Source organism: Scardinius erythrophthalmus (assembly GCF_964197995.2).
Source record: "Scardinius erythrophthalmus genome assembly, chromosome: 23".
Classification (NCBI taxonomy): Eukaryota; Metazoa; Chordata; class Actinopteri; order Cypriniformes; family Leuciscidae; genus Scardinius; species Scardinius erythrophthalmus.
The window spans coordinates 23,225,957-23,347,852 of record NC_138243.1 but is presented as its reverse complement, the minus strand read 5'-3'; the positions used below and the strand labels follow the sequence as shown (position 1 = coordinate 23,347,852).

The 121,896-nt window shown below is 39.8% G+C and overlaps 4 protein-coding genes across 6 annotated transcripts in view; all 4 read left to right on the top strand.

The window, feature by feature from the left end:
* The first annotated feature begins 1,248 nt into the window (after positions 1 to 1,248).
* On the top strand, positions 1,249 to 12,259 carry LOC308683365 (unconventional myosin-XVIIIa-like). Its single transcript, XM_081353818.1, has 3 exons — positions 1,249 to 1,425; positions 2,583 to 3,700; positions 11,613 to 12,259. Exons 2-3 carry the CDS (start codon positions 2,714 to 2,716, stop codon positions 11,616 to 11,618), a joined length of 993 nt encoding a protein of 330 aa, XP_081209944.1. The 5' UTR covers positions 1,249 to 1,425; positions 2,583 to 2,713; the 3' UTR covers positions 11,619 to 12,259.
* On the top strand, positions 11,738 to 54,426 carry myo18aa (myosin XVIIIAa). The gene is made up of 47 exons (XM_081353815.1): positions 11,738 to 11,876; positions 12,629 to 12,786; positions 13,328 to 13,524; positions 16,379 to 16,407; positions 17,587 to 18,600; positions 19,118 to 19,195; positions 21,042 to 21,107; positions 21,848 to 21,935; positions 22,025 to 22,131; positions 22,233 to 22,409; positions 22,489 to 22,699; positions 23,985 to 24,127; positions 24,210 to 24,310; positions 24,484 to 24,547; positions 24,643 to 24,787; positions 25,437 to 25,601; positions 26,936 to 27,026; positions 27,131 to 27,323; positions 28,631 to 28,717; positions 29,097 to 29,238; positions 29,321 to 29,480; positions 30,354 to 30,537; positions 30,643 to 30,838; positions 30,928 to 31,037; positions 33,055 to 33,120; positions 34,121 to 34,249; positions 35,606 to 35,749; positions 36,143 to 36,232; positions 36,435 to 36,554; positions 39,258 to 39,378; positions 39,600 to 39,727; positions 39,932 to 40,086; positions 41,736 to 41,859; positions 42,001 to 42,201; positions 42,325 to 42,435; positions 42,526 to 42,630; positions 42,710 to 42,856; positions 42,978 to 43,091; positions 45,499 to 45,615; positions 46,177 to 46,260; positions 46,493 to 46,630; positions 46,930 to 47,115; positions 47,383 to 47,522; positions 47,748 to 47,792; positions 49,131 to 49,253; positions 50,631 to 52,069; positions 53,271 to 54,426. The coding sequence occupies exons 3-46, from the start codon at positions 13,485 to 13,487 to the stop codon at positions 52,054 to 52,056; spliced, it is 7,605 nt and encodes a 2,534-aa protein (XP_081209941.1). The 5' UTR covers positions 11,738 to 11,876; positions 12,629 to 12,786; positions 13,328 to 13,484; the 3' UTR covers positions 52,057 to 52,069; positions 53,271 to 54,426.
* Positions 54,427 to 55,802: 1,376 nt separating this feature from the next.
* On the top strand, positions 55,803 to 120,164 carry sez6a (seizure related 6 homolog a). 2 transcript variants are annotated; one of them, XM_081353817.1, is made up of 16 exons: positions 55,803 to 55,937; positions 90,653 to 91,249; positions 91,623 to 91,750; positions 103,461 to 103,653; positions 106,326 to 106,511; positions 106,700 to 106,868; positions 107,706 to 107,872; positions 108,342 to 108,536; positions 109,350 to 109,488; positions 112,462 to 112,658; positions 112,922 to 113,116; positions 113,881 to 114,072; positions 114,199 to 114,393; positions 116,491 to 116,526; positions 118,027 to 118,135; positions 118,219 to 119,378. In XM_081353817.1, the coding sequence occupies exons 2-16, from the start codon at positions 90,664 to 90,666 to the stop codon at positions 118,379 to 118,381; spliced, it is 2,850 nt and encodes a 949-aa protein (XP_081209943.1). In that variant the 5' UTR covers positions 55,803 to 55,937; positions 90,653 to 90,663; the 3' UTR covers positions 118,382 to 119,378. The 2 variants fall into 2 exon arrangements, with proteins under 2 accessions (XP_081209943.1, XP_081209942.1); XM_081353816.1 differs by lacking the exons at positions 55,803 to 55,937; positions 90,653 to 91,249; positions 91,623 to 91,750 and adding exons at positions 119,990 to 120,007; positions 120,104 to 120,164 and having other exon boundaries at positions 103,476 to 103,653; positions 118,219 to 118,318.
* Positions 120,165 to 121,646: 1,482 nt separating this feature from the next.
* Positions 121,647 to 121,896, top strand: part of phf12a (PHD finger protein 12a) — a 10,533-nt gene continuing 10,283 nt past the window's right edge. Inside the window, exon 1 of one of the 2 annotated variants that reach the window (XM_081354423.1) lies at positions 121,647 to 121,896. This exon is cut by the window's right edge and continues 226 nt beyond it. The gene's annotated coding sequence lies outside the window, so the exon portion shown is untranslated. The other variant, XM_081354424.1, reaches the window with a different exon arrangement.

The following is a 121,896-nucleotide window of genomic DNA, read 5'->3' as shown; positions in this document are numbered from 1 at the left end:
GATGATCCTAGTGTATAAGGACCTTTTAAACTGCTTATGTTTGGCACAAAATATTGGGATTGAAGGAAGTACAGTGAGGTCAGGTGTGAAGAAACGGGCAAAGCTGAATTTCACACATAAAAAAAAACACTCTAGTAGTAAACCCAGACTGGTTGCTATAATTACATGAATTACACTGTACATGAATTATCACGAAAGACTTACATTACATTATATATATATATATATATATATATATATATATATATATATATATATATATATATATATATATTATTTCTTATGTTGAACACAATGTTGGTTAACCAGACAGTTGATGGTAGCCATTGAGTGGGGGAAAAATACTATGGAAGTCAGTGGTTGTCGTTCTTCAAAATATATTCTTTTGAGTTCAACAGAAGAAAGAAACTCATACAGGTTTGGAACAACTTGGGTGAAATATCCCTTTAAATGCATGGACCCACTATTTTTATTTTTTTTTTATTGTAATTTATGCCACTAAACCCACTAAAGCTTTGTGCTTTATGGATTTATTCAGGCTCCAAGACAAGAACAAGAGACGTTGTATTAATATGAATTTAATATAAAATGCATCACAAATGTGCAACAGATGGAGATTTTGTAGATTATTGCGTAACAGGAGAATCATAAAAACATGCAGGAGGGATTAATGCTGTCAGAGAGTTAGTCCATAGGAGGGCGCTATGGCCATGCAAATGTGTTTGAACCACCATCACTATGCCATGTTCAATAGAATAATGCGATGCAATTTTTTTTTATAAAAGGACATGATTATATACAGGAATAACATTTTAAATATGTTTAATACAAATTATTGTCTTTTCAAAACAATCATGTTTACATGAATTTATAGAATATATATAATGTAGGCATATATATATATATATATATATAAAATAATGATAATTTGTTTGTAAATTTATTTAATATCATATTATACAGTATTTGTATACAATGTGAATAGTGTGCACTCTACTCTTATGGCCTATTTATACTTTTTTATTATTCTTTTTAGGGCTACTTGATTACTACATATTAATTTAAATGATCAAATTCAAATAATACAAATTATTATCTTTATCTTTTTATCTACTTTTTGTTTAATTTTTATTCAATTTTTTTTTTTTTGCAGTTTTAAAGTGCTATGCTGTGTACATCAGACAAATTAAACTTTTAACTTATTCTAAGTATCTCTCAAGCTAAAAGTCTCTTAGTCATGCAGAAGGGGATCCATTGATTTGTTCAAATCTTCTTGAAGGGATCATATCCAGCAGGGCTCAGTGAGCCGGGAGCGCGCTCAGCTGGTGCGCGCGTCCCACTGACAGTCCAACACTGTTTCCACAGGACCGGTGCTGCAGTTCAGTGCGCACCGGGGATCGCCAGACTATTTCATCAGTTTCAGCGGTAAGTATGTTTATCATTAGCGGTGTTTGTCTTTAGTTCACTGTACAGGTGAACAGACTGTCTGTTTGCTTTTATGCGGAATAAAGAGGCTTAGTGAAGCGCATTACGCGAACCAAAACATTCACCTTAAAGCCATATGGAAATATATATATAATCAAATAAATTATATAAATGCAGGCATGAGTATGTGGTGTAAATACTGCATCAAGGGGCAATATATTAAAGTCACAAATATATAAAAAATTTAATAATAAAAAAAACAGGTTTACTTTCAGAGCTGAATCAATGAGAGTTTCTGCCGGTAGTTTATTTATAGAGCCGAATTCATCATTACATGATAGACACGATTCTGCAGGCGAGGTCAAGTGATTTCGTATCATAAATAATGGGTTAAATAGTTTTGAGATTCTAAAATAGAGTTTAATTTAATTCAAAGAGGAAGCGTTGAGGCGGAGATGAAATGAGGAGTTTCAGGAAGTGGTTCATTCTACTCGTTTTGTTTGGATAATCGGGAAAACTGATCGATTTAAGATCATCACGAATTTGTGGTTCTGTGTTTTATATCACGTTTATGTCATTGATTTATTAAATGTATAAAACTGTATAAACCGTGGTATAACTGTTGTCGATGATTAGAAGCTATAGGACTCTCTAGCCGAGTTTTTTGTACCTGTCAGGAAAGGTAAGAACAGCCAATGAGAGTGTGTGACGTCACACAGTGGTCTTCCGTCACATGTCCACTTTTTTACTCTTTTGATTAATAAATTATGTGGGTTATTAAGCTAAGTTAACCCATGAATTACTGAATTGACTGACATGAACATTGTTGCTGTCTTGTGCACAATATCATACTTATATATATTTATCTGTTTTGTTGCCAGCTATTTTGACAATAATGTCTGTGTGGTTGAGTTATTTTCAGAGGACAGTAAATATATACTTCTATATAAGCATCACATTGACTACTCTAAATATATCCAAGTTTCATTTCTATAGTATTGTCCCTTGAGAAGATATACTAAAATGTTTGCTGAAATGTGATGGGGTGTACTACTACACACCTCTGTGTACTTCAACTGTAGTAACTACTACTACAGGCTACTGCAAAAGGAAGGAAGCCTTAAACATGTCTTGTGTTTGTCAATCTGTTGTTTTAGAGGAGGGCTTCACCTGTTGCTGAGGTGCCCTTGGTGCTGTGGAACTGCTGCTGGTCATGACTGAACGCTTTTATTCATCTCTGTGGTGTGAAGAGAACAACATCTGGTAGATTCTACATTTAGGCCCAACCATGTTCCACTTGATCAAGAAAGATAAAGACAAGGAGAAGGATGGATCAAAAAAGGAGAAAAAGGAGAAGAAGGAGAAAAAAGAGCGAATGTCTCAAGCCGAGCTGAAGAGTCTAGAGGAAATGAGCGTGAGGAGAGGTTTCTTTAATCTTCATCGGAGCAGCTCTAAACGGGAGTTGAAAGGGAAGCTGGAGATTTCCAGCCCCATTCCCATCAAAGTGGTCCGAAACACAGAGCTCAGCCTGACGGATGTGGACCTCAGGAAACTCTACACTCAGGGTAGCGTAACGCCCTCAAGCTCAAGCGACGACATTAAGGTGGAGCAAGATGTCCGCCGGAATTCCGTCAAAGAACAGGTGGCCAAGTTTGACTCCATGACGAGGCAGAACTCCCAGGTAGAACAAGTCTTAGAGCGGTTTTCTTTCTCACAGAAGAGCACAGAGAAAAGCCCCTCAGGGTCGACCGCACCATCAGGCCAGAACTCCACCGTTCCCTCGCCTCAGTTAGAGGTCAAGGTATTCAATCCATCAGCCCTACATATGCCCCACCAAACCAGCCCTGTAAAGAATGTCCAGGTCCCAGAGATAGTGGACCGAACATTCCCGGCAGACTTGCGCTTGCCTGCTTTGGCGCCTCCTCAGGTTCCTGCGCCAAGGGAATTGGAACTTCAGCGCCGCAACACCGGCGATTTCGGCTTTTCCCTTCGCCGTATCACCATGGTGGACCAGAAGCCCGATGGGTCGCCCTACCGAAAGGTGGTCCACTTTGCTGAGCCCGGCGCTGGGAATAAGGACCTGACTTTGGGGCTGGTGCCAGGTGACCGTCTGGTAGAGATCAATGGGAGGAACGTGGAAAGTAAAAACAGGGATGAGATCGTGGAGATGATCAAGCAGTCTGGAGACATGGTGTGTCTGAAGGTGCAGCCCATCGTGGAACTGAGTGAGCTGAGCCGCTGCTGGTTGAGGAACACCAGAGGCCCGTACCATGAGGTGAGATACGCAAGTTTGTCGCTTATGTGGAATAGTTGTGATGTGTGAATCACACATTGAGCCATGGAGCCAATGTGGAAGGCATGGGTTTGAGTCTGGTTTGCATTATGTGCTTCTTCTTCGCATCATCTTCTGTTGTCTCCCCACTATCCACTTAGGCCAATAAAACTCAATGAAACTGTCAGTATAGTCTGATAAATAAAGTGTTTTTTAGCTAAAAGTGCAATTTGGATGGCATGTGTTTGCCGTTTCTCAGGAAAACCGAAGGTACATACTGTTTCAGCACATTTTCAGATGGAAGATCAGTTACAGCCTTGAGGTATTCTGTGAATTCAGAGCAATATGAGTGTTTCTGTTGACGTCTGAAAAGACCGTTGTGCAAAGAGCTGGTGATGATGTCAACAGTTTCAGTGAGACAGCTCGGGGGGTTTAATAACCTGTCTAATGGTGTTTTGTCTTACCCATAATGCATCTGGATTTGTGTAGAGTTCCATCTGAGTGGAACGAATAGCAAACAAACGTCCATACTGTTATGATATTAAATGAAGTTCCAAGAACGAGGGAGTCTTTTATAGTTCACTGCGTTTTTTGTGATATTTCCCCTACTTTAGAAAGCACTCCTGCAGCTCAAACAGTAGAGCATGACACTAACAACGCCAAGGTCATGGATTCTGTTCACAGAGAATGCATGATCTGATAAAGAGCATACCTTGAATGCAATGTAAGCTTCTGCCAAATGCATAAATGTAGAAATGGATTAGACTATATTGCCGTAGATCTCATCTTCTGGAATGGTAAAGATCTTTGTTTCACTGTTTGCAGCAGCTTTGTCTGATCTCTTGGCTTTGCTGTATTCCCCAGTTGCTTTCTGACACATTTTCATCGCTGTATCCTGGCACAGCTGAGAGAACGGCCCCGTTTCAGAATGTGGGCGACTCTGTTGGCCCTACAGCCCTTTTAGTATATTTCAGTCTTATGTCGTAAAGCATTGATGGGTCTTTTGATAACAGAAAGGAAAACATAGTGAATATTTCTGTCAAGGTCAGGTGCTCCGGGTCAAAGCAGAAGTGGTCAGCAGCGATTGTTTTCTCTTAATCGTCTGGCATCGTGATTCCTCAGATATTTCAAAACATCAGCTGCCATTGTCTATAACAATAAATGTCACAAGCACAAAGTCACATAGGAAGTCACAATGGTGGTTACATTTCCCCATTATTACATGCTTGATATTTAAGCACAAAAAAAACCCTTAAGTAATGTAGACTGCATTCAGCTGTCTAAATATAGCATATATATTTATATTCATATATGTATATGATTTTTTTTCTCACATTTTTTTTTGGTTTAACTTATATTTCCATTCACTACAGAAATAAAGCCCTTATATATATTTAAGTGTAAGGCCTTTTTTTAGATAACAGCAATTTTTTTAGATAAACATATATATATATAGTATTTTTTAAATAACATTCATTTAAAATAATTATTTGTAAAAGTTAAAATTTAAATGATTTATTTATTATTTTTTGGAATGAAATATAACCTCGAAATATGTTTTAACATCATTATTTCCAATGTGACAGCAAATGATTTTGTATCAAATTCATCTTAACAAATTGAGAAAAAAATGGTCAAAAACAAATACTTAGTTTAGGCTGACGTCCAAAATTTGATCTAGCTCAGCACGGAAACCAGAGCTCAGTGAAGAGATTAAAGTGCATTGAGTGGTTTATTCGTGATGTAGAATAATGTGGGGGAGGTAAAAATATCGAATATTGTGTTTCTGCACTGTAACATTTGACCTTTTAAACTGTAAGAGGTTTATCCTGGTGCTGCTAAGAGCATCTGGCCTGATCCTACAGAGCAGCTCTTCACACAAACAGCATTTCATCTAATGGTGCGAAAATAGGAAGAGACAGGTGTTTAAAGAGAACGTTTTGGTCAAGCTAATCAAATGAGTGTGGCGTGGATCACATGAGTCAGCGAACACTCCTGCTAAACCTGTTGTTCTGTTTGAATAGGAGTGTGTGTGGAGAGAACTCAGCCCTTTAGATGCTTTCTGCTAATGGATAACCAGAAAAATCTCAGTGTCAAAGTCTAAATGTGTTATTTTAGAACACCATCAACAAGTATGCCAGACCATTAGAAAAATGTTATAGCCAACCCAGAGAAAAAAGCCAGGGTTTTAGGGGTAAAACTTTAGAATAACTTTCTTCATGGGTCCTCTTGTTGATATCTGTGGGCCTAGTTGCCTACATTTATGCAGTCTAGATGCCTCTGGGCAAATTTGCCCCGACAACACTGAAAAATCGGAGCGGATCAGTCAGAGGAGAGGCTGAGAATCTGGGGCATTCAAGTTATCTTGACCAAGTTTTCTCCTAATTCCTGCTACCAAATACCAATAATACTCGATTTAATGATACAAAATGCTTATCCTCATGCAAGCCGTCTCAAATTATATGTTATCAGATCTTATAAGGTTACCTGCTGTAATGAAGTGCACCCTTTGTGATAAAGTGGCCAGTCTCACCCACCCTGTGGGGGGGGCAGGAGTCCCACCGGGGTTTTTACTGGCCCACTTTAAACCGAGTACAGAAAAAGATATGACACATTTGGGATTGGCCTAGAAGCGATTATTCTATATAAAGATTGTGATACAAAAATCTAGACTATGCCACCGTGGAGAGCTCTGTGTTGAAATGTGTTGCTTGTTGCATCTATTGATGAAAAATATGTTCAAATGTTGACAGTTTTTCAGTATTTCAGTACAAAAAAAAGTTATTTTCATTGTAATCCTTGTAATCCAGTTTAACCAGGTGCTAGATGTGCTGAAATAGCGCTGCTGCATTGTCACTCTCATTCTTCACATTGCAAACACTAACACTCCTTTCAATGCAAATTAGGATCTATAGAATTAATGAACTAAAATTATCTAAATAATTTGCCTGATGCAACTAATTTGACCTTATTCAAAAGCAAAAAAAAAAAAAAAAAATTGCATATGATATGCATTTCATTTGAATTGGATGCTAAAATTAATTGGATGCAAATAAACAACACTATCAGTGTTATTTTAGTATTATTTACTATTATAGTATTTATTAATATTTTGAATTAGTTTTCCATTTTTTTATTTACACTAGATGTCGCCTTGGCTACGGTTTCGTTCCAATGAACTGCAGTAGCCAAGGCGACATCTAGTGTATATATACATATATATATGTATCTATACCCGCCCGCGCCCTCAGATCACTTGGACGTGGTTGTGTTCAAGAGGTAACAACGATATAAATACTGTTCGTTTTCTCACACAAACCGCTCGTTTCTTGTCTTAGGCCATCAATGTGTACTTACGATGGGGAATTGTTTAATTTGGACGACGGGGAATTGTTTTAATTCGGACTCTGTGCATGCTCTTTGAGACAGTGACCATAGACCTGCATTAAATGACTGACAGACAAGAACGGTCGGTTTGACCTAAAAATATCAAAATTGAAACTACTGCGGAAAAAAAGACACCTACATCTTGGATGCCCTTGAGGTAAGCTAAAACATACCAAAATTTAATTTCAAAGTGAACTATCCCTTTAAATTTCATTCAGAGTTGTGCGACGGTCAATCACTGTTGACGGATAGTACCATAGAAATGAATGAGAAACTCCTACCTAGAGTCCTACCTGTTGCGCAATTGTCTCTGACTTCTCTATAAAACAGCATTTTTCAGTGTAAAATCTATAAATAGATCAATCCAAACCAAAAGTTTAAGAGCAAACTTGTTGAAGATTAGCCAATAGGCAGTAGATTTATTAAATGTTAAGCTGTTTTCCCACAAAAGCAGTTTATTCAACGTAGTGAAGCCTCTCCTCCATTGACATTGACAATGGCCTCTTGTCTCCTTCCCTTTGTATCGCAGCGTTACACTATTTGTTGCAAACTTTCAAGGCTTGCCTTAAAGTGGCTTTGGTTCAACACTCTTCCTTCAACAATAAAAACTAAAAATGAAACACAAATGATGTTTATCTAAAGTCATTTTTGCTTATTAGTATGATTGAATTGGATCATTGAAGGTCAGCAGCAAAGACATTGGTTAATAAATTGAGATTAAATACTTAGTTCATTGTATTATTTGACAAGTTTTGCATAAAAATCTGATAGTCTAAAACAATAACCAGCATGTTTACACAGCACACACAACACCTCTGCACGTACACACAATTTCTCTCAACATGGGGACAAAAGAGGCATTAGTCAATGAATGGGAAAACAAAGTAACTTGCATTACTTATTTAAAAAGGTACCTCAGGTATTTTGTTGTAAATTTAAAAGTAGTGCGATATTTTTTTAAAGTAATCTGATTACTTGTAATGCGTTACCGTCAACACTGGAGATAACAATATCAACACTGACTATCAGTAGTCGATTCCCTCCATAACTGAAATGCTCAGGGAAGGCAGATACTCTTATGTCATGCAGCATGTGTGCCTTTTTTTTAAACAATAGAATGTTTGGCATTTGTTCAGTCATAGTGTCTGTGAATGTGACAGGAAGCCCTTGTACATTTTTTTGACAGGTATGATTGTTTGTGCTGATAGTTTTCCAGATAGACAGGTTTTGGCTGCATTACTGTACTGAGAAACACACACTTAAAGACACACTGTCACCTCACACCCTCTCCGGTCCTCTTAACTGAAGGATTGGCATCTGAATGAATGAATAAATCAATCAATCAACATGCTCTTCTTAACCTTTTGTGTGTGTCTGCTGTTGAGAAATCTGAACACACAAATGCTTTCAGGGCTTTTTTGACTGAGAGTTACTACATGAGCATGCTTCAAAAATGCATATAAAGGCAAAGTTTTTCCTTGCTCTTTTGAAGTAAAAGAGTTAGATGTACAATGTAGACGTTCGCTAACCTAAAACCACCCACGCTTTATATATCGAAACCTATTCAGTATCAGTATTGGCCTGCCCTGATGAACTGTGCTGATACATAAAGGTTAGCCAATCATAGCTAAGCTGATTTACATTTACATGTAGTCTTAAAGTGTTAAAGGTTTATATTATGCTGGCTAACATTTTTATTTCATTTTTAAGTACTGTTATGTATTTTATGGTCAAACCTTTTAAATTATGAAATACACTATTCCAAAACTTGGGGTCAGTAAGATTTTTTATTTATTTATTTTTTGGAAAGGAAATTAATACTTTTATTCAGCAAGGAAATAATGACTTAATCAAAAGTGAAAGTCATTTACAGTGTTATAAATTATTTCTATTTCAAACTAATGCTGTTCTTTTGAAAATTTCTATTTGAATCCTAAAAAGAAAGTATCACGGTTCCCACAGCAAAAACTTTTTCAACATTGATAATTATAAAAAATGTTTCTTGAGCACCAAATCAGCATATTATTTTATATAAAAACTGTGCATTAATAACAAACCCACAGTCGATCAGTCTAACGGTTAATTATCGGCATGGCTCTGTCAGTCAATGTTTGCATTCTAGTTCAGTTTTGGCAACACTGTCCTGTATTTTTATTTATTTATATATTTTTGGGCTCAATGGCTCTCTTTTTTCGTCTGCTCGGATAGGGTTCAACAGCCTGTGGACTATTAATGTCCTCTGACTGCTCTGAAACAATCTGTCTGTGAATGGCTTCATTAACTAGTATCAGATTTGATTATGTAATAGATTAAGTTGGCTGCACATCAGGCACTGAATACAGGAAGTGTCTTTCGTCTGTCATCAGTGTCTGCTGTCCCTCCGTCCTCTCGGTCAAATCTCTCTTTATGTCTCCGCTTTGTTTCCTGGCCGATGACCCAGAAGTCTTTCTCGAGCTGTCAGTGTCGCCCCAGTGCTGTCGTGAGATTGAGAGGGCCTTGAGATTGACGCTGGTCATTGGACTGACTTGGCCCTCCACAGGGGTCCAGGAAGTGGCTTTATTCAGGCTGATGATAATTATGGACTGTTGGGTCAGTGTGACGACCAGCTGTGGTTTTTGGGCTGATTTGCACTGGTATTTGGCAGTAGGATTGTGTGAAGCTGTCCAGTATTCAAGCTCTTACTGTGAGCATGTTGGCACATGGGATGATTCCAGCTCTGCCAGTTTACCAGTCCGTTAAATGTGAATTGGTTAATGGGAGCAGCCAGTTAGTCACTTACCTGCTGGATACTCACACCCTCAGAATACGGCACAATGCATAGAATCAAAACAATGACCCTTTTACTTTCTTAAAGTCGGCATGACACAGAAGTTGTGATTAGTCTTTTCTTCTCCACTGTGACATCTCCAAGTGAAACAGCTTCTCTAACAAGAGAAAATGTTGTTGGGACTTGATTTTGTCCACCGGTAATTGATTGGATGATCGGATTATTTCTATGATCTCATGACAGGTTGTCCCGCCCTTGCGCCAGTAAACACATCATCAAAGAAGAGATATCGCTGCAAGAGGGAGAGGAATTTATTTGAACTACTTGGGTATTTTAGCAAAGAAAAATAATAGTCGATTTTGATTGCATGGTGACTTTAATGCTTTAAATGCATTTTAAATGCCTTTTGGTGTCGTCATAGCATATGCAATTTGATTTGGGCGTGTGGCTTTAGTTTTCATAAAGGTGACATTTTTTTTTTTTTTATTAAATTTGAAAAACAGGTTTGGGAATGTTTCATTTTATTTACAGAATGTAATCCATCCATAATTATTGTGGTTTTATTGTATAATTTCCTTAAGATTTTGTTTACGAGCATGACACTTGTATTCTTACATTTTGTAGGACCTTTTCCCATAGCCTAAACGTTATGGAAATCACTATGCAAAGGAAGCAGCAAGACCAGACATGCTGCTGTTTTCTGTCCGCAGGGCTCGTGCCTCGTGCCTCGTGCCCTCAGGATGTTTCTGAATGAGAGAAACATCTGGTTTTTTTTGTGCATCTTTGCAATATGTTATGAGTTTGTGGAGCAGGTGTTTAAACCCGCCTGTAGTTTGGCCCGTAGAAGAATGTCTCCACCTCATCTTGTATAGAAACAACCTGTGTTTTCCAGTTTTTAGAAATTTGTAGAAAGACATATTTTCAATGCCAACTGGATGATACGACACATTGAACATTGTAAATACAGTATGTCATCTTCTTTAACTAAGATCTATGGCTTGGATTCACCTCAGAGATCAAATTATGCTATGCTAATCATTTACATGCTAGCTATGCTTTAATCCTTGATTTAATCAAATCATTTTTGTATAGCCTATATATTATATATAAAAATACAGCTTATATGTATTTAAAAGCAGATGAAATGCACAGTTTTCTGCTCCATTGCTCCAGTTTTCTGACACATTGAACATTGTAAATACAGTATGTCATCTTCTTTAACTAAGATCTATGGCTTGGATTCACCTCAGGGATCAAATTATGCTATGCTAATCATTTACATGCTAGCTATGCTTTAATCCTAGATTTAATCAAATCATTTTTGTATAGCCTATATATTATATATAAAAATACAGCTTATATGTATTTAAAAGCAGATGAAATGCACAGTTTTCTGCTCCATTAGCACTTGGTATTAACAAACATAGGATTAGCAAGAAGGGCTAAGAATAACCAGGCTTTGAAGGAAGGAGGTGCTACGTTTTCTAACCATAGCAACGAATAGGCTTCTAGGTGGTGCTTAAAAAGTCTTTAGACCTCCCACCATGTGACATTGTGTTCTTGTTTGGAGACCCTCCTAAACTCCGTATTCATCATAACAATAATGTAAGTTTTGATGTGTGTGTGTGTTAGTGCATATGTGTGATGTATGCCATTTAGTCCTGCCCCCTGTTTATGCCTACTCTAATCATTTGCTATAGTTAAGAAATTAAAGAATGTTGGATAAAGTTAACATCAGTCTTTCATTGTGTCCATTTAAAGCATTGAAGTCCTGAATGCAGAAGAGTTGCTTTCAGTGAAAACAGCTGATAAGATGAAGAAATTCACTGATCCATGAGGATTTTGTAGAAAGACCACACAGAGACAAGGGATCCATCTGCGCCGGGGAGCTAATCAGATTAAGGAGCCCACCGCGTCCTCCATAGACAACTCCAGCCTGTTTGGGTCCTGTTTGGGAGTGCTGATATGATACAATATGACAGGCATGGACTGGTCTACAACCCCACCAGAATAAAAGGCCTCATGGTGGGTTTGTAGCGGTGTTGTAGTTAGTCACAATTGTGTTATTTCTTCTGTGAACATTCATGCATGTTGACGCAGAATCATTTAATCAGAATATGTTTTAAATTGATTAATTTAGTTGCAGCTCATCCAATCAGAAATCACCCTGTTCCTGTTGGCCAATCACAGAGGCTCATTGCAGTTCTATAAAGTTAATCTGATAAATTTTACCAGAATGAACAATTACTTTTACTGTTTACTTTTGAGCTGAAGACTTTTTAATCACAGTGAATCAGTTAAGCTTGCTATTTGTTACTGAAAATAGATCTGTACATTTTCTGGAAGCAAAACTAGTCATTACCGCAATGCTAGGATGTTTGAAGTGGTTTCTTGAATGTTTCTTTCAGTTAAAACAGCTCAAACACGCATTTCAGTCCGGGACTAGGCTTAAGCCATGTCTGTAACTCTAATTAAGTCAGGCTAACAAAAATGAACTGATCAAGACGTGCACAACGTCTCTCTCTGGTGGATCTGTGAGGAACAGCAGTATTTTGTTTAGTCACATGTTGTTGCCCCCTTGTGGTGGGATTTAAACATTCATCAACAGAGTTGTCTCTTGATGAAGTTTGTGAATTGAGTTTGACTGGATTTTCTGAAAGGACAGTTAAGCTGTTTGAATCCAGTTTGTTATGTGTGTGTTTATGTATGTGTGTGTTGGGGGGTCAGGGGGTACTGGGGTCTACATGGTTATTAATATCCTCTGTGTCCTGCAACAGCTGCTATCCCCCCCTCCCGAGCACGAACTCCGGCTCGACGTCTATGTCGTAATGTCCTGTCCCACGTTGAGCTCCGCTCAAGACGTCTGCCCATGGATGCCTACCTGACTGGTTAACATAACAGAGGGAATCTGATGTGTCTGCTTTGTGTTTGACAGGTATAAGAATCAGGGTTGAAAGCTTGCGGGACAGCCGTGTGTGTGTGTGTGTGTGCTTGTCACTTCACATCGTGGCTTCTTCACATGTGCTCTATTTATAGTGACTGTGTGTCATGAAAGCTCTGTTGCCTTAAACTGCACTTTCACTTTCAGACCGGTTCTTTTTGCATTACAAATGTGCTCTTCCAGCATGTTTTTTTTTTTATCCATGGGAAGCTTGATGCTTTATTCTTTATTTAGATCTTTGTTTGTCCATCTGTCATAATTTACTCACCCTCATGCTCTAAATAACAACTTAAATTTCACATTTTTAGAAGGCTTGGAATATAGCATGAGTCATATGATTGAGCCGTTTGTCATTTTTGAGACTGACAGCCCCAGTCGTCATTCACATTCATTTATTTCGGAAAGCCGCATCATTGTTCTCTAGCCTTGTTGTTTGACTAAGCGAGTGTCATGTTGTAAACCTAAATGATGCTTCTTCTTTACCCTTTACTCCATCTAATAGATTTGATGTTCATCCTTTTTTCTTCCCTTGTAGCTGTTCATTCTACCCATTCACCGCAGGGTCCTAGTACCCCCAAAACTTCAACCGAGAAGACTGCCTACATTTTCCCGATCCTGTATTCTGCCTCTCACCAAAAAAGCCTTTCTTTCCTCCCCTTTCCTTTCCTCTCCTCTCCTCTGTCTGTTTCTCCATGGCCTTCTCATCTCGTTTCTCATTTTGGGAGAAAAAGGAAAGTACAGTTTTATGCTGTTTGTTAATTCATAATTTGTTCATTTATTGCCCGCTCAGGACGGGTGAAATAAGAATTAGTTTAGAAGATTCAGTTTAGACGATTTTTTTACAGAGTAAGATATATGATTGTTTGGTCAATATTTTACAGAGCCCCTAAATGGGACTGCAAAAACTATAAAATGGGAGGAAAAACTATATTTCAGTGCTTTTACATTCCCTGGCAAAATGTTTGTGTTCCCGCAAGAAACTTTGCATTCGCTAAAAAAAAAAAAAAAAAAAATTCAGATCATTTTTGCTCAATCTCAATTTTTTTCCCATCACCATGTTTTATCTTGTTTTATGTCAGTCTGAGTTATATTACAATAATAATTACAAAATGCTAAAAATAAGCAATTTATTTGAAATACTTAAAAGGGATCTTAGTAAACTTCGAAGGCCGCCACAAAATGTATTTTTCAGTTAAGTACCAGTGGAAAAGGAATTGTACATTGTACCTTTAAGATTTCTTCTTTGTCGACATTCAGTGACTTTCTAGTTAGGTGCATGAATGTGATAATTTAGCTGTACCGTCCTTTAGTAAAGTAAAGACGGGCATTAGAATTTATTCTTACAGAGGGATAATGAACTGACCTCATCTCCGCCTCTATGAGAATCCCCATTGCCTAAACTGTAGAATGGGAGAATAGAGAGAAAGCAGGGTCAGAGGTCACATAAGACATGATCAAGCACAATGTCTCAGGTCAGAGGGCCTGATCTTTAAAGGAGAACTCCGGTCAATTTTAACATTGAGCTCATTTTTTTGTAAATTTGGAGTGCTGTCAATACAGAGAACAACGACAAAAATCGGTGTTGCCTACACCGTGTTATCCTAAAATTTGCACCCTGTTGACTTCAATGGGGCAAGTTTTAAACCTGCTTTAGCCTCTTAACATCCTTGATGTGTCATTACAAGTGCACAGCTAATGTGAGTGATTCCTTCAGAGTGATCACGGGTGAATCTGACTGCAGTAGATCTGAAAGATATTAATGAAAATGATGTTATTTCAGCCAGCGCAAATACCTGTATTTTCTTCCTGTTTTCGGTCGAAGTCCATAGTAATCGATTGTCGAGTTCACGTGCGTGATCATAGGTTCTAAACATATGCGCGTGAACTCGACAATCGATTACTATGGACTTCGACCGAAAACAGGATGTAAATACAGTATGTGCGATGGCTGAAATAACATCATTTTTATTAGGGCTGTACTCAACCAAAGAAAATCTTGGTCGACCGAAGTCCTGAAATTTTCGACTAGAAATCGACTAAAATCGACTAAAAATGACGTTAGAAAAAAAACCCGTTAAATTAATTAGATGCGCACTGTGCGCAGGACTTGGTAGCCTTGTTGTCCGCCTAAATGAATTCTAAATAAACATAAACAACTAGTAGGCTATTTGCAGTATATTAAATCGTTTTTGACCTAATTATTTTGCACTGAAATGAGTCTGACACTCGAGTTTGTCAGCTCTGACGGCGCTGCATCACGTGCACCTGCGCAATATCATAGCTTATGATTTCCGAAAATAGTACTATGTTGTCAACTAGTGATATCATCACAAGAACTGTTGAGGAATATGCAACATAATTTAGACAATTATTTTTGTCATATGTTATAATAAGTTATAACTGTCAGACGCTATCATTTCACCGTGCATGTCCTCGCACCGAGCGAGGCTGAACATGAGCTCAGCGTCGCAGCTGAGACACGAATAGACTATTAATATTAAATTAAAGCTTTTACTCTTAATAAACACAAAAGGCACGTCCACTTTAATAAAAAAATAATATTTATTAAACAAACCAGATCAAGAGCAGAAACGAAATAAAGTGCATAACTGAAAAATAAAGCATCCTAGGCTCAAAACTAACACAACAAACAGCACAGCGCAATTGCGCATTAGGCTCCAAATAAAAAATAAAAAAGTTAGGTTATCACACTAAAACATTGAAATATGCAAATTCTAATATGTTCATATAGCCTACTCAAAACAGACAGGGCAAGCTAACGCAGACAAGTGAGCTTAACGTTACCACTTTTAGATGATATGTCATGTTTGTCGTCAAGCTGTGGAAAACTGTTGCTTGCAAACTTTGCATTCGACCTTTTTCATGTTATCAATTTTAACAAAATGCTGCCACACTGTCGATTTCTTTGTTGTTGACATGTTAGAAGAGGACTGACTATTAAACGCTCTCACAATTAAATAAATAATATTCAGCATCAAACCTTCTATGCTCGACGCTCTCTCTTGGGTTGGACTAATCCAAAAAAGGTGAAAACAAGGGGGGTGTTTTGAAGACAGACTGTTACAGTGAAACAAGGGTACTCTGAAAACACCCCCATTAGCAGTTAGTGCTTTCCACCTGATGAAATGAGCGCGCCTCAGCGCGGCAAAACTGATGAAATAAACGCGGCAGAAAATCGACCAATCAGAATTTTGGTCGAACCAGAACGTATCGACCAACTAATCGACTAATCGACTAGGGCAGTACAGCCCTAATTTTTATTAATATCTTTCACATCTACTGCAGTCAGATTCACCCGTGATCACTCTGAAGGAATCACTCACATTAGCTGTGCACTTGTAATGACACATCAAGGATGTTAAGAGGCTAAAAGCAGGTTTAAAACTTGCCCCATTGAAGTCAACAGGGTGCAAATTTTAAAAAGAGGATAACATGGTGTAGGCAACACCGATTTTTGTCGTTGTTCTCTGTACTGACAGCACTCCAAATTTACAAAAAAATGAGCTCAATGTTAAAATTGACCGGAGTTCTCCTTTAATACTGTCTCCATCTGCCTCCCTTCAGGTGAAAGATGAAAATGTCCCAGGTGCAAAAGTAAGTGTTTGAGCAGCGTTGTATTTCTGCATGACTCGGATTTCACATGGGTGTCTGTTCTGAGATCAGACGAGATCACATCTCCCAGCACTTTGCATTTGTTATTGTGGCTGTGGTTCACTCTAAAACACAATCTGTGTGTTTACTTCACATATATCATCAGGAGGTGCTAAAGATGGGGTTTGTTTGGAAAATGGTGGACTTTTTCCTTTAGGACAGCTGTTGGCTTCCAGCCTTACACTTTGTCTATAATTACCGTATAAAAGGAATTCAACTGTTTCTGATGCTCAAATGTGAAAAGAAGCAGGGGTTAAGATAATCATTCAGTTGGAGGTGAGAGTGATTGTATGTGGATGTTTGTTTGGAACTGTAATGCTGCTGTGCTCCAGTGGGCAGAGTTTGCTGACATCACACCCTGCCCTTTTTGTCCTCCAATCACTGTTGTAGTGGGAGGGGCAGCTGGAGGGAGAAAGAGAGGGAAGGAGCATGAGAAGGATGCTGAGCTGAGGATGTGTGTGTGTCTGAGGCAAATGTGTGAGAGGTTTGCAAGTCATCATGGAGGTGCACAGCTGGAAGAGCACCAGCATCATCACCTTCAGGATAGACATGAAGGTCTGTCTCCACATAAGAGCTCATTACTAGTATCTTATAACTAAATGTGCACTTTAAAGTGTCATTTTATAGTGTGAGGTGATTGTGAGGTCTTCGCAATACACCGGTTCTGAATTGTGCATAGTGTGCAAAAGAGACTACAAAAAGGCTGTGCGGTTGATCCTGTAGAGTTGTGTTTTAGGGCTGTAAGCCAGCGTTACACTGCAGTGAGCTTAATTACAGGGTTTGTCTGTTAACCTGCCTCACTGTGCTGAGAAAACAACTGCAACGTGCCTGACCATGTGGAAGAGAGCAAATCAAAGTGTGTTTCAGATTAACTTTCAGTACTTCTTGCTTCTGGGCTGGAGAGCGTAGTGACCCTCTGATATTCAGAACGACACCCATTTGTTGGCAAATTCAGGAAACTCCAAAAGATTGTTGCTTGTTGAATTTTACCGAAGCTATTGCGAACTTCAGAATAGTACTGTTGTAGGTTACAAGGGATGTGAACCTTGCTGCTAGCGGGTTATTTCACTGGTGTTTACTTTGTGGTGACCTGTACATGTGTGTTTTGGGTTGTGTGAACAGTCGGACAGTGAGGACAGCATGAGTCAGTCTCAGACGGCGGTAAGTGGCCCAGCTGAGAGACACGGAGGTGAACCGTCTACAGTGGTGAATCCAGAGCGGCCACTGATTGTAGACCAGAGAAGCAGTGGCTCCATAAATGGACGTCATGGCTGCGTGGAGTCGGACACGTCGGCAAGGAGAGGAGTGAACCTGGCGCACAAAGGTAGATCAGAGGAAAAGCCATCGACAGCCACTTCTGTTCCCAAAACAAGCCGTCCCCAGCAAGCCGGCAGCTCAGTGGATGGAGATGCCCTCTCCTTTGGATTGACCAGTCTAATGGGCCGTGCAAGGACTAAAGAGCATCGCTCCCGCTCGAGAGCTGCCGAACGGAAAGAAAACCAGGAGGAAAGCAAAGAAAGGATTGGGGAAAGTGAGACGCCCTCAGAGGAACCCCAACCATCCGCCCCTGCAACCAGTCCATCTCCTAAAGCTGACCCTCTTGCCCCTCCTGTTGGCTTTTTACCTTCTAAGCCGAATCCTCTTACCCTTCTTGCTGGATTTATGCCAGCTGCCAAACCCAACCCATTGGCTCCACCTGCTGGTTTCATCCCAGCTCCTAAACCAAATCCTTCCACTCAACATACACCCAAACCTGATCCTCTGGCACCACCAACGGGATTCATCCCAGCTCCTAAACCAAATCCTTCCACTCAACATACACCTAAACCTGATCCTCTGGCACCACCGACAGGATTCATTCCGGCTCCTAAACCAAATCCTTCCGCTCAACATACACCCAAACCTGATCCTCTGGCACCACCGACGGGATTCATTCCGGCTCCTAAATCAAACCCTTCCACTCAAACTATGCCCAAACCTGATCCCCTGGCACCTCCAGTGGGATTTGTTCCTATCCCAAAGCGAGACCCGTTTGCCCCGGTGGCAGGATTCATCCCCAAGCCCAAAGTTGACCCATTAGCACCCCCCGCAGGCTTTATTCCTGTGCCACGGACTTCTGCTGTGCGAAAGCCAGAGGTACAGATTGCATGTGTTTCTGAATGATTTGCAATGCATGTAATTGCTCAGCAAGCCAATGGTGTGAAACTCCTCGAGGCTCACGGCAGAACTAATATCTCTCCATATCTAATGTCAAATGCTTTTTCTCACCCTTGTGTAAAGACTTTGATTGCTGTCTCACTTTAACTCTCTGAAGTGGATTGCAGCTATGACTCTAAAATCAGCTGTCGCCTACAAGAATTCAGCATGGCAAATAATGATTGCTGGAAGCAACTTTTTGTGCTTTTTTCCTAAATGGATGGTGTATCTCTTTAAACACCCCACTGGCTTTAAAAACAAATTGATGAGTAGAAATCCTATGGAAATATTAGAAACTTTGTTGGCTGTATAATCAGACTAACATTGCATTGGCGCGGAACATGTCAGTCGCAGAGTTGTAATTCCTTATTGTGGTGATTCCCATCGTGCTCATTTTTGGCATGATTGTAGACCGTCTGCTTGCATACAAGGACACTGATTAGTGCTGTCTGTGAAGGTGAAAGGAGTGTCAAAAACTTCTGCGGCTCCTGCTGAAAGCCTTCCATCTCAGATTTCTACCGTCGCCAACCAACAGGTGTGTGTGTCCCGCAACTGCCAAGATGTTTGTGTAATACAAAGGTGTTCAACAGTGAGAGTTGGCTGTTGAAAGTGGATATGTCATTGTTGCTTGTGTCTCACTGCTGATATTCAGATTTGACCGCTGTTAACAGTTGTTTGCTGTTTTTTTTTATTTTTTTTTTTATTTATTTTTTTTTCAAGCATACAGTGAAAAAGTGTACAGTATGTACAACATAAAACAATAATTGAAAAAACACTGATGATCCAACAAATAAAATTCACCGCTGCTTGAAAAGGAGTGGGCTGAAGTTTAACACTTATTAATTCCCACCCCTCTTTCAAACTCTTAATACATTAGTTTTTTTTTTTTTTTTTTTTTTTTTTTTTTTTAATACATTAGTTTTTTTTTTAACACTATTGTGTCAGACTTGGTCTTGCAGTGAACTTAGTATGAGCAGGCCTGTAGGTTTCAATGTTAGTATAATTTTATTTAATCTGAAGCAGATGAAAATTACAGGTGGTCTGAAAATAATCACCTTGCTTAGGGCCACTCGGACTCTTCACTGATCCTATTTGATTTCATCTGTAGGGGTCTCCAGTGATGCCCACCCCAGAGATTCTTTCTTTCTTTCTTTCTTTCTTTCTTTCTTTCTTTCTTTCTTTCTTTCTTTCTTTCTTTCTTTCTTTCTTTCTTTCTTGAAGTGTTTTATTAAAGGGTTAGTTCACCCAAAAAAGGAAAATGATCCCATAATTTACCTACCCTCAAGCCATCCTAGGTGTATATGCGTTTCTTCTTTCAGCCAAACACAATCTGAGTTATATTAAAAAATATCCTGGCTCTTCCAAGCTTTATAATGGGAGTGAATGGTAACTTGGATTTTGAAGCCCCCAAAAAACGCATCCATCCATCATAAAAGTAATCCATACGGCTCCAGGGGGTTAATAAAGGCATTCAGAAGTGATTTATAACTGTATAAACTATCATCTCTAGCTTCTGGTAATCCGGCAGAAGAGTGACCTCTGACCCGACGTATGACGTAGTATATAGGAGTAGCGTAAGCTTAGGTGAGAGTAGACGCACCTTGCGGTTCAAACAAATAGTGCTGGGCATCGAACTCAAGCTCCTCTATCATTTTTCCTTAAAAAATTCTCATTTTAGACTTCTGATTTGTGACCGTTGTTTTGGTGTGCTCAATCCTCTGCGATTCTGCGTTCGTCAATACATCATGCATCGGGTCAGAGGTCAATCTTCAGCCGGAACTAGACTCGCGTACGGAGGTTACCGGAAAGCAGTCATTATAGTTTATAAAGCTATAAATATGGATATTTTTCTTTCAAAATGCATCAAGTCACCCCTTTATTAACCCCCTGGAGTCGTATTGATCACTTTTATGATGAATGGATGCACTTTTATTGGGCTTCAAAATCCAAGTTACCATTCACACCCATTATAAAGCTTGGAAGAGCCAGGATATTCTTTTAATATAACTTAAAGAAGAAAGTCATATACACCTAGGATGGCTTGAGGGTGAGTAAATCATGGGCTAATTTTCATTTTGGGTGAACTAACCCTAGTCCACTAACCCTATATTAAGTACATAAATATGTAAATGTATTTGTTGTATACTTGGCATAAAATAAATGTATTTCAAATACATTTTAGTATATTTTTCGCTAGGGCCCCCTTTAAGACCTTTTGATTTCTCTTCAGTTCACAATAATTTGGGGGTTTGACTAATGTTCATGTAAAATATAAATCATATAAGGTGCATTATTACCTGCCTCTTTCCCTGTTGTTTATTTATCTTTTGAGGATATGTGTTTACGACATTTGATCTCTTGGTTTTCCCGGCCCTTTGCAGACCAAGGCAGCCGAGGACCCTGTGGCAATCCTGCAGGCTGCACATGAAGCTGCCAGTCTGTCTAAGGTCTGGCCACTGCATTGCCTGTGTGAAATTCTGCTTATGTGTACAGCTTGGTAGAGTCTCATAGTGCCATTAGAGGAGTCAGATCACCTCAGAGCTCCTGGTTGAACCGAAGCATGTTTCCCATTCAAATTTTAATTTGATCTATGTGTGCACATTTGATAATTCGGTTAATTTGCCGTTTCTGTGTGTTATAGATTTATTTGTGGTGTGTGAAGAGAACTTTTTATAATTTTTCTCTCTTGACGTAATGGGTGGAGTTTGACTTAGTCCAGTGCCACCTCTGTGGACCAAATGGGTGGAGTTATGTTTAGCGATAGGGTTATGGGTAGGGTTGGGTGTGGTTGAACCGTCTAGCTCCATCCATTACGTCCAGCGATTGGGTGCTGGATGTCAAGCTCCACCCATTGGCTCTGCAATGAGCAGCCTCTCTATAGACTTCAACCTAATGATGTGCATTGCTCTGCTGTATTCTTTTTTAGGTTAGATGTGTTTGTCTCCCTCTATTATGCAGTTTTGTTGTGTGCAGATGCTTTACTATAATTATATTCAGATGCTTTATTACCAATATATTTATTTATGTTTATATTTATTGTGCTAGCAGTGTTCACTTTATAATATCACAAACATAACAGACTGAAAAGCTGTACTGAATCACAATCAATCCAACACAGAGTTACGGGACATCTACATTACTTGCAGTTTGTGTGTGTTCTGACTATCTCTCTCACTCTCTACTGCAGGTGAAGACGGAGGAGCAGCTTGCTGCAGAGAAGGCCTGGTACAACACTGAGAAAGTCTGGCTTGTCCATAAAGATGGCTTTTCTTTGGGTTAGTGAAGTCATAGTGTTCATTAAACACTCCTATTATGATCTGGATCCTCAAATGTCCTGTAACAAATGTTCATTTTGTCTATATAGCTACACAGCTCAAGACAGAGATGGGCTCTCTCCCAGAGGGGAAAGTGAAGGTCAGACTGGAGCATGATGGGACATTACTGGAAGTGGACGAGGATGATGTGGAGAAGGTGGGCGGAGTCACTAACCACATGGATGATGGTGACCCATGCAACCTGTTTAAATACTCTCATCTATCGTTTTATCTATCGTTCTATCTGTCTCTCATCAGGCGAATCCTCTATCATATGATCGAGTGGAGGATCTCTCGTCTCTTCTGTACCTCAATGAGTCCAGCATCCTTCACACATTGCGTCAGCGCTATGGTGGAAACCTCATTCACAGCTATGCTGGGTCAAATCTGCTGGTGATCAATCCTCTCAGCACTCCTGCCATGTACTCAGAGAAGGTACGAGCTTCACAAAAAGTTATAGTCACCTCAGAGTTATGTTCTAAAGAGATGGAGTGACACGGTCTCTTTATATCAGGTGATGCAGATGTTTAAGGGCTGCCGGAGGGAGGAAACAGCCCCTCACATCTTCGCTGTTGCTCAGTCGGCATATCATCAGCTGCTGACAACACGTCAGGATCAAACCATCGCGCTACTGGGCAAGAGCGGCAGCGGAAAGACCACCAGCTGCCAGCATCTGCTGCAGTACCTGGTCACAATCGCAGCCGGCAGTGGGAAGGTGTACTCGGGTGAGAAACAAAATGAGGACCTCAAAAAACATTGTTGCCTTGTTGTACACTGCTACTTCAATTAAACATTTATTTCAGTTAGTTGCCAACATTTCTAATTTTCTATTTTTTTTATAAAATGTAAGTTATTCTTGTAATATTATCGTCCATGTGGATGTCCATGACATGCGGAGTCCCTCAAGGCTCAATTCTTGCGCCACTCCTGTTCAACCTGTACATGCTCCACTCCTGTTCAACCTGTATATGCTCCCACTGAGCCAAAATAATGAGAAAGAACCAAATTGCTTACCACAGCTATGCAGACGACACACAGATTTACTTAGCCGTATCGCCTAACGACTACAGCCCCATTGACTCCTTGTGCCAATGCATTGATGAAGTCAACAGTTGGATGTGCCAAAACTTTCTTCAGTTAAACAAAGACAAAACTGAAGTCTTTGCGTTTTGAAACAAAGATATTCTCAAGGTGAACGCATACCTTCACTCTAGGGGTCAAACAACTAAAAATCAAGTCAGGAATCTGACACCAGAGTCAGACCTTAGTTTCAGTAGTCATGTCAAAGTAATTACTAAATCAGCATACTTTTAATATTGCAAGAATTAAATGCTTTGTTTCCAGTCAAGACTTATTGGATTATTGTAATGGACTCCTCACTGGCCTTCCCAAAAAGACCATAAGACAGTTGCAGCTCATACAGAACGCTGCCGCCAGGATTCTGAGCAGAACCAGAAAATATGAACATCACACCAGTCCTCAGGTCTTTACACTGGCTACCAGTTAGATTTAGGATTGATTTTAAAGTATTATTACTGGTATATAAATCACTCAATGGCCTAAGACCTCAATACATTGCAGATATGCTCACTGAATATAAACCCAACAGATCACTCAGATCATTAGGATCATATTAGCTAGAAATACCAAGGGTTCACTAAGCATGGCGAGTTCGCTTTTAATGGAACCAGCTTCCAGAAGAGATCAGATGTGCTCCTACAGTAGTCACATTCAAATCCAGACTCAAAACACTTCTGTTTAGCTGTGCATTTACTGAATGAGCACTGTGCCACTGTTCGTCCGACTGTTTGTACTGTAGTTTATTTCCTTTTTATTCTAAACTGTTCTTATTTCTTTTGATTATTTTAATTACTTCTATGTAAAGCACTTTGAATTACCATTGTTTATGAAATGTGCTATATAAATAAACTTGCCTTGCCTTGCCTTGAAATTAATCAAGATAATTTCTATGATTTTTACCGAGCATCATGAACTGTTCCCTCCCCACAGCTGAGAAATGGCAGGCGGTCTATTCGGTTCTAGAGGCGTTTGGAAACTGCAGTACAGCAATGAATGGGAACGCCAGTCGCTTCTCACACATAGTCTCTCTTGACTTTGACCAGGCAGGACAGGTGGCCTCTGCATCCGTTCAGGTAGTGTACAGCGAGGGCGATTATTCATCATTTCACTGGGGGATTTATCTTTGATTTGCTTTACTGTATGTCTCCCATACAGACCATGTTGCTGGAAAGGTTCAGAGTGACCAGGCGACCAGAAGCAGAATCCAGCTTCAATGTGTTTTACTATCTGATGGCCGGAGCAGATGCATCTCTAAAGTGAGTGAGAGACTATTATTAAAAAACAAAAAGCATGCATACTAAGTGCATACTTACGGCATAAATCAATCCAGCCATCTTTTGTCACAATAAATAGCAAGAATAGTGTGCAAACTGAGATTCATCCATAGCAGGAACATATGTAGATTAAAGCTGATCGTCGTGCCTTTCAGGACAGAACTTCATTTCAATCACTTTGCTGAGAACAACACGTTTGGGCTCCTCCCTCACTCGAAGGTAAGAAATGCCACACATGCAATCATAAGGCAGAGCTAGACACACATTTGATCTGTTTTATCTGTACACATTGTATCATATCATCTTTTCTGTAGCCCGAGGACAAGCAGAAAGCCACTCAGCAGTTCACTAAGCTGCAGGCTGCCATGAAAGTCCTGGGCATCTCTGCTGAAGAACAGAAAACAGTGTGGCTGATTTTAGGGGCCATATACCATCTCGGTGCCGCTGGGGCCACCAAAGGTAAAGCTACCAGCTTCTCCAGTGCCTAAATCAACACTAATATCTGAATGCATGAGAACACTGTAGAATACAGAATGCCTGATTGCACAGAGTGTATTTTAACATCTGTCCACTAAGAGTCAGTAGAGTCTTTTCACTCATGTGACTGAGTATGCGCTTGATGTCTAAAAAACATTTGCCAGTTATCATCAGTGTTTAATACTGTTTGTACAACAGTTGTTGTGTTTGTGTTTTATTTGTTGTAATCATGTGTTTTTATTGCATATTGATGTTGCATGCTGCCCCCATCATAACACAGAAACAGATGCAGGTAAATGCAAGTCTCTCTCTCTCTCCCTGTTTCTGTTTTAGACTGAAGGCAGGTGGTTTTATTATTTTTATTTGATTTATTTAGCTTCTTAATAGAACTGTGCCCATCTTTCATCTGCCTGTGTGCTTGTTTCTGCTCTCTGATGTCGAACGCCAGAATGAAAATGTTTGTTCTCTTTGATCATCAATCCAGGAGATGAAAGTTTCTCCTTGTTCTTTGGACATTTGACCAAAGAGCTTTCACAGTAGCTGGAAAATCTATTCTAGTTCAGCATAATGTGACGGATGTTTTGTGGTAACACTGCTTTTCTTTTGCGAATGCGGCTTTCTGACCCTTCAGCGGGCCGAAAGCAGTTTGCCAGACACGAGTGGGCACAAAAAGCAGCGTATCTCCTGGGCTGCACGCTGGAAGAGTTGTCGTCCGCCATCTTTAAACAGCAGGGAAAGAGCACCCTGCCCCGCTCAGTCAGCGTCCGGCAGAGTACGGATGATACGGACAGCTCGGGTATCTTTTTTATTTGTTAATATTCTTAAATATGTCATAAATGCTTACCTATTTTATGTTTAACCCTCATCCTTCCCTTGGGTGATTTTGACCCGAAATTCGTTTAGAAAATAAAAATAAAAAAGTGAGTGTTCATCAGAGGGGTCCAAGACCCTGGGACTTTTTTCGCACTTGAACCACGTATACACACACAAAAATTTGAATGGATTCAAGGAGTTTTGTGGTTGAAATTTAAACAAGTAAGAAATCCTTCCCTCGCGGGTCAATTTGACCCCCTTAGGAATGAATGGAATGCGAGGAATGCTTCAGTACGCATAGAAAAACCTAAAAATGCTCAAAATTCAAACTAAAATTGCTAAAACTTTACCTAAAAAATATAGTTATGATGTCTATATTTGTATCTTAATGCATACTGAAGAGAAACTGACTTTAGGACCCACCGGAATAGCTCATTTGCTCTAAATAGAGCCATAAGACCATCTAGTCGCAAGAGTCATGAAATATCATGTTAAATTATTATTTTTCCTCAAGAGGATGGCAAAGACACCCAATGTAAGATATTTTGAGCTGAATTAAAAGGGTTATGCATGAAATTGTGAGGGTTTTTTTTATTTAAGTTGAAGGAATGTGATGAATGTGCTTAAATATGTGACCCTGGATCATAAAACCAGTCACAAGTCGCACGGGTATATTTGTGGCAATAGCCAACAATACATTGTATGGGTCAAGATTATAGATTTTACTTTTATGCCAAAAATCATTAGGATATGAAGTAAAGATCATGTTCCATGAAGATATTTTGTACATTTCCTACCGTAAATATATAAAACATGTATTTTTGTGAGTGAATGCAGCACAATCGCGAACGTAAATGAACAACTTTAAAGGTGATTTGCTCAATGTTTCGATTTTTTTGCACCCTCAGATTCCAGATTTTCAAATAGTTGTATCTCGACCAAATATTGTCCTATCCTAACAAAAAATGCATCAATGGAAATCTTATTTATCCAGCTTTCATATGATGTATAAATCTCAATTTCGAAAAGTGTACCCATGTGACTGGTTTTGTGGTCCAGGGTCACATATATGTATTTATTGATCAAATCTAGTAATTTAAAGGTAAATAAAATAAAAAATAACAAAAAATCTCCACAAAAAAAAAACAAACATTAAAAATAGAAAAAATATTATCAAAATGAAATAAAATAAGCTTTCTTGACAAAAAATAAATAAATTTGTAAGTAGAATTTTAGGGCTTCAGGTCATTATGACCCGCGAGGGAAAGATGTGTTACAAAGTGCGAGGGTTAAAAAGAGTTTTTGTGTGCGTTTCAGTGTCTAAAGCAACAGCAGCAGAGTGTTTGGAGTCCATGGCATCTGGTTTATACTCTGAGCTTTTCACGCTCATCATCTCTCTCATTAACAGGTAATCAGTGATTACCTAGTGCAGTATGAACTTATTTAGTAGGGTAAGAGATACATTACGCAGCACATGTATCTTTCATAGCACATGTGTTTTTCTCCTTTCAGAGCACTGAAGTCCAGTCAGCATTCTCTCTGTTCTCTGCTGATTGTGGACACACCAGGGTTCCAGAACCCTCGTCAGGTGAAGAACCAGCGTGGTGCCACGTTTGAGGAGCTTTGCCATAATTACGCTCAGGAACGTCTACAGTTGCTTTTTCAGGAGCGGACGTTCGTAAGGGAACTGGAGCTTTACAAAGAGGTGTGGAAAAAACACATCCTGAGCCAATGACAAGTCAAAATCTCATTACACTCCACTTCTTATAAAAGCTGTACATTTAAATGGCTGTTAATATACTACAACTTAAAGCTACACTGTGTAGGATTTTCTCCCATCTAGCGGTGAAATTGTATATGACTACCAACTGAATATTACTTTCTAGCTCCTCCCATTCCAAAGGCGTTTTAACTCCTACGGTGGCTGTATTATTTCAAATCTGCCGGCAAACGCGACCAAATCTCCCTCTCGCATTCGTCACGGCGCCACTGCATGTAAAAACAGGAAAGGCGAAGCTTGTATGTCCCTCTTTGTCTAATGTATTTTCAAGATGGATGCGCAAAATGGCTTCCGCCATTCGAGCGACTCGCTCGTATGTATTCTAAATGGCAGATTATACACTTACGAGAATACTTAATTAGTTGGTTGAAGTGATTACACATTAATGAGAACGTATAATTTTGAAATAACATGTTTTTTGCTAAAAATCAACTTAAAATATTACACAGTGTAGCTTTAAATGTATATTTACAAATTAATGTTTTATTTATTTGCCTGTATTAGATGGGTCAGTGGAGCAATGCACTACTACTCTGACAGTTTAATAAAATAATTATAAAAAATAATGCAATAAAATGTTGAGTGGTTCAGTGCCTTTTTGAAAACTTTAAACTACTATTAACTTGACAAAGCATCTTAAAAACAAAGCTCATGGCACAAGATTACCAAGATGTCTGATGCATTTGTACATAGACAAACAATTAATCACAATCGCTTAACAATCCTATATGAATGGCCTTCAAGTCTATCTCGGATAGGAAATACAACAAACAATATACAACTGTTCAAAAGTTTGGGTCAGTAAGATATTTTAATGTTTTTGAAAGAAGTTTTTTATGCACACCAGGACTGTATTTATTTGATCAAAAATACAAAAAAACATTATTTTTGTAACATTATGTAAATGTCTATACTGTCACCTTTGATCAATTTAATGTATCCTTGATGTGAAATGGGCAAAGCATGAATTTCTTTAACAAAAATTTTTACTGATTCAAAACTTTTGAACAGTAGTGTATATTGATTTCTCAGGCCACTTTTTGCCATTTCTATTCAATGTTTTATTCATCTTCCACAGTAATATAATGTCTTATTATTTTAATTTTTCACTACAAACATTGACATATGCAATTATTTGCAGTTTAATTAGTTTCATTAATTTGCAATCTAATTGAAGCAATGCATTATGAGTCAATGTCCATCCAAACAAATGAACTGTTGTGTTTCCATAGGAAAACATTGAGATCACACTGGATGACCTGGAGCCCAGCCCTTCTCGCTCATTGGCTGTGATTGATCAGTCCTCCAGTCAAGCCCTGGTGAGACACACTTCCTGAATGAATCAACTGCTATGGCCAATAATTCAGCTAATGTTTAAAGTTTGTGTGATTTCTATCAAAAAGAGCTCTCTGGATAATAATTATTTAATGTAACTCCCATCTCTGCATTTGTGTTTAATCAAAAACACTTAGATGTTGAAGATTGAAACTGGAAATGACATACTGTCAATGCAGGGCAAATTTAATCCTATATTAAAAGTCATTGTTTGGCCAGTCATGGTGATACACTTTTCTAACCGTGTTTTTAAGTACAAGTCAAGAACAGAAGAGCTCAATGTGAGAGATCTGAAGGAAAAGTGTGTGTATTATTTCTACGATTGTGATTATTTGACAATGGATATTCATGTTTGTGTTTCAGGTACGTACTCTGTCCCGTACAGATGAGGCCAGAGGTCTGTTTTGGCTGATGGAGGAGGAGGTTTTACAGCCGGGAGGGTCAGAGGAAACACTCCTGCAACGACTCTTCAGTTACTACGGCCCTGCGGAGGGAGAGAGCACAGGTCACACACACAAACATGCACGAACACAAACTCACACACTTACATTCTGCCCAGGACCAATTTATGTATTGTTTTTCTGCAGGTCGCACAGTGGTGCTTAAAAGTGAAAATGCACATCACTTTCTGCTCGGCCACAGTTATGGGACAGATTGGGTGGAATATGACACACGTGGTTGGCTGAACCTAGCCAGGCAAAATCCCAACCCCCAGAACGCTGCCAATCTGCTGCAGAACTCCCAGAAGTAAGACCTGCCTTCAACCATTTGCACTTGTCACTTTAGTAAATTAGTCAAAAAACATATTATACCTATTATGCTTTTTTTCATTTGACCGTTCCTTTATTGTGTAATATAGTTGTTTGTGCATGTAAACAGTCTGCAAAGTTACAAAGCACAAAGTCCACGACAAAAGGGACTCCACGACACCTGCCTTAAAGGCCTTGTTTGTATTCCTGCCATTATTTCCGTGTCATACCTATGCCACCATGTAACACATTTGCATAATCCCCGCCTGCTGGCTATTTTGTATTTTATACAATGGTAGTTATAAGGCCAGGAAGAGGTTATCACTCTTCTATTTGAAAGAAAAAACATGATTACATAGACTTCCAAAGGCAGTGGAACTGAAGAACCAGTGATTTTTAACACTATTCCTCAGCAGCACAACTACAACCTTTTGTATAGTAGTGTGGCGTTGTCAGGATTTACTAAAGACATGCAGTGAAAAAGTAGCACTGAAAAGGTGTTATTCTTGCAGTTTCCCTTTCAGACGCAAAATTTATAGGAGGAGAGTGTTTAAATTAATCATGCAAGGTGATTTACTGAGGTTTGCTCTAGTCAATTTACTGGTATTTGTGCCATTATTTACCACCCAAAAAAGTAATTTGCGCTGCTCTTGGTAGATTGCGTTAGTCATTATGGAAATGATCCGGCTGTGTTCGTGTTCTTTAATTTGCGCGGCGTCGTAAGTAGATCAAGTGCAGAACTTTCTTGCCCTGTTTAGTAATTCAGGCCTTAAATCATGTAAACTTGTTCTAGTAGACCTCCTAAACAAAATTATGAACCTGTGGATAAAAGGGGCGTTTTTCATTCAAGAACAAACTGTCTTTCCTACAGAAAGAGCATCAGCGGGATGTTTGTGGGCCGCTCCAGCAGTGCGGTTCTGACCGGCTCAATCGCCGGACTGGAGGGCGTCTCTCAGCTCGCCCTGCGCCGGGCCACCGGCATGAGGAAGACCTTCACCACAGGCATGGCAGCGGTCAAGAAGAAATCTCTCTGCCTTCAGATTAAACTCCAAGTGGTGAGTTTTCAAGAGGATCCTACACTGAATAGTAGTTGTTAAAATTCCCCATTAATTTGAAGAAATGGCTAATACTACTCATTATATATTACCTCTTTCGATCAGGATGCACTGTTGGACACCGTTCGCAGATCCAGGGTTCACTTTGTCCACTGTCTGTTACCCCGAGCAGAAGTTCTGAGGGCCGCAGGATCCTCAGAGGAGAGTTGCGACCCTGGACTCATGCAAATGGATGTGGCTTTGCTCAGGGCCCAGATCCGTGGCTTCAAACTGCTGGACAGTTTGAGGATTTACAGACAAGGTGAGAAAAGAGATTGAAAGATCTAATCAAATAGATACAATGAAGTCCTCTCTGTTATTACCTGCTGAATATCCGCTTGCTTTGTGCAGGTTACCCTGACCACATGGTCTTCTCTGTGTTCAGAAGACGCTTTGACATTTTGGCCCCTCACTTGACCAAGAAACTGGGCCGAAACTATATTGTGAAGGATGAGAAACGAGTGAGTAGCTATTTAAGAGAATAATGAGCATGGAAATAATAGTACAAAAGCTTTACAAATTACCGAAATTAAGTTTTGGGCTCCTCTCGCTCTTGTGTTTCGTGAGTCCGAGACAGAAATGAACTCTGGGTAATCAGGGTTATTGTGACAGCTTAATCAAGAAACCCCAGCTGGGTCGCTGACTTGAATCAATACGCAGAGCAGACAGGAAAAATGTAGTAATTGCTCTGGGCTTTAGTGCTTACTTAATGCCCAAATGTACTGTAATTATCAGCTAGAAAAATGTCTCCATCCAGGGGCCTCCTAATCTCTCTTTGGTCCTGTGATTAGCCGGGTGGAAAGGATAGTTTTATACAAAACATTTGCACTGTGGTCCTGGGCATGTAAATGGCAGACAGGGTCCAAAGTTAACATTCGCCAAGTGCCAAATGCAAGTACAAATGGGCTTTGTAGAGTAAAAAATTATTCATGAGTTGAATTCATGAGCATAATGCATAGTTTAAAAATGACAACGTGAATCTCACTGATACAAATAACATGAATATTCAACTATTGAAACATATTCTAACAACTTTTCCTAAATGGAAACATTGTAACATAGAAAGTTGCAATTACAATAAAGTCATACAATAAATGACGAAAAATATACATACATGAAATGGGATATAACATCAAAGTTCCTCTCTTCTGCTGAGACTTTTTGCAAGCGTTGTGACAGAATTGTGCACTGTTGTGAGAAATGAAGTTGCAATTGTGAGATACAGTATAACATTGTATATTAAAGGGATATTTCACCGCTGGAAAGATGAATGTGCATTTAAATTGGGTCATTTATGGAGTAGAAATGTGAAATTATTTTAGAAGTTGGTGCATTCTAGACTGAGAAAAGCCGGAAAATGTATTTTTGGCTCATGGAAATTAAAGACAACAACTCCCAGAATGCACTTGCTTCGCTGCCCTACAAGGCCACTCCCAAGCCACGCCTACCGGTTACAGAGGGCAGTATCGGAAGAAATGATACACCTAGGCTACTAGTCGACTCGAAACTGAAAAGACTATTTTTATCGTGAGATCCCCCTATGGGCGGGTTGAAAACATGCAGAACTAGCTCCTCCTACTGGCTGTAGTCTCTCGCCTCTGGCCAAATAAGCCTCCGATATCGGAGGTTTTTTTCCAGACACACAATACAGAAATCTCTCATCTCAGGGGGACATGAGGGAGGGAAGCACGGTCATTCGAAAATACTACCGGGTTTCTACAGATACAAAGCTTAATGCTAATCGGTGAAGTATCCCTTTAAGATAAACGCAATTGTGAGATAGTCATATTGTGAAATATAAAGTCATACTGTGAGATTTAAAGTTTAGTTTTTTTACTCTGAGGCTGAAATAAGCATGTGTTCTTGACTTGTACAAACCTGTGCTGTAAAGAATGAACAGCTAAATAATCACATTGTCAATGGGACTAAATATATACAGTTAATGCCCCGTCTAAAACATGAATTGCTGGTAAATTGACAGGTATAGCTAAAAGTAAATTTTAGACACCTAACACCTACTTTTAGAGTAAAAAGGGTACAGAAAGATGCCCAACCTCTTTTTGTAACACAACAGAGAAGGTCAGTGGTGTTTCAAGTCCAAGAGAAAGTAGAAACGATGCAAAATTGGAGATCTAGAGAGACACAACGAGAAAGAAAAAGACAGAGGGAGGTAGAACCGTGTCTCAGAGGAGAGTTATTTGTGAACCAATTCAAACAATGGCCCTTTAGTTGTCAGGGGCCAGAGCCCCCTTTACCACTGTAATCTAGATGAGCCTTTTCAGATAGATCGAGTTCTCAAGACCTTTCCGCATGAGAGAGACAGTGTCAGTGTCACGGTGAGGGCTGATGGTCGCCTGGACAGTTTGGGGACTGTATAACCAGTGAGAGTGTATCCTGTTGGCCTACACAGGGGTCAGCAGTTTTTTTTTGTAATGTACACTGTGTGAACTAGACATGACAGTGTGTGTGTCGTTGCAGGCAGTAGAGGAGCTTTTGGAGTCATTGGAATTGGAGAAGAGCAGCTATCACATGGGTCTTAGCAGGGTGAGTACACAGAAACACACATTTCTGTTCAATCTGTCACTTTAGAAGCATTAAAGGATGCAGTCAAATGTTGAATCTTAAGCGGCGGGTGATATTACGACTGTGTGCATTTTTCATCATCTACTGCGTGGTCCGTTGGCTGGACGCAAGACACTCTCTTCTCAGCATGAGCTGCTTTGTTTGTTTGTTTCTTTCCTAGTTCTTCATGCCGTCCTAATCAATGCGAACAGGCGCTGGCGCTCAACAGTTTAATCCCATCAGCTGGAAAATCATTGCAAGCCAAAAAGACGGCTGAAAAAAATGGTGGCATGTGTAAACAAGCCCCGCCTGGTGCGTTCCCAGAAGAATGGAGATTTATTGGACCGGATTATAAATTGGAATAGTTAGTCATTATTTTGTGGCAGCTGCAATCGGCGTAAAGGTTTACGAAGGCTGAACTGTGCTCAGAAATAGATTACAATGTCAGGGGCCCTTCATGAAGGATTCGAGCAACAAAACAAACTGATTTACCAGCATCTCCTGTCAGTTCTGCTCGACTTGTGCTCTTTACGATTACTGGCAATGAAAAATAAACCAAATAGGCGTTAAATGGACATTGATTTACTTGGTTTGTTCAGATTGTTGTGGTCAGATGTTGACACTAGATAAAATAGTTGCATGAGTGTAATTAGCATTCGATTTTTTTTCCGATTTTTTATTTGAATAAGTAAAAGAAAACTGATACTGAAATGGATAGAAAAGCCACCTCTCTCTTGCTGTTAAAGAAATATATCCATATTATTTTTCATACTAAATTGATTGAAGACATAATTCGTTACAAAAAACATCAATGTGCTTATGACTCTTCATTACAGATAAAAGCTGCATCTGTTTTAAAATATGACTCCATATGAGTTTATTCACATCTCTTTTACTACTATGAAATGTTAGGACCATCATAATATGCACTTTTAACATGCTCCCTTTGCTGTTCTCACAATTGTGTTGGTGTGTGTGTTAGGTGTTCTTCAGGGCTGGAACAGTGGCTAAACTAGAGGGACAGAGGGATGAACACACCAGACAGAACATCACGCTGTTCCAGGCTGCCTGCAGGGGCTTTCTGTCTCGACAGGCTTTCAAAAAGAGGAAGGTAAAGTCAATTTTCTGTTTTGCTTCAGTCCTGTGCTGGAATTGCAATGTCAATCATACAGAATCTCAACATTTATTTCTCCAACAAAATCCAAAGGTTTGGTGTGGGTAAGATTTTTCAAATGTTTTCGAACAAGAAATCTCCTATGCTCACCAAGGCTGCAATTATTTGATCAAAAATTCATTAAAAACAGTAATATTGTGAAATATTATTACAATTTAAAAATAACTGTTGTTTTATTTTCTAATATACTCCTGTGGTTGCAAAGCCGAATTTTGAGCAGCCATTACTTAGAACAGATTTTTGCTTGTTAATGTTGAAAATATAATGTTCTGTTCATTGTGCATTGACATAAATTACTACCAGATAGTATTCAGTTGGTGATCTTTTATGGAGTTGATTAGATTTACTTTAAGGTAAAATATGTATTTTCTGCACCACCAGTATCGCCGTGCAGAATTGCAGACAAAAACACTCCCCCGTCTCCCATTGGTCAGCCTAACAGATAGTCCCACCCCCATTTGGTCAGCCAAACAGATAGTCCCACCCCCCATTGGTCGGCCAAACAGATAGTCCCACCCCCAATTCGCACCAGTGGTAGAGCCAATGTTGTTGTTGGGCAGCTCAAAAAAAGCTAAATAATGTTTTGAAAGCACCACAAAATCACAGTTTTTTCACTTTTTGAGAATTAATCTACAAATCACTTGTTTATAGTTGTCTCTGCATATACACTGTGGTAGAAAATATTTTAACACTGAAAATATTACACTTCAGCTTTAAATGCTTTCCTGTTTAGTTTCTCTAGAAGTATTATAATTATTATCACGCCGTCTCTGTATCATTATAGGCGAATCACTTTGAGATCATGACATGCAATCAGGCCTCTGAACAAAATCCTCTAAGTGCATTTTATTCATTCCAATCAAATTTACAGTTTTGGTTGACAAGTCTTTCAGTACTTTTTCAAAAATGACATATCAAAGTCATTCTGTGGCTTTTATGTCTGTGTTTGCAAAGGAACATTAATCATTTCATGCCACGCTGTTAATGCGACTGTCATGTCATTCACAGATGGAGATCTGTATCATCAGCCTGTTTGTTCTGAACTCACATATTGCAGAAATTAAGGAATAGTTCAGTCAAAATGAATATTCTGTCATCATTTACTCATCCACGTGTCATTCACACGTCTTTCACACTCATGTCAGTAGATAGGCCAGCAAAAAACAGCACAAAAGATTTGACTTAGGATGACCTATGTGCTATAATATAAACAACATTAGGGTGAGTAAATGAAGACAGAATTTACATTTTTGTGTTCCTTTAGAGAAATAAAAACCCCTCTCTATCTCTCAGATCCAGGATTTGGCCATCCGTTGCGTCCAGAAGAACATTAAGAAGAATCATGGCGTGAAGGACTGGCCTTGGTGGAAGCTCTTCACCACCGTACGGCCTCTAGTAGAGGTTCAGCTCACCGAAGAACAGATTCGAGGAAAAGATGTGAGTCTTTCCATATTACTCTTTATTGCATGTCCCAGTTTGCTCACTATGTAAAGCTTCTTTCAACTCACAGTAGACTGCAAAGGTTTATCTATGTGTGTGGGTGCATTTGCCTTAAAGATGACATGGTCTGAGAGCTTTTGTTGCATCAGCGTCAGAGCTGAGAAATCTCTTTGATTCGTGAAGCCGTCATCTCAATCCGAGCTCAAAGCATTTGCAACATTGCTGTCTGGCCCCTTCCTGAACTCACCTGAAGGCAGATAGATCTTGCCTGATCAAAAAAACATCAGATCATACAATATTAGCCCAACTCAGGCCAAAGATTGTTTTTTTCTTATCTAAATATTCAATATTGTTTTGTGCTTGAGATTTTGCTGGTATTTTGAATCGTAGGAGGAGATCATGCATCTGAAGTTGAAGCTGGAGAAGGTGGAAAAGGAAAGAAACGAGCTTCGCCTGACCTCGGATCGAATGGAGAGCAGAGTAAGACGTGAAAGCCTCTTATTTTACCTATTTGAAAACCGTTTTGATAGACAATAAATGTAGTAAGTGATGTCTTAAAGAAAATGCAGGAAGGTTTCTGTGACTATTAGGTTTAAGTTGAGGAATTGATAATATATGAGTGGAAGTCAATTAAAACCCTCGACCATATTAGAAAAACCAATGCATATGTGTGTTTATGTAGATTACGGAGTTGACGGCAGAGCTTTCAGATGAGAGGAATTCTGCGGAGTCTACATCCCAGCTGCTGGAGACGGAGACAAGCGAGAGATTGCGTCTGGAGAAGGACATGAAGGATATGCAGGTACATGTCCTCCATGCTTCAGGAAGACAGATGCTACTAAGTTAACTGTAAATTCAGTAAAATAGTGTAGTTTTTCCCAATAATGAGCTTTTTCCAGTGGTATAGTTTACAAAAACTCTGCATCACTAGATTTTGTCACATTATATTGCATGTGCAGTTTTACTTCCAAGCATACTGAGTAGATAATTAAACACATTCATCTAAAATGTCTCTTACATGTAGTGTTGGAAATGGATTCATATTAGTAAATTAATTTATTCAGACCAATATGCTGTAGCGGAGATAGCATGGGTGCATAGGTGCGGCCGCCCCAGGGCCCCGTGCCAATTAGGGGCCCCTCAAACGCCACCGATCTTGCTTCACTGGACAGGAACGGGGCCCTCGCCAAGTGACACATTGCACAGGGCCCTGGCAAAGTAACATATTGTCGACACATTAACTGTAATTATGAGCCTGATCCCAATTTAGAACCAACCATTTTTAATACGTGGGCCGTTATAACCAGGGGCGGCGCCAGATAATTTTTTAACGTGTTGAGGGGGTGCTAGACTTATTAAATACTTTTAATAAATGAGCAAAAATTGGCCACTTAATATTTAATATTCAGTTATTTTAATGATCACAATTAAAGTATTAATTTTATTAAATCGAATAAGCACCTACATTCGGCATTCAATCAAATATTATTAAAGATTTATTATTATTTATTAATAATGTTATTTCAACACAATATCTAATTTCGACATATGTGTGCCGAGTGTGCGTGCAACAAGCAAGATGTGCATTTGTAAATCCGGTGACACGCGTGCATTGATTTTTATTAATAAACTAGTCTTTTCTGTCAGTGTCGCTGCAAAGATGAAGTTGACGATCGCCATCTCCGTTGTAAATGCGACTATAGCCTAGAGAGAAATGCACACCTTGGATTACATAATCAGAGAGTAGCTATTTCTTTTCATTTTGAATTGTTTCTTTAAAGACATTTAAAGCTTTCTTTAGATAGGCTATATTATCTCATGTCTGAGTTTCGGTTTATTAATGATGAGATACACTCCTGTTCATATGCAATGCAATTGACCGCGCGGGCGCCTCCATGTCATGATTTATATTGTCTGCTATTGCTTCTTATTTATTAAATACAGGCAATTGGTTGATGAAAAATGTATTAAAATTAAGATACAATTTATACAAAACGAAATTCACTTTAAATAAAGGCTTTCTACAAAACTTAATGAAGAAAATTAAGTTTAATCATGTCTGACCCATTAACAAAATCATGTCTGACATGATGCGACCTATCATGGTGTTCACTTTTCATAATCAACATAGATGGAAAAAATAACATTATAATATTTGAACAAATATGAAACTAAATGCTCTTATTTAATGGCTACAACAAATATAGTAGGCCTACATACTCTCTATTTGTACAAATTGCTGCACATTCAAGTTAATTCTCGAATTAATTTTCAAATTATTGAATACAATAAACATACCACCTCAAAAATATATAAATAAAATATATATACAGTTGTACTGCAGGCTACATTATTACATATGCATTCATCAAACGTTAATTTTTTTTAAGATATTTTATGTTTTTTTAACGGTTTTAATTTTAAAATGACTTGGTAGCAGAGGGCCCCATGATGAAGCTCCGCCCCCACTGTACTGAGAGTCTAGCTCCGCCCCTGCCAATATGAATTTGGATTTAAATCATAGAAATTGTAAAGATTAACCAAAAATAATAATAATTATACAAGTACAACCTTTTATGGATTTTTTTTGTAAAATATTTAAAGTGCCCCTATTAAAGTTTATAAAGGCTTTTTTAAAGTTTTCTAATTTTGTTTTGGAGGTCTTCTACAATAGAATTACATGTGCCTAAACCCCCTCCTTTCCGCGAGCTTACTCTGCTCTGATTGGTCAGATGGCCCAGTCTGTTGTGATTGGTCTACTGTTAATAACGAAACACCCATTACTATATCTGATTTTCAGCTCTGGAGGCTTCCTCAGTGCTTGTATACACAATGAAACGAACAGTAACAATGGCGTCGTTTTTTTTAACGTATCAATTCCAGCGTGAATCCTCACTCAAAGTGGATTTGCAGCGCTGAAAACAGCATTTTCTCGACATGTCGACAACACGAACCAAACTCTTCCAGACCTCAGCTACAACTACAGTGTTTATAGGGCAGGTCAAAGTAGACGTTGTTCATGGGCAGCCAATGAAGACCATAGGCTGGCATTATGCAAATGTGTTACATTGTTACGTATATATGTAAAAGGAAGTGAGGAAAAATTGAGACTTTGCCCTTTGATCTTTGAAATTTTGCAGACCTTTTACATCCACAAACAGCTATATTGCGCATTGCATTAAAGGTAATATTCGAAAAAGCATAATAGGGGCACCTTAAATGCTAATTTAATTAGTTTATCACTATGTTGTCAATATGGTGAACGAACAATCATCTAAGTACTTTTTTTTATAAGTGTAGCTTTACTGTAGTTGAACTGCTTTAAAGTAACTTCTTTGGGTAGTTTATGTCATGTATTGACTGGAAGTTGTGGTAAAAGACTGTTGGAGAGATCTTATAGTTAAAAAAACTTTCTTTTATAATCTGAGGAGGTTGTGGTAGGAGTGTATTTTGTGAGTGGGCTGCTGTAGAACACACCTTTTTCTTTTCTTTTTCTGAAACTCAGGTGAAGTTTGACTCTGTGAAGAAACAGATGGAGTCCATGGAGATGGAGATCATGGAGGCCAGACTTCTCCGTGCATCAGAACTCAACGGCGAGATGGACAACGATGGCGATGATGATTCTGGTAAAAAACAAAACAAAAAGCTAGATGACCAATCAGATAGCAGCAGAAGCTGACTACCAAAATGTTGAATTTTAATAAGAACATATCAGTTTTTTTAGAGAAGTAGGAATAGTTTCCCTGGCTGCTGGGACAGAAAGAGTGCTAGTTTGGTAAAAAAAACCTGCTCAAAACACACACACACACACAAAATCTTTCTGTCTCTGTGTGTTTGTTCATGTCAGGAGGTGAATGGAGGTTAAAATATGAACGTGCCATCAGGGATATGGATTTCACAAAGAAAAAACTCCACCAGGAGATGGATGACAAGCTGGAGACAGAACAACAGAACAAGAGACACCTGGAAAGAAAAGTTAGTATAACAAGGCAAATACACACACGCACAATGCACACACACACTAGGCTTGCCAAACAGACTATACACACAATGTGAAATGTATCTGAATTCAAACTCTGCTACAATACAGTAAATAACTCTCTGACGATGGAAACCAGCAACACTTCAGAATCTTTAGACTTTTATAAACTTCACTTTCCTGTCTCTCTCTGTGTGTAGTTTGCAGAGTTACAGGCTGACCAGGAGGAGTCCCAACGATCTGTCCAGCAGCTGAAGAAGAAATGCCAGCGGCTGGCGGCTGAACTGCAAGACACCAAACTGCACCTGGAAAATCAAGAGGGGCGAAACCATGAGCTGGAGAGAAAACAGAGGAAGTAAGAGCCAATCACACACACACACAAAACCAAAAGAATCAATCAGCAAATGAACAGCCCAAACAATCAGAAAGTAAACAAACAGCTTATACAACTAAATGACAAAACCAAAAACAAACAGTAAACAAACAATCATGCAGTAAAGAGATGGGTCAAACAATAAACTGTTTTCAATAAAGTCGTTACTCTATGAATAAACAAATTGTATGATTGAACAAACGTTTGATCAAACTATGAAATCTTGTCCTGTATATGAACAAGGAACTGTATTCAAATAAATGGGGACTTTCCATAGACATCACGATTTCAATATTGTACAAACTGTATATTCTATCACCTGAACCTACTCCTAAACACAACCCTTACAGAAACATTTCTGCATTTTTACATTTTCAAAAAACATAATTTAGTATGATTGATTCATAAGCTGTTTTCCTCATGGGGACCAAAAAATGTCCCCCCAAATTATGGTTTACCAGGACCACACACACACACAGACACACACACACACCCACACCCACACCAGTCTCTGTTTTCAGTCTCCTGCCTGATCACCTGCTGATCTATAGAGATTTCGGTTTGATTATTGTTTACTCTGTGGTTGTTTCGGCCATTTTTTACTGTTTGTTTGTATGGGCTGTTTGTGTCTAATTTGAAAGGTTGAGCTGTCTGTTTAGTTTTTGTTTCTTTGTTTACTGTTTGTTTGATTAAACAGTTCCTTTACTTTCTGATTAGTTGGGCTGTTCATTTATTGTTTGGGCTGTTTGTTTACTTATCCTTTAATCACACGTTTGTTTAATCATACAGTTTGTTTAATCAAACAGTAAGCAATTTATGTTAAACAATTGATTGTTTAAGATGTTTGATTACTGTATAATTGTTTGGGCTTTTGTATGATTATTTGTTTACTGTCTGATTAGTATATTTTGTTTGTTTTTTAGTTAAGCAGTTTTTTACTGTCTTAATTACTTTTGTTTGTCGTTTAGTTGTTAAAGCTGTTTTTCTGATTTTTTTGTTCAGTTAAAGCGTTTAATTTACTGTCTGATTTCTTCCTTTTGTTTGTTGTTTAGTTAAAGCTAATTGTTTACTGTTTGATTACTGTATTTTGTTTGTTATTTAGTTGTTTAAGCAGTTTGTTTAATGTCTGATCACTCTTTTGTTTGTTGCTTTGTTTAAAGCTGTTATTTTCTGTCTGATCACAGTCTTTTGTTTGTTGTTTAGTTGTTTAAGTTGTTTGTGTACTGTCTGATTGTTGTTTTTTGTTTGTGTATTGCTAGACTGCTTGTTTTTTTTTTTCATGTGGCTGAATTGTGTTTAGTATTTGGCAGATCAGACTTAGAGCTGGAACTAAACCTTAAAATGCATGACATTTTATGAGTAACCTTGGTGCATTGACCTTATTCTGCTCAGAATTTTCAGCATCTGTAGAATTGGAGATGGAAAAAGAAGATCAGATTACTCAAATCAAAAAAATCCACAAGATCAGTAGCAGAAGAGGAAATGTTTGCTCTGGTGCCTACTGACTGAATCTCTGTTTGATAGTTTATGCCCATATTGTAGATATGAGCAGACTATCGTGTTTTTTCCCGTCATACTGTGGTTGAAATTACTTTGCTCAATGCTTGTTTATCTTCTGAATGTTCTGGCAGGTTTGATGTGGAGAAGAACCAGGCTCAAGAAGAACTACAGAAGGAGAGGAACCAGCGGGAGAAATTGGCCCGAGACAGAGATATGCTGGCGGGCGAGATGTTTACACTCAGACAACAGCTAGAGGTGAGAACTAAGATCGAAAAGTGTGTGTCTCTCTCTCTCGTGTCCTTAAGCAAGACACTTAACTTCAGATTTCTGTAGTAATTCTATGGCATGTTGCTCTGGATAAAAGCATCAGCTAATGTGTATAATTTTAAATAATAGGAGAAGGACACAGAGCTGTGTACGGTCAGTGTGAAGGTAGAGCAGCTGGAATCCGAGGTCCAGGATCTCTCCTCTCAGGAGTCCAAAGAGGAGGCTTCACTTGCCAAGTTTAAGAAGCAACTGCGTGACCTGGAAGCAAAGGTCAAAGATCAAGAGGAGGAGCTTGATGAACAGGCTGGAACCATTCAGATGCTGGAGCAGGTACAAGCTAAAAACTAAATTAAAAGGCGGATAGCGACTCTGAATAGCAGTCTGTTCTTGGAAGCAGTTTTGCAGAGGATAATATCAAGTTAACCTCACGTTATCTGTGTGTGTGTGATTTAGGCTAAACTTCGTTTGGAAATGGAGATGGAGAGACTGAAACAAACACACTCTAAAGAGCTTGACAGTAAAGATGAGGAGGTGGAGGAGATCAGACTGTCCTGCAGTAAGAAGGTGAGCACACAGGATCTGAACACTATCATAGGTCTCTCACAATTTGAGACCTCCATGTTTCCTAATGGCTCTTTTGCTGTGTGTGTGTAGCTGAAGCAGATGGAAGTGCAGTTAGAGGAGGAATATGACGATAAACAGAGAGTCCTGAGAGAAAAGAGAGACCTGGAATCCAAACTGATGACTGCACAGGAACAGGTACTGACACAACACAAATATTGCAGATAGCATACAATACACTCAACAAAGCATAACACATTATTGCACCATATAACAGGTTGGCCAGAAGGACGTAGAGACAGAGAAACGTCTCAGGAAGGACCTGAAGCGCACAAAAGTTCTTCTAGCTGATGCTCAGATTATGCTGGACCACCTGAAGACTAACGTGCCTAGTAAGAGAGAGATCGCCGCACTCAAAAATAAGGTAGAATCACAATCACAAGCTGCAGAAATTACAATTTATGTCCTTCACTGGATTGCTAGATCAAATAGGATTAATATTTCTTCATGTGAGCGAATGAGTGTTTATGTTGTATCTGGTTTAGTTGGAGGAGTCCGAGTTTGCCTGCGCAGCCGCAGTTAAAGCACGCAAGTCCATGGAGCTGGAAATTGAAGACCTTCATATCCAGATGGATGACATCACCAAAGCCAAGATGTCTGTGAGTTGAATTCTGTTTTACTTGGAAACAGTTCCTTGCTCATAAACAGGACAAGATACGTTTGTTTAATCATACAGTAAAGAATGTTTTGACATGTCTATTTACTGCATGTTTGTTTGTTTGTTTACTGTTTGATTTTGGTATTGTCATTTAGTTGTATAAGGCTTTTTAAAAACGTTCTTATTGTTTAGGCTTTTCGTTTGGTGATTGATTCTTTTGGTTACTTGTTTACTGATTGATTTTGTTAGTTATTTTTGTTCATTTTGTTCGAACAGTTCATTGTTCATAAACAGTACAAGATCTTCATACACTATTTATCACCTTTTCAACCACATTTTCAGATGTTTCACTAGTTTCATTTAGTTCCTCCAGTTATTGAGCAGTTAAAGGGGCTATATGTAGAATTCAGAAACCTGTGTTATTAGTGACACCAGTGGCCGTTAAGTGAACTGAAGCCAGCAACTTACCGCTCGTGCTCGCACTCGTACACATGTAACGTACTAGAGACTAAACAAGATTCAAGCCCCGATATACTACGGCGAAGTTCTTTTTCCTTCTTTTCTTAGAAATAAAAAGAAGTTGGAAATACCTTTGCAGCAATATACTGTTACATAACACGCCGTCCATGCTGCTGAGAACGACAATTAGATGATTATTTTAATTTGTTCTACGCACTTTTATCATTAACAAAATAAACGCTCAAGAAAAATGAAGAGAAAACAGCAGTTAAGAAAGCATCTAATCATAGTGATGTGGGTATGTTTACACAAGCTCTGCAATAATGATGTCGACAGATGAGATAATTAAAAAGACACTGTTATGATAGTTTAATTATAAAGTATGTTTAAGACTATAGACTATAGTTCGTTCTGGCTGTGTGAATGAATCCATTTTCTTTGCATGACAAATTGACATTACACTACAGAATAGCCCTTTCTGCATTATCCTGAACATTAAGCATTAATTTAATGTGTCATTGAACTGAAGAGAGGCTCTCGGGAGCGTGTGTAAACGTCAAATCTTTTGATTTTCCCCATCGAGTCCTTAACATAAAAATCAGTCTACAGGCTTTCATAGACATGAAAATTCTTACATATATCCCCTTTAACTGCGTGATATTGATTGATTAGTCATTATATGCAACAAATTCATCACCGTTTCTTTTAGAAATTTATAGAGGAAAGATTGTGCCATTGAAAACATGTTTGAAACATGTAAGAAAACTCAAATTTTGTCCAACAGATCTGTCAGAGCTTTAGTCAGGCAATATATTTGTTTTGAATAATATGTGAATACAGCAAAATAAATGTGTCATGATTCACTCAAACTGCTGGGTAGAGAGAAATAACAAGCATGTAGTCATTTTCCTGCTCAGGCTGATAGAAAAACCATTTAGAGTTTAAACTTTAAAACTCTGGTAAAGAATCATGGTGTCCTAGCCAAGCACAACATGATAAAGCATTAAATCCTGTCTCCTCCATGTTAATCTGAGTTTTTGCCCTAACAGACTGTGACTGGCAACAAGACATTTTACAGTTGCTTGGTTTTCATTCCTGCAGTGTCTTGCTCTCTGGCCCCGCCCACTGTAAAATCTCATTGATCCAAATCCTGCTCCACATGGAATTTTAAACATCAAATATGTTCTGATTGGCTGTGATTTTGTCCCTTCACATTTCACTTCGCTGAGGACAGAAAAAAGGGTGGAGATGAAATGAAAATCAGTGCAGCGCTACTCTTCTCTGATTACTCTTTCTGAATCTTTCTTCATTTGAAAGCACTCCCTTTCTCTCTCATCACTCTACAGGCTCTTTCAAGAACCCAGAAACATGTTACTCAGTCAGAATTAAATGGCTCAGTTGTGGTGTGCATTTGATTTATTTCTTATGAAGAAGAGGAGATGATGTCAAATAGGAGAGTTTAAGGGTATAATCTCCTCGTCACTGCCTTAACCAGAAATATGCAATTACTGCGTGTAATGACAGTGTTTTAGTCCCACTCTCGTTCTTACTCTAAAATGGCAGAAGCATAGTTGTTAAAACGTTGCAGTGCTGCTGTGACAGTATTTCGAGAAGTGTTCTGTTATTAAAAGTAATGTGTTTTTTTTTTGGTCAAAAAGATCATTCTGCTCTAAAAGGGTCACAGAGAGCAGGGAAAAACAAATAATGAAATGCTAAATAAATAAGATTTGTAACTTTTAAAAGGAATGAAAAGACATCATTTGTTGTTGATGTCAAAAGCTGTGCGTCTAGTCAAACTGTATTTCGGTGCAGTGTTTATCTGTCACATGGTAGAAGCTGTCAATTCAGACAGTTGCCAACATTGACAGGATGTGTTTCCTCATCCTTGAAAACCTGTGAATAAACTATTTAAGGGACTCACCCAACCCTGTCTGTTCTGACTAACTCAGTTGGAGGAGCAGATAAGTCGTTTACAGAGAGAGAAGAATGACCTGCAGTCTCGCTTTGAGGAGGATCAGGAGGACATGAACGAACTCATGAAGAAACACAAAGCAGCAGTGGCTCAGGTGACCTCACATCCTGTTCATACATGCATCCATACATGCATACATGCATACATATATATATATATATATATATATATATATATATATATATATATATATATATATATATATATATATAGTTAATACTTTTATTCAGCAAGGATGCATTAAATTTGTCAAACATGACAGTAAAAGATTTGTATTTGTCAAATCAATGCTGTTCTTTTGAACTTTCTATCATCAAAGAATCCTGAAAAAATATATATCATGGTTTCCACAAAAATCCACATCAAATCAGCATATTAGAATGATTTCTGAAGGATGTCTCATACTCTGATTTGATGCTCAAGAAACACTGAAGACTGAATGGAGTAATGATGCTAAAAATTCACTGGAATAAATTACAATATTCAAATATAGAAAACAGTTATTTTAAATTGTAGTAATATTTCAGAATATTACTGTTTTTACAGTATTTTTGATCAAATAAATGCAACATTGGAGAACGCGACAGCACAGATACTATAGCACAGATTAAGAATGAAAATGAACTCTTTGTGTTACATATGTGTGTGTGTATAGTCTACAAGAGATCTGGCACAAATCAGTGACCTGCAAACCCAGGTGGAGGAGGCCATGAAGGAAAAACAAGAGATCCAGGATAAGGTAACAAAAAAAATTAAAAATCCTCAAATACACTAAAAAAGCAGACGCTCTTTTCCTTTTTTGGGTGACGCAGTTGACACAGCCCGAAATCGACCCCTATCCCCTCATTTACCATTTCCTTCAGTATATAGTGGATATTGATTAGTGGCCAAAGCAGTGAGAGAAGTGCGGTGGGTCGGTCGCTTGTGGTCTTGAATGTGACCTCAGTGTGTGTTTTTATTCTTTTCGGCAGCTTCACTCCCTGCAGTCACAACTTGAATTTCAGGAACAGTCTATGGTGGAGAAATCTCTGGTCAGCCGCCAGGAAGCCAAAATCCGCGAACTGGAGACCAAACTAGAATATGAGAGGACCCAGACCAAACGTCTGGAGGTGAGTCATGTGTGCGACTCCTTTTGTATGACAAATTCAATTAATTCATAGCAAGACACTGAACCAGGGCTATAGTTCTAGTTTTGAAAAAAAAAAAAAATGAGTTGTAAATTTCCTTTCGTTTTAGTTCATTTTAATGTTAATTTTAGTTTTCATTCAATGACCGAGCACAACAAATTATTCCATGCATAATTTTCTTAGTGGATTGGGAGCCAAAACAACGTCCACGGCACTTTTACGGTACACTTTTAATGAGCTCTTATCTTTGGCTTCTCCATCTGTCCATGTTCGACCTCCAGTCTCTTGTAACTCGGCTGAAGGAGAATCTGGAGAAGATGACTGAGGAACGAGACCAGCGTGTTACCAGCGAAAACCGGGAGAAGGATCAGAACAAGCGCATGCAGCGGCAGATCCGGGACATAAAGGAGGAGATGACTGAACTGTCTAAGAAAGAAACCGAAGCCAGCCGCAAAAAACATGAGCTGGTGAGTTCCAGAGCAGGATGGAGATTGCCTTAGTATCACTATAGCAACTATAATGAAGAGAAGCTGCCACAATGCCACCTTTTATGAAAATTGACATAGTTATTGCATAGTAACCATAGCTTAACTGTGGCATTTGTTGTAAGGACACAGGTAAAATCCATGGATGGCTCCTCAATACAATAAAATGGTTTCTATAAAACACACTATGGTTACTGTATTAAAACCGCAGTCATTTTTCATAACTTTGATTGTTTGGACCTTTAACAGGAAATGGATATTGAAAGTCTGGAAGCAGCCAATCAGAGCTTACAAGCAGATCTGAAGTTGGCCTTTAAGCGGATTGGGGACCTGCAGGCCGCTATGGAAGATGAAATGGAGACGGATGAAGATGACGACCTCATCAATAGGTATGAGGATTAGTCTCCTGTCATGTTCCCATGGCAACATTTCTCTGAAGTTGATCAGGATGACCACCACTGCATGTTACTTTCGTTGACATGCACTTTATTTAGTTCTTTTGCTTTTCTTTTTCTTCTTTTGTTTCCTGTCTCCAATTTTATTTTAATGGATCGACAATTTACTCATTTTCCATGTTCTCCTTTATTCCCCCCCCCCCCTTTTTTTTGGGGAAGTTTACAAGACATGGTGACAAAGTATCAGAAAAGAAAGAACAAAACGTGAGGATACTAAATGGTCTTTGTTTCTCATCTGTTGTTGGTTTGAGTTTGTAATTATACTCATTGTAAAAGCATGTGGAAAATGTTGTTGTATTAATCTGCGGTACAACAAACCATATGAAGTCTTACATAGAAAATATTATAATATTTTTTTAGCTGAAATGGATTCATTAGTCCAGTAAGTCATTTGATAATACAGCAGCATTTTCCTGTCTTCATGAGCATGTCCTGTACATGTTTAACATCATTATTGCTCATCTGATTTTACTCATAACACCAGCCATCTTTTCATCAGAGCCCTCAGAGTCATGGAAAACCAATGGAAATATCAATATATATTTAAAAATTGGGATTTCTAGACTTATTTCTACTTTTTTTTAATGAAAATTAATCTTTACAAAATTATTATAATTATTTTCTAGTTATGCTCAGCTCTGACATATTTAATCAGCAACAAATCGCTCTTTGTGAGTGCAATCGTAAAAAAAAAAAAGTCATGGACATGGCTTTAAAAAGTCAGGGAAATTGGTAATTTGTTAATAGATGTGGAAATCTATATATACAGAAAAACACAAAGAAACTAAATGAATACCAAATGAACGCATTTAGAAGTTTCCACTCCCTGAGCTAATTATGATTCAGCATAAATTTTCCCAGGTGGTCTATGAATTCCTAGTGCATCTTGCTACTTAACTGTGTTTAGCACATTGTGACGTGTTTATGTGTGTTGGTGTGCAACTGCTTGGATTTGGGAAGGGGGGAATCCACTGCATTCGGTTGATTTGCTGTAATTGGGTGGAACTGCAATATGCAACCAAAAAAAGCAGATTGTCACAGTCGATTAGCATCAGAATGTGAGCTGTGTGTGTGCTTAAGCTTTAAATTGTGCGTGACGGTAAGTTGAAATTCTCCACAAACAGCTGCAGCCTAAATCCAATGCACTCATGACATCCCTGATTGTGCGTTTGTGCAATTTTTAAACATATTTATGCTTGAATAAGCTTTAGTGTGTATTCTTAAAAGTAGAGCCTGGTACAAACAGTAATATTTACTGCAAAGGCTCATGGTAGTGATATGACATGTGCCATCTCCACAGAGAGAATGCAGTAAGAGATCTGACTTTGAAGTACGATGTGAATGGTTTCTCTTTCTCTCCCTATCTTCTAAAATAGAGGCAGTTATTGTGGGATAGATTGAAATCCTCTTCTCCCAGATTTTTTTTTATTGAATCCACTTGTTGTGGCACTAACAACTAACTGAAGTATCATAACCTTGTCTTGACCAGCCGAAATGACCTTTATGTCAGCTGCTATGTGATTGAGCTTCTCTTGTTATCAGTGGAGATGAATCAGATATGGACTCTGAGGTGGAGGACCGAGTGGATGGGGTGAAGTCATTGCTCTCCAAAAGCAAAGGATCCACTAAGACGCTCACGGATGAGGGCACCCAGAAAACCACCAGGTCAGTATGGAAACCCCTTTAGTTGCATATTAGAGTTTCATTTCAAGGCTTTAGATAATTTTACCAGGCCTCAGAGTTGGATAAATTAAACCACATTTAATGATGTTGGGGAACTAGTGATAAGTTTGTTTACATTTAATGAAGGCTGTGTTCTTACTTTGGAAGTACAGGTGAATATTTAATTGATCATTTGAAAGCTTTAAACACTTAAGCCCCTTTCACACAGTGCGTTGATCCCGGGAAATTGCCGTAAAATTGCTAGAGTGCCTTCTGTGTGAACGCAAACACATCCCGGGATTGATGCCGGGATGGGGACCTAGTAACATTGCCAGGATCAGTCTCGGAACGCGCCCTGTGTGAACAAAACCCAGGACCAATACCATAAGGGGTGTGTCGTAGTGATGACGCACGTGCCATCGCAATGATGTAGTTATCGTGCGACTCTGTTGCTCTTAGAAGAAAGTTTGTGTTCGTCATCAACAAAGAAAGAACGAAAAAATGTCGCGCTGAAGCTGAGATGTAAACACTTCCGCTGTTGTACCACAACGTACACGTGCGTACGTTACACTTCACATCCTGACGTCACGTGTCTTTACGGGATCTTTACGGGATGTGTGTGAACGCACTCACAGATTCCGGAAAATCACTGGCAGTGTGAATGAACCAAAATCAAATGATCCCAGGACAAATCCCGGGACACATTATCCGTGTATTTTCCAGAATCTCTGAGTGAAAGGGGATTAAGTGGCAAAAAAATGTGTTTAGTGAATTTTAGTGTGCTAAACGTTATCTATATGCTAGTGAACCCCTGTCAAGTTATATAAAATATTTTTTTAGCAGATATATGCATTTAATTTACAGTGAGAAATTCTCCATAAGTGCATGTAAAGTGTCTTCATTGGTTTCATCCATAGTAAAAGCTGTCCGTTTTTGCTGGGCGCTAACTAATGTAAAAACTGGCTATATAAAGAACAAGCATTTTAATACAGTATATCCCACAGTATATGTAAATAATACAGTATATAATACTACTGTTGTGGTTTACCAAAGAACCAGCCAAGACTTGCATATGACCTCTCCATCTGTGAGAAGTGCTAATAAGTTCAAGACAGTCTTGGATTCATGACTGTCTCGCCAGGAGCTGCTGTTACTGTTCCGTTCCTCAGTAGTATTAGTAAGGAACTGTTACGTAACTGCCATTAGGAGTTTAATCCTTTTAAGTGTATTCCTTGGGTTAGTGTAAAATATGCTCCTAAATTACCTCTCAAATCTCTTTCATTCTTTGAATTCATGTTTATCTCTTTCACGGGTATCATCCTGTTTCATTCATTGATCATCTGCAATTCTGCTGCTTTTAATGTTTTCTGTTCGTCTCAGACATCCCAATGCCGCTAATGCTGATGTGAAAGATATAAAAGAAGTGAAAGAGGGAAAAGAGGGGAAGGAGGAAGTAAGAAAAGAGTCAGACGAGAGCCGTTCAGTGTCTGTGATGAGCTCGCTCAGCTACAGGAAACGCTCCCATCAGAAGGATGAGAGTTCCCTCTTCAGCGCCCTTCGGGAGCAACCGGACATGCCTGACCGATTGTCGTTACGCAAAGCTAAAAGCAAATCCGTCGACAGGCCTCAGACTGGTGATGACCTGGATGACCGGGGTTCAGTGATCTCTCAGGCTTACTCAGAGGCTACCAGCAGGGCCAGGAAAGGCCTAGACCGTCGATGGACCAAGAGCAGTCCAGAATTTGACAAGGAGTCCATGGTGTCCTCGGTGGCCCCCAGCCGAGCTTCCACCCGTCGCGGGGTGGACCAAGAGGATGATGCTCGGTCTGGTGTGAGCAGCTTCAGTTTAAGACGTAGTACTTCTTGGGTGGATGACAGCCGCAGCGATTACGGGTCAACGAGTGCCAGTCTGAGGCAACGATCTAGAAGTCGTAGTCCTGGGAGCACTAGCGTCGGGTCTCGAATCTCCCTGGCTCACAGCACTCGACTTAGTGAGTTCGGAGTTCGTTTGAATAATGATGATGTTGATGAGGATGATGATATTGACTCTGTGAGTGTGGCCGCATACAGTCCACGCTCAGTGGGCCGTAGTCTGTCTACTCCTGCCCAACTACGCTCCTCTGAGAACCCACTGGACACCTCTGATGTTAAACCTGTGAGCCACCGCAACTACCTGGACCCTGAGCTAGAAAAAGCTATTAATGAAGTCCTGAGCTTCAAGCCAATCAAATTCAAACGTCGTAGCTTAGAAGACTCAGATGAAGATGAAGAGGAGAAAGGTGGTGGTGCAGGAGAGGAGGAAGAAAGGAAGAACATCAAGAGTTTGCTGCAAGACAAGGACGATGAAGGTCTGGGCCACAGCGGGTCGAGTTTGAGACGCTCCGCTTCGGGTTCTGCTGTAGATTCTGGACGTTCTGGAAGCTCGTTAAGTTCCTTTAGCTCCAAGAGCAGCAGGAAAAAGAACAAGAAGAAGAGCAGGCGTTCTGAGTCCGATAGCTCCTCCAATGAGGGTCACACTCGGCGGCGTTCCGGAAGGAAAGAAAAGAGAGGTTCCAGAAGCTCAAGGAAGAAAGAATCTGGATCTTCCAAATCAGAATCGGAGTCTGAATCATCATCTTCAGGCTCTGCATCAACCGTTTCGTATCGCAGCTCGAACAGTGTTAAAAGAACCCCGGGTAAGAAAACCTCTAATGAGGGTCCTGAAAGTGATGATGAACGACCCTCCAGCAGAAAAGAAGTGAAGAAACAGAAAAAGAAGATGGACAGCCTGGTTATGAAATATCTCTACAAGCCTGACAGTGAATAAGGATCATTATTAGGTGACTCTGGATGGGCCAGTCAAAGATTTGGTGTTCTCAAGAAGCTCCAAACGCATGTTGTGTTCTGCAGTGCGTTAAACTCTAAACTAGAGCCCGACCAATTATCAGTCTGCCGACATTAACGGCAAAGTCATTAGTGAAGATTATGCAAAAGTATTTAGAATATAATATAGAATAGAACATGCAGTGCAAACTAGTTTGGTTACAGCTCAAATGTATCATTCTCATTCTATCATTCACCCTGCCTCCATTACATATTTTTGTCACACAAGTGTTTGATCACCACATTTGAGTGATCATTGCAAAACATGTGTGTTTATGTATACTGTATTCTATATACAGTACCAGTCAAAAGTTTGAACACACGAATGGGAAAGTTTTGCTCCTGTATTATAATATACACATAAATAATATCGGCCGATATATCGATATCAGGCTTTTTTTACTCCCTAATATCAGCATCGGCCCCAAAAAATCCAGATCGGTCGGGCTCTACTCTAAACAGTGTTACAGTTTTAATAAGCTCTGTCAATAAATGAAATCTAATTATCTCGTTTGTGCCGCTGGATGGAGAAGCATGTCCTGTCATTGAAGCTTAAGCATGGTTTGGGGTTAGAACAATGTCAAATTGTGCCCACATACAGTAGAGTACTAACACAAGAATGCTTGTCTTGATTTCACCAAGTAGGACATGTTCCTTGTTGGTTCTGGAACCACATGCTATCAATTAGATCTTTGCGGTAAGTTAGACTTAGAAATTGATTTTGGAGCTTGCAGAACCTTATGAACCTTATTATTATCAACCATTTAATTTCAGGGGTAATGGTTAGGAATATGTTGGGTACTTAGGAAATGTCAAGTAAAGGGATAGGGTTACGACTTTTTGTTCCAGAACCAACAAAAGATGTTCCAGGACAACGTAGCAAGCCACAATTAAACTACACAAAGTTTTAGAGATATTGCAAGAGTTTAAACTGATAATTCAGCAGGACCTTATTAAAAACAGAGTGATATTTTGCATTTGCTAGCAGTCTGGGACATTCACTCATGACCTTTGTCCTGCTATCGATCTGTGCATGGCATTGAGCACATTTGACCTCTCGCAAGGAACAGGTCTGCACTGAGTGTGTGGCGGTAACCTTCTCTTTATCTTCTGCTAATTTCCTGTTTCTAAAAAATCTTTTGTCTTTTTTTCCTCCAGCCCCCCTCTCTACAGACTGCACTCAGTGCAAAACGACGAAGACAACACTGGACCAGAGAAAGACACTACGCAAACTGGAAGAACTAACCTTAAAGACAGCAATGGTGACAGCCAACCTTCAGAAAGCGCTGCGTAGATATGATCTGCTGCTCACATGCACTGAAAAATGCCTCTGTTTACCTCTCATCTACCCTAGTACGAACTCACTTCGGACAGTTCATCACCGCTGGTCTCCATATACCATGTGTTTTACAGTATTTTCTCTGCAGCTGTGTGGCACATGTATTTATTTAGATCTCACATCTCTGTCAACAACCACTCAAAGAAAATGAAGTAATATATTGTGAAAAGGAATGAGAATCTTTATCCAATGTGTAATGTTATTTTTAACGGTTAGAGCAGTGGTTTTCAACCCTGGTCCTGGCACCCCCCCAACACTGCACATTTTGATAAGTCTCCCTTATCAAATACACCTGATTCAGGTCATCAGCTCATTAGTAGAGACTTCAAGACCTGAAATGAGTGTCTCAGACAAAGGAGATCCTCAAAATGTGCAGTGTTGGGGACCCAGGACCGGGGTTGAGAACCACTGGGTTAAGAGTGACTGCTTCATGACATATTTTGCCTTGAGTTTGCTTGAATGAACTGTTTAGCAGAGCTTTACTGTAGTTTGCAGTTAATGAAATAGGGTGTTTATCTTTCTCTCCTTTGTTTCTTTATGAGCTGATGAGCTTCTGTTAACCAGAGTAAGTTAATTTAGCACTGGTTTTCTTAATGGCAGCGTTTGAGTTTATTTTCATATGGGGGTGCATCATGTTTGGGCCTTAAATGATATTTATACCCCTTAAGTTAATATAATAATTTAGGACTATATAATTTAATTCAGCCAAAATGTATTATTAATGGGAGTTTAATAATTTCTGATGTTTTGTCTGTGGGTATGTGTGGTGTGTGCATGTGTAGTGTGTGTGTGTTTGTGTCCTCTTGTTTTTCTATGCATTAAATAAGACTTTTATTATGAAAATTCACGCAAACAAGAGACTTTTTGTCTATGCAGTGGCTTATGCAGTAAAATAAAAATTATATATAAGAGCAATATATATGCAAGGAAGAGTTTTGCATTCATTTTATTGTAAATAAAAGATGTTGATCCATTTTCATGGCTGTGAACTTGATTTCTGACAGATAAGGCTAAAGAGTGTCAGTAGGGTACAGATTCAGCCGTATACCTTTAAGTACAATAGAGATGGATGATTCAGCCAGTTATTGCCATTTGTTGTGTAATATGTAACAGACAGTTAATGAACGGAGTACAGGCAGTTTGTAGGCATGTCAGCTGAGGCTGAGATAAAGGTTTATATCAGTCACCAAGTTTTTGGAGGGCTATTCATTTGGAGGGGGTTTCCTTAACTGCTGCAAGAAGTTCTAATATGATTGATCAGTCACATGACAATTACAGCTCAGGTGATTGTTTCTCAGATTTGGCTGCTCAAGATGTTGTGTACTTTCTAAGCAACTGTTCTCCAGGTATATTACATTTCCTTGATCTAATCCCATCCAAAATTTCTATGCAAGCTAATAAAATAGCATATAGGGCATCATAACTCCTCTCGTTTTATCACAAACTGCCTGAAACATTTACGTCTTTTAAACATAAGGTTTAGAATCCTGGCATATACAGAAAGTATAATGGGTCTTATTGACTAATAATTGTGTGAACGTGTTGTATTCATTATATATGAGTGTGTTTGTGCGTGGCCTAATGTCCTCACTTTTATACTGAAATATTATAACAACCGACTATTGAGGACAATTCACTGGTCCTCACTAATTAAAAAGGCTTGTAAATCAGCCAAAACATTTTTATTTAAATCTAGTGTTTTGCACATGTTTCTCTGAGGGTTGTGTTTAGGGATAGGGGTAAGGGTTAGGGTGATATAAAATATCAGTAACCTGATATAAAATCAAGGGAAGTCTATATAATGTCCTCATTGATATAGTGAAACAAACGTGTGTCTAAATTATAAATCATTTTTAATTCATATAAAGTTATCCTCAATCACCATTATGATAACAGAAGGGTTACTGTTTTGTATTAAGAAAATGTAGCTTATTTTCCAAGGTTTAAAAGAACATCTGTCTAGCAGAGTAGAATGAACACAGTGTGCAAACACAAGAATAGTATTTAATCCCTGGAGTCTCCAGGGGGCCCTTAGATAAACGGCTCTGTGGGAACGCACAGCAGAGGCATGCAGGGATTTCCCACTGCTTTGTGTTTGGGCTCATTCACAGTATATGTCTTCTCTGTTCTGATCCCTGTTCACTGATATGATACTCTTCAGTGGAAAAGTTAAACCTGCAGGACACTGCGGTTTAAAGCCTCCCCTGCTTTGTCTCTTGATGAGTATTAAAGAAATAGTATAGCTGGAAGAAGCTTATGGAGCATTGATTTCATCTGTCAGGAAGTTCTAGATGTATACTAAGTAGGGATGTCAACGATTAATCGACGATCGATTAATTGTCGATAATACATTTAATCGATAGAACTTATCGATCATCGATTAAGCAGGTCTTCATGCGGGTTCGCGGCGTGCTGCTCAACCGCGAAACATGTAAAGCGAGCGCGCCGGAGTTATGTTTGGGACCATTTTACACCTTCATCATCATGTAAGTTTGCGTGTGCATTCGCAGCCTTTTGTTTTGTTCAAATGTAAGTTGTAATACTGTTTATTTTGTGTATGCCTATCTATATCTGATTTATCTCATATTGGATGCATTTGGTAAAGAACTCTGTAGTAAAGCGTCAGCTTCAGCGCGCGCAGCTCAAACGGCAGTGCACGACTAATAATGACTATTGGGACTGTAATATTACATAACATTATAAAGAGAACAATATTGTAATAAAAAATTGTGAATTATTTGGGTTTAGTTGCCGTGTCGCGTTGCTTCAGGAAGAGCGCGTCCACAAAAGGAGTAGTTCTGAATGAATGGCACGTAACTTAGTTCAAGTTCACTTGTGCATGAATTTGCGTCATTTTGTGCAGATATAATTTGTAATATTGTTTATTTTAAATATATCTGATTAATCTCATATAGGATGCGTTTCTTTTAGATAAATAACGTGCTAGCAAAGTGCTCCAGTTTAACGGTTGCAGATTCATTCAGCGCGTGCAGTTGTTCCAGGAAGAGCGCGTCCACAACAGTCACACATTCTAGCGCATATGAGGCGGCGCTGGTGACGCGTTGTATTAGTAGTTATATTTGATTATTAAATAATTAATTTAATTATCAATCACATCGAAACATTTTACAATCCTACTAGCCCTTTTATTTAAAACCATTCTAATCGATTTGGTGAGGAACATTAGCATTTGCAGACCCTGTCATGCTGTTGGCCATATGCCACTGCAGTTGACGCATATCGCAGTATTAAGGCTAACGATTAATCGATTAATTGATCGTTAATTTAAACGACGATCGATCATGGGAATTTGTGAAAATTGACATCCCTAATACTAAGTTCCCATATAACTAAGTAAAATGTTGGCCGACGGGTTGGTTTGATTTTGCTAGTTTTTGTAATTCTTCCTATACTTTTTTTTAGTAATTGTAAAATAATGCATATTTCAAATTCCAATTTAACGAATAATAGTCAGACATTCGTTTCTTAATTTGACAAGTGAATCGCATCAGAGATGCCAGTCTACAAAGGCCAATCAGATTGGAGGACTGTGATGATTTTATTGATTTCTTTTACAGGTGATGAACGCTAAAAACACAGCCAATCATAATCCACCTGATTTAAAGCGTGCTGCTGTTATCTGAAAGTCTGCATGAAACGGAAGTTACGAATTCTTCCCGTATTGTGACTTATCTGCTGCTGCCTGCGTTTTTCGCTTGATATTTGCATGAAGTTTAGAACTGCCCAAACTTTTGACGCTCTCGACCGCTTTCAGTTTCTTTCTTCTGCTGAACAAAAAAATATATATTTTGATGAATTGTCCATACTATGGAAGTCAAAGGGGCCCATCAACTGTTTGGTTACGACATTCTTCAAAATATCTTCTTTTGTGTTGAGCAGAAGAAAGAAATTCATACAGGTTTGGAACAACATCAGGGTGAGTAAATTATGACAGAATTTTCATTTTTGGGTGAACTATCCCTTTAACTGTTGTATAACGAGCATTATCTTATTCTGACAGATTCTGGATTGTTTCATAGATCTTTTAATATCACATATAAAATCCCCAAGTCTCAGCGAGTTTAAACTTCTACTAGAATCCCGTGATTTAACACCTCTCTGTTGCTCTGCAGATCACGGCAGTCCCGAAGCTAATTAACATAGCTCTCTCTGGGTTGAGGATGGATTTCTTCCTCTTTAGATAATGGTCTTTTAATGTGTCCATTGTCAGACAAAGTCAATATAAATTTACTTTATTATTCCCCCAATAAATACGCGCTTATCTTCTTGCTGTGTAGGTCCCGTTTGGCTCCCCATTTGAAGTGCAGGGAATGTGTGTCGTCTGTTGACTGATGTTACCGTTGGGAGGAATGTGGGAACATCAGGAATGCATGATTAAAAAGAGGCTAATCGTTTTTTAACAGCTTTCTTTGTTTACAACCAAAGGGATAGGAGACTATTTGCAATATGTGAAAGAATTATTCTTAACTAAAAATACTCCATTTGTATTATTCATGTATTAATGGTCTCTACAGTGTTGAGATCATAGATTCCCCCAAAGACATATGTTTCAGAACTTGAAACTGCTTAAAAGCACAAATTAATTAGCCATTTAATTCCAGAGTTCATTAGCAGAGCAGATGGAATGAATACTGTAGGGTATATAGACAAATGATCCTTCCATAGATTACCAGACTGTTTCAGCACCAGTCTTCAGAAATTCTCCACTATAATAAATTCAAACACTGTATCCACAGGAAGATTTAAGTGAGACTTCTTTCATATTTCATGTTCAGATTGAAAAACAAGATTTAATGTGTATATTTATTATTTATTTACAAATGTCCATGAACCCAATAGCACTACATACTTAGTGTTATATCACATTGGCATTGACAGGAACACAGAAACATTGATGTGATCTTTGCGTCTGTCTCAATGTTACTGTAGATCACCCGTGTAGAACGCAGAGACAATAAACCTTGACTCTCTGCAACCTGTTCAAACTGCTGACAAAATGCATCAGCCAGGTCCAGTCCAACCCTGCAGGCCAGCTGCCAACCCTTTCCCATAAAGATCAGCTAATGAAAAAGCTGCTAGGATGCTTCCTATAGACATATTCTTAAATAATAAAACCTGAGGCTTAAGTGAAACATTTATAGCCCTTTTCAACAGAATTTCCTCCAGTCCAGCGATCCTGCAGTGTAATACTGTGGGTGTGAGATTTCTGAAGGTGTGAAGGTCAGTGATGGTTTAATAGAGCATGATTCTCTTGGTAAGTGAATTATCAGTGCTGTGCCATAAATCACTGGAATAAATCAGTCAGGGATCCCGCAGAGACTCATTTCACTAATGCACGTCTACACAGTCAGAATGACCTCTAACCTTTATAAGGCCTGGTACTTGTTTGAGGGAAGGTCATATATTCTACTTCCAGGTGGTCATTTGGCAGCCGAGCGACTGCCATTAGCTTTCTAGCCTCTGGTTTTATAGACCTCCTAGGTTTTAGGCAATATGGGGTGCAACAATAACCAACCACTTTTTTCTAGTGGTCTTCTTGATTCAAATTTTCCAGTCATTTGTCTCCATAAGCATTTATAAATGATGCCATTGAATCAGTATTATGAAACTATTGACTATTAATCATTATATAAAATACCATTTTATTTGAGGTTTATTGCAAAATATTCAAGTATCTTAAGTTGACTGAATGGGAGTTTGAATCAATTACATAATTCGCAATGCTTTATAAGCTCTTGTACCACAATGCAGAATGATTTAGAATTAAAGAACATTGTGTAACAACCTTGGAAATCTGTCATTTTTTATGTTATCTCTAACAGTCAATGGGAAAATTAATGTGATTTTATTTTCCCAACTTTATTGTTGCACTAGCTTCTTAAAGTTTGAGTTCAGGGTAGTGACTGATTAAAAAAAGGTTTGTTGTGTTTGATCAGATATCTGAGCGCTCTACATGTTTGTGTGTCAGTCTCTGTACAACCAGGATGAAAACAGAAAATGAGTAATGCTGGATCAAACAGCAGACAGCAATATAATCAGTGAGCCCGGGGACTCTGTTACCGCTGTGATATTTGCTTGTTTGGCTGTGCCTTGTGCAACATTTCAACCTTCCACACGGTCACAGAAGATGTTGAGAAACTCATTTTCATGCACTTGAGAGTTGTGATGTGAGCCGATGTTTATGTAGTCTTACTCCCGGTTTCACAGACAAGGCTTAAGCCTAGCCCCAGGCTAAAATGCATGTTTGAGCTGTTTTAATTGAAAGCAACTTGCTCTGGAATATCTTAAAATATGTCAGTGCTATTGTTTTGTCTCAAGATGCACATCAGTAATGTTTTTTCTGACTAAGGCAATTCTATAAAAGCTACTTGTATGTCTGAATTGAACTAAGGCCTAATCCTGGCTTAATCTAAACCCTGTGTATGAAGTGTTTGGAGAAGTTATGTGAACTTTTGTTTGGTAGTCTATTACCTGCTCCCTGCATTAGTGAATGTCAAGTCACCTTTATTTATATAGCGCTTTATACAATACAGATTGTTTCAAAACAGCTTTACAGTGATAACAGGAAAATTTCAGCTGTTGTTCAACTGAAGTCATTGCAGTGTTGATTCAGTTCTTATGTAAAGATAATCAATTATTAAATTTGTTCATTTCATCTATAAAGCAGTTCTGCAAAAAAAATTGTCACCGTCCAGCTCAGTTCAGTTCTCATTTAACAGCGTCAGTACAGTCAGATCAATAATATTGTTGAATATTAAGTGTACCCAACTAAGCAAGCCAGAAGTGACTGGCAAGGAACCCAAACTCCATTAAGTGACAGAATGGAGAGAAAAAAAACTTGGGGAGAAATCAGGCTTAGTCGGGGGCCAGTTCTCCTCTGGCCTGAATGAACACAGTGTGATTAAGATTCAGGCTGCATCCCAAGTCATAATTAAAGTTAAAGCTCTATTTCTTGTTAATTTAGCCACTGTATCAAATTAATACCTTGGGTTGTGTTTGTTTTCTTCTAAGACAATTTTAGGCCTTTCTGTATGCAATAACACTTTCCTTCCACGAAATGTGAAATACCTCTAGTTTTGTTTTCTTCCAGCTACGCTTCATTTTTCTGGCTGCTCTCTTGAGGGACCGAGTGTGCTCGTTGTTATACCAAGGTGTCGGACTATTTTCCTTAATCTTCTTTATGTGCAAAGGAGCAACCATGTCTAAAGTGCTGGAACAGAGAAAGTCAATAGTTTCTGTTGCAACATCGAATTCTTCTAAGCTATCCAGTATGACGAGATGTACAAACTGATCAGGAAGATTATTTATAAAGCAATCTTTAGTGTTAGAAGTGATAGTACCTCCATATTTGTAACGGGGAGTTTGTTTTGCAGCCTTGGCTAACTGGAGCATTCACGAGACTAGATATTGATCTGAGATGTCATTTATTTATATCACTTACACTAGATGACGTTACATAAAGCAAACTAGATCTAGATCTAGATATTACTGTTCCAGTAATACTGGAAAATTACTAAATTACAACAACACCTCCCCCTTTTCCTTTCAGACGAGGCTCATGTTCATAACAGATGTGAGAACCGGTCATCCTTATCTCTATAGATATTAATCATTCTAATATAAGACATAAATCATTTTAATATGCTGATTTGCTGCTCAGGAATTATTTATTTTATTATCAATGTTGAAAACTGTTCTTCTGCTTAATGTTTTTGTGGTTAGGATACCGTAATACATTTTTGGGAATTTTAGTTAACAAATAGGAAGTTCAAAAGAACAGCATTTACTTGATAATAGAAATATTTTTTAACATTATAATTGACCTTACTGTCACTTTTGATTAATTTAATGCATCCTTGCTGAATAAAAGTAGTAATTTCTTACAAATGACAAATTTCTTACAAATCTTACATTACACAATTAATACGGTGTGTGGTAATAAAATGCATTAAAATTGTGTTTAAAATAGTTATAGATGTAGTATAGCCTCAGGACACTGCTGTCACTGCTTGAAATGTCATTTCAACTACCCATTTTCTGTTAAAATGACTTATTAGCAGTCTGAGCTTCGGTCCGGCCTCATGAATATTAATATTACCACCCCAACATGCAAACAGAGTAATGTTTGTTCTTGCCTGATGAATAATTTACTTGGTCTTAGAAGTGGTCACAGGTGTAGAATGTGTTCTCAAATCACAGTTTAAACCTGAGGGTCAGACTGTACCAGTTTCCCCCTGAGGTGAAATCCTTTGTGTAAAAGCATAAAACTCTGTTATATAATCTCATGCTGATACAATCTCAGCAGCCATTCTACAAACCCCCCAAGGCTCAGAACATGAAATACAATGTCATGAAAGTATAGGAGGAGAGTTCAAATATGCTTAATCTCAGATGTGTGGCTTTCTTGACGATTTGTTTTGGCTCACACGAAACGGAATAAGACTGCATGGATTGTGTGGGTCACGTTTCATATTGTGGAGTCCGAATGTGGAAGGCGTTCTATGGTCTGTGATACTGTACACTGGGTCTCAGTCATCTCCGTCGTCATTCACATGGAGATATGAAGGTCACAGGAATTGTGGGGTGGCTGTGAGTAGGTGGTTGTAACCAGGTTGTACGTGATATTGGAGAAACCTTGGAAAGATTTCTTTTCATTCTTTCAAATCATATTACCTCATTCATGTTGTTATTGCAGCTATTATGAGAAAAGCAATTTCAGAAACATCAGCTGCTATTGAGATGAATGGAAATGCTAAGAGATACCACTCATGTTTCATAGACATCCTCGCTGCATAGTCAACGCAGGGTGCTTGGGTACGAAAGACATTGTTTCTGCTCATGTTGACAGAATGACTTCATCAGTACAGGCAGAGCTGTCCAGTTCGAATGGAAATGTTTTCAGGGAGAAAGGCTCATTTAGCAGAACAGAGGGAGGCTGTGACATCAGCAGACTGAGACAAAAATATCTGGCAGCTGTGAAAGGCTTGGTGCCTGAATCACACTTTTCACAGCAGTCTTCAAACCCTCAGGCAGATACACGTATACTCAAGTAGGTCTACATTTAGGATGTGAATTTCACCTTTCATAACCGTATAATACTAATCTTTGAAAGTGACACTTTCGAAATGATATATTACAGGTATCATTAAGAAATGCCTCAATCTCACAAATTAAACTACAAGAAAAACAAAAAGTATATATATAAACAATTGTAAAAATGACATTTATTTTTCATTATTTTTGTATAATATATTTATATGTAGTGATTACACTTAAAAATGCTGTTTTTTTTTGCATGATTAATTATATGTTTGTTTTATTGAAAACAATTGTAATAATAACCGATTTTTATGTTTCTTTGTTAAAATTGTTTCATTCAAATTCTTTCCTAATTACTAACGCAGTTTGATTATGGCCAGGCCCTATATTGTCATTGATAAGGGCAAAGTACATCTTTCTACTGATAGTGGAGGCTATAGATTAACTTCTCAATAATAATATCTAAATGGCTGTTTAGTCAGCAACCCATCCGAAATGAATTTAGAGCCCGTGAAGATGATGATGATCGCTTCATTACCTCAACACATTGGTCAGTCTATTTCACGGCCGTGATTTTCATTAGCTAAGCAGACAGAAGTGCTGTGCAGCTGAAATCTCTGGCTGAGGTTGTAAGCAATGAGATACAAGCATTAAAAAAATAACTGTCTGGCCAATTATACAGTACAGGATGTATAAAAAAAGAGATAAAAAAAGAGACTGGGGCCAGTTGCATAAACTGCTAAGACTAGTCTTACAAGTTAGTCATCAAATTTATTTTCTTTAAGACTGCTCATAAATTTTGTTTATTAAAGTCAGTTACATAAAAAATGTAGATTGGTCTAATTTGATACCGAAAAGTAAGACTGATTACCCCTGCTAGTTGTTCATATACATAATAGCTATGTTTATGCGACCGGCGCCTGATGTTGCTGCTACAGTTGCTGCTTCAGTTTTTATTGCTGTTTTTGTTATAGGAGATAACAGTAGGAGATACAGTAGCTCTCGAACTATTTGGACATTTAACCCCCACTTAAAATGTAACAAAATATTCAACCAAGTGGCATCTGCAAATAAATGATTTTCTCAGAATTAAGTCAGAACTAACTTTGTCTACACATTTTTCTATTTTAATCTGACTAAAACATTCCCTAGACATTGACTGAAAGTTCTGATTCTTTATTATTGTTCTTTATAGTTCTTTTGCACTTTAGTCTGAAACATTTTTTTACTTTATAAAATTGTGTTTGTATTGTTTTATTGTATTTAAATGTTCAGAGGTGTAAGAAAAAGTTATTAAACCTGTTAGGAGGATGACATTTACGTTTTGTAACTTAATTCAATACTGTGATCAAATCTTAAGGACTTATTGTGATAATTGTGAACATCACAATCCTCTTATGTTTTATGTGTTCTGAAATGTAAAACCCAATTAAGTTTTTCTTTTAATGTTGCAATTATTTTACCCACTAAAACCCATATGCTCACTGTCCCCCCACCCCCACACACATTTTAAACGTCTGTATTGCCCAGGGTTAAGTTTATATTAGCACTTGTTCTCATTGCATTATGATATGTCCATCCTCATTCATCTGATGTAATTTTCCTCTGCCTCTCCTTTCACATACAAAAGCTGCTGCTCTAAATAAACCCAATGCTACTGGATGAGCGCCAGGCTGCTGTCCAAAGTGTCCAGGCGCGCTGAGGTTGATTGGAGCTGTCCGCGGTCCTGAACCTCCACCGCGCAATCCGCTTATAACAGCCCGTGAGTCGAGCTCTCTCTCTCTGCGCGAGTCACCGGGAAACACGAGTGTAGACCATATGCTTACTAGACCTTACGGACATTTTATTTGACAATCGAGTCATTCTCGCTGGATTGTTTAACACAAGGACAAATTATAGTGTGTCCTGAGGAGTCGTTTCAGAATGTGCGTAAGGATCGAGCTCCAAACGAACTGGCTCTTTCTGCTGCTCATTCTGGGTCTTTCAGTGATTCACACGCGTTGTCAAGGTGAGTATTTATTTTTAAGTAGACTACCTAAATCTACTAATGCTGCTGTATGTAGTAGAGTTAGATATTCATCTCGGGCACACGATTGACTGATTGTACCTGCTATCTGGGGCTTTACTGGCAAAGGATTTCTTAGTTAGCGCCCTACGATTGCCATTTACCTACAAAAGCATATAAATTGAGACGATATTAAGAGGTTCATTGATCACGTGTTATACTTTGACAGAAATATCGCAGGACTGCACGAAGCTGTCACGCATAAACTTAATCTGTAGAGTGTTGAAAGAGAAATCAGGGGCCGTTCACATTGACGCGATAATGCGTTAAAAAAAAAAAAACAGACGCAGAATTGGAATCGGGTCTCGAGACGCCTAACTTTAAGCTCTGAACGCCCAGAGCGTTCGTCTGCGAATAACTTGAAAAAGTAAGTCAAAACAAAATGTTGGGCTTAATATTTTTTGAGTTTCAGCAACCACAAAAGTTATATTAAACGTTGGGTTTAGCGCGTATTTTTCACTTTTTTCAATACACACAAATAGACGTTTGCGAACAGAAGTCGCGTTCTGTGGCAGTGACCATAGAAACAGTAGCCTACGCAGCTCGAGCGTATCAGACTGAATGTTAACAAAACATGACGAGTACTTTCATTATCGCGTCATTATAGATATAGACTATAAATAAATAATAATGATAAAAAAACAGAAAAAAAATATATAGGCTATCTATTAAAAACTTGTTTAAAAGTATTTTAGATGTTTGATTCCCGTAGCAAATTGCGTTGCTCGAGAGAGACGAACCATAACATATTGCGATGTTATTGCGAGATATTATATCGAATCATAGCCTCAATTTGCACCATTTCACAAGTCAAATTTCGGCGCAGTGTTACAACGGGACAGAGTGATTGTGCTGTGGGTCCCTGCAGAAGAAGATAATGACACTATAATCCTGAAGATCAGATTACCACCGTCCCGAACAGACCTGTTTATGAAGCCAGCAGAGTTGTGTTGTTTCTACGAGTCTAATAACAGACTCGATCTCAGCTTATTCAGGTCATTTTAACAGATACGGATAGACTGCAGATGGCACTTTTCATAATAAATCTGCTTCATAAGTCAGTACGTATTGTTGCTGTTTATATTTAAGTTAGTGACACAGCATGTTTGGCAGCCATATGTTGTGTTGTGATAATGAGATGCATATCTCCTGTACTATCCTGTGGGCTCATGTTTGATTTAGAAGTACAAATTCTGCAATGAGATTTTAATGAGACAGTTGGAAATGCACAAATGAACTTTATAATTTAAAAGGGTGCATCTTTTATTAATGTTTATTTATGCAAGCTTTAAAGAAATCATTGAATGAAAGCACAAATATATAGTATTTCAAAATAAACAAAAATAATAAATAAATAAATAAATAAATATCATTGCCTTTCTATAGTGCTGCTTTGCTCTTTGTTGTAAAGTGCAGAAACATCTACTGTACACTAAACATCACTAAGAAACTGACGCTTCTGTTTACAAATGTAGCATTAAAATGAAACTTCCGGTGACTTTTGTGTATCTCTCTGACTTGCAGGCAAGCACATTACATAATGTAATTTTCTGATTGGTCTTCAAGATTTTTGTGTTTTTTAATCATGGGGAATGCACATTTTGATATTTATCACATTTATTTGGCTAGAAGCTAAAAAAAGTGAGCGGTTACTAAACTTTGCATTTTTTTATGCTTTTTTTTTAAAGCATTTTTTTATGCTTTGTTATGTAGATTCCTCCATCATTATTAATTGAGTTATAATGGTTTAGGGGTGTAACGATACCCTCATGTCACGATTCGATACATATCACGATACTGCACACACGATATGATATTATAGCGATACTCCAAGACATATGATAAAAGATTAACAAAGAATGTACTGTTGATTAAAATGCTAAATTTGGTATTGCAAATGAATAGGCTTGGAGTTGGTAACCCAATGCACAGGACAACGGTGACACCAGAATAAAAATATTCATGATTCTGAAGCTGAAAATACAGAATTGTTTTAGACGAATATGCTTGCACTCTGTCGCTGACTATATAATGCAGGCCACTTTCTACTGAGACATTTGGCATTATCAGGACCCACAAATATTCCCCCATTGCATTATTGTACATTATATTCAACATTATAGTTTAATGCAGTACCAACTTGAATTTTTTCTCACACAGTAATTTGTATTTTGGGTACACAATACAGATTGTCGCTATACACTATACATATTGTTGCATTTTTGTATTGCGATATATTGTGACACCCCTAATAGTTTTATGATTTGAAAATATGTTTTAGGTGGTAAATAGTTAATGTCATTGTGACTTTTTGAGCTATGAATGAAATTTTGAAGTATTTGAGAGTGAATGAGTCATTTAGGCAGCTGAAGGAAAATGTGTTTCTATGCAGGCAGAAGTAAATGAAGTCATTTTGAAGTATGCACTAGGTCTATTCAAATGTCTATTTCTGAATTCATTTTTGCTGCAGCTTTCTAATCAGATACTTTCATAATTCTGTGGAAGATTCATGGTCTTGTATTCTGGCTATTCAAAAACAGAAGCATGGGAACATTCTGAGGGCTTCAATTTCTGCCTTTCATACCTCTGATTTCAGGGGAGGGTTTAAAAATGTTCAACACCTGTTTTTTGGATTGCTGGTGATTAGCTTGATCAAGGGCTATTCAGAAGCTGCTAGTTGACATAATTAGTCTGGTGCTTTGTTGGTTTATGGCTTGTAAATGAGTCATTATGGCAGAATGCTCTCTAATACCTGCTACAGACTGCGGTTTCAGCAATCCTATAAGATCATTACAAATCACACTGACATGGATCTAATAAACTTGGGAACGGCATGTATGTAGACTGTGCGATGGTGACACCTATTGAATTGTAGGCTACAACGCAAGTTACAATAGAAGAATAGAACATCATCAGTATACGCTAGTGATAAACAAACAGAGCAAGATGAATCACACTTTCCCAGAGCACCCTCCACAAGATGCCGTGAGAGACACGGTCGAATGCCTTCTCCAAGTCCACAAAGCACATGTGGATTGGTTGGGCAAACTCCCATGAACCCTCCAGTACCCTGGAGAGAGTAGCTGGTCCAGTGTTCCATGACCGGGACGAAAACCACACTGTTCCTCCTGAATCCGAGGTTCTACTATCGGCCGTATTCTCCTCTCCAGTACTCTGGCATAGACTTTCCCAGGGAGGCTGAGAAGTGTGATCCCCCCTGTAGTTGGAACACACCCTCCGGTCCCCCTTCTTAAAAAGAAGGACCACCAATCCCGGTCTGCCAGTCCAAAGGTACTGTCCCCGACCGATGTTGCAGAGGCGTGTCAGCCAAGACAGCCCCACAACATCCAGAGACTTGAGGTACTCAGGGCGGATCTCATCCACCCCCGGTGCCTTGCCACCGAGGAGCTTCTTAACTAGAAGACGCCACAAATGAGAATCAGCACCTCCAAATCCGAGGCCATGGTTCTCAGTCGGAAAAGGGTGGTGGAGAGTTCCTGCCTCAAGTGGAGGAGTTCAAGTATCTTGGGGTCTTGTTCACGAGTGAGGGAAGGATGGAACGGGAGATTGACAGACGGACCGGTGCAGCTTCTGCATTAATGCAGTCGATGTACCGGTCTGTCGTGGTGAAGAAGGAGCTGAGCCGCAAGGCGAAGCTCTCGATTTACCGGTCAATCTACGTTCCTACTCTCACCTATGGTCATGAGCTCTGGGTCATGACCGAAAGGACAAGATCCCGGATACAGGCAGCCGAAATGAGCTTTCTCCGCAGGGTGGCTGGGCGATCCCTTAGAGATGGGGTGAGAAGCTCGGTCACTCGGGAGGAGCTCAGAGTAGAGCCGCTGCTCCTCCACATCGAGAGGAGTCAGCTGAGGTGGCTCGGGCATCTGTTCCGGATGCCTCCTGGATGCCTTCCCGGGAAGGTGTTCCGGGTGCGTCCCACCGGGAGGAGGCCCCGGGGAAGACCTAGGACACGCTGGAGGGACTATGTCTCCCAGCTGGCCTGGGAACGCCTCGGTGTCCCCCCGGAAGAGCTGGAGGAAGTGTCTAGGGAGAGGGAAGTCTGGGCATTCCTGCTTAGACTGCTGCGACCCGGCCCCGGATAAGCGAAAGAAGATGTATGTATGTATGTATGAATCGCACTTTGGCGATTGTGGATTTTATGTGCGTTAAAAAAAGGAGTAAGCGAAAGAGGAGAATATGGATGCGGTCATTGCTATAGGGAAAAAGGACATTTGTAAATGGAGCTTGAGGAAAGTAGCGCCATGCAACGTTGATCAATACGGCATTTCATGCAGCATTTTTTAATGGGAAGTCAGTAAACGTATTGTAGCAGCAAACACACTATTGAGATGATCATGCTAAACTTCTGACACTGTCAGAAAATTATCGCAGGATATCTTTGGTTGCAAGATCGTCACAATGGCGTATGTATGACGTAGACCACCGTTAGGAGCCACGAACAGCCCAAAATCGAACATTGTTTACCGGGCATAATATCCTCATGTTGTCTGAACTCTGTAGGTGGGGCCGAGATGAGTCTTTTTGGTTCTTCTGTGAGAACTTTTTCTCTGATGATGGTTAATGTACTTCATGTGTTTCTACACAGAAAAGAGCAGAAATCTACCAGCAGATAGCCATCCTAACCAAAATCATGGCTGATGTTACTTCCGTTTCATCCATTAAATAGAAATGGGAGGTTAAGTTGGTTGCATTGCTTTGTGGCGTACAGTACCATAAGCAATGGCAGGCCGATCTGAGATGGCCATTTCTCATAAAGAAAGGCAGCAGATTATAGAGGAAAGACAGTAGCCTATAATGTGCCTGTAACCATTTATTGTTGCGTTTTAACTGTGTGACCATACAAAACCCGTCAAGTATGCCACACACATTTCCTTTTGTGTCAAAAAGGCATTTATTCAATCAGCACACTGTGATGGTTCTTGTATTGATTTCAAGTGTTTTTATTTCAGCCTAAAGGGCGGTGACATCGACTTCTAAGGCATCAATACTTGCTGATCCTCTTGAAAGCGCAAGGCTGATGCTCTTTACATGCAAGGCACCTGCAGCCACACAACCATAAAATTGGTATATTTAAGAGGAAGATTACAAGTTGACTTTTTGACTTTTAAAATGCCAAAAAGTCCATTGGCCTCCTAATCCCTCTCTTTATTATGTGTGACATTTCATTATTTAGTATCCTGATGGTTTCCTCTGCCTCTGACTCAGAATGCAGAACAGGGTACATCTTAACCTAACACGAAGGATATTTGGTTACACTTTATTTTAAGGTGTCATTGTTACATTGTAATTATATATTTAAGTACTGAGTAATATTTAGCAACTACATGTACTTACTATAGGGTTAGGGTAGGATTTGGTTGAGGGTTAGTTGCATGTTTATTAAGGGGCAATATTTTTTATAATGTGTTTTATTTACTATTTATACAGACCATTTTTAATGAATAAATTATTATTTATATTTACAATTTTGTATTATTATAAAAAAAAATTTGGACCGTGAAATTAGATATTTTATTTATTTTAAATAGGTTAGTTAAGGGTAACCGCAGCAGGGCCGGCCCGAGGCATAAGCGAACTAAGCGGCTGCTTGGGGCCCCCTCGCCACCAGGGGGCCCCCCAAGCGAGTTTTTTTTTTTTTTTTTTTTTTTTTTTTTTTACTTATTAATTAACTTAAACAAAAGACATAAATGAATGGATGGATTAATAATTCAAGACAAGAAAATTCTGATTTCAGTACTGCCTACAACTGGTGCTGTGACTGCCAGTGTTTGAGTCATGCGCATAACCTCGCGTGCACAGACAATTCGTGCGCAAAGTCACGGTAATGATAAGCCATGTCACAAAAAATGTATTTGATCAATGATTTATCCTTTAAGTTTAATGATATTCAGAACAGAACAAGGATAAAAAATAACTATAAACAAGCCAAAACGAATTAATTTAAAGCGAAAGTGAAAGCGGCGTTGGGCTATGGGGCGCCGTTTGTAAAGTGACTCACGCTGAAAATAACAGCAACATTTTGTCACATTTAGCTTCAAACAATGTTTAAAAAACTGGTATGAATTTTTGATGTCACTTTTTACCACATTTACAACAATATTTGTCAACTTAAATAGTATTTTAAATAGTTAAATCTAAATATTAAATGTTACACCTAAATGTTAAATGTTAAATCTAAATGCTAAATCTAAATCTAAATGTTAAATCTAAATCTAAATCTAAATCTAAATGTTAAATCTAAATGCTAAATATAAATCTAAATCTAAATGTTAAATATAAATATTAAATATAAATCTAAATGTTAAATATAAATATTAAATCTAAATCTAAATGTTAAATCTAAATGTTAAATGTTAAATCTAAATCTAAATGTTAAATCTAAATGTTAAATCTAAATCTAAATGTTAAATCTAAATGTTAAATCTAAATCTAAATCTAAATGTTGAATTTAAATCTAAATGTTAAATCTAAATCTAAATGTGACAAAATGTTGCTGTTATTTTCAGCGTGAGACTCTTTACAAACGGCGCCCCATATTGGGCTCACGTATCTCTCTCATTAGAATCAAAATGTTTCAGCATTCGCGATGGATTTGGATGGCAAACTTTTCTTTATTATAGGCTTATTTGTACTTCACCCACGTTCCAATATCGAAGAAAAAAATAATTGTGCTTGAAATCCAATCGAGGGGAAAAATTATTCTCTTCACATGCGCAAAAATGTGCTTGGAAACATCACAGTGGGGGGTGCTTAGGCTGCGCAGCGCTGAATGGTACGAATTAGGCTACTACTGACTATTTAAACAGAGCAGTGTAATTTTTATATGTTAGGTTGACTATTTTTTTATTATATTTTATTACGGCTATAACGAACAGGCTGCGATATCATTGCAATGGTATGTTGTGTGTGTGTGTGTGTGTGTGTGTGTGTGAGGCGCGGACGCGATCGAACAGTGGAAACAAAAACATACTCCGTCATGTTCATACAAGACATCATTCAAACTGCAAAGTGTTGCAAAAATGTTGGAGGATATTTTGCAAATTATTATTTTTTATATGTTTTGTGACAATTTGTTTTCAGAGGTTTCAAAGAGTTAGTAAAAGAGTAAAGAAGAAGTTAAAACATTTTTATTTAAGTATATCTATTTTTTATTAAGTATTTATTTTGTATTAATACATAACCTCATTGTATTAATTTATAATGTAACATTATAGAGTGACATTGTGTCAATAATCGTCAAGCACAGGTGACTCCGCGTGGTTGGAGGGGGCCCCCAAATCAAATTCTGCTTAGGGCCCCCAAAAGGCTCGGGCCGGCACTGAACCGCAGTAAACTTTGAGTACACAACTAGTTTAGTTAATTTGTACTGCAAATATACTACAAGTTGAACCTAAATACTTGTTAAATACTTGTAGCACATTTTTTAGTTTATGAAAGTACACTTTGAATTATACTCTCAGTAAACTACTAATTTAGTAGTTTTATACTGCAAGTACTTGGAAGTTTTCTTTAAGTGAACATAACATCACACTTAGTTTACTATTTATATTATTTTTGCACTTTAAGTATACTACTACGTTCCAATTTAGATATTAATTTTTATACTTATTATATACACTAATATACATTTAATTTTTTTTAACTCTTTCCCTGTCAGAATATTTTATTGTATGAATATCTGAACATATAATACATCAAAAGAAAGAGCCTCTGCTTTTAACAAAAAATCCATTTTATTCTAGCTTCATGGAGGCATAATAGCGCCCCCTATAACAGTGAAAACATGGATTGCCGGACATTTCCATATATATATTACAAACTGTGTGAAAGGTAATATTTAAAAAAAAAAAAAAAAAAAGGAGGCCCTTTAAGTGATTTAAAATTGGGGGTCAAGTGTCTGGAGTTTGTGTAATTATTTGAAAATGTAATTGCATTTATGCTGATATTTGCATATTTGATATATGCTGAGAGATGTCAGGTATAACACCACTGCCCAGTGTCTTTAAATAAGTGACAGGGAAAGATGTCTGCAGATTCTTGAGCACATTTGTTAAATAAGAGGCTCTGTGTTTTGTCAGGATCAGAGCAGAGGACACTGGGCTCTCAAAGGCTCCAGGACAAACGGAGGTTTCATGGCGTCTCTCTGTCGCAGCGTTCAGATGCCACTGTATTTGAAACGGCTGCTGAGAACGAATCCCAGAGTGTTTGAATTCTGCATCAGAGACTGCATCTGTCATGCTGTAATAAATGCACTGTTGCACTTCGGTTTTGAGACTTTTCCTCCTTCAGAGGCAGAAACGCAGATAACTGATTGCATTTTTTCTACTTGAATTGCATCAAACTTGAATTACTGTCAGATCTGAGGAATATGTAAAGTTGAACTGATAAAAACCAATAGACCCTCACTCCTGCAGACTGCTTTAGCCAGCCAATCAGGGCAGAGCCTGCTTTTTTGAGAAAACACTTGGCCTTTTTGTATGCAATATGCGTCAGATAGTCAACGGACTGTTGGTTATACTATGTAGATATCTAGAAAAAGGTGTGTAAGTCAGAGTCTTTATGATCATGCTAGTGACTTTTTCTAGCCTCTCTAATTGTCATCTCTTAGGTTTGACAGCCTCCCTTTGGCTCTGAAATTCTGACACCAGATACAATAAAAGCGGACTTACCAATCAAAATCTCAAGGGGCGTATAAGATGTTAAGTAATTAGTTGCAGTAATTAGTCCAGTCGAGGAACTGTGATTTAGCCGTAGCTGCTGTTTGTGAGGTTGTTTAGGTGTTGTGCTGTTTACTTTGCGGTGATTTGACAAGGTGACGAAGCCACGGTTGAAATTTAAAGCTCTTCTGTTGCTACGGGAGACGTATCTTCGGATATGCCATGCCGACAGAACTGTTCACACCACCCCGTCCTCTCTCATCCTAAACAGAGAAGAAAAATCTGTGTTTTTAGAGGAGAATAGTGAGCTCAGTACAAACACATACACACTACTTAGACAGACAGACACACAAACAATCATTCATTTGCAACACAGGCTGTCAAAAATGGGTGTCTTACAACTAAACATGAAAGATGAAATCACTTCCATGGTGAGTTTTGGACATTATAAAAGCAGAGTTTTAGATTTTTTTTTTTTTATGTTATTATAGCGTTTGATGCATTTGAAATGAATGAGATTTTTTTTTATTAAATTTAATTTATGAAACTTGTCCTGTAATAATAAATCATGAATTTAATATTTTTTTGTTATAAACTTAAATTTCTGTCACTTTAAATTAGGGTCGAATTCTCACTATTAATTAACTTAACTACGATTTTTGCCTCAATAAACTCCTAATTACTGCTTATTAATAGTTAGTAATGTAGTTTTTTAGGTTTAGGTATTGGGCAGGATTAAGGGAAGTAGAATATGGTAATGCAGAATATGTCATTAATATGTGCTTTATAAGTACTAATAAACATAAATGTAGTAAAGACATTATAGGCTTTTAATTAACAAATTAGGCAAATGTCTTGTTTAATACAAATATAATAAAACAATGTTTCTGTATTTCTTTAGGTGCATACATATGAATTAGCAGTGCGTATATTTAATTTGTTCGATTTAAATTAGTGCTTTGCAGGAATTTGAAATCACAACTTCCACTAAGCATTGAAAAAAAATCTGAAAGATGCATTACACCGATATGAGTTTGACCCTTTGTGTGAATAGTTTTTTGCTTTGCTATTCACTGTGCGTTTTCTTATTTGCTCTAGAGCGAACCTTAAATCCAGTAAACCCACAAGAAACATGGCCTGTGTGGTTGACAATTCTATTAGTGTTCCCACAGTTCATTCATCTTGCATAATCGCTCTAACACAAATGAGATCAAATAGTTAAAGTGGTGCCTGGTCTGCTCTATCAGAGTGTGAATTGGTCATTAGAGGTGTAAGGTTAATACATCAGGACTCCTACAGGGAACTGCTGTCCTGGATCTGTTCACACTTCTCCTAGGCCTGACTGATTATACACACAAGAGGAGCTGATTAGAGAAAAGGTCGGAGCCACAGTCAGTGCTGCCAATCATAGCTGGGGTTATCATACTAAAGTCTCACGTAGCCAGAGCTGTAAACTGACTCCATAGCAGCTCTTATTGGCCTAGAACCGTTCAATGGCTGCTTGACTGACATGTAAAGCAACCAATCACAGTTCGTTTTGTTCTGCGTCATGTTTAGAGGTGTGAAAATGTAACGTCGATGTCCTTGCAGTAACACACTGGTATGTAAAACTCTTGGACATTTTAAAGAGACTATGCCGCGAAGTTTACATACTTCACATACTTTTGAAAAAACAGCGTTTAGTTGATCCTCATTGTCACAGTTGTAAACAACAGCTTGCTTCTTCCATATGGGGGTTTGGCATCACGGCATCTTTGTTTCCAGATGGACGGTTAAAGAACGTGACACACGTCTCCTGGAAATCCTGTAGAAATACACAAGACTACATAAGATGATGAAAGAAGATTTCTTAGAAGGCAGGATAATTATGCCTACCTTTTTGGGACAGTTTTAAAATGCTTTGTAGACATCTAACTTTGAAACCATGCTAGAGTGTGATTTTTGTTTGTGTCTGTATTTTATGTACTACACAGTATTTAGCAAAAAGTTCAAAAAAAAAATGTGTGTGCTAATAGCTTCCATTTGTTTTCAGAGGAAAGTGCAAGAATATCTTAACCAACAAGGCCAAATCAACTTGCTTGCTTCTGTTTTTCATGGCACTCATGAGCTGAAAAAGTGTTTTTCATGCTTGAAAGCATCTTTATTCCACTTCGAATACATCTGACCTGGAAACAAACAAAGTATTCTCGATTCTCCAAGTTCAGGGAGTGTTATGAAATGTACTGCTACACTCAGATTAAGTCCAGACATTCCGAGAGATCTTCAGAGGTCTGTTGTTGCTTGTGAAACAATCCATGGTGTTAAGAAGTCAGTTTCATACAGCGCACGTCTCGCTGCTCTGTTGCCCCGTGTCTGTGTGTTTTTCCAGTCAGAGCAGAGCAATATCTCTCACCCTGTTACATATTCATACACTTAAAAAGTCCTCTGTGTTGACCTAGACCGACAGCCAGGGAAAAACCTGTATATTCATTACTCATCATTCATTGCATAAATTGAAAATATCCAGTGGGACGTATCTAAAAGTTGTTTCCATGGTAATTTGCTGGAGAAGCGGCACCCAGCAGGAGCTTCGAAATAAACCGTGCAAAACTTGAGAAGTTAACAAGACACAAGGGGAATCCAGTCTACACCATTAGCATCACGCATTTCTCTCTCTTCCTTTCTTTCTGTCAGTCCATGACTTGCTGTCTCAGATGTTTCTCTTAAAATTCCTTAGGATAAATAAATTAAATTGTTTGCATGGAGAATATAAAATGTATATGAATCACTCAGATCACTTGGTTTAAACGTTCAGATTTTTGATCGCAGCACATTTTGAGATTCTGACACACATTAAGTTTTTAGGGTCTTTTCTCAGGAGAAAAAAACATTTTGCTCTCTATTTTATTGCATTGTTTTCTAGAACCAGTTGATACATTAAGGAGGTATAATCTTTGTATTTTTCTTTCCTATATCCATAACCCTAATGTACCTGAAAATTATGGTGCGGGGACTCTATTTACTTCTAGTGTTTTTATACTAATCTAATAATATTTTATATTCCCTAGCTTACAGAAACCATATTGCATTTTAACATTTTCATTAAACATTATTGTATATGTATATTTATTAAGCTATTTTCCCATTTAAGCAAAACCTGACCCAGAATGTGCAGAATATTTGTTAATACAAGAGAAATAAACAAAATGAAAAAATATATATAATTATGTATAAAATATAATTATGAGATAATTAATTATAAATATAATTCAGTTCAAATGTATTTGTATAGCACATTTAAAAACAACCACAGTTGACCAAAATGTTTAACAATGTCAGGATACACAAACAAAAACATACAAACAAAGTAGAGAATGTCACAGTATCAAAACTCAACTCAGTTGAGCCTATACCTAATATTAGACCTATACCTAATATAGGCTTGTATTTATATAAGGTATTAACTTCACACATTTTTTCTTGATTTTACGCTCTAGGTTGATGGGAGACGGGCAGATATTGTGCAAAGGCTTCTGGGGGACTTCTGAGCTCATCACAGAGCATCTAATCAGCCCCCTTTCTCTAAGTTTTTAGCAACCTTGACCTTTCCTTTGCAATAAAACCTGCCTGTCAATCACAGATGTCTATCAGGACTGTCTTCTCAGAAGAGAGAAGCAGACAGAATAAAAAAAGAGCAGAATACCAGGGTTTAACTCCGGCTTTTCTTCTCAATAGAAGATATTTTAAAGAATGTCAGTAACCAGAGAGTTGACACAGTAGCTATTGACTTCCATAGTATATTTTTTTCTTACTATGGAAGTCATCAACTCTCTGGTTATCAACATTCTTCAAAATATCTTTTGTGTTCAGCAGAAGAACAAAACTCATACAGGTTTGGAACAACTTGAGGGTGAGTAAGTGATGACAAAATTTCTCCCATCTCCATATGTGATCATGGAGCTCAACCAGAATGACCATCGGCTTATTGGTCACCATTGTAACCAAGGCCCTTCTCCATCTGTTGCTCAGTTTGGCCAGAAGACCAGCTCTAGGAAGAGACCTGGTCCATGAAGGATTATGAAGGCTACATGCTTCTGTGAACATTCACTGCAGAAGAATTATTTTTGTAGTCTTCCCTAGATCTGGGTCCTCTGGCAGTTCCTTTGACCTCATGACTTGGTTTTTGCTCTTATTTGCATATATATATATATATATATATATATATATATATATATATATATACACAGTTCATAATCACTGTACACATCCATCTCTCCTTACTGACAGCCCATAGACTGCATGATAATTTACTCCAAGAAATGTAAGAAATAAAAAAGGCATATGTGAGCGCACAGAAAGTCTGTTTACTTTACCTCTGTTTGTTTGCTTTTATGCCTCGTGTTGTTGTCTCTTCTCTACCGTGGCTTTATTTTTTTCTGACAAGCTGTCATTTCCTCGCAGGCCTTTGTTCTTTCAAATAGCATGAATTATGCTTTCTCTTTTTCTCTCTCTCTCCTGTCACTTTGATCAAGTGTTTTCTGAGGAGTTTGGTGCAAAATGAAAGTGTCTTACTGTGAGGCTGCCTGTGAGATTTTATTTCACAATCCTCTGAGTATATTCGCACATACGTCTCTGTGTTAGAAAGATAAATAAAGATCTTCTGTGTAACTCTTCTTTCCACTTGTAGAGACACTATTGATCACAAGAAACCTTGAATTTATTTTAAAGTAATTTTCACATTTTTTAAGCTATACGTGAGCTGTTATGGATAAATGAGTAAATGTTGATTCAGATATTGTGTTTGTATAAGGAAAGTCCCTTTAAAGGGGTGCTGAGCATACAGAATTCACAGCAATGGACAAGTTATGTCCTTTTTAAAAAAACATAAATTCAACATTATAACAAATAATAATAAATCCAAAGATATACAATCTACTCCACTTTCCTGCAATGCTGCAAACCTGCAGCTTTAAAGTTTGTGGTCTTGGAATTCTTACTCAGTTACCCTGAGATGTATTGATCTATTGGTCTTTGGTCATGAATATGTAATATATATAATATATAACTTTGTACCACAGCAAAATTGGCATGAATTAGCATTTCCGGTCTCCCACTTTTGAATGAATATGAATGTATATAATGCTGTATAATAACATTTCAAATATAATTTAAATATAATAAATTAATATAATACATAATTTATATATATATTATATATATATATATATATATATATATATATAAAATGTATTATATTACTTTATATTATATATTTTAATACTGTTTCATAAAATTTATATATAATCTTTGCTATAATATCGGTGGTGATTATCTTTTGTTTTATTACCCAAAATGCTTTGCTGTTTAATCTCACTGCAAAACCAGTGGGAAAGTGATGGTTTACATCATAAGAGGACAAAAAGAGAGAAAGGTAAATGGGGAGAGAGATACAGAAAGGGAGAGGTGAATAAAAAACCTATCCATTATTTAGAGTGTGCAGACTATTTCTGATCTTATAACGAGTAACGACGTTCCTCTGGATTTACAGCATTCCTCAGGAGGTGGATCATATTTTTATTATTTTCTTGGGCATGTTCCCTCCCTCCTTCTGAGCATACTGTCATGGGATAGCCTCCTAAAGAATCAGCCTCACTAAACCTACAGGAGTCTGGTGCAGTTTGAAAACACAGAGCTTTTCATCTTGGTGAATTTTCTTTTGATATCGTACATGCAGTGATGCTGTACTAATCATAGAACTAGATTTGATTTGAACGGATGCAACGCTTAATTCAAACTCTGTTTGATGAAATCCAGAGAGAGCAGAGATGCCTTAAAAGAGAGGAAAGGGTTTTGTTGTTTATCTCTTTGATGAAATAAGTTGTTTGTTGTCAATAAGCCCTAGAAGTTTGTCTGCAGCTCTGTGTTCCAATCCTCAGGGTCCATATGTAGTATTCGTTACTATTTGGAATGGTCTGTAATGTCTTCAAACACTTGAGATAACATAATATACCAACATAAAAAAAAAAAAAAATATATATATATATATATATATAGCCTACACAGTTGTAATCAAAATTATTCACAAATCAGGTTTATTGGCAAAATGTACAGACTTTCAGCTGTTTGCAATGAACAAATCAAACAGCTCAACACAACAACTGTTTCAAGCGGTTTCCCCAAATTCTACTGAAAATTCAACTTTCAATGACTTCTGCTGTCTAAAAATTATTCAACCCCCTGAATAGAATCCCTCACAACAGCACAAATCTGCAAAACAGGTGTTGTCTCAAGCACACCTGATGAAACTAATCAAGGGCTTCATTAGTTGCACCAGGTGTGCCTGAGCTAGAACACATGAAATATTTGAACTGGCTAGGTTTGTTGAGTGTCTCGTTTGACTGCATGTTGGAAATATGGCTAAGTCAAAAGAATGGTCCAAAAAGTATAGAGAAGATATCATCATCCTTCACAAACAGAGTACAGGATACAAAAGGCACAAAATGTTCATTGAGAAACCGTTGGAAGCATAGTTTACAAGTTTAAAGTTAAAGGAACAGTGGTTACACTACCTGACTTGGTGGCAACAGTGACTGAGGTTTCAGTTCGCACAGTAAGGCGTGTACTAAACGCATGCGGTTGCCATGCCAGAACTCCAAGACGTACACCACTACTGACCCAAAAGCACATGAAAAGTGCTAAAAAATCATATAAATAAGCCACAGAAGTTTTGGGATTCTGTTCTGTGAAGCAATGAAGCAAAACTGAAACTTTTCAGCCCTTTGGATCGGTGGTATGTCTAGAGGAAGAAGAATGAAGCATCTGTTGAAAATAACACACTGTCTACAGTTCAGCATGATGGGGCTCGGTGATGCTCTGGGGCTGCTTTGCATCCTCTGGCACTGGAAACCTGCAGCGTGTGGAAGGCAAGATGGATTCATTTCAGGAAATCCTAGGAGGAATCCTTGAAGAAGGCGGTTGAAGCACGCAAACCAAAGAATATTGCTGAACAGGAGGCAACTGCCTCATGAGGAATGGCTAAGATTCCAGAAACGCTGCCAGAAGCTGGTGTCTGGTTATATATCTAATTTTCAGCAGATCATAACAGCAAAAGGGTGTTCTACTAAGTACTAAAGATGTTTGCCATGAAGGGGTTGAAAAATTGAGATGGCAGAATTCATTAAAAGTTGCATTTTCAGTTGAATTTGGGGAAACCACTTGAAACATTTATTGTGTTGAGCTATCTCAATTAATTGTGTTTGATTTGTTCATTGCAAACAGCTGAAAGTCTGTAAATTTTGCCAATAAACCTGATTTGCAATGGGGGTTGAATCATTTTACAATTCATATATACAGTATGAATGATAGTATTACCATATCGTGATTTGGTTAATTTCATATGTACAGTAAGTGTATCTTAATTCAGTTTCCTTTGACAAGTGTCATTCATCTTAAGACTTAGTACAGATTACAGACAGCAGTATATGTGAGACAATATTATTAACAAACATGATGTATATCAGCCTTCATTTTCAGGTCCAGAAAACAGCCCATTTTTAACAGGTTTCAGCAAGACAGAAATGCAGTGACCTCTCCTCCATGTGGGAGGAAAGCTGTCTGAACGTCCAACGCTTTAATACATTCCACAAGCTGCCAACAATTAAATCATGAGCGTTCAGGTATAACGACACTTTTTCCGCCCAGCTATGCTGTGTGTCAGAGAAGAGCTGCTAATGTATGAGCTCAATAAATGATACATGCTGTTCACTAACACCTACACAAGTACGCTTTACTTTGTTTGTCGCTGAGCACAGTAAGTTAACTTTCCCTCTCTATCGCTGATGCCCAAAAGTGGTTTATTATAGAATTTAAACTTGAAAAGTTCTCCGCCCAGTGCTATTCAATTTAATGAAGTTGTTTGTATGTATGTAAATGTGTGTGTGTCTTTTTAATAGTATGTGAAACTGTATGCAGTAAGCAGCAATTAATGTTTTAAACAGTATTATGCTACATTGCCGCATGTCTCATTAAATTGCATATAATGACTGTCACGGTGTGTGGTGCGGGTTGAAGGAGACTCAAAGTCCAAAGGCTTCAATATAAATGGTTTACTTAAATCTTACTCAAAGGTACATACAGGCAGGATGACAGGCAGGATAACACACACTAAGAACACAGTGAACAAAGTAACCAAGGTAGTAACAAAGTAGAACCGACCAGGACTGACTGAACAGAGGGAAACTAAATACAGACACCAATAAACACTAACGAGGTGAGGACAGGTGACACAGATGATCAGGACGATGAACAGGTGTGTAATGAGGGAGTGAGTTCAGGTGTGAAGACACAAGGGATGCTGGGAAGAGTAGTGCAGACAGGACGATGACAGATGGTGAATGTGACATTACTCCCCCCTCCCGCAAGGCGCGTCCCGCGCCGAAGAAGGCAGCATACGGGAGGGGGGGTGGGCATCCTGGAGTCCGTGACGGGAAGGTGGAACCGGTTCAGAAGTACGGACTCCAGGATGGTGGCAGGACAGACAGAAGGAGGTGATCATGATGGTGTAGACAGAACAGGGGACCATGGTGGTGCAGGCAGATCTGAGGACCATGGCGATGCAGGCAGAGGAGGTGGCCATGGTGAAGGAGGTTGATCAGGGGACCATGGTGGTGCGGACCCTTCGGGCGGCCATGGCGGTGCGGACCCTTCGGGCGGCCATGGCGGTGCGGACCCTTCGGGCGGCCAAGGCGGTGCGGACCCTTCGGGCGGCCATGGCGGTGCGGACCCTTCGGGCGGCCATGGCGGTGCGGACCCTTCGGGCGGCCATGGCGGAGAAGCCCCTTCGGGCGGCCATGGCGGAGAAGCCCCTTCGGGCGGCCATGGCGGAGAAGCCCCTTCGGGTGGCCATGGCGGAGAAGCCCCTTCGGGTGGCCAGGACGGAGCCCTATGGCCCCCCCCCCAAAAAATACTTGGGGAAAGTCCCGGGTACCAGAGAGGGCTCGGTGCAGGGCAGCGATGAGGGCTCGGTGCTGGGCAGATCCAGCGATGAGGGCTCGGTGCTGGACGGGACCAGCGGTGAAGTAGGCTCGGTGCTGGACGGGACCAGCGGTGAAGTAGGCTCGGTGCTGGACGGGACCAGCGGTGAAGAAGGCTCGGTGCTGGACGGGACCAGCGGTGAAGAAGGCTCTGGCTCTGGCGGGCAGGCGACTGGCTCTGGCTCTGGCGGGCAGGCGACTGGCTCTGGCTCTGGCGGGCAGGCGACTGGCTCTGGCTCTGGCGGGCAGGCGACTGGCTCTGGCTCTGGCGGGCAGGCGACTGGCTCTGGCTCTGGCGGGCAGGCGACTGGCTCTGGCTCTGGCGGGCAGGCGACTGGCTCTGGCTCTGGCGGGCAGGCGACTGGCTCTGGCTCTGGCGGGCAGGCGACTGGCTCTGGCTCTGGCGGGCAGGCGACTGGCTCTGGCTCTGGCGGGCAGGCGACTGGCTCTGGCTCTGGCGGGCAGGCGACTGGCTCTGGCTCTGGCGGGCAGGCGACTGGCTCTGGCTCTGGCGGGCAGGCGACTGGCTCTGGCTCTGGCGGGCAGGCGACTGGCTCTGGCTCTGGCGGGCAGGCGACTGGCTCTGGCTCTGGCGGGCAGGCGACTGGCTCTGGCTCTGGCGGGCAGGCGACTGGCTCTGGCTCTGGCGGGCAGGCGACTGGCTCTGGCTCTGGCGGGCAGGCGACTGGCTCTGGCTCTGGCGGGCAGGCGACTGGCTCTGGCTCTGGCGGGCAGGCGACTGGCTCTGGCTCTGGCGGGCAGGCGACTGGCTCTGGCTCTGGCGGGCAGGCGACTGGCTCTGGCTCTGGCGGGCAGGCGACTGGCTCTGGCTCTGGCGGGCAGGCGACTGGCTCTGGCTCTGGCGGGCAGGCGACTGGCTCTGGCTCTGGCGGGCAGGCGACTGGCTCTGGCTCTGGCGGGCAGGCGACTGGCTCTGGCTCTGGCGGGCAGGCGACTGGCTCTGGCTCTGGCGGGCAGGCGACTGGCTCTGGCTCTGGCGGGCAGGCGACTGGCTCTGGCTCTGGCGGGCAGGCGACTGGCTCTGGCTCTGGCGGGCAGGCGACTGGCTCTGGCTCTGGCGGGCAGGCGACTGGCTCTGGCTCTGGCGGGCAGGCGACTGGCTCTGGCTCTGGCGGGCAGGCGACTGGCTCTGGCTCTGGCGGGCAGGCGACTGGCTCTGGCTCTGGCGGGCAGGCGACTGGCTCTGGCTCTGGCGGGCAGGCGACTGGCTCTGGCTCTGGCGGGCAGGCGACTGGCTCTGGCTCTGGCGGGCAGGCGACTGGCTCTGGCTCTGGCGGGCAGGCGACTGGCTCTGGCTCTGGCGGGCAGGCGACTGGCTCTGGCTCTGGCGGGCAGGCGACTGGCTCTGGCTCTGGCGGGCAGGCGACTGGCTCTGGCTCTGGCGGGCAGGCGACTGGCTCTGGCTCTGGCGGGCAGGCGACTGGCTCTGGCTCTGGCGGGCAGGCGACTGGCTCTGGCTCTGGCGGGCAGGCGACTGGCTCTGGCTCTGGCGGGCAGGCGACTGGCTCTGGCTCTGGCGGGCAGGCGACTGGCTCTGGCTCTGGCGGGCAGGCGACTGGCTCTGGCTCTGGCGGGCAGGCGACTGGCTCTGGCTCTGGCGGGCAGGCGACTGGCTCTGGCTCTGGCGGGCAGGCGACTGGCTCTGGCTCTGGCGGGCAGGCGACTGGCTCTGGCTCTGGCGGGCAGGCGACTGGCTCTGGCTCTGGCGGGCAGGCGACTGGCTCTGGCTCTGGCGGGCAGGCGACTGGCTCTGGCTCTGGCGGGCAGGCGACTGGCTCTGGCTCTGGCGGGCAGGCGACTGGCTCTGGCTCTGGCGGGCAGGCGACATGAGCGGGTTTGGTAGTACTGTTGGGACGTGGGGCATCCCTGCGAGCTCCCCGGACAGACATCAAAGCAGGATCAAACGATTTAGATGTCAGATCGACACTATTGGAGATCAGCTTACGCACTCTGGGCCACGGGATTCCAAGAAAAGGTCCAGGACAAATACGGTGCTCAGCAGGGAGTGATTCTGTGGGTTTGACTGATCTAACAGAGTGAACGGGCTCTGCTTCACCCACAGTGAAGGGAGATCCACAAAATAATAAAACAAAATCAATATACTGGGCCAGAGTACATATGGGGTCGACATCGGGTAAATACAAACTCACTTTCTGGTCCAGACCCATCCAGAAGCAGTCTTTAACTTTTGCATCTTCCAGGGGAGCCAGATGGCAATAAGTCAAAAACTCACTCACATAGTCCTCTATGGAGCGGCCATTCTGGAAGATAGAGCAAAGTGTATATATAGGATCCATGGTCTTTACCTCCTTTCTTTTAGGTCGGTTCTTCTGTCACGGTGTGTGGTGCGGGTTGAAGGAGACTCAAAGTCCAAAGGCTTCAATATAAATGGTTTACTTAAATCTTACTCAAAGGTACATACAGGCAGGATGACAGGCAGGATAACACACACTAAGAACACAGTGAACAAAGTAACCAAGGTAGTAACAAAGTAGAACCGACCAGGACTGACTGAACAGAGGGAAACTAAATACAGACACCAATAAACACTAACGAGGTGAGGACAGGTGACACAGATGATCAGGACGATGAACAGGTGTGTAATGAGGGAGTGAGTTCAGGTGTGAAGACACAAGGGATGCTGGGAAGAGTAGTGCAGACAGGACGATGACAGATGGTGAATGTGACAATGACGAGTTATCAGCAAGTTAAATACATATTTTAATTTATTAATTTATTAAAAATAATATATAGCTTTACTTCATTCAAGGATTATATAAAAATGTAAAATGTCTTAACATTTTTGACAAACAATTTTGATAAGACTTCCAAGATTTTAAAAAGTGCATTCGATATTACTCCCAACAGTAAATGGAAGTTCAATGGTGCTGGTGAGCTTGTGCGATTGATTTGATATTGTCATCTCAGTAGTTCGTTCACTGTCCACTACAGAAATAATTACATCAATTACAATCTTATTAAACAAATTAGTACATTCAACAGAATGAATTCAGAAACTGCTACGGCTGAGATAGTTTAGTTAAAGGTGCACTAAGGTTTGATGAAAGTTAAAGGTGCACTAAGGTTTGATGAATGAGTGGAGATAGGAATAACTGCATGATTTCTCATCTGTAAAGGTCCATTTCAAATCTCAGGGTCACTGTCTTCTGTATCCTGGGACTAAAACAAATTACAAACATTCTCTATCTTTTAAGAACCGAGAGTTTCATCCATCAGTGTCAGCTCTAATATTGCGTTTGTCCGTCGGGCAGGTATAGGGCACCTTTTGTTTTGCCCGTTTATGTTTTTAGACATGTTGACTCGCAGCATGCTGCACTCTGACACTTGCCTGCCAAAGTGAATAAAAGCAATTTCAGACTATTTAAACACCTCACCGCTCTCTATGTCTCAGTGCGGGATTCTCACAGGCAGGAAAAAAACATGCTGGATACTTCAGAGAGTAGCATAGCCTGACTTTAGGCTTGTGGCAAAACAGGAAGAAACCACCTGATTGACATGTAAAGCAGCCAACTACAGTTTTATTTGTTTTTTGAAGCGCCATTAGGGGAGGGGGTTATCTAAAATAGATCTTAGTGCATGTATCATCTTGAGGGGAAGGTCGATAGGGTGTATTGTGCCTTTAAAGGTGGTTTTATTTGCAGAAATGCACTGGGATTAGTCTTTCCATGTCACAGTCTATAAAGCACGGTTGAATTACCTCTTTAAGAGATTAATGTCTGTCTACAGCCTCTGGTTTAATCTTACTGGATGGTCTGATATTGTGTGGCTTTGCAAAACAGCTGTTTATTGCCACTGGAATGATCTGATCACACTTCCATTACAGAAAGTGTCATCTTGATAAATGGGATTCACTCTGGAGTGACATGTGCTCTGCGTGTTCTTAATAGGAGAGAGATTGTGAGGTCAGTGCTTGATTTACAGCTATTTTAAGGTGATTTGAGGATTAAATGATGCATTTGGCTTCAAAACAGTTTATGCACCCAGATTTATTGTGGGATTTATGTTCTCGGAGAACACAATGTTTTTATGTTTACATTTAAATTTTAGTTTTGTTGTGCTTTTATATAATTTTTATAGTTCAGTTTTTTTTATATATATTTCTATATAGCTTTAATTTAAATAACTTATTTTATTTCAGTTAGTTGTGAAGGCACTTTTTTTCATCTAATATTTACATTTTATTTTATTATAAAATATAAACTATTTTTAATTTTATTTTTTAGTTAAAGATAACACCACTTGTTATATTTCATAACTTGAATGGCTGTCAATGAAGAATGGCAGATGGTGCAGTTACAGTATTTACTAAATGTCTCATGCTATATCCTTCTGAATAAACCTGGTTAAGCCTAAGCTGGTTTAGTCGTAGTTACTTTAAGCCGGTCTCCCAGCTGGGCCAAGCTGGTTTTCAGCTGGACTTGGTTTGTGATAATGGACCAATAAGACAAAGAAACATCCCCAGATGCGCCCAATGGAGATTTCAGCTTTCTGGCCTCTAACAACATTTTCCACCAACAAAACTATTACAATCCACAAGTGATTATCTTCATTCAGCCTTCCACCGATGTTCACTGGCAACTCACTATACAGGCTGATTACATCCAATAATAAAGCAGAGCTGTAGCTCCTGCTGAGAGTTTAACTGTGAGCTGGTCTTCAGAAGCCGTCTACAAATCCTGTGTCAGTGATGTTCTTTTTATCTCTTACTGTCTTCATTGTGTCGCCAAGCTATATCCTGTTAGAACACACTGTCATCTAGTTGCCCAATTAGGGAGTAAAACATACACTCGCGATCTCATGCAGTTTGAACGCAGAAATAACAGAAGGTCTCAGAGGTGTCTGCTCTTCTGGGGCTTACAATCTGCTTAGGACTTTGTTTTGAAGCCGTTCATGAAATATATAGGAGCTTCTATGAAAATATACAGTGATGATTGTCTCTGGTTGCCACAAAGCATTTTAAAAATAAAAAGCTGTCCTCATTTACTCACCTTCATGTTGTTCCAAACCCCCACATGATTTTCTTTCTTAATGTGGAACACAAAAAGGATGATTTTGAGATTTGAGAGCTAGGGTTGAAAATCAAAAAAACTCATGAGTTGGGAATAACATGAGGCTAAATAAATGATGACAGAAGTTACATTTTTTGACAAACTTTCTCTTTAAAGGTACGTTTACACAACAACAATGTATTAAAAACAGAATTTTTCTCTTTTTTTCTTTGTGCTTTTTGCGTACAGATGACAACGCTGTCAAAACTATCCCCATTCACATGGATTCATGAAAACGATTAAAAACACTGTATTATGAATGCCAGGCCAATAGTTGACGATGTCACTTTGTAAAGAAACACTACACGCCTATAGACTGAACGGTTGCACTTTATCTTACAGTACGTGTACTTACAGGTAATTAGGGTTGCAAAGGGGCGGAAAATTTCCGGAAAGTTTCCGGTAAATTTCCATGGAAAGTTAAGCTGGGGAATTTTGGAAATATTCATTACCACGGCAACCGCTTGTGCATCCACTCTGAAAGTAACTGTACACATAAGAGACGGATAGATACATTATTTAAGATTATTTCTATTCGTTAGAATATTGATATATGAAGTTGTTGTCAAGTAAGCCCCGTTGTGAGCATGTGCGTCTCTCTAAACTTTCAGTGTGCTGCACTGCTCTAGTTGACTTCTGCGCCTTCCCCTCCGAAAATATCACGTTAATTTTGAAAACGTAATTCCTTTTGTGGATCCTCTTGGTCTTTCTTCATGTTTCTTTGACAAATATCAGTGTCTCAGTCTCACACAAGCTGCATGCGAGTTAACCACGCCTACTTATATACATGTTGCGGTATACACGGAATAAAAAAATCTGTTACGGTTGACATTTTCTTCCGCTGTAACGATATATACCGTCATACCGCCCAGCCCTACTTATGTGGTAAATAAAGTTATGCTAGCTTATTTAGCATCTAACTTATCAGCTTGCTATCTACTAGATGAATACATTTGTATGTGATATTTGCAATTTAAACATTTAATAAATATATTTCCCCATAATATCATCAAAACTTACTTCACTTTGTTTAGTCCACAGGCTCAAATGTGTGCCTTCAATAGTCTTGTGCTTTGGGCTTCTGTACATGTGATGGAGGCATGCACAGTGCCAGTAGGGGGTGTGGTCTCAGTAGCCCTGCAGTAATCAGTGTGCTATGTGCATGTGATTGAGGAATGGCATGGATATTCAAGTGTATTTGAATGGCATCTGTTTGTTTTAGTCAAGATTATGCTAAAATATACTTTCCTCAACTATATTTAAGTTCCCTATGAAGAGCCAACCCTCAACTTTGAAAATTCCCAGTTTATTCCCGTTTATTCCCATAAATTCCTGTTAATTCCCATGGAAAGTTTCCATCTTTGAAAATTCCCATAATTTTGCAACCCTACAGGTAATAGGGTCAAGGTTAGGTTTAGGGGTAGGTTAGTACCTAGTTATTACCCATATTGTATGTACATGGGGAACAGGACTGTAAAATAAAGTGCTACTGACTGAACACGTAATACACATGCGCATGACGTCACCGTTTTCACAAATTTGCGTACATGTAGTTTACACAGAGACTATAATGGTATAGTTTTCAAAAATGTGTACTTTGAAACTCGTTTTTAAAAGTTTGCATTTTCAGGCTCTCAAAACACATGTCATGAAAACTAAGACTTATTTATTAAAAACACAATTATAAGAAGCTGAATCAGGGTATTAGTGCACTTGCGTGTTTGTATAAGAGTCTGTACATCTGTGTTTGAATTTTCCTCAAGCCAGACATTGTTAACGTCCCAGTGGAGAGCTTCTGTAATCCAGTAGGAATGATTATAAAGAGACAGATGATCTGACAGCAGTTCAGTGCAGCGTTTCCCTCACACGTCTCAATAATGGAAGCACTTCTTGACAGATAAAACACAACTCCAGATGTTGTTTTCAGCACAGCGATGTCGCACAAGCAGATTTTTTTTCAGGAAAACAAAAGGATTTCCTTCACACCTGAAATATTATAAATATCTCAACAAGACAAGCAGAAAGATGCCAACATTTGCAGTGATAGGAAATGCTCAATAGCTTCTTCTTTTTTGTAGCCAAGACTTTAAGGTATGTTCCTATACAGAAATTTGACTTTCAACAATAAACCTATACCCTGAGAAATATTCACTGGTGGAAAAAGTGTGAAAACTCTCCTACATTTTTTTTAAATATTATTACAATTAGACCTTCCAGCTAGTGATTACCAAGCATTATCAATGTATGGAAAAGAACAGATTTGACATTTTGATAATAACTAACTTTCATATTCCACAGAAAATAGGTTATTCAAGTTCTCCATTTAGACTTGGTGATCTTTATAAAGGTACATTATTTTCTTTTTTGCTTTCTTTTTTTATCAATCAAGCAACAATTTTTTGGGGGATTTAAGAAGTTTAAAATCCACTTGGCTCAAAAATCTGTGCAGTTTGAATGGCATGAAGCATTTAATAACCAAAGATTGGTCAACAACAGTCCCTGACATTCCCATAATTACTGTTTTTGATCAAACTGGACTTTTTATTAGACATGCTTTTAAGAATCTTTGTGTCTGAATGACATTTAAATGACTCACTTCCTCTCAGTGGTGAATGAGGACTGTTTCTGATTACAGTTTGTTTCTGATCATAAGCATTTGTTGAGATTTTTAGGCCTGAAGTGCTGGCTGTCATTATACAGCTCGCTCTCTCTCGCTCTCTCTCTCTCTCTGAACCCTTCTGAGAGCTCTTCTGTCTAGTGAGGTGTGTTAATCTTGAGATGAAAGATGTTCTGTAATTGCCTCACACTTTCTTTTCCCTGAAAGATGCTGCTGTTCTTCAGCACTGAAGATCACATATTGAACCTCTTGTGTCTCTACTAGTAAAATAATTACTTTGCAGGGAAGCATTGCCTTAATATGCTCACAAATAGAATATTCAAATAGAGTCACAACTTTATGTCATAGCTTTATGTACAATTACTTATAAAGCATCTGAAGAGCATCAAGCATTCAGCTGTCATCCTGAAATAATTCGAGAATAAGCAACAACAACAACAAAAAAAATGTGTGTGTGTGTGTATATATATATATATATATATATATATATATATATATATTTTATTTTTTTTTTTTTTTTTTTATAAAACAAATAAACAATTAGTCTACAGAACAAATATTTTAACTAATCTTCCAAAAGGGCCCTTGGGTCTGTGGAGACCAGTTTAAAAAGCCCTGACTTAGACTAGACTAGGTTGTCTAGTACTAATTTTCAATCTGTTTGGATTTTTTTGCAGAAGATGGAACCATGCAAACTCAGAGAGGAGGAGAGTCAGAATCAGAGAAAGAGTTTGACCCTTTCACCAGTAAACTGGAGCCACCAACTGACATCCAGCAGCTCACAACAGATGCAGTACCAATCCTCCCTAACCTAAGACTGCTTAAACTCCACTCAGCTCTGCAGACCAAGAGCTTCGAGGGAGATCAGCAGTTTTTTGAAGAGGCACCACACACGGTGCCAACAGTCTCTACCTCTACATCTAACACTGAACATTCACTTCTGGTGCCTCAGGAGGATTCAGCAATCTTCTCAGACCTTGCGACCACATTGACCATGACTGCGGCAACATCTGTGGAACAAAGAAGACCCAGCAAAAGCCGTAATAGAACATCAGAGAAGATAGCAGTCACCTCTCAACCTCTCACAAACCCCACCGTTCCAACCAGCACTCCCACAAGCATCAGTCAAATAACAACTCTCATCACAACAACAAGGAAAGCCTTTGACAAGGAAACTACTTTGCCACCACTGTCTCTGTCAACTTCACTTAAGAAAGAACCACAAAGGCCAGAAGAGAAAACCACATCAGGGTACTCCTCTGAGACATACTCAGGTACTTTTATGATGGATGGATGGATGGATGGATGGATGGATGGATGGATGGATGGATGGATAGATGGATGCATATATATATGGATGAATGGATATACTGTATATGGACGGATATATGGATGCATATATATGGATGGATGGATGGATGGATGGATATATAGATGGATGCATATATATGGACAGATAGATGGATAGATAAATATGGACGGATGGATATATATGGATGGATTGATGGATGGATTGGATGGATATAGATGGATAGGTGGATGCATGGATGGATGGATATAGATGGATGGATGGATAGATGGGGCGATTAAAAAGGGGCGATTGTTTAAAATGATGCTCTTTCTCTCGCTCTGTCTTTCTTTTTCCAGCTCACTGCGATATGAACTTCACAGAAGCTGAGGGTTATATAGAGCTCCCTCTGGATGTCTCATTTGATTCCCACATGCATTGCACCTGCCTGGTTACTGTATATCTGGGTTATGGTGTTGAGATTCAGGTCAGTACCTTTTCATCCAAAGCTTTTATCATATGCAGATTAGGAGAAGCGTCTCTCTCACTCATCTTTGTCTCTCAAGGGCAACAGTGTCATTTCCATCTGCTTTACACTTAACATTGAAATTTCATAAGTGTACACACAGAAATTAAAAACAGACTGACTGAAGACTGTTTCTGAAGGCTCAGTATATGACAAGATATTTCTCTTCTGTGCATTCTGCATATCTACGTGGTTATGACATAAATGTTTGACTTCCTAAATTGCAAGGGTGGTTTGAGTGGCCTGACAACTGCAAACAGGGCACTGCAATAAAATAATGCATATTTATATGCAAATAAATTGCTATAGATAAGACAGACAGTGCTTGATTGTGTGCCAAAAATATAAATACAATAAAATTGAGAATAAAAAGAAAAGAAATAGCACAGTTAAACCGTTTAATAAAATAAATAAAAATCAATGATATTTGTGACCTCTAAGTTGATAGGTATAATTAAGACATTAAGTGTACTCGCGTTTAAATCGCAGGATGATATCCTTGTTAAACTTTTATCATGAACACCAGAGGAAAACTATGTGCTCTTCTAAATGGTTCTTGGAAGAAAGCACTTGTTAAAGAGGATTTAGAAAATTTCTTACTTCATTACTCAAGCCAAGAGAGAACAAACCGTTCATTTTGAGCAAATGAAGCACCATAGACACTGCGTTTCATGCAATCAGATGGAACTTATCATTCCTGTCAGCCTGCCAACTCGATACGGTTCGATCGACTGCACTGAAATTTCTCAGACCTCTAATTTTGGATTGATCAGAACAGAGAGAAGCACATTTAAAAACTGATTGTGAGGAGACAGAACATCGCACGTAAAAGTTTTAGAGACACGCAGACAGATGCTGCCAACTCTCTCAGGCATTAATAAAGGCCCCTAGTCTGAAGTTGTGAAAGTTTCCGTATGGAGTTCCAGGAGGAGAGTCATATTCGTGTGTATCAGTGTGTTTGACTGCAGTGCAGCTGCTCTGTCGTATGAAACAATTTCCCTCTAAAAGGCCCTACAGTACAGCGGTTATGTTGGTTTTCTGTAAGGAACAAGAGGATCTGTTCTGTACTGAATCATACATGTGATGCTTACTTTTTTTACATTTTAGATGTGATGTTTCATCAGCTGACCGTCTGTTTGCTTTTTGATTTCCTGCAAAAAAACAAGACTTCTTCAAAAAAAAAAATTGCTCTTTCCTGACATTTTTCATTCTCCAGGTGGCCAATTTAAACCGATGGTTTTGAAATGTGCATGCTCTGAGAGGGATGCTAAAGGCACTGGCCGCATGTTTGTTTGAATATTGATGTATTTCTCTGCAGATTCCGAGTTTTAGAAATATGCTTTGGATAGTGACTGTTTAGAGGTTAGAATGTCTATAACTGCAGGTGTTCTGATGCTGTAGTGTGATAGAAAGAATTGGCCTATGTTAACATGGATGGTATAGCCCATGGTTAAAGATCTGGACAGCTAACCAAAAGTCTGTGGGTTCAGACTGTTTGGATGTGGCATGATTTAATCTAATTGGATTTAGGGATAGTTCACCCAAAAATGAAAATTCTGTCATTAATTACTCACCCTGACCCAAAGTTCATAAAGAGATTGTAAAACCAATTCATATGAATTGAGCGGTTTAGTCCAAATTTTCTGAAGAGACTTGATCACTTTATATGATTTAGATGAATTTAGGCTTTATCTTTAATTCACATTTAAACATTGATCAGCGAACATAAATAGCTCAACCAAACCTGTTTGACACGCAAGAACAAACCTCAGTGGTTCTTGCAGAAGCTCAAACATGCTACGTAACACACGAGAATGAACCTCATTGGTTCTCACAGAAGCTCAAACGTGCTGCGAAACACAAGAATGAACCTCAATGGTTTTCACCCGTCAAGTGAACATGCTTGAGCTTCAGTTTACCACAACTGATGTGTGAGTTGATGAATGTTTATATGCAAATAAAAGCCTAAATTCAATCTGTCTATCATATAAAGCTTATTTCTCTTCAGAAATTTTGGACTAAGCCACTCAATTCATATGGATTAGATTTACGATCTCTTTATGAACTTTTTGAAGCATCAAAGTTGTAGTTGCGTAGCTGTCAAATGTCAGATTTCATCAAAAAGATCTTTACTTGTGTTGTGAAGATGAATGAAAGTTTTTACATGTTTGGAACGACATGAGGGTGAGTAATTAATGACAGAATTTTCATTTTTGGGTGAACTATCCCTTTAACCATATGCAACAATATACAAATAAATGAATGAAATGTTTTTTTGTTGAATTTAGTAAAGTACTCACAGAACGCATCAATGTGTATCATTAATCACAAGCTTCCATATGAGCAACCAGTGATTAACTGAGTGACTCTGATGAACAACATTAGTAGCAAGCCATTTATGTGTTAAATTTACTGGGGAAAAAAGCAGCATTCATTCAAGAACTTTTGGAACTACACTGGTTAGGTTGTATGGTTTTGATTCACTAAAAAAAACTAATCATAAGAGTTATTCTTTAGGGAATCCAAAGAGATGGAAGATAAGTCCGACTTTCAGGAATTGGATTGCACTGGCCGCTATGTTTTGCGCTGTATTTGAGGTTGTGTAGCGTCTCTGAATAGTAGTGTAGAAAATCCTGTCAGTATTGTATCATATTCAAAATTTAAACAGATGTGCATTTTACCTCTGTTTTATGTTTTATGTGATACTGCTTTGAAATGTTGTGACATTTATAGCTTAGTTTGTGTTTATTTTTCTCCATAAACCATTATGGTTTTGATTTGACTGACATTTTGCTGTGATAGGCCTTCATGGAAACAGATCCTGTACAGAGTCAGTTTCCCTCAAAATGCATAGAAATGTATGTATATACTCTTTCACAGAATGGTTGGATAGTTTTTAGCAGTTTGGGATCTAATCAATGTTTGTGTGCTGATAAATTGGTGGACAGTGTAGTAAAATTGGAGTTTTAAGACCAATTCATATTGCATCGACAGACGGCGACCAATGGCAACAATCACCAGATTACAGGTCGTCACTTTTAAAACATTGCACGACCCAACAAGACCGAAAAAAGGCACCGATCAATGCCGACAAAACTCAATGAAACCCAATTGGCCTTTAGTTGAGCTATAATTGGAGGTACCTTTTATTCACACTGCCGTCTCTCCAGGGTCCAGAGCTCTGTCAGCTAGACCCTCATTAACTTTCCACAAACTGTTCTGCTGGAGTCCACAAAGGGTCCTGTGAAAGGCCACAAACCATTAAGATTCCCAACACCATTTTATTTTAATTGCATGTTGACCATGACAGTGCTCATATTATTCCATGCGCACTGCCCTGATAACTCTATACCAGCTCAGGGGTCAGGAAGCCTCAACCGATCATCTGATGACACACTTTTAGACCCAGTTTATGGAAATGAAGGCCTTTGTACTTGTTCAGTTGGGTTTTGAGTTTAAGAAACTCAAATTATGGAAGAGCAAATTAGCTAATATTCACAGAAAGGAGTCACTTGAACCTGAGGAGGGTTTCGGGGTCTAGCCACCACATCTGAAATTAGTTTTTCAGTCATGGTCGCAGTTGGAGAGATTGCTGTCAGCTAATAATAATTTCACCTCCAAAAGGTGTCATAAAAGGTAGGGAGACATAAAGCAAGCATATCAGGGATAGGCTACCTCTCGGTGTGCGAGACACATCACAAAGGAAAGCTAAATGCAGAGGCTCTGGAAATCCAGAATGAACCTAAATTGATCATACATGTATTCAAATCTAAGCAAATTTGGTACAGCAGATTTATCAGCTCCTTCATTCACTGTCAGATGATCGTTTATGTGGCTTCATCTGTAGCCTAACTTACACAGAAGTGAAGGGGGTCTATGTAAACTTAGTTCTCTTACGAGAGATACTCTCGTACTGCGTAGAATACGCTAGGGGAAAATCCTTTTCCACGAGAATACTGAAGCCAAAAAAATTATCCTTTAATTTTGCATTAATGTAAAACGCGTTGCGGCAGCATACAGACATAGGCGAGGCAGCTCGCGCGCCTATTGGCTGGTCTGCTGGCAACTGCTTAAGCCTATCGAGCGAGACCTAGAGTGACGTCAGACCCAATGAGGGCGCTTCGCGCCCTCTGCGTCACGTCCCGCCGAAACGGGCGTGGCTTAGGTCTATAAATACCGCTCGCAGGCATTATTTCTCTGATTTTTCATCCTTCAGCGAAGCAACTCACATCGCTGGATCCGAGAAGAAGCCGCGCTGTTGAAGGAGCACCTCAGCGGGACGAGTCGAAGAAGCTGCTGGCCGCGCCGCCTTCATCGCCTTCCTGCTGCGCTATCCAGCGCCCATATCCTTTTCATTACACTGTGTGTGTGTGTTCGCCGGCGCGACTCACACTATCTAAAAGAGCTGCGTCTTTTTCAAGATGCCTGCTTGTGGCTCGTGCAGAGCCGCACTCAGCGACGGGGACCGCCATGTCATCTGCGCTTCCTGCCTGGGTCAAGAACACGCAGCTCTCGCGCTCGCTGATGGCGGCTGCCATCACTGCGAGCTGTTGCCTTTAGCGACTCTGAGGACTCGCTTGGCACTGTTCACCGAGACTGCGCCCACACCTGCTGTTGTGCCGCGCCGTAAGAGCGCCGCGCTCAGCGGATCCCGGAGCCCTCTCTCAGCCGTCAAAGCTCGCCGGTGCGCCCGCCTGCTTCTCCGGTTTCATCAGCTTCGCTCACGGACGGACAGCGGCCGCGGTCTGCCGCCGCTTCTGTCGATGACGCTGATGAGATCGACGCGCTGCTTCGAGAGGAGGATTCCTGCTCTCTCATAGCATCAGGCAGTGAGGATTGGGCGGGCTCTGAGGACCCCACCCCTCCTGCCCGTGCTTCTACGGGAAAGAGAGCGAGCATTGAGGCGGAGCTCATGCGCGTGCTCACTCAGGCCACGGCGAGCCTCGGCCTCGAGTGGACTACGCCTGAGCAGCCTGCTCATAACCGGCTGGACGGCTACTTCCTGCTGGGGAGCGCGTTTCACCTGCATCCAAGCCAGCGCCCTTTCTTCCTGAGCTTCATGAAGAAGTCGCTAAATCTTGGGACTCCCCTTTTTCGGCCAGGACTCGGTCCTCTGTCTCTTTGGCGTTCTCCGCTGTCGACGACGCAAAGAACAGAGGCTACCACTCCCTGCCGCCGGTTGAAGAGGCTATCGCAGCGCACTTATGCCCGCCCTCCGCTGGACGGCGTGCTAAGATGGCGCTGCCCTCAAAAGCCTGCCGCACGACGTCAACCCTGCTCCGCCGCGCTTTCTCCGCCGCCGGGCAGGCCGCGTCAGCGTTGCACACCATGGCCACGCTTCAGATATACCAGGCCGATCTCCTCCGCCAGCTGGACGAGAAAGGACCTGACGCAATCTGTGTGCCGGACTTGAGGAGCGCTACAGACCTCGCTCTTCGCGCCACCAAGTCAGCAGCACAGGCCATCGGACGGAGCATGGCCTCGCTCACCGTGTCTGAGAGACATCTGTGGCTTACGCTCTCTGACATGTCTGAGTCGGAGCGCACCGCGTTCCTCGACGCGCCGCTTTCCCCTGCCGGCCTCTTCGGAACCTCGGTCAAAGATTTCGCCGATAGGTTCGCTGAGGTGCAGAAAGCGACCCAGGCCATGAAGCACTTCCTCCCGAAGCGCTCCAGTTCTGCAGCAGGCCGTGCGAAACCGTCTGCTCAGAGCTCACAGCCTAAGCCTCCGCCCGCCGCCTCCTCTTCTCAACGCCGCCAAGCCCAGAGCTCGAGACCGCGCTCTCGCTCATCCGGCCGCCGCCCAGCCCCGCGTGGCCCGCGGCAGAAGGTTGTGTTGAAGCCAGAGGCCCCGAAATCATCCTAGCACGCCTAGGAAAGCGACGGTGTCCAAGTCCCGCTGCGGCCGGACTTCCACCAAAGCTTGCCGCTCGTCCAGTTCCAGGAAATGTGACTGGTCCAGCGTATTTAGCAGCCAACAAGCCGGTTCCATTACCCGCTTGCCTGCACACAAAAGCCGTTTTTACGGCTACCCAGATAAATCCCTTAAAGAGTGTATTTTCTGGTGTCCCGGCCACGGCCGACGGTGTTTCATGTGTAGAAAAAATGCCCGCTACCCAGCGCCCATTCCTACACACAAGCACAGCCCTTCACACAGGGCGCGCGCACATAAAATCGACTCAGATCGATTGCGCTTCAAATGTAGCAAAAGTGCCCACTACCCAGTGCCCACTAACGCTACTTCCCACATGTCTCACGGTCCCTGTGAATACAGGACCCGTATGCATATGCTCTGCTCACGCGAGCAATGCTGTAAAGGTGGTGTACGTGCCCGCCGCTCCGCGCCCACGCCCACACACAGACATGAAACTAGCCCAGCCCTCCTCCTCTCAGCTAAACACTGCGGAGGAGTCGAGCGCGGGCATTCTGCCCGCTGTTATCAGCGCGCCCCCTGCCTCAGATGTCATGAGCGCGACGCTTATGTCACAGCACACAAAAGCCGCTGCATCGCGAGCCGATCAGAGCGCGCTTCGCATCCGGCCCCTAGCTACTCGCGCACCTGCGTGGGAAAAGCTTCCCGGGGTTTCGAGATGGGTGCTGAACGTCATAAAAGGAGGCTATTCGCTGCAGTTTCGCCGACGCCCTCGCCGCTTCATGGCGCGCGTCGAGACCACGGTAGAATCGAAAGTAGCCCATCTACTTCGAGCCGAGATTTCGAAACTGTTGAGCAAAGGGGCTATAGAACCCCTATCTCAAGCTCAAAGCGAGGGGGGGCTTTACAGCAGATACTTCCTGGTGCCCAAAAAAGACGGGGGTCTCAGACCCATACTAGATCTGCGGCAGTTGAACAGAGCGCTTATGAAGCGCCAGTTCAGGATGCTCACAACCAGAAAAATCCTCGCGCACGTCCGCCAGGGGGACTGGTTTGTGTCAATAGATCTAAAAGACGCGTATTTTCAAATACAGATAGCGTCACGTCACAGGCGATTTTTGAGATTCGCCTTCGAGGGCCAGGCATATCAGTACACAGTCCTGCCTTTCGGCTTGTCCCTGGCACCCCGTACATTTACGAAGTGCATGGACGCAGCGCTCGCACCCCTCAGATTACGGGGCATACGAGTGCTGAACTATCTGGACGACTGGCTGATTCTAGCCCAATCTCACTCAGAGCTCGTAGAGCACAGGACCATTTTACTCGATCACCTCGAGAATCTCGGTCTCACAGTGAATTGGGAGAAGAGCTCACTTTTCCCCAGACAGATTATATCTTTTCTGGGAATAGAGCTGAACTCGCTGCTAATGACAGCACGCCTGTCATCTCAGCGCACACTAGACATTCGTCGCGCAGCCGGCGCGTTCCGCTGCGGCGCGATAGTCCCTCTCAAAGCTTTTCAAAGGATGCTCGGCCTGATGGCCTCAGCATCTTCAGTTCTCCAGTTGGGCCTTCTGCGCATGCGCCCACTGCAGTTCTGGCTCAGAAAGAGAGTACCACGCTCAGCGTGGGCCTCCGGTCGGCTTCGCGTCAAGGTCAATCGAGCATGCATTGCAGCTTTGAAACCTTGGGAGGCAAAAGACTGGTACCAATCAGGTGTAAGCCTGGGGACTTCCTCGAGAGTGACGGTGGTGTCCACAGACGCATCCACCTCGGGATGGGGAGCGCTGCTCGAGGGCAGACCGTTTTTTGGCCTATGGTCAAAGCGGGAGAAGCTCTTACATATCAACTGCCTCGAAATGTTGGCAGTGAGCAAAGCGCTCACGCGCTTTTGTCCCCTCATACAGGGGCACCACGTGCTAATACGTTCAGACAACGTCTCAGTGGTGTCCTACATAAATCGCCAGGGCGGCCTCAGGTCCCTGACTCTGTACAGGCTAACCAGGCGCCTCCTGATATGGGCCCGCAGCAACCTGCTCTCGCTGAGAGCAGCGCACGTGCCAGGGCTCCTAAACATAGGACCAGACAGACTGTCCAGGAACCAAGTTCCGACAGGGGAATGGTCTTTGCACCCACAGACAGTCCAGCTGCTGTGGAAGAAATTCGGCAGAGCGGAAGTAGACCTGTTCGCGTCTCAGGAAAACGCTCACTGTCCAGAATTTTTCTCGAAGAGCAAGGACGCGCTGACCCACGAGTGGCCTCGCCGTCCTCTCTACGCTTTTCCCCCCGTCTCCCTCCTGACTCAGGTGATAGAACGGGTCAGGGAAGAAGGATGCTCAGTGCTGCTTGTAGCCCCACTTTGGATGAGCCAACCTTGGTTCCCAATCGCGATGCAGTTAGCAAGCACCGCCCCGTGGCCAGTGCCTCTGAGGAGGGATCTCCTCTCTCAAGCCAACGGCTCGATTTGGCATCCTCACCCAGAGCTGTGGTCCCTCCATGTGTGGGCCATCAATGGGTACCCGCTGACCTCCCACAGGGAGTGCTAAACACTATCACACAGGCCAGAGCTCCGTCTACGCGACGTCTCTATGCCTCAAAATGGTCAGTGTTCTCTAGCTGGTGCACAGCTCGTGGTGTGTCACCCCTGTATTGCGGTGTGACGGAGGTTCTTTCCTTCCTACAGGAGCTGTTGGATAAGGGCAGGTCCCCTTCCACGCTCAAAGTCTATGTAGCGGCCATAGCAGTGTTCTCTTCGACCACGCTCGGCCAGTCTATTGGAAGGAATGATTTAGTTATTCGCTTCCTTCGTGGAGCTAAGAGACTGAATCCTCCCAGACCTCCCACAGTCCCTATATGGGACCTTTCTACGGTACTGGAAGCCATGAAAGGTCATCCATTTGAGCCCTTGCAGGAGATTGATCTTAAACACCTGTCTTTCAAGACGGCGTTTCTTCTGGCTCTCGCTTCAGTGAAGCGCATAGGGGACTTACACGCGCTCTCAGTAAGCGCGACGTGCATGGAATTTGGGCCGAATGACTCTAGAGTTATACTCAAACCTAAGCACGGTTATGTTCCTAAATCCCTCAATACACCGTTCAGAGCACAGGTCATTTCCCTGTCTGCCCTGCCGGTCACTGAAGGAAATATGGACGAAAGCTCCCTTTGCCCAGTCAGGGCGTTAAGAGCTTATGTGTCTCGCTCGTCTGTTTTCAGACAGACGGAGCAGCTATTTGTTTCGTTCAGCGGACATTCTAAGGGACAAGCCGCTTCGAAACAGACCCTATCCAGATGGGTAGTGGACGCAATAGCGCTAGCTTACACAACCAAGGGCATGCAGTGCCCGCTGGGTGTCAAAGCGCACTCCACGAGAAGCATGGCTTCATCGTGGGCATGGTCAAGTGGGATTGCCTTGCAAGATATTTGTATGGCGGCAGGCTGGGCCTCTCCGTCTACATTTATAAGGTTTTACAACCTAGAGGTTCCCGCACTACAGGCCAGACTACTGTCGGTCTAGTATGGCCAAAATCTCATAGCTGGCGCTGTCAGTTATGCAGCTATTGAGTACTGCAATCCTTGCTCTATGCTGCTATAAGGAAGATAGTGGCTAACCCCCCTTTCTTCCAGGATTCCCTGTGGGTCCCCTGGGTGATTATGTACTGTATGAACTCCGGGCTGTCGCCCTTGAGTCTATGGTATCAGATCCCAGCACGCACGGCGTTTTACATTAGGTTCCCCTAGCGTATTCTACGCAGTACGAGAGTATCTCTCGTAAGAGAACGTACTCGGTTACTAACGTAACCTCGGTTCTCTCTAGAGAGAGGAACGAGTACTGCGTATCCTGCCGTGCCTGCACGCGCTCTGGTTGCTTCGACTATGAAAAACCAGAGAAATAATGCCTGCGAGCGGTATTTATAGACCTAAGCCACGCCCGTTTCGGCGGGACGTGACGCAGAGGGCGCGAAGCGCCCTCATTGGGTCTGACGTCACTCTAGGTCTCGCTCGATAGGCTTAAGCAGTTGCCAGCAGACCAGCCAATAGGCGCGCGAGCTGCCTCGCCTATGTCTGTATGCTGCCGCAACGCGTTTTACATTAATGCAAAATTAAAGGATAATTTTTTTGGCTTCAGTATTCTCGTGGAAAAGGATTTTCCCCTAGCGTATTCTACGCAGTACTCGTTCCTCTCTCTAGAGAGAACCGAGGTTACGTTAGTAACCGAGTACGGTTTCTTTTTACTTTTTCTGAAGCTACCACAGAAGTGAATGATGGAATAAAGTTGTATGTCTCTTTAAATTATTTTTTATACTGTTTTGTGTTATCGTATCGTCCTGTGACAGTTTTCAACACAGTGGCAACCAGAACAGAATGACAGTTTGTCGTCAAAATTACCTGCAATTCGTCCCCATTGTGGTGAGAACCAATTTTCACCTTTAAAAAAATGCCAGAAGAACCGAATGAATTTCTTTCTTTCTGCTAACGGTTCTCAAACGTGTATTCTTCCGGCAATGCGAAACTACTAGCATAACCGCTCCTAGATGTACAGCACAAAACAAAGCGCGCGACCAGTTTGTTCTGATTCCAGAACGAATGACTCCTTTCTTTGTAGTGAATCAAAACAATATACGCCGCGCCAGTGTAGGCTACTCCATTACCGAACGAATTAATCTTTTATTTTTAACCGATTCTTCTCAGTGAGTAAAAACCGTTCAGCATAACCAGTGTGGTCCGATTCCTGAATCATTTTTTAATTAATGAATAAAACATTTTTGTTTTAGTATTTTCATTTAATAGCCTACTTAAAGTAGACTGGTTACTAAATTTAATCTAGTAAAATTTAGTTTAACCAGTAAATTTAATCTAGTAACTGGTTAATCTAGCCTTTTTTTTTTTTTTTTTTTTTTTTTTTAAGGGTTTTCCCAGGCTATACTTAAAGGATAGTTCACCCCAAACTGAAAAATCTGTCATCATTTACTCACCCTCAAGTTGTTCCAAACCTGTAAGAATATTTTTTTTTTTTCTGCTGAACACAAAACAATATTTTGAAGAATGTCTGTAATCAAACAGTTAATGGGCCCCATTAACTTCCATAGTATTTTTGGAAGTCAATATGGCTATGCCTATGGAAGTCAATGGGGCCCATCAGCTGTTTGGTTACCCATATTCTTCAAAATATCTTTTCTTTTGTGTTCAGCAGAAGAAAGAAATTCATACACGTTTGGAACAAATTGAGGGTGAGTAAATGATGACAAAATTTTCTTTTTTTGAGCGAACCATCCCTTTAAACGTAAGCCTGCGTGAAAAGTTATTGAAAATTCCTTTAATAACCTTTCTGTTTAGTCTGTTTAACCTTTTTCGAAACAAACTGCAGAGGGAAGTAAATGCATTTGTTTTCCCCCAGATAGCCTGTATTGCTCCAAATATATCTTCAATACAAATACTCAAAGTGAATGAATGTCTGTAATGTAACAAGAAAACTGTTTCACCTGTGTAGCTCCTGTGCAGCTCCCACAGCAGTATGTAAAAACATATCAGTGTGTGTATCTGTATCAGTATCAGTAGCTTTGATACAACTGGACAGCTCAAGACTTCACACCAGCACAGAGCTGCACACATCGCTGGTCAATACGCTTATCTCAGAGACACATGCAACGAAACCGATCAGAGGAACCTCCATTTCACTTTCAAATTCTGGACCCACTGAAGTGCATCTAAACACACTATCAGTTGAGCTGATTCTAGAAAGTATCTTCACCGATGCAATCATGCAAGTCTGTAATATCAAGGCCTACATTCTGATCTGCAGGTGCTGAACGTGAGTTTGGATGATGGGATGGAGGCGGTTCTGGAGGATCTGGGTGGACCTGTGACCTCCATCCTGGCCAACAACTCAGTGTTATCCAGGGGTCTGGTGATACGGAGCTCCAGTAACCAGATCTCAGTCCGGTTCAGCAGTGAATGGCCCGCTCGGCCTGGCTTATTACTTCTGCGGTATAGAGGTACCCTCCTCATTTTTGTGCTAATAGTGTTAATAATTTGCCTTAATATTAAGAGATAAAATTAATTTGCAATATGTTTGTGTACAGACCAATAAACAAATATTAGTACTGATTGGTTTATATAATGTCATGGAAATAAGCCCCGTGAATAAAACACATCTCTAAGGCTGGAGTCCTTCAGGGGTTTGATACTGATGGTGGTACTCAGTGTAAACATGTTGAAGTGTGTGCGTGTGTGTGTGTGTGTGTGTGTGTGTGTGTGTGTGTGTGTGTGTGTGTGTGTGTGTGTGTGTGTGTGTGTGTGTGCGCGCGCGTGCGCGTCCTAATGCACACTAGACATTTATTTTCAGGCAGATAGATCATTCAGAGAGACATTATTGTTATATGGGCAGAACTCAGAGACATCACTGTCAGCGAGACAGCTTTCATGGAAGCAGCCTGGCTAGAGATACCAGAAAAGACAGGTCTTATGTACTTTTTAACACTATGTAGCTAATAATAATCCTTGTGTCGTTGCTGAATAAAAGTATTAATTTCTTTTAAAAAAATACTGACCCCAGACTATATATAAACATATCTAAGATCAAACCATTTTCAAAGTCATTTTGATGTCCAGAATATCCCAGCATCCTCTGGGTTTGGCAGGAACCACCGATGGAGTTGCTGGCCAAAAGCCTGTTGAGTATAAATGCATTTAAAAGCGCACGTGAACTCCGCTCCTGCTGCTAAACCGAGATCAATAGCGTTTCTCCCAGAGAGAGATTAAATGAGAGAGAGCTATAATGCATCACTGTGCTCTATTGATATTTATGCGCTGGGGTTAAATGCTCTGTTCAAATGGTCAGGGGCTCAATAAAGGCAGAGAGATGCAGAGGCCATGAAGAGCACTGATGCACTCGCAAAAGCAGTTAAATTAATGGACCACTCAGCATATGATGACCTCCCCGTGATGTGATGATCTTTGGCCAGTATTTACACACAACATCTAGCAGAATGAAGCAATTAAGGGGTGAATTTACTAAACAGTTGCACCATTTCAGCATGCGGTATGTCAATGCAAAAATATATTAATCTTTCCAGTGTGCTTGCTGCTGTTGAAATAGTGCTGGGATATTTAAATCAAGTCACTGTCCTTATTTTCACTGCAGACGTTGTGTTTCTATGCAAATAAGGCTTGTTTAAGATATTAGTTATGTTCAGATATTATTATATGCTTGCACTAATTGATATTTGTTATCTTTAAGCTAATGTATAAGAAGAAGAAGAAAAATTCTTTTGGTGTTTATATTATTTTATATTATATTTATTTGATCTTCAGACTCAATTTACTTCCACTAAAGATTCTTTTTTTCAAGCAGAAATATATATATACTTTTGTACTTATTTAAATCATGATCCATTATGTTTCTTTTTTTTAGACTGACCTGAACGCTTTTGTTCTGCCTTTTCTACCTTAATTCCCTTTGCATTGTATGGAAACGTCTGTCAGTGGCTCTTTTTCCGTTGATAGACAGATTGGATTAGTATTAGATAAAGCCCTGGCATCTGTTGGTCGTAACCCCTAAGCAACAAATCTGCCCTGCTGTGCTTGAACTGAGTCATTACTAATAATAACTAAACAACTGGGCATTATAGAACATTAATCGCCATGGAAACAGATTCAGCAGGGCCTGTTATTCACAGCTGGCGAGATCGGCTGGACATTAAAGGTTGCTTCCGAACATTTTACCATGCAGCACCTGAACGGTTTAGTGGCAGATGAAGGAAGTCTGGGTCAGATTTAAGCATACTTTCTGTTTGTTTGCTGAACTCTATTTTCCTGCTGCTCAATTGCACTAGCAGAGCTAAGATCAAAGCTTCAATTCCCTGGAAGCACGCATAGTCATGAAATGTGTATCTTTAATGCACTGTATGTTGCTTCAGATAAATTTGCAATTAAATGTAAGTACACTCTAAAAAATGGTGGGTTGTTTTAACCCAATTTTAGGTCAGATATGGACAAAACCAAATGTTGGGTTAAAAATTTTAAACAAACAAAAATTTAACAAATCATTAGGTTTGTCCATATTTGACCCAAAGTTGGGTTGAAACAACGTGATGTCTTTACCGTCACCTTTGATCAATTTAATGTCCTTGCTGAATAAAACTATCAATTTATGAAAGTATTACAATTACCGCATTAGACACATAATGATGATACAGTATGCGTATCTTAAATGCACTAAGTTGCTTCAGTTAAAAATGCCATTAAATTTAAAGTTTTCCATAAAATAAAATTGAAGTAATGATAAATTTGCCTCACGTGATGTACATGCTTTTTATTTTTCAGTATATATATATATATATATGTGTGTGTGTGTGTGTGTGTGTGTGTATAGAGGGAATCATTATATATATATATATATATAGAGAGAGAGAGAGAGAGAGAGAGAGAGTTTAGATCTTTTCCAACTTAATTAGCTTTTTTTGATGATATACTTTCTGTTTATTTAAAACATGATCTATTAAATTTATTTTTTAGACTCTTAGCTGACACAGTCATCTGCCATGTATTTCTGTTCTGTTCTGTTCTCTCTCTCTCTCTCTCTCTCTCTCTCTCTCTCTCTCTCTCTCTCTCTCTCTCTCTCTCTCTCTCTCTCTCTCTCTCTCTCTCTCTCACTCTCTCTCTTCAGCCTTTGCTCTAAGTTGTGCATCCCCAATGGCCCCTGATAATGGTGAAGTATCGGTCACTAGTATTCAGGTTGGGGGTGTGGCCTATTTCTCCTGTCTGAATGGCTATCAGCTCCAGGGCCCCGCCTCCCTCACGTGCAGAAATGCCACCACACCCTACTGGAGTGGCAGAGATCCCAGGTGTCAAGGTATTCGAGGAAACACTAACATTACTGCCTAAAAATTGCTCCACATAAAAAATTACGACTTGTGTTTTTATTTCATTTAAATGCACCCATGTTATTCCAGTCTGCAGTCTGTTGTAAATCTGTGCGAACTGAATGCAGCAGATTCACAGCAATTTCTCTCTCTCTTTCTTTTCGTCTTTCATGCCTAGTTGCTTGTGGGGGGATGATGGGAAATGCCACTCAGGGTCGTATTGTCTCTCCGGGGTTTCCTGGAAACTACAGCAACAATCTGACGTGTCACTGGGTACTGGAGGCCTCTGAGGGCCATCGGATCCACGTTCACTTTGAGAAAGTGGCACTGGCTGAGGATGATGACAGGCATGTGCTTTCTGTATTTTTACTTCAAATATTTTTACAAAATATTCCCCAAAATGTATTTTAAAGTAACATCCTTATTTAGACAAAACTCTTTAATTAAAATTATTTTGTTTTATTCAAAAAATGTGAAACGTTTTATTAAGTTGGCTGTTGCCAGTTTATATGCTAGATTTATATACACTTCCATTCAAAAGGTTGGGGATTGGATGAAAGGACAAAATCTTTTTATTCAGCAAGGACGCATTAAATTGATCAAATGTGACAGTAAATACATTTACAAGATTTCTGTTTCAATTAAATGTGTTTTTTTAACTTTCTATTTAAGTAAGAATGTGAAAAAATGTGTCATGATTTCATTTTCCACAAAGATATTAAGCAGCACAACGGTTTTCAACATTGATAATAATGATAAATGTTTCTTGGGAACCAAATCAGCATGTCAGAATGATTTCTGAAGGATCATGTGACACCGACGACTGGAGTAATGATGCTGAAAATACAGCTTAACCATTTTAGGAATAAATTACATTTTAAAATATATTAAAATAGAAACCACTTAATTTAAATTGTATAATATTTCACAATATTACTGCTTTAACTGAATTTTAGATCAGATAAATTTAGCCTTGGTGAGTATATGACTTCAAAAACGAATTCAAAAACGTTAAAAAATCTTTCCAACACCAAACTTTTGAATGGTAGTAAGTAAATATACAAAGCTTACAAGGGAAAAATGTTCCAATATCATCAGGCCCATTCAAATGATCAATATGATATAATCCATTTTTAAATACATTTACTCTTTAGTGATGCAGACTTCCTTTTGTTTGTTTTTAGGCTCCTCATAAAGGATGGGAGTAACATTGACTCTCTGCCCCTGTATGACTCGTATGCAGTGGAGTATCTGCCCATTGAGGGGGTCACCAGCACCGACAGGCATCTGTTTGTGGAATTCACCAGTGATGAGACGGGCACGTGCACTGGCATTGCCATCCGATATGAAGGTACAAGCATCCTCCTGTATTTCCTGGACATGAGCCGATCATGTATTCCAGTCATTTAACAAAAAAAGCTTGTTCTCTTCTGAACCTGAACCTGAACCTGAATAAACTTGTTACAGCAAAAGAAAAGAGGGCTAGATACAACAGATGTAACCTAGAAACAACAGATTTCTGGGTATATTTATAGAGTTTCATGTTAACCATCACCAAGGACTAAAGATAACGAACATCCCACTGAAATAGCACTATAAATACTAGATTGCTAGGGAGTGAAAGAACTGATTTTTTTTTTTTTTAACCTTGATTGCAATTTAAGTCACTTTGGATAAAAGCTCTACCAATTACATAAATGCATACATGTTTTACTGTCTATAAGATAAACAAAATTATGAACACTGTTGTATTGTTGCGTTAATTATATATAAAGAGACTGATACTGTATTAAAGTTTTATTTTTCTGCATGTTTTTCAGCGTTTGCTCAGGGCAGCTGTTACGAGCCGTTTGTGAAGTATGGGAATTTCTCCACGAGTGATCCTGCGTTTGGAGTTGGTTCTGTGGCGGAGTTCACCTGTGAGCCGGGTTACACGCTGGAGCAGGGCGCTGTTATTTTGGAATGTGTAAATTATGAAAATCCACAATGGAATGAGACGGAACCAGCCTGCCGAGGTGAACAACATGTCCGATTGAACAACAGTCTAATCTTTAGTTTAAAGTCCCACTGTAGTCAATAATCTTATCCCTTAAAACTCATCTTTGATCACCAAAATGACATATTTAAATGTTTTTTCCTTGAACAAAAAAAATCTTCATACCGTAAAATAGCTTGAATGTAACTCTACACCATATACATTTACTATACGCGGTTCTATGTATATGCAAATTAGTCCCGCCTCCACTCACTCACACCAGCTCAGAGATCCACTCGTTGACGTGATTGGTTACAAGGTACTTTTCGACTTGCTTTCTTGAGAATGTCCCAGTTTTTTTTGTCCTTACGATGAAAGGCAAAGGACTGAAATGTTGTTTGTATCTTTTTTTTGCGAAGAAGAAAGAAAGTCATACAGGTTTGAAAACATGTCAGAGGCAATGGATGCAGCGTCTGCATTAATGGTACATTTGTTAAAATAAATGATTTGTACTTTTCATTTACAAGTGCAACTTACAAGACTAAGCTGCATGTACAAAATCCATAGCATTGTACAAATATGATAGAATATATAATGGTTCAACTTCCATTAACAAAAAAAAGAATCAATTAGAAAACATAAAATAGCAAAAACACACCCAATGCACATTCTTTATTCATCATTTTGTAGATTTAGAGTTCAAAAATATTGTTGAATTTTATGTAGAAAAGGTACATCGCCATTTTGCTCCAACCAAAGTGATTTTAACACATCTGATGTCATTATTATGACTTCTTATTTTTCAAATACTAACTTCCCAGGAGGACTTCAATGCATCATTTTTGTTTTACAGCGGTGTGCAGTGGAGAAATAACAGATTCGGCAGGTGTGGTGCTTTCTCCCAACTGGCCTGAAGCGTACGACAAAGGTCAGGACTGTATCTGGGGTCTACATGTGGAAGAGGACAAGAGATTTATGCTGGATGTCCTGGTGTGAGTATCTGAACCTAGGGATAGATGGTTATGTTTTAGGACTGGCTTTGTGTGTGTGGTTTTTTTCCTCTAATGAGAATGCTTTCACTTCTCTATTAGCATTTGGTACTGTTCACCACCTTCCAATTACAGAGGAACAGTGTGTGTAATGACAGATGAGTAATTGATTTAGCACAGACATGGAGGCCACCCACGGACTCATTAACACAGAGCACTAATGGGCCAGCATCATACAGGTGCCAGGCTGAACACCTGGACAGGGATCAAACCTGCACATGCTACTACAAGACAGTGGAGCTTCTTCAATATCTTAGTGACTGATTATGGGATGTGCACTTTACATCTTTCAAAAGTAGCATAGACAACATCAAGGCAATCATTTTTAATAGAGCTTTAACAGAAAACCACAGATATTGGTGGGTTTTGGGAGTTTGGAGTTGTGTGGGTGGGTATTAGGATAGCATGGGTTGGTTTTTTGCAAAGTATTGGTAAGTTTGAAGTAATATGGTTGGGTTTTGGGCAGCTCTCGGTTGAGGTTTGTGGTGTATGAGTGGGGGTAGTATGGATTATTTTTAGTGGTGTAGGTAGGTTTTGTGGTGGTATGAAATGGTTTTGGGTGGTATAGAGTGCATTAGTGCCTACCCCCTTTTTCATCTGCACTGGTTCTGGAAGTATTTTTTCATTCATTTTTCACATAGGGATCTTTGTTAAAGAGTTATAAGCCATGAACCAAGACAATCAGCTACAAAGTTAATCACAACACTACGGACTTTGATTTGAAGCAAGAAAAAGTATTTGAAAATCGGACAAAAATACAAAGGTACAAGGCCATGTATTTAATGCTTTTAGTGAGGGAAAGAACTACAATGAACATTGCAAACAGCATAATCAAATTAAAAACAATGGAGAAGCTAAATAATATAAAAAAAATGTATTATGATTATATCTAAAAACAATATATTGTAAGTTTATTGCAAAATATGCATATATACTTATATATATATTTATATATATATATATATATATATATATATATATATATATATATATATATATATATATATATATATATATATATGAGCATTTAAGTATTTTGAGAGCATAGAGAGATCGACTTGAATGGGAGTGGGTGGAGCTAACAAGATCTTTTGCCGCTTGTTGCTTTTTTCGACTGATTGGTGTAATTTTCTGTACAGCATCATGGGTAATGTAGTTTTTCACCCAGAATTCCACTGTTAAACACGATTATTTTACAAATAAGCTTAAATAATATGGGCAGACGGCTTCAGCAGAAGCAAATACCATCAACGATTAACAACCTCGTAGCTCGAAGTAGGTCTGTCTTTAAAGGGTTGCTGTTCAAAATCAATTTCCCTATGGAGTTTTTACTTCTGAAACCCGACTAATCCATTCTATATAGGTTTGCAGTGAAATGAGTTTGTTTTGTGGAGTTATTGGTGGTTTTTGCGGTGGTTCAATTGGGGATTAGGGTTGGTATAAATTGGTTTTTGGTGGTATGGGTAGATTTGGAGTGATATTGGTGGGTTTTGTGGAGTTATTGGTGGGTTTTTGAGATGGTACGAGTGGGTATTAGGGTGGTATGAATTGGTTTTGGATGGTATAGGAAGGCTTAGAGTGATATAGGTAGGTTTTGTGGACTTATTTGTGGCAGTATTGGTAGGTTTGGGATGGCATGGTTAAGTTTTAGGATGTATTGGTATAGAGGAAGTTTATCTGTGATTGGTGGGTTTGGCTTGAGCTCAAGAGATTGCTTTGTCAGGATGACACAAGAGACCCCTGATTTGGAAAGCCTGTGAAATTTCAAAACCAACAAACTAAATTTTATTTATAATATTAAGAAGAAGTAAAATTAACAAACTTTTCGATTGTTCTGACATTCTCCCCTTTGTACTTCCAAAGAGACCAATGGTCCACCAGTCATCAAGTGTTCCTGAGGCTGAGTGTGACACACTATCTCTGAACCCAGAGCCTCTGTGTCCCAACATGCGTCATTAGCTCAGCTTTACTGGTTTCTGCTCAACAGCATCTTCCAAACTTACTCTCTAAACACACACACACAGACCTGGGTGAATAGTCTTAACAATGAGCCTGTTTGTTGGAAGAAGGGGACAAAACATCTCAGTCCATCTCAGCTGATCATCAGGATGTGTATATCCTTCTTAATTTATAACTCTGCATTGTACCCCTGGTTTTTCTTTCAGGCTGTGAGTGTGAATATTAACACAGCTCATCTGTGACCTTCCCAAACAACAGAACCCGAAGGGCTGACAGCTGTGTGGCGGCCCTGAGGGTTCTGCCTCTCTGCTTTCCAACATTAAACGAAATAAATCTCATTACTTTGCGAAATGTCACTTCCCCACTGTAGAGGTAAATGCAGCCTCCCAATAGATGGAGGAATCTAAACATTGGCCTTAATTGCCATTTAGCATGACAGAATGGAAAACATGATTGATTCTCAGCAAGGATACTGTTGTGTAAAAATATGCCTAGGCTGTGTAATTTGTTTTTCCCTTGCATTACTCATGTTAGTTCAGGAATGAAGATGAATTGCAGAATGACGTCAACAAACCATCTGGGGGAAAATGTGGCTGGTCAAGTGACAGCTTCTTATGTTAGGATGGCAGCATTCTTCTTATTTAAAGGGATAGTTCACCAAAAATGTATTTACAGTCCTTTTGCTTTAAACCAGTATGATTTTGTTTTGTGGAATACAAATTAAACAGCAAATAAATAGCATATTTAGCATTCATTTTAATTGCAACTGTAGGTTATTTAACAGATGAAATTATATGATTTTATATTATATTATTTCTATAAAATAATATTAATGAATTATATGTTAATGTAAAATTATGGTGGGAGGAGTTTGTCAAAACAATGAGCTACGAATTATCACAAACTATAGACCTGTGCTACATTAATGGTGTGCATTCATGTGTGTTGTTTTATTAGTCTTCATCTGGGGAAGAATGACCTGCTGACCTTTTATGATGGTGATGACCTCACAGCCAACATCTTGGGCCAGTACAGTGGTTTCCTCCCTCGATTCAGACTCTACACCTCTATGGCTGACGTGACCATCCAGTTTCAATCTGATCCAGCCTCCAATGTCTACGGATACAACAATGGCTTTGTAGTGCATTTCTTTGGTAAGTGTATATTAGTTGCAGTTACAGGAATGCTAAATTAATATGTCTGTTCATCTAGTGCTTGTATTCTCCTAAATGAATCATGATTGGAAAGTGATGGTCCCCCAGTGTCTGGTGCCAACCTGCTTGGCACTGGCAGTGGCCATTACTGGCAAGGACTGAGATGGGCAACTGTTTTCTCAGCAGTTTCATTAACATGTAAAACTTAATGGTAAAAATAGAAAAATCATGCCTCTTTTCTCCTTCTACTAATCAAATACTAGAAGTGCCACGTAACGACACATGCGCAGAGCTGCCAGAAATCCTTAATGGCTGGAAGAGCACATCTCATCCTGACCTGACCCATGGAACCGTTATTACCTACCAGTGTTACCCAGGCTTCCGTCTGCAGGGCTCAGAGATCCTGATGTGCCAGTGGGATCTGACATGGAGTGGAGACGTTCCCCTCTGTGAAAAAAGTACTAAGAGCTAACGTCACACTTAAAGGTCACACCAGATCATTAGTGCTTAAGTCACTCAGGGAAAACTTAATTAACTTGGTGTTAATGACTGCACAGGTTTAAAGCTAGGTCTGTTGCCACCTGCTGGTGATTTAAGGTTACTACATATAGTAGCTAAACAGTGAGCACCCTATCAGTAGATGCAGTCAGTTAACTGGCAGGTACCTGTGTGGGTTTAGCAATGGTGATTTGTTGTTTTGGAGAATATTTGATCATAATCAAATTTCCAAGTAGAAACAGTGAAAAACTGCAATAAGAGAAATTTATATTTTATTATATTTTAAATAATTCCCATTAAAACTTCCTCAATATAATGATGTGGCCACAACATATGCGCATATCCCTTATATATAAAGGATTAATAAAAAAAATGTATGTAATATATATACGTGTGTGTGTGTGTGTGTGTGTGTGTGTGTGTGTGTGTGTGTGTGTGTGTGTGTATAAGGAAGACTTTTATATAATTTATGTGTATATATATATACATATATATATTTCTAATTAATATTTATTTTTATTTTTAATACATTATTATTATTCAATTTCATGCAATAAAAATGGTTTTGCACAAAACATTTCAGTTACAATATATACTTCTCTAACTGGTTTTCTTATTCGCTTATCTTCACAATTCTTTGTTTGCCTGTTTTGTGGAAATGTTCACACTTTTGTGTTGTGATTTTTCATTTTCCTATGTGTTTTTATTTGTGATATTTGCCTAGTTATGTCATGTGAGGATCCGGGACTAGTGGACAACAGCCGCAGACTGGTGACCGGCTCTCGGTACGCTGTGGGCTCGTCTGTGGAGTACATCTGCAACAAAGGATACTCACTTTCTGGCCCTGGAGTGCTCACATGCTACAGCAGAGAAACCGCAGACCCAAAGTGGAGTGAAAAACTGCCTAAATGTGTCCGTAAGTATCGGTCAGCAGTTCTGACTTCAGTTCTTACGCTCTACTGCTATCTAGTGGATTTCAGGATCACTGCGTTCCAGCATGTACAATGCATTCCAGCAGACTGATCTGTGTTTTTTTCTTTAGCTGAGAGATATGAACCCTGCAGTAACCCCGGCGCTCCCTCCACGGCCATCCAGAGTTCGGAGAAAGCTTTCTTCCAGGCAGGAGAGACTCTGAGCTTCACCTGTCGTTCAGGTTATGTGCTTCAGGGTGAAGCCACTATCCACTGCGTCCCGGGACATCCCTCTCAGTGGAGCGGTGCGCCTCCTATGTGCAGAGGTAGGAACTGCACTCTTAATGTCCTCATCGTGACTCACATCTTATATGACAGGGGTTTTCAAACTTTTTGTGTGTGTGGACCACTATTTGTAATCAAGAATTTTCGCGGACCACCTCATAATACACATAATAAAATATGTCTACACAGAGTCCTACCTGAATTAATCTGCACCTCTAAATAGGCTTACTAGCTCTAAAACTATCATTGGTCATCACATCAGTACAACAGGCTTGTTAAAAGAAAGTTTACTGCACACAACGGTTGCCACATATTTAATTTATTTATTTACTCAAGCGCCCGAGGGCATAATCAGGTTCATTTGAACAACAGGCTTATTTCCATAGCAATGGAGTATGAAATCTATACAGTAATAAGAACACTGGAATATAGTCAACATTTCAAAACCTTTGGTGATTTTAGGGGATTATTAATCTTCAGAATTTTACAACTCCTCAAAAAGTACCTAGGCTTGAGTTTGTCCACTTAAGAGCACATCCGCAAAACATTTCAGAAACGCGAGATCAAGAAACTAACTGGAAATTAAAATAATAACAGGCCTTATTCATTCCATTTATAAACATTTCGTTTCATATAAACTGCCTATGCCTAACTGTGCGTTCACACCGGACGCGAGCGCGTCAAATTCAAAAAGGGATCATATGTCAAAATCGCGCCTGCCCCGTCTAGTGATACGCTTGACCACTTTGTATCAATTCCCGCGTCAAAACAAAAGTTTGAAGCGAAATTTCGTCCGGTGTGAACGCACCATTAAAGGATATGCGTGTGATGTGATAATGAGATAATATTTGCCTCTGCCCTTTTCCAGTGTTGCCAGATTGGAACGGTGATTTCCAGCCCAAAAGCTCACCAAAACCCGCCCACTACAAGAAAAAACCGCCCAAAATTTTACTGCCAAAATAATATGATATAATTTCATTACCATGTCATTCAAGGTTGATAAGCACAATTTGTATCTCCTTAAAACAAATAACAATGATAAAAAAAAATAAAAAAAAAAATAAAAAAATCCAGGAAAACAGATCAAAACGGCAATAATTAAGGAGAATTAGCCAATATGACTAAAATGTCCAGATGGACACTGTCAAAACGGCAATCAAGAAATGAACCGATGACTTTAACCCTCGGAAGTACACATTGCAGAACATAACGCAGAATTTAGCAGTCAAAACTGATTCATCGTTGATTCAAACCTTTTTCAGCAGGTGTCAGGGGCGAGTATAGTGCAGTCTGGACGGTGTAAAGTTGCCGATGTCTGGTACGGTTAGGCTAGTGTGCACATGACCATGGACATAACTGTGCTCTCCTCTCAGAGTTATAGTCACCATCGATATATCCCACCACGTGTACATTTTTAGATTTGCTCACTATCTCACTCTTTACTGTGTACATACAACTTAGTAGAGGCATTAGCCATCACTTGAATATACAGCTACAACTTATCGCGCTCAATCGCATCTGCCTGCTGATCGCTGATTGGCTAAAAGTGCGTGCTCGTCGGTGATGTCAACACCAATGCCAGCTGACTCTGCATGGGCGTGTGTGTACAGTAATGTCATGATGACTGATTTTATGGACTACATGCACACTTTATTTTAGTTTTTTAACCAATTAGACTTTAAAATGTAGATGTTTGAAAACCGCCGAACTGATACCAAACCAGCCCAAATTTTGTCCACCCGCCCAAACCCTTTTTAACCCGCCCAATCTGGCAACACTGCCCTTTTCTCTTCAGAGAACCTGTTGCTATCCACCGAACCAATGTTGTGGTTCTAACGGCACAAACTTGAATGTCACGGCCGAACACCACTAGGCTTTTTTAGTAATCACACAATAACTTGACAATTTAATTAAAATGTTACATCAATATAGGCCTACATATTCTTTTTACTTTTTTTATGTGAATTTCCTGGTAAAATGAAGGTAAAAAAAATATTATTTTATATTTCATTTTGCCTTTCCACGGACCACCTGCAGTACCCTCACGGACCACTAGTGGTCCGCGGACCACAGTTTGGGAATCGCTGTTATATGACATCGCTTCAAGTGTCTCAGAAGCTGTTTCTGGTGTTTTTCAGATTCTTCGAGAAACATTGAGGAACACAGGCTGAAGGGTAATACTATTTTAGCATTATCAAAACACTTTACAAACACGGCTTAGATTAAGCAGGGATTAGGCTTTAGTTCAATTAGGCATTTAAGTAGCTTTTATGAATGTGCTTTAGAAAAAAAACATTACTGATGTACACTCACCTAAAGAATTATTAGGAACACCTGTTAAATTTCTCATTAATGCAATTATCTAATCAACCAATCACATGGCAGTTGCTTCAATGCATTTAGGGGTGTGGTCCTGGTCAAGACAATCTCATGAACTCCAAACTGAATGTCAGAATGGGAAAGAAAGGTGATTTAAGCAATTTTGAGCGTGGCATGGTTGTTGGTGCCAGACGGGCCGGTCTGAGTATTTCACAATCTGCTCAGTTACTGGGATTTTCACGCACAACCATTTCTAGGGTTTACAAAGAATGGTGTGAAAAGGGAAAAACATCCAGTATGCGGCAGTCCTGTGGGCGAAAATGCCTTGTTGATGCGAGAGGTCAGAGGAGAATGGGCCAACTGATTCAAGCTGATAGAAGAGCAACTTTGACTGAAATAACCACTCGTTACAACCGAGGTATGCAGCAAAGCATTTGTGAAGCCACAACACGCACAACCTTGAGGCGGATGGGCTACAACAGCAGAAGACCCCACCGGGTACCACTCATCTCCACTACAAATAGGAAAAAGAGGCTACAATTTGCACGAGCTCACCAAAATTGGACAGTTGAAGACTGGAAAAATGTTGCCTGGTCTGATGAGTCTCGATTTCTGTTGAGACATTCAGATGGTAGAGTCAGGATTTGGCGTAAACAGAATGAAAACATGGATCCATCATGCCTTGTTCCCACTGTGCAGGCTGGTGGTGGTGGTGTAATGGTGTGGGGGATGTTTTCTTGGCACACTTTAGGCCCCTTAGTGCCAATCGGGCATCGTTTAAATGCCACGGCCTACCTGAGCATTGTTTCTGACCATGTCCATCCCTTTATGACCACCATGTACCCATCCTCTGATGGCTACTTCCAGCAGGATAATGCACCATGTCACAAAGCTCGAATCATTTCAAATTGGTTTCTTGAACATGACAATGAGCTCACTGTACTAAAATGGCCCCCACAGTCACCAGATCTCAACCCAATAGAGCATCTTTGGGATGTGGTGGAACGGGAGCTTCGTGCCCTGGATGTGCATCCCACAAATCTCCATCAACTGCAAGATGCTATCCTATCAATATGGGCCAACATTTCTAAAGAATGCTTTCAGCACCTTGTTGAATCAATGCCAAGTAGAATTAAGGCAGTTCTGAAGGCGAAAGGGGGTCAAACACAGTATAAGTATGGTGTTCCTAATAATCCTTTAGGTGAGTGTACATCTTGAGACAAAACAATAGCACTGACAGGTTTTAAGATATATCAGTGCAAGTTGTTTTCAGCTAAAACATGACCCTGATGCCTTGTCTGTGAAACCGGGGGATTATTTTTAAAAAAATGTTCTGTAACATGTCCACATTATAGCTGCTGATTCAGAGTTTGATGTGGAGGGGGTCAACATTGCCATCGCAGTTCTGATTCCTGTTGCAGTGGTGCTGATGCTCCTCTTGGTCTTTTTCCTCTGCATTTCAATGTAAGTTCCAAGGGCAGGGAAAATGACATGGTGCCTATTGTTTTGGGGTTTGTTTTTCCACTAATAAAGTTGTGACTCTGCAGAGTTCAAAGCAAGACCATCCAGCTCCCTGGGCCGTCTTCTCCGCCGTACGACAACATGACTGAAGAATCTGCTTTTGACAACCCCGTGTATGAGACGGGAGTAAGTATGGATGCCATGAACCTCAGAGACGTGGGATCTCACAACACCATCGTCCTGTCCTGATCAACCCTGCCATTCCATCATTCCACCTGTCATCTATTACTTTGACCTGATCCGCAGAACAAATAAAAGGAATCTGAACAGTTATATGGCTAAACAGCAAACAGAGACATATCATTTTATTTTAAAGGCCAGTATTTATAGCAGTATCAGTACCATGTAATGGCGCTACTTAAGAACTTAGGACCAGATACAGTATATCATAAAACTATCTTCATGATTTAATGAGCTTGTTGCATAAACAAAACGTTTCTCGGGGACTCTTAATACATTTTTATCTTTATGTTTTTTCTAATAACATTTTAACATTTTCAAAGAAGTTCAAAAATGCTGCTGTATATTCATAACATACACATGAAAGAGTAAGAATAAATGCAATTCAGTGGAGAAGGAAAGACTCTGGGTCCCTTCACAAACATGAACACATTCATTTTAGATATAAAAAAACATTTAGGCTTGAAGCCATGGGTCATGGGTAGTTAAATCTCAGCAGATGGTGTGTGTGTGTGTGTGTGTGTGTGTGTGTGTGTGTGTGTGTGTCTCAGTTTACACTCTACATGTTCTCTAATTAGACGTTCTGATACTGGTTAATACCTCATATTAACCAAAAATGCATCTCCTAATCATACAGCATCCAGGATTATGTCATTCACTGTTATCTTCTGAATGTGAAAAGTTCAGACCAAATTCCATTTGAATGATTGTGTAATTATTAATGTTTAGTTAAATTATATTACCTTTACTTGATTGGATTGTTTCATGACTCTCACGGGACTTATTTTTTTATGTTTTATGTTAACGTCATTCATCATTTTTGTGTTTCATGTTTTCATGTTTCCTTTCTTTTGATTCAAATAAGGATACTAATGAAGCTCTTGAATTTGCTAAGTTGTGCATTAATGCATTATACATACATAAACATGTCTGAGTTCAAAAGTGTATGGTCTGTAACATTGTTTTAATAAATTATTTTCAGCAAGGATGCATTAAATTGATCAGTAAAGACATTTACGTAAAGTTTTCTGTTTCAAATAAATGTTGTTTTTTCACTTTCTATTCGTCAAAGAATCCTAAAAAATGCATAAGGATTTCCAAAAAATATTAAACACTAAACAGCACAATTGTTTTCAACATTGATAATAATACTGTTACATTGGAATTTTTATATAGTTAAAATTTAATAAAAATAATAGTAAAACATTCATAATAATAATAATAAATGTTTCTTGAGCTGCAAATCAGAATATTAGAATGATTTCTGAAGGATCATGTGGCTGGAGAAATTATGCTGAAAATTCAGCTTTGCCATTACAGGAATAAATCATATTTTAAAAAAATATATATTTAAACAGAAGAGTTTTTAAAATCATAAACAATATTTCAAAAATATTTAAAAATTCTTACTGACCCTAGACTTTTGAACGGTAGTGTAATTAAAGATGTAAGCTATTCTAGGATATATGACTTCCAAAGCTTTGTATTTTTTTATTGAAATGCATTTTATTTGTCTTAAATATAACTTGGATCACCAGTTGTATTTAAGGGGGCTCTGAATAAAGACAAAGAGAAACCACTGTACTGTTCTGAAATCTTATTTGTTTATCTTTTCAGGATGCAAGGCAATACGAGGTGTGTATGTAAAATCCATCTGTCTTTTTTGGCATCTCTCCTCTTTTTCTGCTGGGCTCCTGTAAATGTATTTTTTTTTTTCTCTCTCTCTCTAAGACTTCTGCCTGCACTATGGTGGACAATAGGGTGTTATTTCTGTAGCACATTAGAGCCTGAGGTTTGTGTTGTACTTTTTTATTTGTCCGGTAAAACATCCCAAGGCTCACAACTTGAGATTGGACTATTTCAGAGTGCACCAAGAAGGTTCCATGGTTTCACATTAAGGAACAAGAGAGATGGAAACTGTTTTCTCCCACATGCAGCAAACCTGTAAGACTGAGAGTGTGAAGGTGGGAGAGAAGCTTGAGATCCAGTGTTGCTTCAGTTGCACTAGTGATGGTGATAAAGCCATTTCTCTATGTATAACACACTGTCTCTGCATGGGGGCTTATTTGCAGAACACTTTGTAAATAAACTGTCCAAAACTATAGTGTGATGTTGTGCTTATTATGCATTGTGTGTAGCCATGAAACTTTTATTTGACCAAGACAACAGTTATTTATTTAACAGCATCTATATACTATATAAAATTATAGAACATATATTCTATTATAATATACTTTGAATATATATAAATACATATGAATATTAACTTATCTAAATATTTCATATATATAGGATATATCTAATAACACATATATAACCATTAATGAATGAATTCACCGCCATTGTTCAGTGCTCACTGATGATTTTATAGCTAGTCATAAAAAATAAAATAAAATAATCTCTTCCGTTACGCGCATTGGTTCGTGTTACGTCGGCGACGAAACAGTCCAATCAGAGGCCAGAGAATTCCCTCACAATACAAAGAAGCTCGAACACGTAAACAAACCGGATAAAAGCATCTGCTTTCTAACCCTCACTGGTTGAGGAACTGAACAAGCTCCTCACATCCACACAAAAAAAAGATATACTGGAGATTCCCACAATGACCCCATCGACGGAAAGGCTTTATAAACGGAGGAAAAGAGCAAGATGGCTCCACTGTTGACGGGTAGTGATGCCTGACCGCGAACGAATCATTGTCTTGAACCGGCTCTTTTTAAAGATCCGTTCGAACCGATTCGCAAAGCGTTTGTAAAACACTCGAATGTAAACAACGCACAGTTCACCCAAAAGTTGAACCGCTGTCATAATTTTCTCACCCCCATGTTGATTTTAGATGCATGACTTTATTTGTTCTGTTATGAAAGAATAATGGCAGAATGGCAGATTTAGTCACCATTCACTTTCATTGTAAAGAAGGAAAATGCAAATTAATGGCGGTGACTGAGGCAGTCTTTGCCTAACATTCTGGGTGAGAAAATGATTTAAATTTTTATTTGTGGGATGACTATCACTTGTTAGAGAAAACGTTGGTTATAAAATTGTGATGTGTGTGGCATGACCATAAACAATGCAATAAGTCATAAACGACAGTATTTAAAATGTTTTATAAAAGACTTATTTAAATATTGAATAGTACATAAATGTTAAACACGTATTAGATAATAAATGTCAGTGATGGCAAACCAGTGAATTGATTCTACTGCACCGGTTCACCAAAACGAACCGATTCTCTAAACGAATTGGATTCCCAACTCAACAAACTGGCTCACGCATGCGCACACAGGTTTGTGCGTCAGTTAGCGCGAGCGTTCCTTCATCACAACAGAGACGCTCTGCCGTTAAGTCGCTCTTTCACCGGGAGAAAAACGTCTGTTTTTCGCCCCTGCCAGTTCCTCGGAGGAGCTGTTCTTCGGGGGGCTTGATGTTTGACGTCTTCGCATCATGGACTTAATGATAATTGCTGTGTCTTTATTATTCCTTCTCATACCGGGCCAGAGTCTCGCACAGCACCGGGGATAGAG

What these genes read in the sequence shown, in the direction of transcription:
- LOC308683365 (XM_081353818.1), top strand. Translation starts at nt 2,714, where the DNA reads ATGTTCCACTTGATCAAGAAAGATAAAGACAAGGAGAAGGATGGATCA.
- myo18aa (XM_081353815.1), top strand. Translation starts at nt 13,485, where the DNA reads ATGGCCTTCTCATCTCGTTTCTCATTTTGGGAGAAAAAGG. An exon ending in TTGTGAAGGATGAGAAACGA is followed by an intron (nt 31,038 to 33,054) that starts GTGAGTAGCTAT and finishes GTGTCGTTGCAG; the next exon opens with GCAGTAGAGGAGCTTTTGGA. An exon ending in TGATGACTGCACAGGAACAG is followed by an intron (nt 42,631 to 42,709) that starts GTACTGACACAA and finishes ACCATATAACAG; the next exon opens with GTTGGCCAGAAGGACGTAGA.
- sez6a (XM_081353817.1), top strand. Translation starts at nt 90,664, where the DNA reads ATGCAAACTCAGAGAGGAGGAGAGTCAGAATCAGAGAAAGAGTTTGAC. An exon ending in CTGGCTGAGGATGATGACAG is followed by an intron (nt 106,869 to 107,705) that starts GCATGTGCTTTC and finishes GTTTGTTTTTAG; the next exon opens with GCTCCTCATAAAGGATGGGA. An exon ending in AAAACTGCCTAAATGTGTCC is followed by an intron (nt 114,073 to 114,198) that starts GTAAGTATCGGT and finishes TTTTTTCTTTAG; the next exon opens with CTGAGAGATATGAACCCTGC.